The sequence below is a fragment of the Abramis brama genome (assembly GCF_963993115.1).
Source record: "Abramis brama genome assembly, chromosome: 10".
Taxonomy (NCBI): Eukaryota; Metazoa; Chordata; class Actinopteri; order Cypriniformes; family Leuciscidae; genus Abramis; species Abramis brama.
The window spans coordinates 10,598,548-10,733,513 of NC_139972.1; the positions used below are offsets into that span (position 1 = coordinate 10,598,548).

At 39.8% G+C, this 134,966-nt stretch overlaps 7 protein-coding genes and 1 pseudogene across 13 annotated transcripts; 7 read left to right on the plus strand and 1 right to left on the minus strand.

Annotated features, from left to right (window-relative positions):
• Positions 1-15,117: 15,117 nt before the first annotated feature.
• Positions 15,118-41,918, minus strand: pxylp1 (2-phosphoxylose phosphatase 1). Of its 3 annotated transcripts, none has more exons than XM_084126252.1 (6): positions 41,780-41,918; positions 38,490-38,627; positions 21,107-21,268; positions 20,898-21,024; positions 18,111-18,250; positions 15,118-17,250 (listed from the first exon to the last, which is right to left on the minus strand). In XM_084126252.1, exons 2-6 carry the CDS (start codon positions 38,566-38,568, stop codon positions 16,235-16,237), a joined length of 1,524 nt encoding a protein of 507 aa, XP_083982378.1. In that variant the 5' UTR covers positions 38,569-38,627; positions 41,780-41,918; the 3' UTR covers positions 15,118-16,234. The 3 variants fall into 3 exon arrangements, with proteins under 3 accessions (XP_083982378.1, XP_083982380.1, XP_083982379.1); XM_084126254.1 differs by lacking the exons at positions 38,490-38,627; positions 41,780-41,918 and adding exons at positions 21,344-21,483; positions 22,248-22,328; XM_084126253.1 differs by lacking the exons at positions 38,490-38,627; positions 41,780-41,918 and adding an exon at positions 22,248-22,363.
• A 2,409-nt stretch (positions 41,919-44,327) lies between these two features.
• Positions 44,328-64,922, plus strand: slc25a36b (solute carrier family 25 member 36b). The gene is made up of 7 exons (XM_084126174.1): positions 44,328-44,718; positions 47,284-47,433; positions 53,598-53,675; positions 56,935-57,035; positions 58,493-58,559; positions 58,725-59,014; positions 63,839-64,922. Exons 1-7 carry the CDS (start codon positions 44,678-44,680, stop codon positions 64,030-64,032), a joined length of 921 nt encoding a protein of 306 aa, XP_083982300.1. The 5' UTR covers positions 44,328-44,677; the 3' UTR covers positions 64,033-64,922.
• A 2,185-nt stretch (positions 64,923-67,107) lies between these two features.
• On the plus strand, positions 67,108-72,878 carry LOC311090593 (E3 ubiquitin/ISG15 ligase TRIM25-like). The gene is made up of 7 exons (XM_084125972.1): positions 67,108-67,322; positions 67,561-68,221; positions 68,316-68,411; positions 68,682-68,915; positions 69,024-69,174; positions 69,268-69,312; positions 69,451-72,878. The coding sequence occupies exons 2-7, from the start codon at positions 67,664-67,666 to the stop codon at positions 70,020-70,022; spliced, it is 1,656 nt and encodes a 551-aa protein (XP_083982098.1). The 5' UTR covers positions 67,108-67,322; positions 67,561-67,663; the 3' UTR covers positions 70,023-72,878.
• Positions 72,879-74,988: 2,110 nt separating this feature from the next.
• Positions 74,989-79,001, plus strand: LOC311090594 (E3 ubiquitin/ISG15 ligase TRIM25-like). Of its 3 annotated transcripts, none has more exons than XM_084125975.1 (7): positions 74,989-75,227; positions 75,968-76,509; positions 76,664-76,759; positions 77,044-77,277; positions 77,493-77,646; positions 77,733-77,792; positions 77,930-79,001. In XM_084125975.1, exons 2-7 carry the CDS (start codon positions 76,057-76,059, stop codon positions 78,475-78,477), a joined length of 1,545 nt encoding a protein of 514 aa, XP_083982101.1. In that variant the 5' UTR covers positions 74,989-75,227; positions 75,968-76,056; the 3' UTR covers positions 78,478-79,001. The 3 variants fall into 3 exon arrangements, with proteins under 3 accessions (XP_083982101.1, XP_083982100.1, XP_083982099.1); XM_084125974.1 differs by having other exon boundaries at positions 74,993-75,600; positions 75,937-76,509; XM_084125973.1 differs by having other exon boundaries at positions 74,993-75,227; positions 75,937-76,509.
• Positions 79,002-83,929: 4,928 nt separating this feature from the next.
• Positions 83,930-98,200, plus strand: LOC311091235 (annotated as a pseudogene). Its single transcript, XR_014609625.1, has 13 exons — positions 83,930-84,102; positions 84,760-85,332; positions 85,487-85,582; positions 85,853-86,041; positions 86,257-86,410; positions 86,510-86,569; positions 86,701-87,229; positions 89,408-90,015; positions 90,128-90,223; positions 96,555-96,788; positions 96,911-97,061; positions 97,176-97,235; positions 97,656-98,200. The product of XR_014609625.1 is annotated as an uncharacterized misc_RNA (transcript).
• A 3,602-nt stretch (positions 98,201-101,802) lies between these two features.
• Positions 101,803-103,844, plus strand: LOC311091236 (tripartite motif-containing protein 16-like; the record flags this gene model as incomplete). Its single annotated transcript, XM_084127056.1, has 4 exons — positions 101,803-101,823; positions 102,788-102,941; positions 103,045-103,104; positions 103,234-103,844. 4 exons carry the CDS (start codon positions 101,803-101,805, stop codon positions 103,773-103,775), a joined length of 777 nt encoding a protein of 258 aa, XP_083983182.1. The 3' UTR covers positions 103,776-103,844.
• A 3,281-nt stretch (positions 103,845-107,125) lies between these two features.
• LOC311090591 (E3 ubiquitin/ISG15 ligase TRIM25-like) lies at positions 107,126-111,510 on the plus strand. The gene is made up of 5 exons (XM_084125970.1): positions 107,126-107,908; positions 108,049-108,144; positions 108,415-108,648; positions 108,760-109,072; positions 109,209-111,510. Exons 1-5 carry the CDS (start codon positions 107,351-107,353, stop codon positions 109,751-109,753), a joined length of 1,746 nt encoding a protein of 581 aa, XP_083982096.1. The 5' UTR covers positions 107,126-107,350; the 3' UTR covers positions 109,754-111,510.
• Positions 111,511-116,016: 4,506 nt separating this feature from the next.
• Positions 116,017-134,525, plus strand: LOC311090597 (E3 ubiquitin/ISG15 ligase TRIM25-like). Of its 2 annotated transcripts, none has more exons than XM_084125980.1 (7): positions 116,017-116,142; positions 124,060-124,654; positions 129,017-129,112; positions 129,416-129,649; positions 129,859-130,012; positions 130,099-130,158; positions 133,303-134,525. In XM_084125980.1, exons 2-7 carry the CDS (start codon positions 124,097-124,099, stop codon positions 133,842-133,844), a joined length of 1,644 nt encoding a protein of 547 aa, XP_083982106.1. In that variant the 5' UTR covers positions 116,017-116,142; positions 124,060-124,096; the 3' UTR covers positions 133,845-134,525. The 2 variants fall into 2 exon arrangements, with proteins under 2 accessions (XP_083982106.1, XP_083982105.1); XM_084125979.1 differs by lacking the exons at positions 129,017-129,112; positions 129,416-129,649; positions 129,859-130,012; positions 130,099-130,158; positions 133,303-134,525 and adding exons at positions 124,804-124,899; positions 125,752-125,985; positions 126,208-126,361; positions 126,445-126,504; positions 126,640-127,895.
• Positions 134,526-134,966: the final 441 nt, after the last annotated feature.

Below are 134,966 nucleotides of genomic sequence, written 5' to 3' on the forward strand. Positions count from 1 at the left end.
TTAGAGAAATTTAATGAGGTTTATGCTTAAAACAAGAAAAACTAATGTTTGCCTATGGGTTCAGACAAATAAAGCTGTTTTCCCTTTGAATTAAGTTTATTTTTCTGACCCTACTGGCAAATATTTCTTCATTTTAGCAAAATCTTATTAAATTATTTTTGGTAAACAACGTAATATCTCATGCTATTTCCTTCTCAAGTAAATGTGTCTTGTTTTATGTATGTTTGCATATTTATGCTAAAAAACAAGACTGATTTATTTTGTTGCAGTGTTCATTCTGTAGGCCTTGTGACTTTATAGTCAACATTAAACAGCATTTGCAACTCATTTTTCTTCAGTTGACATATTTCCGAGCAAGAGATATAGCTTACATTTAGAAATGTATTGAGTGGCGAAAAGTCTATGTGAGTTGGTCATTTAAATTGGTAAATTAAGACAATAAAAGTGATTGGCCTTCTAAAGGCACAGCAAGTTAAAACACACATGTTGACATTTGATGACACATCATAAAAACAAACATTTCTTTCATTTAATCATTCACAACAAGAGCAGAAACATTTTTTTTCTGATATTGTGGAAGGCATAGAGGTAACTGTAGATATACTGTAGATGTGTATTATTTGTTTTTTCACACACACACACACACACAGCCATGTTTATGTGATTTGTGAGGACATTCCATAGGCGTAATGGTTTTTATACTGTACAAACTGTATATTCTATCCCCTTACACTGCCCCTATCCCTAAACCTACCCATCACAGGAAACATTCTGCATTTTTGCATTAAAAAAAAACACTGCTTAGTATGTTTTTAAAGCCATTTGAAAAATGAGGACACCCAAAATGTCCTCATATATCACCTATTTTCCCGAGTGTCCTCATTTGCAGGTGTGTTATCATAAAAATGTCCTCAGTTGTCATGAAAACAAACTCACACACACACACACACACACACACACACACACACACACACTTGCCTGCTCTGTTGTGTCCTGTACGACCTGCTGATTTTCAGTGGTCACATGCAAAATGTGTTGATTAGAGAAGAGAGGAGAATGCCAGATATACCACTGTGACACACACTGCTCTGTGTTGTCTTTTGCGTTATTGTGAAAAACTGAATTCCCATTTAATCTCAGTGGAGAGAGCTGTGATCATCTCTCTAGTTTGAGTTCTTGGCACATATGTTGTTCACTCCAACTTTCAACAGAATTTGATTACTTTGTTTCTGGTTCTGACTCTTACAATCTCTCTCCTCAAATATCTAAATCTGTTGACAGGAGTGGAAGTCCTGGCCGAGTGAGAAGACTGACCTTTGACATTCCAAAGGAACTTTTAAGTGTAAGAACTTCCTGTGAAGAGGAAAACATCCCGTCTGTGTAATGAATGTTCTTTTCACCTTTTGCTTCATAATTACTCCAGCCAGGTGAGTACTAGAAGCCTCAGACGGCAAACCATTGAGTGTCTGATGCAACACAAAAATGGCAAGTTTTCTCTCAAAACTATGAGTTCCAAAATGATTGGAGCTGTACGTATTTTCCAGAAGTCGAAGTGCACTTTTTATCGGTTCGTCTGAAACGTGTTTAAAAGGTACTAAAGTGCTTCAATACGATCTTCCAAGGAATATCTCATCGCTGGATTCGACAAAGTTTAAGCAAAGGTTTGTACTATTGTACTAAACCTTAAAATGTAGTTAGACACTTAAAGGGGACATATTATGCCCCTTTTCACAAGATAAGAACATCTTAGTCTCTGGTGTCCCAGAATGTGTCTGTGAATTTTCAGCTCAAAATACCTCACAGATAGCTTGTCAAATTTGGCCCCTATTTCGGTGTGAGCAAAAACACACAGTTTTTGTGTGTGTCCCTTTAAATGCAAATGAGCTGCTGTCCAGAAGAGGGCGGAGCCTTTACAGCTCATGCTTCAGATACTCCGGCAACAACAAAACTGGAGAATCTCATGCAGCCAAAATGTCAGCAACTGTCAGTAGTGATGTTCAGCTTTATATGTTCGAACCGGAGTCGGACACTGATGAAGAGACTCAGGAAGAAGTTGCAACTTTTAGAATGCAACTGGTGTTTTGGTTAGTGGATAAATGTATGTAGTTGTTGTGGAGTTAAGTTGATTCAACTCATCGACTATCATGTACTATCTAAAAATCTTTCAGAAACAACTTTTGTGCAAATCACAAATCCCTCATTTGTGAAGCAATGCGGCGTAAAATTATTTTAGCAAATATATAACACTTTCTTCAGCACATTTCCTTCATAAATGAAATTCAACCACAGTGTCCTCAGTGGTTCAGATGCCGTGAGTCTATTGAGACTCTTTTGTTCATCCAATAACAGAACATTTGTAATGTTTTTGGCGCAGACATTGGCGCAGACAACAATAATGGTGGACTGCTGAATTTCGCATAATAGGTCCCCTTTAAGCTACACTTAAAATGTATAAATGGCATTATATTCGATTACAAAATATCACATAATGTTGCATTTATTGCAAAGAAAGTCATTTTACATTTAAACATTTCACAATAATAATCTTTCACTTTCAGATCAATACATCTAAACATCTCAACTTTACATGATGTCTAAACGGGCGGTTCTTCTGCTGGTTGTCTGGCTAGATCTGAATAGGTAAGCACAGGTGGGTCTGTTTATGAATATCGACTGTTTATGAATTGCTCAGCCTTAAATGTCTTCAAAGCATGTCTTCATGTCCACATAATCAAAATATCCATGAACACAAAGCACGGGTGTACTTCCAGACAGAGTGTGAGAGCGAGAGAAAGACATTGCAGAGTGGTGTTCCTCATCAATTTCCTCTCTAATCCCTCCATAATTCCCTCAGAGTAATAAAATATCAGTCGAGACAGCTTTTCCTCCTCTTCTGGAAAAATTCCCGACTGACTTTCGTGAGAGAGGGATTTGGGAAGATTAAGGAGTAGTATGTAAATGACATGAGAGGGAAGGATTTAGGAAGAAGGACCGTCACATTCCAGAAGCAGACTGAGATGGGGAGACGGAGAATAGATACAGGGAATTTCCCTTGGTGTTTTTGCGATGGCATGAAAAGCTGTGGTCAGCAGTGTTGTTGCGCAGTAGAGATTTGACATTTAGTGTAAGAGCCGTCAGGTTGCAGGACGCAAGAGCGCCGGTGACCACAGCAGGTCTCTGTGAGCTGTATGACCGCTTTAGGGCAGCGTAGCGGGATACAGGGAAGATGTGTTCAGCTCCAAATGCAACACAACTACGGACTGTTATACAAACCAGCTGTTCAGAATCCCAGCTTGTTGCCTTTTTTGGTAAGACTGCTCAAAATGCTTCGATCAGTGTCAAAGTTCTTGATCAGACCCTGAATAAAACAACAAATGAAACACTTTCAAATAAATTGGTCAATTTCTGGGGTGATGAGTCCCACAAGACCTGTCTGCGTGTCTGGAACATATTTCACCCAAAAATTATGTTTTGCTTAAATTATGAAAGCTATTTCTAGGACCATTAGGAGTCGTTTAACAATCTGATTTAATTTTAATAACAATTAAGCACATTATTTCTCCCAGTGTTCATTATTTAAATACAAAAATGTTAATTTGAAAGCATTTTTTTATGTGGGTTTAAAAAAATCATTGTATTGTAATACATTAGTTTACTGTGTTTTAGTACAGAATGCGAATAATGTAAATAATGACAATTACATAAAAGAAAAATGAGCATTCTTTGAGCATTTTCTTTTTTTCTTTTTTTGATTTTAGGTGAAATTGGCCTGTACATGTTTTTATGATTTTCATCCTGACATCTGAAGGCATTTTTTTTTTAACTCTGTAGCTTTCGTATATATAAATATTAAGGCCAGCGATCAGCTAAACTCAATCATCTCATAGTATGCACACGAGCATAGCACATGTTGGGACCTTCTCTGGCTCTTTCTTCTCCTCATCTCTCTCTCTCTTTCTTTCCTCTCCTAATTTCTCTCTTTCTTCACGGTATAGAGTTTTAATCAGTCCCAGCTGTGTGATATTGCACGGCCAATTAACGAAAACCATTTGGCTCAGTCTCAGATGAGACAACCACATGTACCCCTTTTCTCTCTTACACACACAAATTTTTACTCCAGATTTCAAATGTAACCTTTTTCATTTTCTATATTTGATCATCTGTCTTACAAGATGCAGATAATTAACAAGCATAACTGAAATGTTCTCCTTTGCAGATGCAGTGAAATTGAACGCAGAAACAAGGCGAGATACAAGCTCATGAAAAATCCACACTATCTTCCTCAACTCAAAATTTCAACATCCCTGAATAACGGAGTAACTGCCCAGACACGTGAATACTGCCGTCTGATGAAAGACCTCATTTAGGAGCCAAGACCTTTGCAGTTTCCTGTTGATAGTGGATCACAGCTGGAGGTCAAAGGTCATCTGTATGTGTGTGTATCTGTGTCGCCTAACGCTTTGACAAAGTGTTCTTCATTTTTCATTCTGTCCAACATCCCTGATTATACTCTAAACAAACCTTTTTAGAGGAGGGCTGAAGAGAGACGTTTAAGATTATTAATATAATATATTAAGATTATTCATCTGTTTTATTTTTGCCTTTGCATGTTTGTGACAAAGCACGGGTCATTATGTCACAGCATCATAAATGAGTTTAGCCAGTCTCTATTTCTCTGTGAAACTGCTCAAAAACATGAAGATTAAGGCACCTTATTTTCAGTTTGGTGGCTTAAAGTGATAGTTCACCCAAAAAAAATTCTGTCATCATTTACTCGCCCTCATGTCGTTCCAAACCAGAAAGACTTTCATTCATCTTTGTAACACAAACGAAGATCTTTTTGATGAAATCTGTCCCTCCATTGACAGCTATGAAAATACCAATTTGACGCTTCAAAAAGTTCATAAAGAGATTGTAAAACTAATCCATATGAATTGAGCGGTTTAGTCCAAATTTTCTGAAGAGAATCACTTTATATGATGAACAGATTGAATTTAGGCTTTATTCACATATAAACATTCATCAACTCACACATCAGTTGTTGTAAACGGAAGCTTAAGCATGTTCGCTTGACGTGCGGAAACCAATGAGGTTCATTCTTGTGTTACGCAGCACGTTTGAGCTTCAGCAAGAACCAATGAGGTTCATCCTCGTGTTACGCAGCACGTTTGAGCTTCTAAAGCACCAATGAGGTTCATTCTCGTGTTACGCAGCACGTTTGAGCTTCTAAAGAACCAATGAGGTTCATTCTTGTGTTACGCAGCACGTTTGAGCTTCTGCAAGAACCAGTGAGGTTCATTCTCGTGTTATGCAGCACGTTTGAGCTTCTGCAAGAACCAATGAGGTTCATTCTTGTGTTACGCAGCACGTTTGAGCTTCTGCAAGAACCAGTGAGGTTCATTCTCGTGTTATGCAGCACGTTTGAGCTTCTGCAAGAACCAATGAGGTTCATTCTCGTGTTACGCAGCACGTTTGAGCTTCTGCAAGAACCAGTGAGGTTCATTCTCGTGTTATGCAGCACGTTTGAGCTTCTGCAAGAACCAATGAGGTTCATTCTTGTGTTACGCAGCACGTTTGAGCTTCAGCAAGAACCAATGAGGTTCATTCTCGTGTTATGCAGCACGTTTGAGCTTCTGCAAGAACCAATGAGGTTCATTCTCGTGTTACGCAGCACATTTTAGCTTCAGCAAGAACCAATGAGGTTCATTCTCATGTTACGCAGCACGTTTGAGCTTCTGCAAGAACCAATGAGGTTCATTCTCGTGTTACACAGCACATTTGAGCTTCAGCAAGAGTTTTGTTCTCACGCATCAAGCAGGTTCGGTTGAACTTCTGTTTATGATCGCTGATCATTGTTTATGTGAATAAAAGCCTAAATTCAATCTGGTCAACATATAAAGCCATCATGTCTCTTCAGAAAATTTGGATTAAACCACTCAATTCATTTGGATTAGTTTTACAATCTCTTTGTGACTTTTTTTTTTTTAGCGTCAAAGTGATAGCGGCGTAGCTGTCAATGGAGAGTACAAAACTGGCTCAGATCTCATCAAAAATATCTTCATTTGTGTTCCGAAGATGAACGAAAGTCTTACAGTTTTGGAACGACATGAGGTTGAGTAATAACTGACAGAATTTTCATTTTTGGGTGAACTATCCCTTTAAAGCTTTCACTGAAGTAAATGCTGATAAAAGATGCAAAACAGATCACAAGTAGACGGTATTATTGAAATCGCAAATTATCGTTCTTGTAATTAGACTTAAGTTACGTATTAAGTTTTCAAAAGTAATGGCCAATTTATTCACTCAGCAAAGCCAATTTCACTTGCTGAATGTTCATTTTGGAGCATGTTTGAGCTCCACAGGTAGGCCTGTCCAGATGATTTCCAAAATTGCTCCTTTTATACACTGAAATCATGAAGTATAAAACCCATAAAATGACTTCAGTTTCATAGAATGTTCTTACGAATTCCAGCCAAAAAAAAGCTGGTTTGTGGTTTCACTTCACTTTGTCCTTTCAAGTTTTCCAGTGATCCGATAACAGAGGTGAATCTACATCAGAGTGCTTGATTGTATTGTCATATCACGAGAATAACGCAAATTCATTTGATGGAGAAGTTCAGTGTGGATCTGGAGAAGTGGGGGAGGTGAAGGAGTATGTCAGGGAGTTTTCACGTGACTATGGCCTGGATCACATTGGACACGCAGATAATGTAAAGAATGAAACCAGTAGGGGTGAACCAGAAGAAAAGAGCGAGATCAAAGAGAGAATGAAAGTATGACAGATTCCTCCCCCTTATGTTTGTCAGTAAAGAGATATGATGGACTGTAAAGAAAGAGAAGAAGGTGCTGGAGGACATTTTGTGTTTGATGAATTTGTGTAAGCTAATGCTCTTTCTCTCTTGCTATTTCTGGCAGTTTCGCAGTCATACAGTGGGGTTCAAAAGCATTAGACCACTGGTGAAAATTATTCATTTTCTAATTTATAGTAAAAAAGTTAAAATACTCATGTGTGAGCTTAATATGCAGAGATGGCTATAATTAACTGTTTTCCCCGCCATTGACAGAATTTTCTGGCAATCCATGTTTTCACTGTTGTGTGTATATATATATATATATATATATATATATATATATATATATATATATATATATATATATATATATATATATATACACTCATTTACTTACGTTTGATTTGTGAATAGTGCAGATTCTTCTTTTACATCATAACTTGTATTTGTTTTAAATGTAAAACATTTTTTAAATGTTTGTTTTCAGGTTTAAATATGGTCTCAGACTTGGATCCCACTACCAAACCAAATGACATCATTGTTTTAACACCTCATCACCCAACTCTGGACCTGATAGAGCTCAGTCTCGCTCATGTTCGTCCTTTTCCTGTAGGATTTGCTCCAGGCTCGTGGTTCGATGTGTTCCTGTGTCACCATGGCTCCTAGTGCTAGATCACAAACGCCAGAACCACAGGATCTCACTCATCTTTACGACCTACTAACAACCCCACGACTTCAGCTGCAAACACACTGGAAACTATCAAGGCTTCACCACAGTGTAACGCTTTATATGTGAAAACAGATTAATTACAGACAATGTTTCTCCAGCAGGCATGAGAGACGAGTCAGAAGCTTGGTTTCCTGATGTTAAAAGCATCTTTCTTTAGGAGAGTGGACGCCCTCGGGGAATTAGACGTCTTTAATGAACATCCATGCCACCGCAGTAAACCATGCCAAGCGATTAAAATGTCACTATCCCATTTTACAGTGCAGATTTAAATCATCTGAAGCCAGTTTAGTCACAGAGGGGGACTGTGACTCCTTGCTTTTCAGGAAACTAGTATTGAATGCTGTCTCATTCAGGACAGCCATGAGGTTTATGTTTTCCTTAACGGTCTATCATTTTATCATTCTGTCTGTTTTATCATTCTATCTGTTCCATTCTATCTGTTCCATTATATCTATCATTCTATTGTTCTATCATTCTAGCTATCTGTTCTATGTGTTCCATTTATCTTGTTCATTCTATCTATCTATCTATCTATCTATCTATCTATCTATCTATCTATCTATCTATCTATCTATCTATCTATCTATCTTTTGTTCTGTCTTGTTAGCTTGAGCTTTTTATTTTTCAATTCTATCAATGTTTTGGTAAAACTTTTTTACAGTGTGCTTGTTACATATGTTACATGTACTTACCATAGTAATAACAGTAAATTATGCATAATTACATACAACTAACCCTCAACCAAATCCTAATCCTACTCTAACCCTATAGTAAGTACATTTATAAGTACATTAATATTACTCAGTACTTAAATATATAATTACACTGTAACAATGACACCTTAAAATAAAGTGTAACCATTGTTTTTTGTTTGTTTTTCTTCCCACCATTGCCTTCAGCTTCATGATATTGAATGTATAAAGCTGAAGGGAACTGAATTGGATATAAACATTGCACACACTCACACGGTTAAAAAAAATCAATTAGATACACGTTAGAATGAGAAAGACAGACTGGAACATTCAGATGAGCTTTTGGCAGTACCTGTATGTTTAATTCAACAATCCCAAACTATAACACACATAAACACACATATGTCTTTCTCTCTCTCTCTCTGGCATTGTTCAATGATTAAGACTTAAACTTAGTGATTTAAACAACGGATGCACATGTGCTGGTTGGTGCATTTTTAAAATGAAGTGAATGTTAAACCTTTAAAAATGTGTTGTTAAATGTGTGTGCTGCACATTCAATGCTGTAAAGTAGACTGTTCTTATATGTGCATGTCCATGATCTCACCAATAATATTTCAAACAACATGCATTATTCTGCTCAATAAAACACATTGGAAAATAAATATCAGTGACAAATGCTCCTCTGAGGGGCTTTTAAGATTGTGGATGTGTTTTCTGTCACATTGCTCTGAGTTATAGTGAACTACCAATGAGATACGGAGGCACTTTAAATGACCTACACACACACACACACACACACACACACACACACACACACACACACACACACACACACACACACACACACACACAATCCAACATAAGTCACATACACACTTATTTTCAAGGCTTTTCCAGATGCCATGACCTCTTTTTGAAGCATTGGCAGTAAAAAGCCTGTCTCTTCAATGTCTATCTTTTGCATTTTTCCAGGGGGAGGCATTGAAATCTAAGATGACAGCATGACAGCTTGTCTAACAGGTAACTGACATTTTGATTTTTTTCCTTTTGTTTTTGTTGGCTCACAAACATGTTCAAAGTATGTCAGTGTGTAGGTCAGTCTGCCACAAAGAATCAACACACAGGATACCGCCATTCTTAGATTCATCTTTACAATTATATCAAGCGAATGGAAGTATACAGTAAATTAATTCTGTCAAATGGTTCTGGTTGAGCACAATCTCATGGGAGCCCAAACATGCAATTAAACCTTCAACCTTTGAATGATGAGCTCAGAAGGCAACCAAAACTAACTAGTTAATTCATATTTAATCTCTTCAAAGACAATTAAGACACAGTAACTCATAACTGGGATTGAACATGCAATGGTGTTTGCAACCTTTAAGCATACAATTTTAATGCCATTTTTTGTTTAATTAAGTGTGGAGTTTGCTTGTGTAACAAATTCTTAAACATTCTTAGTGTGTTGCGTATGTGTTGCGGTACAAAAGACCTTATTGTGTGAGAAATATGTGTTTGTGCTACGGTATTCCCCGTACATGTGCAATGTGTGTGAGAGGAATGTGCTTTTTATAGTTGTGTGTGTAGGCTCTGAAAGCATTAGAAGTGTGTTTATCAAGTCAAGAATTCTCATCATGTGGTATTTATTATTCTCAGTGTGTGAGATGCATGTTAAAGTGTTTTCACAGTTTGTAAATATTATTTCTGTGAGATAATGTTGTATGTTCAGTCAAAAACAGCTTAAACCTTGGACTTCGTCTGCTGCACTAATTAGGGGCCAAGCACTGAAGGTGAAATTATATGTTGGCAACACTTTTGCAGAATTAAAGAGACATTTAACATTTAATTTTCACCATGCCAGGAACTTGCAGCTTATGACAACACTTACTTGGTCAAATGACTAAACCTGACAAATTTTAGTTTAGATTTCTAAAGAAATAGTCTATTTTGCCATGATTTTAATTATTCAAATGAAAGTTATATGACCATGGGACCATGCCCTGAGAGTATCAATAAATTACTGGACTATAAAATAACTGAAGAGCCAAGCAACCTAATCACTTCTTTGGACGAAGTGTGAAATGTATGTGCAACTAGTGGCACCAAATGCAATACCAAAATAAATAAATAAATAAATCAACAAATACATGAATTATTTAAAACAATAAGATAAAAAAAGGATTGTATCAGTCTACTTAATTTGATCTGAAATATGAATTCATCCACCCTTAAGAAAAGAAAAGGAAAAAAATAAAATGGAGGGGAAAATTTCACAGCCACCTCTGGATCCTTTCAGACAGATTTAGTGCAGTCTGGGAAGTCGTAGATCCTGCACCTTTCAATGTAGAATTATACACACAGAATGAGGGATATTTGACCTTATGCGATTTTCAGGTCATTGGTTTTGCGTCTTGCGTGTCTGCGTTGATACAACATAACTTAACACAGTTTTAACACACTCTTCTCATACATGCACACACACTTACATTCACAGATTTCTTCCAAAACACTGAATAATGAGTGAGATACAAATGTACCGACTGACTGACTGACTGTTTACTTGAGTGTTTGTGGGTCTCAAGCGGTTCGGTAAGTGATTGTGTTATTGTATTGCGATATGTGTGTGGATTTGTTCTGCCCTGGGGGTTCTGTGTCGTTTTGGCTCGGATCTGTTACACCCATCTGGTTTTGGAGCACAAAACTGAGAGGATCAGACCCAGCCAGAAATATTTCACTCGCTCACACACCCACACACACACACACACACACACACACACACACACACACACACACACACACACAATGAAGAAACAGCACAAAGCTAGAACTTAATTTTATAACAAACATTTTCTTTCACATTAGAGTTATTTTTTTTTTCTTGCTTTCTTTATTCAGTAATAAATTAAATTCACTTTTTTTTACATTTTCTGATGACAATGCAAGTAAAAGTCACATTAAGGTATTCTGAGCATTGTTATTGTTCTGGCTGGTTGCTAGGTTGTTGATTACAGGCCTCTATTGTATTCTGGTCTGTACAGCATGTACCAAAAATTCCAAGCACAAAAATTTACTTTTACAAATCAACCTTTAAACGTAATATCGCACATCTCTTTAACCAGACATGATTTGTGGTATCGTTCCTTTTTCACAACAATCAGTTATGCACCCAAGTTTAATACTTGAACAAACATCTTAATATTATTTATCTAAACAAATATCATTCAGACACACAAGGAAATAGGTGATAAAAGAGAAAAAAATCCAAAGGAACTCTCTTTATCTCTCACTCTGTGTGTGTGTGTGTGTGTGTGTGTGTGTGTGTGTGTGTGTGTGTGTGTGTGTGTGTGTGTGTGTGTGTGTGTGTGTGTGTGTGTGTGTGTCTGCAGGCGGTGAGCTGGTAGGACCTGCAGCTCAGTGTGTGTTGAGGAACAGGTGGAGATGGAAGACACCACTGAGACTGACATGGGGGTGTTTGGGCTCAACCATGTCATACCTGTGAGAACAGTGTGAACTGAGTCTCTGTCACTGTCTTCCATCCAACATAGTCAAGCTAGTAATAATTGCTAGGATGTTCCTATTGCTAGAAAGTTGCTAGAGAGTTCAGCCAGTTGATAAAATGTTTTTTATTATTATTATTATTAGTGCTTGGCAGTTGCTAGGATGTTCTGGGTGGTTGCAAGGGTGTTTCTACCATGTTAACTAATGTGTTCTTGGTGGTTGCTTTAGGACATTGCTAGGTGGTTGTTAGCATGTTGCTAGGGAGTTGTTTGGGTGTTCAGGCAGTTACTAAAATGTTCTAAATTGTTGCTGGGTAGTTGCTAGCTGGTGTTTCTAGTCAGTAGCCTAACATGGTGTTAATAGTAGTTTCTTGTACACTTATAGGTGGTTGCTATGGAGCTATAGGGCTAAAATGAATGCCTAAATTTTAGCAAATTCAGGCATTTGCTAAAATTTTCTAAACTATTATTTGGTGGTTGCTAGTGTATTTCTAGTCAGTAACCGTTTTTTGTGTGTGTGTGTGTGGTTGTAGGCTGTTGCTAGCGTGTTGCTAATGAGTTCAGGCTATTCAGTTACTAGAGTTTTCTAAATTATTGCTAGGTAGTTGCTAGGGTGTTCTGGGTGGTTGCTAGGGCATCACTATTGTGTTGTGTTTTCTATCATTCATGTCCATAGTACAAATGGTGAGAGTTAACGCTAAATATCAGAACTAAAAGTCTGTAGCTGTGTTTTGTGATAAGAACAACATGTTTATAGAAACACTTTCACACACATTTGTTTACTAATTCCACCTCGTCTAAAATATTCAATCCCTCTGTAAGTGTGTTGAGGGAGGAATGGGGAGAGAAACACAAGGTTTGGCCTGGCTGATGAACAGCGTCTGGCATGTGGAGGTCAGGATTTCTGAAACACTTCATGATCACTCAGCACCAGCATTCACTCGTCATTCTTTTCCTCGCTCAATCACTCAATCACACACACACGGAAAAACTCACAGTGCGTTAATGTTAATGTTCCATAGCTTTCTGCACCCTTTAAGTGTGTGTGTGGAGACCTATTCGCGTTTTAGGATCTGTTTTTGACGGAGGAAACATCAGGTTGAAGAAAATGTTATGACAGAGCAGTGAGTGAAGCATCACAGATGTGACCACACACACACATGCACAGAACTGAGAAAGCCTTTTATGAAGACACGATCATGAAGGCAATCGTTTATTAACATTACTGGAGACCCGATGAAGGCCTCAATGGGGTTGCTCTGAAGAGGTCAATGTTAAAGGGATAGTTCACCCAAAAATTTAAATTCTGTCATCATTTACTCACCATCAAGTTGTTACAAACCTGTATGAATGTCTTTCTTTCTGCTGAACACAAAAGATGATATTTTGAAACAGGCCCCATTGACTTCCATGTTTTTTTTTTTGTTTTTTTTCATACTATGGAAGTCAATGGGGTCCATCAACTGTTTGGTTACCCATGTTCTTCAAAATATCTTCTTTTGTGTTCAACAGAAGAAAGAAATTCATACAGGTTTGGAAAAACTTAAAGGTGAACTATGCCTTTAAATATGGACATCAATAAAATATTTCACTGATACTGTTTGCTCAGTTTCCTTTTTTTTTATACATATTTTTTTGTTATATTTTCCCTTTCACTTTATCTCTCTTCCTGATAGTTCATCAGTTTAAACAATTAAGAATCCTAGCCTCCAAAGACATTGACAATGAACATGAATTTTGATTGGTTGATTAAAAAGTGGTTTTCATTCATCAAAAAAACTACTAAACTTTGGTTTGTCTTGGTTTTAACCACGTTTCCACGTTAACATTCATGCCAAACTTATCCACACTGAATGTGATGGCAACACATTTAAATGGCAACACATTTACTATACGCTACTGTATAATTTTAGACCAATAAGACATCTTACTCATTTAACATACTGAGTTTTGCGTCCTATATAGTAATATATTTCATAGAGACTCAAAATGGGTGCATACACACCAAAAACAAGCCATTTTTGGCGTAATTGCTAAAGTAGGATTATGCAAAAAAAAAAAAAAGTGTTTTGTCTGGAAGCGTAATCATTCCTGTATTATGCTTAATTTGGAAAGTTAATCTCCGTAGTTTCTAAACACTCACAGGCACACAAATACCATCAGAAACCCACACTCTAACTCTCTTTAATTAAGATCGATTTCTCTGTCAAAGTCAGCAAATAAATGATCTTTTCTTTGGCGAGGAAGGCAACGGCTAATTAAAATCATCTCGTAGAGATCACAAGGCCTCAGATTCCTTTACTTACATCCCAATACACACTCCTGGGGAAATTTTGGAGATTACTCTGGGACAGATTTTTGGCTGTTGTGATTGAGTTATTTGACAAGCAAGACTAAAACTAGTCCGCATGATTTGCAATCTCATATTTAACAATAATGACTCAAATCCAAAGAGGCTTTCTGCTTTTAGTATATGTATAATGCTGACCAACGAACTGATGCTTGCACTACTTCTATCGCGCTGACTCAACCTGAAGTCAATTGACTGACTTCTCACTCTCAGAGCCACGACCACAGACTAAAGTCTCCTGCCACCTTGTGGCCATCATGTGAATCACAAAATAAAAGTATAGAACTAGCCTAGTTTGGCCAGCTCAATAGTTATGTAGTTATTTAGCTAAATTGTAATTGTAAATTCTCATATGAGTGAAAGGTATGACTGTATTTGCCAGTTCCAATAGGATTTACCGGCTTTACACGACTTCAAGATCTCTGAAAGCACTAGTCTGCGTCGAAAAACATTTTGTTGCCAGGTTAATACAATGATGAAAAACAATTGATTTACCAAAAAAGTTTTACCAAAGTTTACCAAAATGATTGGCATCATATCTTTAAAAACTTAGTTTAATAGCTTAATAGCCAGTAAACTAGATACGCCCATGCAGAATTATTCTTTGGTGTTTTCTGTACAGCTGGTCTTATATCAACACTGTAGGACAATTATTTGAATGAATCTTTCCACGTTGGACTGTTACTGTACTTAGGTATTTTAAATAAACCCATGCCCCATTGCCATGTAAATCAAAACAAACTGTGTTTGTGTAACCGCTCCAATCCTGCTCGCCCCGCTCCGAGCGGGACTCGAACTTGCGTCTCTGGCATGGGAGGCAGGCGTTGACAAGGATGCTAAAGGTCACAGTCTCTAGTGCACTTCTTGAGATCAGGGGAGTGAGGTTTACTTATATAAGCGCTCACTAGCTGGCTTGCATTACATTTGGGCACTTTACATGTCAGTCAGATAGTCTTGTCTGGTCTAACTGGGTGGATTTTGAACAGAATAGCATTCAATTTGTCTTAAAGTCAAAATTATATGTATTTTTCAGATAAACCTAAAAAAAAAAAAATTTAGACAAAATGATTCATTTATTGAAAAATGTGCTTTGGAATGTGGCAGTACACTAATTATAAGAACGTCATAATACAAAAGTTCATTTGAATCAATTTTACAGTACTCAGAAATACTACCACTCCTTTCACCTTTACATTATACAAAAATAAAAAAAACAAAAAAGAAATTAAAAGCACACACAATGTGTGAGGAATGTGTCAGGACAACATGACTGCGCAAAACTAGAAATTCTGCTAATACAATTCAAGTGAGAACTCATCCGGGACATCAAATGGAAGAGACGTGAAATGGAAATAACTTCCAATTCCAGATCACTGCAGAAACTCTGCAATAAAGTGGCGAAGTGCCCTATTTCTAATACAAATATTTAAGAAATGTGGTAAAAAAAACTGACAGTTTCGCTATTTAGCACATCCATTAGGATTGTCATGATGACTGGGCAGGATTCCTAGATCACTGACTCAGAATAAAGGCAAGAGGTGTTTTAACAAGTGACTGTTTGTGTGCTGGATATTTGTGCTTTTAAGGGTCGTTTGACATCACGTCACATTTAAAACCACAGTCGTCATACAGATGTGCATATTCAATCACTGCCAATCTCTGTAAAAATAAAAAATAAAGTTGCTGTAAACAACTTCAGTTTTTGTCAGTTGATTTGATGTGATTAGCAAAGTGTACCAATTTTTGTGCAGGACAATTATTTGCTCCACAAACTTAACACTACATCAAAAACATTAGCAGTACGCACTCTTAAAGGAACAGTTCACCCAAAAAAAAATATTCTGAAATTCTCACTTTCACGTCATTCCAAACCTTTTTCGGAAAACAAAAGAAGCAATTTTGAAAAATGTTAATGCTGCTCTTGATCCATACAATGAAAACATGCAGTGACAAGCACCTGGAAACTCCTTGGTATAAAGTGCTTATGTCGAATGGACTTTTAGGGAGATTTTCTTGCTTTTTCCTTTTCTTCTGTTTTATTGATCATTTTGCCAAATGCACACAAAATGTAATATGGGTTTGGAACAAAATGAAGCAAATGATGACAGAATTGTCCAGAATATTTGGGTAAACTATTCCTGTTCATCCTCCCTTGGCGCTCTGTTCATATATTACAGTACAATTTGGCGGCAGGCCTGCTGGTAACTCGTAGCATTAACAATATTGAACATATCCTTCCTCACAAAAGACAGGAAATTACCCAGAGGGCACAGTGGCTGAGCAGAGTGTCGATTGTGGTCACGGCAGAAAGCTGTGTCAAAGGTCAAGTCCTCTCCGTTATAAAGAACACGAATAAACATATCGTCCAACCACTTTCCACGTTTCCTATCGTTCTTTCTCTCTTTCGCTTCGGGGCTATTCCACAGCTCAAACACCAGGCGGGCGGCGAACCGTGGAAATCCCGCCCCTTCCAGACCGAGCGCGCTTAGCAATGGCGCCATGGTCACGTCATGAGCAGATGCTAAAGCGAAGGCCGCCTCTTCTGTGCCTTTGCGCGTCTGGCTTCCTCTGGCGATCTTCTCCAGTCGCGCTGCGGTACGGTTGAGGTACGGATGAGCCGCGAGCACGGCGTAGCGACGATAAAGCCCCGCCTTCCGCCGCTCCAGTTCGTCGTCTTTCTGCTGCCGTCGAATCACAGCAAAGTGCTGTAGTGTAAGACACGCCCCCTCATCCGGAGCATTTGATGTAGACTGTGTGCTGGAGCACGGAAAGGGAAGACCGTGGCAAAAGTGACACAACAAAGCATCCACGGGATTGGCCGCCCTCAGAGTCTTTGTGGCCACACCCAACGTCTTGGCCATGGCGACATACGTGCGTTCGAGTTCGGTGTCGGCAATCCTCTGGTGATACTGCCTGCGCTGCTCCTGGTCCAGGTACCGGTTGCGTGTGGGACAGTCGCACGAGGAACCGCAGAAAAGCGTACTCCACTGCTGTCTAACCGTCAGACGCGACCAATCGAAATGTGGGAGGAAGCCGAAGAGGAAGGCCAATCCACTCTGGAGGGTGCGGCTTTTACCTGTAGTCTCCACCCACAACTGACGCGGTGACCAATCAGCAGCGAGCAGATTGTGACGCTTGATGTAGGCCTGACGAAGATGATCGCCGTTTTTCAAGTGCTGTACGACTCCTGCCAGAGAGAGAAAAGAAAGAAATGTTAAATGTATTTCTCACCAGTGATATTTTAGTGTCATTGATATATTACTACAGTTTTTGTTAATAATTCGAATTTGTTTTTATTTTTGTGTTTTTTTAATGTTTAATGTTGTTTTTGTCATTTATATTAGATTTTTTAAAAATGATGTCTATAATTTGTATTAGTTTTTATACCAAACTTTGTTATTTTAGTACTTAAAATAAACAAATGAGAAATTTTGCATAAGCAACTAAATTAAATAACATAAGTTTCATTTTTTATATATATATATATAAATTTAGAATTTTTTTCCAGTTGACATTTATTTCATTTCAAGCAGCACTTTTTTTTTAGATTTTAGTTAATGATAGTTTCACACCAAGAATACAACATACATATACATTATATAATATATAATCGATTTTACATAAATATTGCCACACTGTGGCTGCATCCAAAATCACATACTTCCCTGCTATATAGTAGGCGAAAAACAGTATGTGACAAAAGAAATATGTCTGATTTCACAGAACTCATAAAAGAGTGGGTAAAAAGTACCTGGATGAACTACTACTTCCGGTGAGATTCTGAAGTGTGCATATGATGGACACTTTACTATCCCATGAGGCCACGGGAGAGGATTTATGAATGGTAGTGAAGCGACACAACTGACGCTGGTAGGTCACATGATAATGACAATATAGCAAAAGTAGTAAGTCCAGATTACATTCATACTACACACATTCATACTATATAGAACATACTTTCTTAGCGGTTGTGAAGTAATTAATTATTCAAAATAAGTAACTACTCGAGAGAGTATGTGATTTCAGACGCAGCTTGTGACTGGTTACCTGTCTGTGTAAGCTCTCCCATTTCACAGGTGCTGTGACTGGGTAATCGGGGCAGAGATCCCAGTGATGCGTCCATGTGACCACGCCCACCGAGAGCCATGTGACTAATGAAGGCGGCCAAAAGGGGGTGAGAGGGCTTTCTGTGAAATTACAACCATGAAAGAGGTTTTAGAACTTATTTTAAATCAGAAATACATTTGATGCATTACATTCATGAAACTTTTTTTCCAGATTAACAGTCTGCCTGAGGACCCACTGTCCTGCAAAGTATATTTCCAACACTTCAGCTCACCTGCCTGTATATTTTCAAGTAATCCCGAACAGCTTGATCAGCTGCTTCAGGTGTGTTTGATTAGGTTTGGAGCTGAACTCCACAGGAGCAGGATTGAAGACCTCTGGTCTAAACAACACAATATGCATCATAATGGCCAGCACAAGCAGCTCTGAGGAGCCACGTGAGAGTGTCATTACTAGATATATCCACAAGGGGGAGGCATGATAACATGTATAATGATAGAAGCTAGAAAACCAATTGAATTTTTCAAGCTAATCTACATATGCACCCGGGACATCTTCAAAGGGAATATGCAAGTCGATTAGCCTTTTGGTTTATTATAAAAAATGCTAATTTTTACTTTCAGGAGTAGGACGTGGGTTAGTCTGTAGTAAAATAATTAGTATTATTTAAAAACAATAAAAGTCAAGGGCAGAGGTCTGCTATGAGCTTTGTTCCCGAAAGACGACGACAACAGCATTATCAAGAGCATGGATATTTACTACACTAAACTAATACATAATGCAACTACAATTACATGAAACATGCATCATTAAAAAAAATATTGCATAGATTTAATGCAGGTCTAATGCAACTTAGGATAAATCAAATCAAAATGATGTTCTGTCATTACTATATGCACTATATGCAAGAGGTAAAGTTGATCATTTTTAATGGACTTCAGAAAACTCCAGCAGGGATGTTGGATTACTGCATTTTATTATAATACATCTTCATTTTAAGTCAGAACCCGTCAGAGCATTACGGTCAGGTTGTGTCGGGTCACAAAGGCAATCACACATCAGACCTTAGGGTATGTCTGCATTTAGATAGCAAGGTTTGCGTGTTTGTGAAGAACTAGAGCATGAGAAAGAGACAAGGATTTATGGTTGAGGATTACTTTGTAATACATAAATCTCAAACATCATGGGAATATTATGGGTTGCTGTGCGAGATTAATAATTCTTGGGATATTCTGAAGCACAGCATTTGTCATGTCATTGGTCAGAATACCACGATGAATCCATGGAAACACAACAATGTTATTTTAGGTAGCATTACAGTGACTCTTCACTGCTGCCGTAACCACGGCGACACGGCTCAGGGATGGATAAAAGACGACTGCGGGAATGGAATATTAATCTGATAACGATTCATAAACTGCATGCCCTATTGATAAACAGTAAACCTGATAAACACACAAACATAAGTCCACTGAGGGTTATCAGTTGTAAGCTCAAAGAAAAAAAATCTTCTAATGATGGACCTTGAAAACAGGCAGCATTTTAAAATGATGCATTATGTACTTTTTCAGTCATTTCATTATATATTGTGACAGACATAGAGATAGATATACAGAGACAATCAGATAGATAGCCTGACAGTGAGATAGAGAGATGGATGGACGGACGGACGGACGGACGGACAGACAGTGGGATGGATGGACGGACAGATAGATAGATAGATAGATAGATAGATAGATAGATAGATAGATAGATAGATAGATAGATAGATAGATAGATAGACAGACAGTGGGATAGATAGATGGATGGATGGATAGATGGATGATGGATGGATGGATGGATGGATGGATGGATGGATGGATGGATGGATGGACAGTGGGATAGATGGATGGGTGGGTGGATGGACAGACAGTGGGATAGATGGATGGATGGATGGATGGGTGGATGGACAGACAGTGGGATAGATGGATGGGTGGACGGACGGACGGACGGACGGACAGACAGTGGGATAGATGGATGGGTGGATGGGTGGGTGGATGGACAGACAGTGGGATAGATGGATGGGTGGATGGATGGATGGATGGATGGACAGTGGGATAGATAGATGGATGATGGACGGACAGACAGTGGGATAGATGGATGGACGGACAGACAGTGGGATAGATGGATGGACGGACAGACAGTGGGATAGATGGATGGATGGACAGTGAGATAGATAGATAGATAGATAGATAGATAGATAGATAGATAGATAGATAGATAGACGGACGGACAGACAGTGGGATAGATGGATGGATGGATGGATGGATGGATGGATGGATGGATGGATGGATGGATGGATGGATGGATGGATGGATGGATGGATGGATGGATGGATGGATGGGTGGGTGGGTGGATGGACAGACAGTGGGATAGATGGATGGATGGATGGATGGGTGGATGGACAGACAGTGGGATAGATGGATGGGTGGACGGACGGACGGACGGACAGACAGTGGGATAGATGGATGGGTGGATGGGTGGGTGGATGGACAGACAGTGGGATAGATTGATGGATGGATGGATGGATGGACAGTGGGATAGATAGATGGATGATGGACGGACAGACAGTGGGATAGATGGATGGACGGACAGACAGTGGGATAGATGGATGGATGGATGGACAGTGAGATAGATAGATAGATAGATAGATAGATAGATAGATAGATAGATAGATAGACAGTGGATGGATGGATGGCATCATCAGATCATTAACATATAAATGCATACCTCTTCTCTGATAGGGTGCAATCAATGGCGGGTTTCCTGGTTTTTGGGATGGCGTATAAAGGGAAACGGTCTCCATGACGAATCATCACCTGGACCGACAGCAGCCTGTAGTCCGCCGGACTGTGACCTACGACACACACAACTACATCACACCACGTCTGAGAGAGTCTTCAGGTGTGCGAGAAGGTAAATGTGTGTGTGTTTCTTACCCTCCCAGCCGTGCTCGCTGACGTTGGGGTAATTGCAGTACTGGTGGGTGTCTCGGATGGGGTCAGGGGCAGGAGGATCCGTATGGAGGACTGGATTCACACGCTTTCTGCTTTTACCAAGTGACCTTTGCTCTGCCACCGGATTGGTTGGAATGAGGTGCACTAGGGAAAGAAAAAAAGGACTATGAGAGTCATTAAGCACAAGCACACACTATTTCCAGCTTCCTCAGTTCTGACCTCATAGAACAAACATTGAGGCTGCACAGTGCTGCGGATTGTTGGATTTTGGGAATTGCCAAGGCGATGTGGGCAGAGGGAGGAGTCTGACCGGATATTAGCCAGTGATTGACAACTACCAGAAAGAAGGCCCTACAATCCTTCAATGTGACAGATAAAAACACAAGACCAACATCTTTGAGCTACATATTTGCACTTTTAAGTACACGTAAATAATTACAGCAACTTTTATATTATGATAAATGTAATTTTCTTTAAGCAAAAGAATAAACTGTACAATTAAAACACACTCTAAGAACTTTTTCAAAACCAGCATTTATTAAACCAGTCCAAAAAGAGCATTTATAGAATCTAACCTGTTTCACACACACTATGAAAAACTGAATTATGATAGTTTTTATTAAAAAAAAATGTACATGGAAATAAAATGTGCAAATAAGGAATGATGATTCTTAAATAACGTGAAATGTTTTAAGAGAAACCTGCAGCATCATCCTCAAACTATTAAATGCATTATAATTTAATACACTTAAATGCATTATAACTTAAATACAAAATAATTATGTTGTCTAATAACATGGCAAATGAGGGAACTAATAAGATAATTAATGGGAACCAGGTGAACGGAATAAAGGAACAAACAGAAACGCACTAGGAAACTGGGTCAACATAAAAAGAAAAAAAACTGAACATAAACCTGACAAGCTTGTTCCTTTTATATAACAATTAAATTTTGAAAACACACAATATTATGAAAAACAATGTTAGCATAGAAACAACCAAACTGCTAAATACAAAATAAATGAATGAATGAATGTCATCGGGCTAAATGAACACTTTATTACAAACAGGTCTGACTCCAGCATTTCCAATACTGATGTAACCAACCAGGAGTTAAACTCACCAGACAGAAGTATGACGGTTAGCTGGTTTATACGCGCAGCGATGGACATTGTGGAGATGTGAAAGCGAGCATGTGCAGGTGTGTGTGTTTGTGCACCTCATACTGGTTTTAATTCAGCATCAAACCTCCTCTGACTTACTCCCGCCTCTAAAAGTGGCCCAACCAATCACATGTTAGCTCCAAACTCTCAGCCAATCACAGGACAGCTCTGTGTAGAGGCCGGCCACACAAAGAGCTCTTTGTAGCTGAGTATAGTGTACAAGAAAAATCACACACACCTAAAACACAAATACAATAGACCCAAATCAAACAGGACAGACAGTGTTTATACTGCTGTTCAAGGCCATTGGGCTGATATTGTGTGTGTGTTGGCATTGTGCACTTCAGCGATGAAGCAATGCTGACAGAAACCTACAATTAACCAGGATGAGAACCGGTCCTCTTTCATCCTTCACTTCTCTCTTTCTCATTTTCAATGTAAAGCTTCTTTCTCTCCATCTGCTTGTTAGTCTACAGACCTGGAGCCTCTTTCTTTAAAACTGCATCAGTCATGCTTGAGTGAACTGAAGTAAAGAGAGAGAGAGGAGAGAGAGGATAATTTAAGACTCGGTTCTGTCCTACATTCAGACAGCTTTCGGCTCATGTTGGAGAAACCACAAAGGAGGGAATGAATTAGTAATGACCTCACACAGGGTGAAAGAAACAGGCAACGTGAGGAAGGCAGAATGACAGTAAGGATGACAGACATAATCAGCATTAGTGCAACCCATATCAGACCAAAAACTGTCACTTAAAACAACATTGCATTATAGATAACTCTTTTATGAGCTATTTTTGCAATGAGTTTTAAGCAACTGATCTCAAGGTGGATGCACAACAAGGTAAAAAGACAGTGAAATGTTTTAGGGTGTGTTCACACTTCACACTCGCTTGGTTCGTTTGGTCCAGACCAAATAAAAACATTTAGTCCTGGTCCGCTTAGCATTCAGATTGGCATTTTTAACACTGAACCTAAAGGCATAGGGATACGTTCACAACCTGATTGGTCGGCTTTTATGATGTATTGCCTATTTTGAGACGGAACTTACCAAACATCCAAAACAATGATGTGTGCTAAGCTAAAAGTGCTTGCTATATGTGCGTAGCCTGCATAATATGATGGTATTTTGACCAGCTGAGAACTTGTGAAGAGCTATAAAATGTGTGAAGGAGAAAAAACAGTGCCAGGAATCCCTCTCCGTCACACACACAAACATAGATCTGCTGTGGGGAGACACTGTTCTGATGCCTGTACCGAACTGGGATGGGCAACATTGCGACTATGACGAGAAAAAACACGAATGCTTGAGAATTCTGTCCTTTTTAGGCTCTCATCTTGTGGCATCATGTCCTGTTTTTGGTTTGTTTGGATGTCTTTGGTCCGTGGTGCGTTCATATTTCAGTCGAACTGCACCAGAGTTCGTTTGCAAGTGGAACAATACTCATCTTTCAGGCCCATCTTTTCAGCTCGACTCTCGGTCTGCTTGTTTGGACAGGGATCAGATAGCAGCGTTCACAGTTATTTAAATGAACCACACTAACAGAGCAATCGCACCAGAATTCGTTTTAATCTAACCAAACCTGCCGAGTGTGAACACGCACTTAAGGACAGAGAGAGACTGTAAAGCATGTCAAAGGCCAACTCCTTCATGTCTGAACACAACAAAAACTTGGTTCTCATTACTGGCCAGGTAGATGCTGTTGCTTAGACTGAGCTGTGATTGGATGTGGGATGCAGAGGGCGGATATTAAGAGTATCACTGACCAATCCCTACTTACCTCATCCAAAAAAATGTCATGTTTGGTTTCATTTGAGTTGGCTTTGCAAATTCTTTCCATCTGTGCTGTTAAACGACTAAATTAGCAGGATTTCCCTGTAGCTGTCACTGTGACATGAAATATTTAATCTGCGGGGCTGGTTTCTAAGATACAGATAACGGCAGTCCTCGGCGAAAGAGGATTTTCAGTCAAGGACATGGGACACTGGGGTCTAATCTGGGAATAATCTAACTGATCCTTACATTATAAAAATACATAAACATTTCTCTTCTGCAAATCATATTCTCACTAATGGCTTTGGGACTTCCAGGTTTTTTGACTGCTCGGTTTCAAGTCTTAAAAATAAATCATGTAAACATGATATGATTCCAGGGACTGCTTTTAGACTGTCTAAACCAACCGTCTGTAAAGTATCATCCATGTGTCAGCTGGCGGCCCCCAACTTATGCTGGGTTAACAAGTTCATGTAAATGTGGCCAGAGAGAGTCTGTGCTTGTCTTATTTAAGTCAGCATGAAATGAAAATTCACCTATTCACCTAAAATGCATCTATTTTATAAATGCATGTTCTAAATCATATTGCAAGCAATTTAAATTGTGTTGTTTTGAACTTGAATTGTTTAACTCTTTCCACACTAGCATTTTTTTTTTAAAGATGCCAGCCACCCAGCGAGCAAAAAGTCGTCCAGAAGACGTCTAAAAGACGTCATTCTTAGACATCCAGAAGACGTCCTCACAGGAGCCAGAATGAAAGTTTTTTTGACGTCTTTTCTGGACATTGTATAGACGTCAATTAAAGACGTGCTAAAGACGTCATTCTTAGACATCCAGAAGACGTCCTCACAGAAGCCAGAATGAAAGTTTTTTTGACGTCTTTTCTGGACATTGTATAGACGTCAATTAAAGACGTGCTAAAGACGTCATTATTAGACATCCAGAAGACGTCCTCACAGAAGCCAGAATGAAAGTTTTTTTGACGTCTTTTCTGGACATTGTATAGACGTCAATTAAAGACGTGCTACAGACGTCATTCTTAGACATCCAGAAGACGTCCTCTCAGGAGCCAGAATGAAAGTTTTTTTGACGTCTTTTCTGGACATTGTATAGACGTCAATTAAAGACGTGCTAAAGACGTCATTCTTAGACATCCAGAAGACGTCCTCACAGAAGCCAGAATGAAAGTTTTTTTTACGTCTTTTCTGGACATTGTATAGACGTCAATTAAAGACGTGCTAAAGACGTCATTCTTAGACATCCAGAAGACGTCCTCACAGAAGCCAGAATTAAAGTTTTTTTTACGTCTTTTCTGGACATTGTATAGATGTAAATTAAAGACGTGCTACAGACGTCATTCTTAGACATCCAGAAGACATCCTCACAGAAGCCAGAATGAACGTTTTTTTTGCGTCTTTTCTGGACATTGTATAGACGTCAATTAAAGACGTGCTACAGACGTCATTCTTAGACATCCAGAAGACGTCCTCACAGGAGCCAGAATGAAAGTTTTTTTTACGTCTTTTCTGGACATTGTATAGATGTCAAGTAAAGACGTGCTACAGACGTAATTGTTAGACATCTAAAGGCAGCCAGAATAAAAGTTGTATTAGACGTGTTTTCTGTAGTAGAAATGTCAAAGACTGTTAAAGACCCATACTGACATGGAAATCCCATATGTGCATTTTGCAAGGATCCAACTTTAAAAAATATTTACTTACAAATATTTATAAAACAGTGGTTGAACTTGTGAGTGAGCTAGTTCTCACTGAGAAAAACCCAGTTACTCCTTGTTAATGGTTGTCGTGTCATGAAACTGCAGACACACAGACCATAGACCTAAATAAGATTTTAAAGAATATTGATAATATTGTATATTCAATTGAATAACTGTGGTGTATATACTTGCATTTGTATATCTTAACAATATAACTGTAATAAACTGCTTACCATTTTCCTGTAAACCAAACTAATCACTCCAAGAAATCAACTATTTAAATCTCAAGATATATTTTTATTACTATTTTAAATCTTAACAGCCGAAAGAGTAAAGTATAAATTAACACAATAAAACTTAAAAGACAGAACAGTAAAGTTGTAAATTAACACAATTTCCCTTTAAATAATCTATAAAATGTTGTTAAAAAAATATAACATAACAGTTAACAAAATATGGCTGCTATAAGGTTCACAAGCTTCATTTATAGCAGCAAGCAGTTCCAGATGATCGGCTACAGACTTTCTTTGGGCCTCTGTTGCAGCTGGGTCCCATTTCATGACAGCAGCTACAATCAAAGCAAAAAAATCCACATGTAAAATAAATAAATACAAATGCCACTGTTGTGGTTTAGCTTATAGCAGAGATGCATAGTTGAACATTTGAGTACTCGAATCAATTAAATGAAATAAATCACAAATCAAGTAAAATTACATCAAGCCTGATATAAGGCATTCCACACACACACACACACACACACACACACACACACACAGGGGCCATTTACAACTTCATGCGATTTTAGTGATCGGATTGCTATATGATCTTGAAAAGACCAGGTGTAAATGCCCTCCGAAACGCATTCGTGACGCATTTGAATCTGAATGCTCAAACCACTTCAGGAGGTGGTCTGGGTCGCATTCCAGAAGAAACTGGACATGCATCTGGTTGTTGAAACCACATATGTAAATTTTACTCCTCCCAAAAACGCTCTAAAATAAAGGTGTGAGAGCGTGTTATAGGCTATATGTCATGTTATAGCCAGTTATGACGACGCTACTGCCGCATCGCCGCTGACCATCTAACGTTATTCATCAAGCCAACGTGCAAACTATCGCAAATCAAAGTGAAAGTAAGTCCCAGATTCTTAACACACAGTTATCATCATTAAAAGTAAAGAAACGAAATGATCTTACCAGGGCTGTTGCGCTCTCTCCTATTGCGGTCTTTGATTTAGAAATTTTAACGGATGATCAATAAAATGCAGCTCATATCTGTTGCTTTCGGTGACGTGAACGCCATTAAATTTGCATAGCGAGGGAATCGAGGGAATTATGTGACCAGGTGTAAATGGAATTGTTGTGATAAAACAGATAGCTATCCGATCTGAGAAAACGCATCAAGTGGCCAGGTTTAAACAGCCCCATATACACACACACACACGCACATATTAGGGGTGTAAGTTAACGGTTCACAAAATCCATGGTTCGGTTCAGTTCAATACGATACACTTGTGTCACGGTTCGGTACGTTTTCGATACAGGAAAAAGAAAGAAATACCAGAGAAATTTCCTTGTTTTAATATTTTTAACTTTTTTTTTGTATTAAACCTAACATCATAAAGTATGATTTTTTTTTTTTACTTTGAGGAATGATGAAGCTATAATTGACTCTTAGAAGCATGTAAAACAGCTCCTTGAAAAAAATGAAATGTAATATTGTAGTTATAAACAAAGGTTTATTTTAGTTCAGATTAACATTTGAGGGCAGTAATTTTATTTATGTCAAAAAAATAAAACCAACGTAATGTAACTTGAAAGCATTATAGCCTACTATTCCTGCCAAACTTCCATGGTTACAGTTAGTGTTACTACAGTAAATCCATGGTGAATGTTGCTGATCTGTGGACACTGGATTGTTCATTCATGGCACAATGTTTCTACGTCAGCGCTGTTTGATCCGTTAATAACAGAGAAATATGAATGCTTCTCACTAGATCTCGCAGCGATGTTATTACTTCAGTGGGGATCTATTAGCGCCGTGTAGTAACAGTGTCGCTTGATCAAGATCGGCTCGCGCTGCACTGGTCCAAACTGATAAACGGCCCGTGAAACACATAATAACAGCACCTGCTTTCTGGTCAGTTAGCCTACAGTACCTGCTTTTTTTGTGGAAACCAAAACTTTTGATTGTGAGAGAGCCATGTGTTAAAAGTCAGATGGCACTTAAGCTACTTTATGATTTGCCCTATGTCTGAACAAAAGAAATAAAAGTTAACTATCTATACCATATTGAATTGCATAGCATCATATTTTTGCAATACGTTGAATCGAAATCGAATCGCACCGGATCGTAATAATAGTGAATCGTATTGCATTGCATTGGTAGCTGGCAGCTGCTTATATGTATCATTAATGTATTGTATCGTTGGCTATGCATCGAGATGCGCATCGTATCAGCCTCAGTTATGGAGATGCACATCCCTAATACCTACATAGGAAAAGTAACTACATTTACATACTGTGAATCGTTTTTTTATTTATCGAGAATCGTTTTTGAATCGAAAATCGCAATTGTATCGAATTATGACATTTTCTTAATCTTACACCCCTAATATAAACATACATATAGTACTTTGGAGACCAATTGTGTTGAAATAACATTGAGACAAAGGAGGTAGAGGACGAATACTCACTTCTCTTGGTAGCTGTTCCGATGAATGACGGATCCTGGCCACAGAAAGATAAAAGAGAGAGGTAAAAGGGGGGAATAAATTAGCATGGGTCACATTTCATCTGTTTTGTCTGGTATCTAAAACTTATGTCTGATAGAAAAATGTGCATCACCAAAAGAAGGAACATGTAGATTAACACAGTGGATCTGTCCAAATGGTAATCGTTTTAATAACGTTGTCATCTGAACAAAGAAAGAACTCTTCCGTTTTTAGTACATTGTTGTTGAGTAAAAGTTCCTTAAGTTTGTGTGTTCTTGACGTCTTTTCTTTTAACCCTGCAGGTAGTTACATTAACGCATCTATTAATAAAAGTTTTACCTATGGAACTTCGGTATGATGAAAATGTGTGTAATATAGCAAACCCAAACAAATGTTAAATGGAACTCTTCCACCATATCTAGTTTTAAAATGAATCACAGGAACTTGCCATCCTAGGTCACATTACCATAAATATAATATAAAATTACTATAAGATAAAATTACTTCAGTTAATTTACCATCGCATGCATGTCCCCCTTTGCTAACCCTTTTGTGGAAGGGCTCTTTGTGAAGGGATTTAGATGTTTGCTTGGAACACCCCTTTAATTGTACATTTATTAAATCACATGTAAGGTTTATAAATAATACTAGGTAAAGGAGAGCAAACTGATTCCCCCTTCATTTTATCTACCTTATGCCGACCGAAAGGTATATGATTTTCTTTCTTCAGATGAAAACACATATTTTAGAAAAAATAAACTAGACTTTTAGAAATATTATCCATCTCTTGTGTTTGTGTGTCAAATAATGCAAGTGAATAGACACCAAAATGCTGAAGGTCGAAAAAGTCCAAGAGCATTGCTCACATGATAAGTGCAGAAAACATCTTGTGTGAACAACACAGCAAGCTGTGAGTAGGCTGTATGAAGTTTCTGGCATATGCACTTGCATTATATTGGCTTAGAATAATGGATAATTAAAAAATATATATTTGTGGAAAGAAAGTCAGATATACATCTGGAATGGCACGAGTGAAGAAAAAAAAGAGATCATTTTTTTAATTTCGGAGTGCATTGGGCCTTTAAAATTGACTGCGGATTTAGATACTGGGTAACACTTTATTTCGATAGTCCACTTTAGACATTCTACTAACTATAAGTAACTTTGCAACTACGTGTCAACTATCTGTCATTAGAGTATTAGTAGACTGTCTGCTTAATATTTGCTAACACTCTGTTTTGTTGGTCCCCTAACAGACATTCTACTGACTATAAGTTACTTGGCAACTACAAGTCAACTTATTCTCCTAACCCATTTCCTAACATCTAAACTTAACCTACCAGTCTATTGACTGTCTGCTACAGCCTACTAATACTCTAATGAGAGTTAGTTGACATGTAGTTGAAAAGTTATAGTTAGTAAAATTTCTAAAGTGGACTATCGAAATAAAGTGTAACCAGACACTGCAGTGGATACTTACTAGTGATGGACTTGTTTCTCTGTTGGTGCCTATTCTGCTCCGTAAGTCCAATGCTTGATCTAAAAAATTTTTTTTTTTTTAAAAGAGTGTTAATAGGATTATTGATCGGGTAACATAGGACCATTTTTTTAATGTTCCATAAGTGTTATATAAATCTGGAGAACCCTTACTAAAAATTAACACTGTTTTGCGACACTAACCAAATGGTAATAAATTATTGTAATACGTAAAATAGGAAAGAGGCCGCACTATGCATAAACTTTTATTTGCAAAAACACGTTTCGGCGTGTGCCTTCATCAGTTTGCACGCGCCGAAACGCATTTTTGCAAATATAAGTTTATGCATAGTGTGGCCTCTTTCCTATTTTACGTATTACAATTATCCAGGCCAGCACTCTAAAACTTTATTAATATATGCAGTGAAGCCTGCTCCTATACTTACTTAATAAATTGTTGTATTAAATCCACCATAAAAACATGGTTTCTACACTATAATAAATAAAACATGGTTAATTTAGCAAATGTCCTTAAATGATTAGTTCACCTCAAAGTTGAAAATTGTGTCATCATTTACTCACCCAAGTTGATTTAAACCTGTATGAATTTCTTTCTTCTGCTGTACACAAAGAAAGATATTTTGAAGAATGTCGGTAAACAGACAGACTTGGGTCCCATTGACTTCCATAGTAGGAAAAAAAAATACTATGGAAGTCAATGGGACCCAAGTTACAGACATTCTTCAAAATATCTTTCTTTGTGTTCAGCAGAAGAAAGAAAGAAAGAAATTCATACAGATTTGAAACAACTTGAGGGTGAGTAAATGATGACACAATTTTTAACTTTGAGGTAAACTAATCCTTTAAAAGAACAGCTCATCCAAAAAAAAAAAAAAAAAAAATAGAGTTTAAAAATAGAACACTCACCCTGGTGTTGAAATTTTATGAGTTTAATTTTTAAAATTTTAAATTTTATCAATTTCTTGTGTAGAACCATAATTAAGATATCTTGAAAAATGCCTTTTATTTTTGTCATACAATGAATATAGGCCTAGTTGTTTTATTCCCAAAATTCTTGTGTTTCACAAAAGTAAGTTATAGAGGTTTGAAAAAAATACTTTCATTTTGAAAGACATTTATTTTTGGGTCAGCTAGGCCTGTAAACTCAAGAAGATAAAGCTTGTCTGGAGGGTTTGAACCAGTGCATTTGAGCAGAGTTTACATGTTCTGCCTCTATTTCACGTGTATTTTATGACAATACTCACCGCATTTGAACATCGTGTGGCTGGATAATATTTATTCCCAAAATGCCTGGATCATGAAGGAAACACACACATACACATCAATATTAGTTATTTGTTTTACTTACTAACGGAGACATTTGCAAAAGCTTGCAAAATTGACTCACCAGCTCCAAAACATATTATTACGACTCGTTAATTTAACTGATCGGTTAGCCATCCCGCGATCAACAATATAAAAGCCTAGTTTGCAGATTCTTATAGTAAGACTGTGACAGTTCCTTTCTGTCTAAAGATACAATATTCTCAGTTCACTCGTTGTAAAGCATTTATTTTTTATCATAAAGTTAGACAAGTTAACGTTACACATCCTAGCAGCACATAACATTAATACATTGGGAATACCGTATGCACTAATAATATTGCTCTAATCGCGTTTAGATTCTCAATTTAATACACTATATCTTGATGTAGCAGAATTTGTATAAAATAAAGTTATTTACCTTCCGTAGATTGCAATATGTCCGTTGTTAAAATTCTTTGTCCATTTCCTTGTTTGTTCTTCATTTACACCCAGCAACACCCAGCAACTCGCTCAAAATAAACATTTAGCAGTCCGATGTAAAATAATCCATGTTTTAAACGATGTAAAACCCACAGAATAGGCTAATATTGAAGATCCCGCGCAGCAGCAAAGCAAACACCGACTCGCTCAACTGACGTTTATTCAAACTTGACTCATAAAGGCGCGCTTAGTTGTCATTGGCTAGATTCCTGGATGACAGTCAGAATAAACAGAGAATAACCAATCATGCTCAAAACAGCTAGGAGAGACAGCCAATAGTGTGGCAACATTGCAATTACAGGAAAATATGAATATATATATATATATATATATGTTTTTTCATTGCAGTGCATGATTAAAAATTAAAGATTAAAAATTAAAGATTAAAAATACTGTAAGAACTTACAGTAACTGACCATATATAATATGTATTTACCACTGTTCTTATAAAGCGCAATTTAATAGAGCAAACAGTATATTAAACAGAGCAAACACTGCATATATTCATATACAATTCTGTATAGATCTATATGAAAATCTAATGAATTGGTATCATGGTGGTGACAGTTACATTCATGTGACCCATAATGACCCTTTTACACTTTCACAAATTCTTGACCTTTCCTTTAGAAACACTCTTATGCCTAATAATGTCAACATCCTTTTTCACCCTGTGTGGCACTGGTACACAACCTGTTGGTTTAGAGTTAATCCTCTGTCCAACGCAACACTTTGGTAACATTGGCATAATTATATACAAGTTACAACATAATACCCCGGGTTTCACACTTTCACAGGCAAGACTTAAGCCTGTAGTCCCAGACTAAAATGCATGTTTGAGCAGTATTACCTGAAAGCAACTTGTACTGACATATCTTATGGCAGTGCCATTGTTTTGTCTCAAGATGCACACCAGTAATGTTTTTTTTTTTCTAAGGCACATTTTTAAAAGCTATAATTAAATACCCAAATTGAACTAAGGACAAATCCTGGCTTTATCTAAACCATGTCTGTGAAACCGGGTCTGGGTTAGAAATTAAGGGTTAAGGTTAACCCTAACCCTAACCTTAAGACTTGCCTACAGACTTTTATTTAACAGCTTGGTGTTAACTGCAGTGGTTAGGCCTTTAGCATTGATAAAGGACAAAAATCTTCTCACTGTGACAGTCTGTTTAGTAAAGATTGTTTGTATGGATTGTCCCTAAACTAGAGCTATTGATGCATTCAAAACATACCTGTATCATAAAGATCGTATTTACAAATTGAACATACATGAACGCCGCCACAATGATGAAAATATGAGTAGGAAGCTTGGGATTTTCTTTTAGCCCGATCTTGAAGAGTTATGAGTGTGTCAGTGAGAAACATGTAATACCACAATACTTTGGTATTTAGCAGTTACATTGTCAGGCTTTTCTATTTACGATGAAGTAAGCTAATGCCTGCACAAAATATGACAGTAGTATTACAATATAACATGTAATGATACATTTTACAGTGGCTTCATAAATTAATTTCAACATAAATAGTAAAATAGTAAAACCTCATGAATACAAACTTCCCAGGAGGACTTAAAAGCATCATGTGTGCATCATGAACCCTGTTGGTGTCTGATCAGCAAGATCAATTTAACAGTTAATGATATAGTCTGTAAATTAACAGTCAGTTAATTAATTTACAGATATTGTTTGTCATTTTGTTCTGAACTAGTTCTGGCTGTCAGTGGACGTTTAGATTATGGCTGGATTGGACATCATTATTCACGTCATTTATGGACTGTTTCTGGATGTCAACGGACGTCCAGATTATAGCCAGTATGAACGTCTTTTCTGAACTAGTTCTGGCTGTCAGTGGACGTTTAGATTATGGCCGGATTGAACATCTTTATTCACGTCATTTATGGACTGTTTCTGGATGTCAAAGGACGTCCAGATTATAGTCTGTATGAACGTCTTTTCTGAACTAGTTCTGGCTGTCAGTGGACGTTTAGATTATGGCTGGATTGGACATCTTTATTCACGTCATTTATGGACTGTTTCTGGATGTCAAAGGACGTCCAGATTATAGCCAGTATGAACGTCTTTTCTGAACTAGTTCTGGCTGTCAGTGGACGTTTAGATTATGGCTGGATTGGACATCTTTATTCACGTCATTTATGGACTGTTTCTGGATGTCAAAGGACGTCCAGATTATAGTCTGTATGAACGTCTTTTCTGAACTAGTTCTGGCTGTCAGTGGACGTTTAGATTATGGCTGGATTGGACATCTTTATTCACGTCATTTATGGACTGTTTCTGGATGTCAACGGACGTCCAGATTATAGCCAGTATGAACGTCTTTTCTGAACTAGTTCTGGCTGTCAGTGGACGTTTAGATTATGGCCGGATTGGACATCTTTATTCGCGTCATTTATGGACTGTTTCTGGATGTCAACGGACGTCCAGATTATAGCCAGTATGAACGTCTTTTCTGAACTAGTTCTGGCTGTCAGTGGACGTTTAGATTATGGCCGGATTGGACATCTTTATTCGCGTCATTTATGGACTGTTTCTGGATGTCAACGGACGTCCAGATTATAGTCAGTATGAACGTCTTTTCTGAACTAGTTCTGGCTGTCAGTGGACGTTTAGATTATGGCTGGATTGGACATCTTTATTCACGTCATTTATGGACTGTTTCTGGATGTCAACGGACGTTCAGATTATAGCCAGTATGAACGTCTTTTCTGAACTAGTTCTGGCTGTCAGTGGACGTTTAGATTATGGCTGGATTGGACATCTTTATTCACGTCATTTATGGACTGTTTCTGGATGTCAACGGACGTCCAGATTATAGTCAGTATGAACGTCTTTTCTGAACTAGTTCTGGCTGTCAGTGGACGTTTAGATTATGGCCGGATTGGACATCTTTATTCACGTAATTTATGGACTGTTTCTGGATGTCAACGGACGTCCAGATTATAGTCAGTATGAACGTCTTTTCTTAACTAGTTCTGGCTGTCAGTGGACGTTTAGATTATGGCCGGATTGAACATCTTTATTCACGTCATTTATGGACTGTTTCTGGATGTCAACGGACGTCCAGATTATAGTCAGTATGAACGTCTTTTCTGAACTAGTTCTGGCTGTCAGTGGACGTTTAGATTATGGCTGGATTGGACATCTTTATTCACGTCATTTATGGACTGTTTCTGGATGTCAACGGACGTCCAGATTATAGTCAGTATGAACGTCTTTTCTGAACTAGTTCTGGCTGTCAGTGGACGTTTAGATTATGGCTGGATTGGACATCTTTATTCACGTCATTTATGGACTGTTTCTGGATGTCAACGGACGTCCAGATTATAGCCAGTATGAACGTCTTTTCTGAACTAGTTCTGGCTGTCAGTGGACGTTTAGATTATGGCCAGATTGGACAAAATTACTCCGTGTCATTAATCGACTAATTCTGGCTGTCAATGGACGTTCAGATCATGGCCTGGACGGGCGGACTTGATATCAACCTGTTTTGTACGTCCACAGACGTCGCTTGCTCAGTGGGCAGCGCCAGCATTTTTGATGATTTTCACAAAAAATGTCAAGGCCCCCCATAATATCTAGTTGTATTAAAGGTTGTATCAGCGATTTCAGGCCCAAAAAAGGCCCAAACATAAATGATCACATTCATCTAATCTTTCCTAACGATCCGCTAGCTGCCCGCCCCATAAGCATGCCGTCAAAAAAACGCGTCTCTGTAGGCAGCCTAGGCTCTGAGATCTGCACACAAAAACAATTGGTTTCACCAACCACTCAAAACCAAAATAAATAGTGTTTCAACCAATCACTGACAGGGGTGGGTGTTGTGAGGTTTTGCAAAACCGATCGTTAGCGGATCGTTAGGAAAGATTAGATGAATGTGATCATTTATGTTTGGGCCTGAAATCGCTGATAAAACCTGTAATATCTGAACATGCACTATGTCAAAAGAATGAGAGACTGCTTAAAAAAAATTATTCTAGGCTTTGTGCATTCTTTGTTATCAACACTTGAATGTGGGTACATTTCATAAAAAAGCAACATTTTGAACAAAATGCTGAGAAAATCGCATTTTTGTCAAACACTACGTCCAGAAATGATTAGAAAAGATGATCAAAACATAGATGAAGTAGATCGAGTCCATCAACACCCCCAAAGCTTCACAGTCATTAACCCTACCTGGGTGGACATTTTATTCAGTAACATCAGGCAGTTTTGATTTATATGCTGTTTAATGTTTTATGATCATGTTATTTTACATGTGCGTAAGCAATGCTTCTATCGCTTGTTTCTGCTTCTTCTTCGCCTGTGTTTGATCTGGAAATCCCCCCCCCATCAATGGAAAATTCCATCAATGCCTGGGAAGCGTAGTGTCATAAATGACTGAAATTCCATCAATGTCAGGGAAGTGTTGTGTCGTTAATGAAGGAAAAGTACGTCATTGGCGGGAAAGTGTTGTGTCATAAATTATGGAAAATTCCATCTTTGGCAGGGAAAGGATTAATCAAAATGTCATAACTGGACGTTCCAATGAAAACAGCACACTTCTCTCTGGTGATGTATGCAGGACTTCTCCAATCATTTAGTCTTTTAACCCCGCCCTTGCAATCTTGCATTTATCTGCCTCCACTTTTAACATCCTCAACATCCAATCAACAACCGATACATAGAACCAAGTCCTCGTCCTAGATTTTTTCTTTTCCGATAATCCTTTACACTTGGTTGTACGTCATAATACGTAAGAAAATACTTGTCGCTACTTCCATTTTATTGCGACTTCAGAATTGTTTGACATATTTCTGAGCACAGCAGTGCATCAGGCATAAGCCATGTCATTGATGCTTTCTTCTGTACAGTGGAAGAAAGGATCTTAGATTAGTGGTTCCCAGAATGCTAAATTACACGTTTGTTTGTTGGGCATGTACCATCAAGTACCCTGGAGTGAATTTAAGCACCATAGTATACTTCAAAGTAACACCACAGTACCTTTTTATAGATGTTTAAGAATTTGTTATTGAAAAACACATATTGATTGGCCAAAAATCTGAATATTGAGGGTGTTCATGGTGGCCTAGTGTCATGAAACTGCTCTGACACAGGATAATTGAAAGGATAATCCACAATCGTAGTCCAAAACAGGCAAGATGTCAATAGCACAGTCCAAACAATGACAGTTCAATGCACAGACAGAGAAATCCAGGGCAACAGGCAAAAGATCAAAACCAAGACACGGGCAACAAGGATAAAAAGCTCAGAAATGCAATACAGACACATACAAGACTTTGCAATGAGTGACTGAAATTAACCAGGCTTATTTAGGCAGGGACTGTAATGAGAAATAGCTGAGAACAATCAGGGAAGATGAGACCGGCCAGTGAGTTCTAGGAAATGTAATCCATGTTGCAATGACAATGAACAAGAGGGGAGAGCTGGTTATCCAGATGCTCCTCAACGGGTCACAGAAGTCCAGGAGGAAGGTGGAGCAGAGGCGGACCCGCTCCTCAACGGGTCACAGAAGTCCAGGAGGAAGGTGGAGCAGAGGCGGACCCATCCATGGACCTGGGATGGAGGGCCAGGTCCATGGAGTGGAGGAAGATCCCCATGGTGGAGCAGATGACCACCAAGGCAGTGTAGACGGGACTGAAGACCCTCACTGCAGAGCAAATGACCGCCACATCCGAGCGGACGGGACTAAAGATCCCCCACGATGGAGCTGGTGGGGCCGAAGACCACCTGAAGACTCTGGTGTGGCAGCCATGTTGTGAAGAGGCCTGGTCTTGGAAATACCGGACTGGGAAGCGCTGAGAAAACTGGATTTGCCACCATCAAAGCTGGAAGTACTGGAGACTGTGATGGGCCAAGCTCTGGTGGCCACATAGAGTACAAATGTTTAGGGGAATCGCCCTCCTCAACCTCCCTTTAACCAGCAGCAAAACATACGAACTGACTCTATTGTTCTAGAGTCAGTTCGTTATTTCCTCCAGGCATACATGATTTTATGGGCTCAGCTAAGCCATGACAATACAAGTCCTTAAAAACAGCATCTTTCAGTTTAGCCGACTGACGAGAGCACAGAACTGTTCAGTGTAGACCTTTATAGTATGGGTACCTTGACGTTGAAACCGAATTTCCTCTGCTGGATCCATTCATGTCTTCTGTCATGAAACTGCTCTGACACACAGGGTTAAGGATCCAACCGGAGTAGTTTATTGAAAGGATAATTAACAATCGCAGTCCAGGACAGGCAGCTGGTGTTTGTGACACCTAGCATGTTAATACCATGGTATTCAACCAAAGTATAATGGTATTTCCATAGTGTGCCACCGTACGATTTTGTAAGAGTATAGACACGCTTTGTCTTTTTTATTTGTTTTATTGGCTAATTAAAAAATTATCACTTAAATTGTGTTCTACTGAAATGGGAAAAAAATCCATGATATAGCACTTCAAGGGAAATGCCTTTGTTTAGTGTGTTGAATGCGGTCTAATTGAGACCATATTCCCACTGGAATTACAAAACACATACAAACACACAGGCACATCCCAAGAATGTAAATACAATCCAGCGGAGGTTAAATTCCCACCTGACACACTAAACATACATACACCGCAGTCCCCAGGGAAACATTAGAGTATGTATGAATAGCTGTAAGCTCATACAGAGGAAACGTAAGTGAAATCATTCATTGTGGTTCACACACTTACAATACTGCAAGCTGAAACTCAGCACCGCCAGCAGCGCACCCACCACCAGCACCACGATGAAACGGCTCCTTGCCAGCATTGTCCTGTGATTGGTTCAGACACCTGTCCATCAGCCATACATGCACAGCTTCCTGTCACCTGTGAAATCAAGAGCAACAGAAACTTTATATAGCACACATACAAATAACACAACATTACTAGGAGTTGCATTGCTTAACAATTAACAATAACAATTGCATTGCTTAAAGGGTTAATTCAACCAAAAATGAAAATTCTGTCAGTAATTAGTCACCCTCATGTTGTTCCAACCCTGTAAGTCTTTCGTTCATCTTCGGAACACAAATTAAGATATTTTTGATGAAATCTGAGAGCTGTCTCACTCCTCCATAGGCTTCTTTATAATTGAAACTTGCCGGCCCAGAGAGTTAGTAAAGACAATGTTTAAAGCTACACTGTGTAGGATTTTCTCCCATCTAGTGGTGAAATTGTTTCTGACTACCAACTGAATATTACTTTCTAGCCCCTCCCATTCCGAGGGCGTTTTAACTTCTACGGTGGACGTATTATTTCAAATCTGCCGGCAGTCGCGAGTAATCTCCCCCTCGCATTCGTCACGGTGCCACTGAGTGTCAAAACGCGAAAGGTGAAGCTTGAATTTCCAGGTATGTCCCTCTTTGGCTGATGTATTTTCAAGATGGAGGTGCAACATGGCTGCCGCCATTCGAGCGACTCGCTCATATGTATTCTAAATGGCAGATTCTACGCTTACGAGAATACTTGATTAGTTGGTAGAAGTAATTACACATTAATGAGCATTTTGAAAGAACAAAGTGTTTTTTGCTAAGAATCAACTTAAAAAATTACACAGTGTAGCTTTAAAATAGTCCAAGTGACTACAGTGGCTCAACCATAAGTTTATCAAACGATGAGAATACTTTTTGTGCGCAAAACCCCCCCAAAAATAACGACTTTATTCAACTATTCATTTTCTTCTGTATGGGCCTCTGAGTGAGTTCACGTAGTATAACAGCGCAGCGCTTCTGTGTTGTACGTCACAGGCATCACACACATGACCAGCGTCGGCCAATAGTGAGCCTACGTTCTGACGAACTCACATCAGAGGCCCACACAGAAGAAAATGAATAGTTGAATAAAGTTGTTGTTGTTTTTTCGCACAAAAAGTATTCTCGTCGCTTGATAAACTTATGGTTGAGCCACTGTAGTCACTTGGATTATTTTAAACATTGTCTTTACTAACTTTCTGGGCCGGCAAGTTTCAATAACATAGAAGCCTATCGAGGAGTGAGACAGCTCTCAGATTTCATCAAAAATATCTTAATTTGTGTTCCGAAGATGAACGAAAGTCTTACGGGGTTGGAACAACATCAGGGTGGGTAATTACTGACAGAATTTTTATTTCTGGGTGAACTATCCCTTTAACACAGTGCTGGTTTCCCTTTTATAAACGTAGGCCTATTGCAGCAAAACCATGTAGGACAACCAAAGTCTGTTGAAACACAAACTGACAACACTACACACAGCACCAGCAAGCAACATGTAATTTACCTCAGTCACACAGAAGCAGAAACTGTTATTAACTCTAAATACAGATAATAGCTGTGCTTTTAAATTCATTCCTGCAACAAGCTTTTTGACCATATCTAAAATACACACACAAACACACACAGCTGATGAACTGAGCAGATGTTTAAAGCCGCCAGAGGCCACATCATGAGAGCATTGAACCACACTTCCTTGAGTACTACACCCTTCACTCATCTGCAGCGGACATGAAAACAAGTATGCATTGACATTTGAAGTATTACAAGGTTTCAGCTGCAGCTTGTATTTAACACCTTTTTTTTGTTGTTCTTCTTGAAATAAAACTGCAAACCCCTGTGACTCTAATGACAAACACTGTCAGCAGTCTCTTGCAGTGTGACATGCCATTCTCCATCTAAAACTAGTTTAATTTTTGTGTAATTATTATTCATGCCCTTTTATGACCTCGTTTTGAAGTAGAGAGGGCATGACATATTCATACTTTCAAAATGTGTCACATCACAGGATTATCTGAATGAATTAGTGAAGGCTAAAACTATACAAAAATGAAACTCATACAGAGAATGACTTGAACAGCCTACATGTTTTCAGTCACTGAAATAAAAGGAGCCATTCTGTCATGTGACAAGAACTATAGAACAAGACCCTCCTTACAGTGTCTCAAGGTCATCAAGTTCGTAAAAAAAAAAAAATGAATCACTTCAGATGATAGTAATATTCTTGACTCAAAATTCATATTTATTTTAACTCCTTAAAAAAAGATATAAAAATATATAAAAATGATTAAGATGTCTGGTACTTTTTGCCTTGATTACCACTTTCTTGAAATTTTTTTTTAATGTATAAACCAAACGTAATCTAATTACTGTAACTGAATTACTTTTCCCTTGAAAAAGTAAAGGGATTCCTCTTAATTTTTCTGTAATATAATTACAGATGCTTCTGATGTAATTGCATTAAATATGGTAGGCTATACAACAATTTACATACAACAATAGTGAATTTAACATCAAAATGTAATGTTAAAATGTACATTTTTAATGTAACCTTCTCCCTTTACACACTTTAAAAATAATTTATGCAATTGTATAAATGTTTAGAGAGAGTAATTAGTACAGTAATCTAATAACATTATTAAAGATGTAGCCTAATTAGTAGCTAGCAATTAATTACTTTTATAGTAGAGTAACTTGCAACACTGGAACCAAGCAAGAATTCATATTGCATTTCTCAGAACTTGGCACATGTGTTTTAATCTAACTTCTGTACAGGATTTTTTTTTAAATATTATATAGACTATATGCCATACTGTAAACATATAGGCTACACAAGTTAAATTTAACCTATAATCTTGATATTGAAAAAACAAAGCCCATGTTATTTGGCATCTACTCGAAGTATATTAGATGACAGCTCGCCTATGATAGCGCATTTTTGGCAATAAATGTCTCAGTGTGAAAGTGTTGCATCTTGAACTCCGACAATGCAGGAACCACACTTTTTCCTTCAAATAATGTCCATCTGTCGTCTTGTGCGAGTGTAGATGATCAGTTTATGATCTTAAAAGAGTATGATCGCGCAAAGGGAAAACGAGAAGAATGCGTGTGGAAAAGTGCAAAAGGAATAATGATTCTGGAAGCATCGCGTTCAGTAAGAGATAAGCAGAGCAACAGATCAAACACACTTACAGACACGTCACGACACGAGAAGAGGGAAACCCGCTTTACCTGACCGAACAGAGCCCAAATATTCCGTTCAGAGGAGTCGATCAGAACGATAATCCATCAGTCCAAAAGAACGATCAGACTCAGCCCTGCTGTGAGCCTCTCTGCGGCTCCTCTAACAACATAAACCCTGTGTGTGCGTGTGTGTGTGTGTGCGTGTCAGACATTATTGTTGAGTTTTACTGCTCCATCTGCTGGTCATAGATGGTCAAAAACGTTGTTACCATGGTATACCATGTTATGTGATGGCATGGTAGGCTACTTTGACATACTCGATAGCTAATAATGATAACCATATGATATCTCTCTCTCTCTCTCTCTCTCTCTCTCTCTCTCTGTATATATGTGTGTGTGCCTTGAATGTTTCTACATAATATTGTGATGTAGTAGTGAGGGTCTAATTTCATAACTAATCTAGTGATACATTATAAAAACAATTTGTGATGACATATTGGGTTTTTGATTAAAAAAAGAAGAAAATGGTAAGGTTTAGGAGTAGAGCAAGGAGAAAGAGAATAGGCCTATCCTTAACCTGCTATGAAGGAAAATGGATAAATATATGAGATGTCCTCAGCACTAGCCTACTATTGTCAAATAAACACGTGTGCGTGTGTGTGTGTGTGTGTGTGTGTGCATGTGTGTGTGTGCACTTTGATCTGAAAACTATCAATGATCTACCACAGGGGTTCTGGTTTTGCTCCAGGACCCAAATGTTGATTAGGATTAAATGTCTGGACGGTTTCATGCTTGAGGCAGTGCTGACCACATGTCAACAAACCATGTTTATCCTTGCAGATGAACCCACTCCTCCATTTTAAAGTATAGTGGTAATAACAGTAAGCCTATTTATTATCCAAGGCGCACAATTATATGGTTAGTTGCACTGTGTTATTTGCATTTATTCATTGTTTTTCCTTGCTATCAACCCAAGTGTCACTGGTTGAACCATTACAGTGCTAGATGGCTCTGTATTGATGCTGTGGTATGTTTTGATATTTTGTTGCATGTTTGTACCCGTTGAACTCATTTCAGGGCTTAAGGTGGAGATGTGTCAGCAATTACAGATCGAACAATTATAGATTGTCGGGGAATTAAGGGGAATGAGGAACTGCAAGAGAAAAAGTAGCCTATAGTTATTTTGATAAACCAGTTAGTGAACTAATTAACTCTTCCTTTAAAAAGAAACAAGTGGTTTCCTTTCCACCCTTTCACGCTTACACACACACATACACACACACACACACACACACACACACACACACACACACACATTTACAGTCTATGACAGGATTGCAAGTTAAAGCATGTTCGACAGTCTCACTCATTCAATCTTTGTGGGTGTGTGGCTTCTATTATAATTAAAGCCACACACACCCACGAAGATTGAATCACTGTAAATATAGCTCTGCCTGTTAAAACACACTCTTTTGAAGCACCCTGTTACAGACAGATGTGATAATGCTTTGTCTTCATCACTTCCTTGGTTTCTTTATCTCTCTTGAACACACACACAAAGACACAGTCTCTGTTAATTCCCTGCAACTGATTATTTTGTTTGAATGTAAGTTTGTTAATTGTATTTTACATAATCTGATCATTGTTAGAGTTAATAGTTTAGTGTTCATTTCATTCAAGGGTGGGAACTTCAGCATAAGTTGTGTCTTTATGCTCTAGGTTGAAGTCACGTGCAAGGACTTTACCATTTTGATAAAATGATGACCTACAAAAGTTAACCATTCACATTTCACACACCGTCGCCGCAATAATTCTCCTTTACTCTTTTTTAATACAGTTCAGATGCAATCCGGTCAGACGAAAGTAACCTACAAGTATGTAATTGTGATTTATTGTCCATTTTCTGTAAGCTGTCCAAGAAAAGAGTAAACTCTGCTTTCAATTTATTTTGGAAAACACACAATGTCAACATAAGAGTGTGTTTTGTGCACAAAGTTATTGTTTGCTCTCAAAGTACAGCTTAAGATTTTCCGTTTTGAATTTGACATCATTTTTGTCCTCCCATTTGCAGATGCCAAATGAAACAAAGTAAGGGACTGAAATCACAACTGCAGAAACGATACGTAACATAGGGCCTACTGAATTCTCTAGAGAGAAAAAAAGAAAAAGAAAAATAATAATAAAAAAATAATACATGACAGAAAAATAAACACTGTCAGGGATCAAGGAGTGCACAGGCTAGCCATATTAAGAGGTGTTTTATTAATATAAAATATTAGTCAGTCAAATATAAATAGGCTAGGCTATATGTTGCAAATGATGAAGTAATGAGAGTGAATGAAAAAAAAGAAGAAGAGCAAAGCGGTTTAAACTAGGTTTAAAATACCCGCTATTTATTTATTTTTATTTTAAGTTGATTACATCTTAAACTAGAACCCTTTGAATGTCATTTGTGTGTGAAAGGGCGAAGATCACGTGAAAGGAGCTAGATGAAGGCGGGCTCTGATGACGCAAACAGAGCTCGACCAATAGACGTTTCTGTTGTGCGCCCTCTGATTGGTCGATCGACAGAGTGAACTGTGAGCGCGTTTACGTCGCAGAAGTGAGTGTACACGAAGAAGGTGAATGCGCACAGTGCAAACGTGCACGTTTTTAACCCCCTGATCTAACCTGCCACTTGGATTTTGACCCAGATCAGTGCTATGTGGTCACCTCTTCCTCACAGACTCACTTTCAGACCATCTATCGAGTAGCCCAAGCATTGATCGTGGATCGATCAGCGGGGGTTTGTTGGAGGCGAAGCCGCGCTGAGACGCTTTGAGGTCGTATAAAGTGGCTAGTAGCGACCGCTGGTCTCACACCCACTCGCATGAGCTCCACACGGACACGGACTTTGACACTAACGTTACAGCCCAGTCCGGTGGATCCCGGAGAGCATGAGCCGAGATGAGCCAGAGAGACACACTGGTGCATCTGTTCGCTGGAGGGTAAGACAGCTTTACTCAACAACACTCTGACACGTAACGACGATACACAAACATATCGATTCAAACTAAAATAGAGGCTGTTTTGTAACAATAGTAGTAATACTACTAACAACTAACGAGTTGATTGTTATATTTTATTTATATTTATACAATTAATATTATACTATATATATATATATATATATATATATATATATATATATATATATATATATATATATACTGTTAAATTACTATTATATAATATTACTTTATTTTCTTGTTGTTGTTGTTCTTTTTTTATGAAAATTCTTTGTAAAACAGCCATTGTGTTTAATGAATGACCTTTTCTCGTTTTCGAAAGTTTGTTGTGAAACTTGTAAAGTTTGTTGTTATGAAAGCTTGCCATTTTTTTGTGTGTGTTGGAGTTTTGCCTAGACTTCCTAACTTCCCCTTTGAGTGTCATGTGTTAAAATTAGGGAAAGTGTGTTCATTTGATATGTATGTGTGGGTTAGTTTATTTTATAAAAAAATAATTACTGTACAATTTGCTGCTTTACCATCACACCAACCATTTTAGAAAACAAGGGAGTTGTTGTTTGGTTTTGATGGAATTAAGAAGCGTCGGAAAATCCGACAGATTGAGAGTTTGAAGATCAATTTAGATTTGTGTCATTAACCAAATGAGTCATTATTTAGTATTTTATTTCATAAACAATCTATTTCTGTTAAGGTAAGCAGATCACACTTTAGATTATGGTTCACTTCTCACTATTAACTATGATTATTGCCTTAATAAACTCCTAAATACTGCTTATTAATAGTTAATAAGGTAGCCTAGTTGTTAATTTTAGGTATTAGGATTAAGGATGAAGAATATGATCTGGCAAAATAAGGCATTAATTTGTGCTTTATAAGTAATAATAAACAGCCAATATCTATTAATATGCATGCTAATAAGTAACAGTGGGAATTAGACCCTAAACTAAAGTGTTACTGTTAATTAAGTGCTTGTTAACTTCTTGGGTTTACTAAGTCAAAATCTTACACAAATGTTTCCAAAAACTGAAAAATGTCATTATCGTCACTTAATATTCCAAAATACACTTGAAGCTCAGCTCAATTAAAGCTGTTATCAGATCTTTTTTTTTTTTCAGGACACTTGATGAATATTTGAACATATGTTAGTTTGATGCAGTATAGTTTACATTAATAATATGTTTGCTCCACACTGATTGCTCCACACTGCCAATAATGTTTGCATTTTTACAGGAAGAATAAATCTGATGCAATCGAGGAACTGGCTGCTGTCATAATGTCATTCAGGGATGATAGATGCTTTCAAAATTACTTTCGACACAACCTTCAATTCGGCGAATGAATCCTAGTAGCCTATATGAGACCAGACTCTCAGCTTGATACTGAATCAGACAGAAAATCAACAAGTACAAACATGCCTAAATATAAACGATGTGTTGTGGTTTGCAGCAGACTATGAATAATTTAGCACCATCACCTCAAAAGATCTTGAATTCAGCCACACTGATGTTTATATTGCTGTCTATATAGAGAGAGAAACCTCAAGATATTTGTGTTCTTAATCTTTAAAATATTTCCAGACATTCCAGATTGTAAAAAGTACAAAATTAAAATAGGCCGTTTTAATCTTTATTCTCAACTATAATACTTTAATAGCAAGAATGGGTTTTTAATAAGTGACAGACAGTTGTAGTTTCGGGGAACTGATCTGTTACGGTAGTGTGTTTTGTTGAACTTACTGGCATGAGGGAATCATCAAGCCTGGCATGGATATTCTCATATAGTGATTGTAGCGTGTGCTATAAATATATCTGTCCTCAGATAAACTGGCACAGAGTTTGAAATAGGACTATTGACTGGCACTCATTAACAGTACATGATGAGCCTATCAAAGAACTGGCATCTTTTGTTCGCACATACTCATGTTTAACTGTTTTTGCACATGATGGCAATACCATAGTATTTTTAAGTACCTTACAGTGTCTTGGTATATGAGAATGACAATCAAAAGTACCACGGTATTATATGATACCTAACATAAATTGCACCTTTGTTTGGTTTATTATCATAAACTGTTCCTTAATAACATTTCTGTAGCTTTAGATTCGTATCACATGTATCAAACCCTCACGTTGATGCCGTTTTTCCATCGGAAAATCCTGATATCAGGTTGTTCCCGGCACATGGCTGTTGGTTTGGGTTACTGTGTTTGCTGACCCACATCTCCCGGCACGAGCGCAATTTTTGGAGATGATTAAGGGCAACTCACCTTTCACATTAGAGTTGAAATTCTATCGCCCTAGTTTTCCTCTAAATCTGTGTTGTGATGTTTGACTGAAGTCACGTGGCTTTCAGATAAGAAGTTATTGCATGACTGGCCCACATTGGTGCGGTCAAGCTTTCAACTGGTATTGGTAGAAATTGGCCATTTTTTTCCAACTTGGTTTCTTTTATTTTGATTCTCATTATTTTCTGTGCAGAAAAAAAAATCGACACTGTATGTAATTTTCACTGTATGTCTGTCTTTTCGCTCTCTGTTTCTCTCAGATGTGGAGGCACAGTAGGTGCGATCCTGACGTGTCCATTAGAAGTGGTCAAGACGAGGCTTCAGTCTTCCTCAGTAACGCTCTGCATCTGCACAGTTAATGGAGCCAGCATGGCACGTGTGGCCCCTCCAGGGCCCCTTCACTGCCTCAGGTACACGTCAACAAGTTAAACCCTTTTGCACTTTCCCTAGTGCATATATTACACATTTTCTTCTTTAACCCTTAAATGCATGAATGTTTCACCAATCATTATTACATATTCGGGTCTTTAGCGACCCGGATCTATAACTAACATGGATGGATCTCTACCTGTCGCGATAATATAAAACTCTCTTAAAATTATAGGAACAATTACAGAAGAATATATAAAGCATATTTTGTTACCTTTTGGAGCTTGGACGGGTTCAGTTTGAGTTTTATACTATCATCACTGGCCTCGTCAGAGCTCATTTCCCAGTACGTTTTGCATTTGGCTCATATTCGCAATTTCAGTCATATTCTCAAAACTATAATTTTCAACATTTTCAAAATCTATATTTTGATCGCTGACAGCTTCTTCACCAGATCCACCATCAAGTGACAGCGACTCTAATATTTGATTGCGTTCAGTACTTGCTCTGCAGTAAATCGCTGAGCCATTTCAAGTTTTTCTATTCTTTTGTTTTCTGCCTGTGGTAACTAGGAGTGAAAAATCACTTAATCTTTGTGTATCAGACATTACCACCTTGTAGAATAAAGGTGAATTGCACTTATTCAGTCATCAAAGACTCAATTATTGTTGTGCAGAAAAAATATACTTACACTTTTAGACACTCCGGGGCGTTAGTGACCCTATACCATTTTTTTCCCCAAATATTAATGGGAAAACATAATTTTTGTAATTTTTTTTATTGTTTAATGAATTGATTGAGGAATACCTAGATGGTTGATGTCTAAATTTAAAAAATGAATGAGCAGGAGGGTAGTGAAGGATGTCCCGGGTCACTAAAGACCCGAGGTATGAGTTTAAAGGGTTAATTCTACACACTAACAAAAAATTATCAAAGGTACCATGGAATTACCATGTTCTTTGGGCATGAACCCTGGTAATACCATGATATTCTTTGAATTGCAGTAGAGTAGTGTTGTATCGACTTCGGTACCAAGTCGGTACTGACATTTTAAAAATGTGACGCTTTGAGCGCTGTTGAGCGGAATCATACCTTTGATTGGCTGTTGTGTTCATGTGCTCATCGGTTATGTCCACGATTGGCTACAATGATCAACGCATGGGAGCGTTTGAGAGCACACGGAAGTGTTTGAAAGTGTTTTGAAAAACGAGAGCGGGAGCGTTTGAAGGCACAAGCAGCCATCTATCGGTGGACCGGTCCTGTATGGCGTTATTTTCCTGTCAAATGTCGAGAGCACATTATTGTAGCGCGAAAGTACATTAATATAATGCGCGAGCGCGAATCTCTCTGCTCGCGCGCGGAATATAAATGCGCAAGCGCGAATCTCTCTGCTCGCGCACGGAATATGTGCCGAGTGCGAATCTCTCTGCTTGCGCGCGAGAACTGGGCACGCTCTCAGATACACGTTGCTCTTGTAAGAATTTTCTCTGGGCTCGCTCTCAGATACACGTTGCTCTTGTAAGAATTTTCTCTGGGCTCGCTCTCAGATACACGTTGCTCTTGTAAGAATTTTCTCTGGGCTCGCTCAGAGAATATGCCTGCACTTAAAACGTGTTCAGTGCAATCGCGGATCTCTCCTCTTTGCTTAAAGTAAGCATGTATGTGCTTAGACTGTGTCCCGTGCGTTCGCGCATGCCTAAGTACTCTTCAATTTCTTCTTTTTTTCTTTTTTTTTATTAATGCCAAGGTATCAAAAATATAACTTACATAGCAAAAATGTACAAATTACATACAACGGAATAAAGAAAGCAAAGCAGCATATACTGTATGTATATATATATATATATATATATATATATATATATATATATATATATATATATATATATATATATATACATACATACATACATACATACATACATACATATAGCCTGTATATGCTCATAAAAAATAAAAAAACAGAACAGAAAGCTGTAATGAAATAAAAAAGTTTGAAACAAGTTTATTGTCTTAAGAGCTTTAAGATTCTTAGATAACGAAATGCTTTGGATGTATTGTTGGACCTCTCTCTTCTAAAAACAATGAATAAGGGATTCTGCTGAGTGAATTTACTACGGTGAATGTGAAATTTTGCAAGGAACAATAATAGATTAATAATAAAATACTCATTAAATCTAGCTTTTGAAAAGGTTTAAATCATAAACACAAGTTGTTCTTTTTGTGGTGCCCCTGATGAAACTGCTCTTCATATCTTCTGGGATGTTCCTCACACACAGCTATTTTGGGTTGAATTTTCTGCTTCCGGATTTCTCTTTGCTTTTTAAGGATGCACTGTTTGGTTTCTTTAATATACAAAAAGCTAAATTTAATGAGTATTTAATTATTAATCTATTATTGTTCCTTGCAAAATTTCACATTCACCGTAGTAAATTCACTCAGCAGAATCCCTTATTCATTGTTTTTAGAAGAGAGGTCCAACAATACATCCAAAGCATTTCGTTATCTAAGAATCTTAAAACTCTTAAGACAATAAACTTGTTTCAAACTTTTTTATTTATTTCATTACAGCTTTCTGTTCTGTTTTTTTTATTTTGTATGAGCATATACAGGCTGTATGTATGTATATATATATATATATATATATATATATATATATATATATATATATATATATATATATGCTGCTTTGCTTTCTTTATTCCATTGTATGTAATTTATACATTTTTGCTATGTAAGTTATATTTTTGATACCTTGGCATTTATTAAAAAAAAAATAAAAAAAAATAAATTGAAGAGAAGAGTAGCTACTTAGGCATGCTGCGCGAACGCACGGGACAAAGTCTAAGCACATACATGCTTACTTTAAGCGAAGGCACGTTTTAAGTGCAGGCATATTCTCTGAGCGAGCCCAGAGAAAATTCTTACAAGAGCAACGTGTATCTGAGAGCGCGAGCCCAGAGATTTGCACTTGGCACATTATATTCCGTGCGTGAGCAGAGAGATTTGCGCTCGCGCATTATATTCCGCGCGCGAGCAGAGAGATTCGCGCTCGCGCATTTATATTCTCTGCGTGAGCAGCGAGATTTGCGCTCGCGCATTTAAATTCCACGCGCGAGCAGAGAGATTCGCGCTCGCGCATTTATATTCTGTGCGCGAGCAGCGAGATTTGCGCTCGCGCATTTAAATTCCACCCGCGAGCGGAGAGATTCGCGCTCGTGCATTTATATTCTGTGCGCGAGCAGCGAGATTTGCGCTCGCGCATTTAAATTCCACGCGCGAGCAGAGAGATTCGCGCTCGTGCATTTATATTCTGTGCGCGAGCAGCGAGATTTGCGCTAGCGCATTTAAATTCCACGCGCGAGCAGAGAGATTCGCGCTCGCGCATTATATTAATGTACTTTCGCGCTACAATAATGCGCTCTCGACATTTGACAGGAAAATAACGCCATAGTCCTGCTTTCAAACGCTCCCGTGTGTATCTGTGTAAGCGCTTGGAGAAGAGTGTCATTGATGTATGTTTACAACATGTTTTTGAAGCACTGATCATTGTAGCCAATAACAGACATATCCGATGAGCACGTGAATGCACAATCAGAGGTGTTTACGATTTCACTTAACAGTGCTCAACAGTCACATTTTAAAATTTCAGTACCGACTTGGTATTGAAGTCGGTACTTTTGACAACACTACAGTGGAGTGCCATACTGTGGTACATGAATATATTATTCAGTAGCACAAGGGTATGTGTGTATATATATATATATAATATTTAATTGCACATTTGTCCATAACATATCAGAGATATGCGTGTTTTAGCTGTGTGAGTTTTAGTAAAGAGTTTGGTAAAGTAAAATGTTTACTCATCTGATTTAACATGGCGGTTTTAGTTTGGGAAACAGGCAACGCCCTGTACTGGAATAGTGCGAATGTTACATCTGCGTTGTGGAAACGTTGAGTCTGCGTTGCATTAGCTCAGTGTTTTGCAAACATTTGCTCTATGGTTTGTGAGCCTAAACCCGAGTGCCAGAGGAGACGCCCCCTTTCTGTTGTCTCTTTTCCAAAAATGTGGTCATATTTCTTCACTACACTACTAAATGTGACTAAATAAGGTCAGAAGACGAGACAAAATCGGGACCATTGGTTTGGCATTGAGGAATTTGTTTATTTTAGTTCTGTAATGGTCAGTTCCATGTATGAAACATATAAGTATATACATTACCCAGGCAGAACTACAGTTTGCACACACAGTGCATATTGCATAAAGTCTATAATCCCCTCTCTTTGCCTCTTTTCTTTCTGTTTTCTTAATAATGAAACTGTTCACAGTGGTTTTCACTCCCCCTTACCCAACCAATCGCTGCCCTCACACTAAAACGCTGCGTCCTGGTGCTTGGCTCTCAGATGAAGAGTGTGTGTGTGTGTGTCTGACTGCTTGCCTCTGAGAACGGGCCCCTTGTCCTCTCAGTTTAACTTGGGTTATATATCACAGAGAGTTACTAAAATACTAAACACAGAGACATGTAGAGATACTTTGGTCTCGTTTATCAAAGTAATACATTGAGTAAATTATTCTGACATATTGGCATCTGTCTATTTTGGCTTTTTGACACCTGAAATTGCATCAAATTACTGTAGACTTTGATTGGATGCATGGCCTTCGAATGAAAGCATTGATAAGTTGATAAGTCTTTTTATTTCGCTATCCCATCTATGCCCAATTACAATCACTTACATGGGTAGTTGCATTTTATTATTTCCTTAGCGTTTTTATTAATATGTTTGCCTGATGTCCGTAACCTTATAAGACATTTGGCCCATTTTTCTGCCACAACCTGTGACTTGAGAACAACCGGGGTAAAAGATTAGATGGAGTAATAAGTCGTACAAGATGGAAAATAAATAAAATACATTTGGCAAGTAATACATTATGTAAATGTTGTGAATAATTTCTCACACCCTTTTAAAAAAAAGAAGTGCTCAAGGAATTTCTTTGTTTGAAGATGTTCCTCAGAGGTGTGTCATATTGGATAATACAAAACATATTCGGGTAATTCGCATAAAGAAATGTTTGGGTTATATTTCACTTTAAAATAATTAATTTGATTTGATTTGTATAGCAAAATATTGTACCAAAACATCTTTACAAAGAACAAAAAATTAATAATTTTGCATAATGAACTTGTGGCCTGCTTATATTAAGATTTATTTGATATATTGTGACATTTTCATTCTAATTAAGAACCAGTTGCGGATGTGCGACCTTGCACATTTGGATTTTCTTTTTTAAATTTCACATTTAAAGATGAGTAGGGAGCGAGTCCTATGTGTGTGAGAGGAGGAGGGTCAGGGAGTGTTTAGTCAACTGCACAGGTCATGAGTCATCGGTGTGTCTCGCTCAGGCAAAAATACCAAAACGAACCATTGATATATTTTGTATAGAGCCATGCCCTCTTCTGTGGAAGCTTGTTTCCGCCACTGAATAAAAAATAATAAAGGTGATTGTGACTTTTTTTTCTCACAATTCTGAATTTTTTTCTCGCAATTGCGAGTTTATATCTGACTTATTTTCTCAGAAGTTTGAGATATAAATCGACTTTATAACTCTCAATTGCGAGAAAAAAGTCAGAATTGCGAGAGAAAAGGTCAGAATTGCAAGTTTATATCTTCTGACTTGTAAAATGAGGGAAAATGTTAATAATTGCATTGCAGGTCGATTTAAAGTTTGCCTCTACATTTTTTTCCTTGTCCTCCTAATATTTTCAGGAAGAGGCTACAGTGCTTATTGTAAACAAAGTTAGTCTGGAGCCCTGCTGTCTGGATACAATGTTTTTTTTTTCATTATAATAATCTTTAAATGAAAAAGAACAAAATATTGTGTTATTATTTTTGCATGATAATTTGGTTATCAATTTTGTTTGAATTACTTATGAAAATATCACAATGAATGTCACATTGAAAAAAATATCAAATGTTCTTAAAATGGGATTCATTTACAATATAATGCTTTCTTTTGATTTTGGAGTAAAATATGAGACTTATATTCCACCTCAGCTCCCAGACATTTCTCAGGAACCACATTATATGTTTTTACTAATACCAGACTGTGTTTATAGTGTTCATAAAGCCATTCAGTACAAAAATGTAATTCTGGTATGTTTGTCTTGCGCTTCTTTTGATGCGTTTCTCTCTCTCTCTGTCTCAGATTAATTCTTGAGAAGGAAGGGCCTCGTTCTTTATTCCGAGGCCTGGGACCCAATCTAATCGGAGTGGCTCCTTCACGGTAAGTGTTTGTTTATTCATACAGTTAAACATCTCCATGTCAGCGAGTGTATGTACAGTAAGAGTATGTAATCCTGATCTCTGCATAATGAATTCACAGGCATTTAAAATGCAGCATGACTGATGCAATCCCTGCTCAACCGGTAAAGCTGCAAATTTGCAGGGCTTGTAATAAACACTGATACAGCGTTCAGTTTTGGGCAATTTTACAAGTCAGGTACACCATGTTCATATCAACCTGGCAGGGTGCAAATTACAGGGTGTCTAAATCCCAATAAAAGGGATAGTTCACACAAAATGCTGTCATGTTGTTCTGTATGACTTTTCTTCTGCAGAACACAAAGGCTGCATTTACACTGCAGGCCTTGATGCCCAATTCCGATTTGCTGACTATATCCGATTTTTTTGACGACCCGCTTACATCATCTTTTAAAAGTGACCCGTATCCGATATTTGCATTTACACTATACACTACCAAAACAACCAAATGTAGACGTTCTGACCCGGAAAATGAAGTAAAACAGCTCGATATGCAATGGATGCAGAAGCAGACAAAATTATTATAGTGATGCGCGGATCGCGGTCATATCCGCGGGGGCTCTGTGGATAATCCGCGGATCGGGCGAGTTAAGTAGGCAAATAAAAATAACATTCTGATTAATTTCGGGTGGGTCGCGGGTGGATATGATAAATCATTATTAACGAAAATATTAACTACATTCTCTAAAATATGAGTATGTTCCGTTCCAGTTTAAGTTTCAAGGGAGTAAAGCCTGTTTATGCCATTAAGAAAATGAAATTCTGTCAAATAAATTTTGTTTTAAAGAAATGTTCATTTAAAAGCAGCGCTCATTCATCAGTGTATTATGTTACCATTAGAGATGCGCGCATCAACCGTCGCCTCGAGTCCGCTGTTGAATCGTCATCACGATCATCCATTTATCCTCACGCGTAACAACACGAATACATAATTTGACCATCGGGTACGGATACTTAAATCAGACAAAAATATTGGTGCGGGTGGATGATTTGTTTTTGGCTGCGGATTCAGGTGACGTTGGAGCTTATCCGCGCATCTCTAATTATCCAGTGTTTTGCTTTCCGCACTCTTTTCAAAAATCAGCAAAACATTGCTCTCGTAAGGCAGAGAAAAAAATACTCCACTGTGTTGAGCCTTCGTCCTCCATCGCACCATTAATGAGTCATGTGATCTCAGTTGGTGTCCACCTGAGTTGACGTCCCTTTTTTAATGACGTATGACTTTCATTTACCGGGGAATATCCGATTTGTCTGCTTACATGGCAGACGCAAATGCACGTATCCGATTCATATCCGATTTATTACCACATATGAGTGAGGCCTGAATCCGATCTGAGAAAATCGGAATCCATGCGGTTTTTTCATGCTTACACGTTCACCGGTCACATCCGATCTGTGCCACATGAGAGGAAAACCATGCAGTGTAAATGGGGCCAAAATATATTTTGAAGAATGATTTGTGTTCCACAGAAGAAAGTCGGTTTTGGGTGAACTGTCCCTTTAAGGCTCGAAAAGTGCATACTAAAGCCATTGTAATTCTAAACAAACAGTGCAATTTTCAATGAACATTACAACTGAAATTATCATCAACATAAAGATAACATGCATGTGTTTTCCAGGCCATTAAACATATCTGAGATCAGTTAACACTTGTCGATTAAGCCAGGCCCTGCACTTTTTCGCTACTCCTGCATTTTTGAGGTTTTCTGGAACAATGAAGCCTATAAACAGAAATCCAAATGGGCCTTCAGCCAAGGTGTAGCAATCCACAAACTGCTCTAAGAAGAACAGCACAGCTTAAAGAGCAATTAAATAAATGAGCAGACATGAGAAATGGTGGTTTTAACATTTAGCTTCTGTGTGAACAGATGTTTTACGTGCATACGTTCAGGATAAAGCGTTTATCCAATGAGGCACACATGATAAATCTGTGACTACTGATGCTGGGCCTGTTACTTAACGTTATGTAAACGTGTGTGTTAAGTGGACAGGAAGGTGAGACTGAACTTGAGATTAGTTGCTGAGCGTGTGGAGAGTGTTTAATGTTGGAGTGGTCACCGTGCTTCAGTTAACAGCTTCAGGAAACTGCATGTGCAAACATTTGGGATTACATGTGTGGGTTTGCGAGGAACAGATTGTCTCTGTGAGCTGCTTACGCAGGCATCATTGTCGCCCAATGGGTGTTTTCCAAAAGGTGGGTATATGCTGCATTAGTGTTGTCAAAAATATTGATATTTGGATATGTATCGATATGTATCCATTACTCCTTTTCTGCAGTATCGATACACCGATAACAGCTGCACAGAATAGTGCTTGTATTGCGCATAATTTTAGACATTCCCACAGGTTTCGTGCTCCCACCAAAAGCACGCACACCATCGATCTATATATCTATATATATATATCTATATCGCTTTGAAAAATCATGCTTCGCTTTAGAAGTTGTGTTTGGAACATGGTAAATGCTTTATAGCTGGACTAAGCTGGAAATGAGCTGTCGATTTATTGGTCGTCCAGCCAGCTTGTTCCAAAACATGCCTTAAACTATTACGAGGTTGGTTTGTTGCAGACAATGACTGACTTAGGCCAGTAAGTCAATAACATCCAATAACATCTTAAACCAACCTAAATGGTTTGCTCGTCTTAGCTGGTTTAGTTAGTCTCCCAGTAGTCAAGATGATGTTAATCAGATTTCTGTATCTTATTGGGAAAAGTTTATTGAACAATAACATACTGTCCAATGTTTTCTCCGAACAATGTGCAAATTCAAGACTATGAGAAATATAAATGTATAAATTTAAACTATGCTATACGTTGTGCAATAAGAATGATGGTGCATTATAAGATTTGACTGCATTTCATTTATTCTTTTGAAAAATCAAGCATGGCTTTGGTAGTTGTGTTTATAACACAGTAGATGGTTTCTAGCTATTCTAAGCTGGAAATAAGCTGGTTACCAAACAGCTTGTTCCAACAAGTATGAGGTTGTTTTGCTGCAGATAATGACCAGCTTCCCTGCTGCAAAGAACATCTTATAACAGCCAGAATGGTTTGCTTGTCTTAGCTGGTTTAGTTAGTCTCCCAGTCTAGCCAGGTGGCATTCATCTGGTTTATTTGGTTGTCAACCAAGTGGCCAAAACCAGTCTGACCAGTCTGTTTTTGTACAGTAGGTTAGGTTGTGTGTTATTACTCATTTGTGTCCTGTCCTGCTGTGTTCTCAGGGCCATCTACTTCGCAGCCTATTCCAGCACAAAGGAGAGACTGAACTGTGTGTTTGAGCCAGACTCCACGCAGGTGCACATGACGTCTGCTGGGATCGCAGGTAACTTCCATTATGTTTTGACCATGTAATTCAACTACGTCCCTGTTCCTGATGGGCTCAGAATAGGGACTGCTTAACACTTTAACCTCTTTGATGCTTAATCGCACGTGTAGATGCGTCTAGCAGATTTGAATTGCAGCTTTTCTCTTTTGTTTCATGCTTTATCTCTAAGTATCAGGTCAGTAAATGTCACAGATCCGGCAGATGGCCAGAAGAGAGCGTGTGTGTTGTCTCTTCTCACCTGTCACCTGGACTTTTGTCAAGGAGGATTTAGATTTACACTCTGAGCACATATGCTAGAGTTTTCTTACACCTTTAACGCCCGTTTCACACATACTCCGTTTGCAGTGCGTATGCGGTGCAGGAGCAGGCGCTATAGTGCTTTCACATATGCTACGTTTGCAGTGCATAACTGATCCACGGCTGTACCACAAACACATACTTACTATTTTATTTAAAATCCAGAAGTTATGCTACAACTTTTATTAAAAAAAAGTTTTGTCAGCATAGCGATTCTCTTTGTACACATATACACTCTTTAATGGATGTATGCACGTTTAAACACAATTTAAACAACGTAGGCCTATTATTCCATGCATTACTTCTACTTATATTTAGTAGATCAAGCAAGTGGTCAAATATGTAACCATGTACTCATATTAAAATTACAAACATTTTAAATTAAAACTTAAAATTGACAAGAACAGCCGACTCTCATGCCTTTTCTTTTGCATTAAAATTTTGATACAATAAATCTTGCATGTCACAAAGAACTTGTTTTTCCACCTCCACGAATAAGACAAGTGTTGTTCATTATGTCGCCTTGTTGAGGTAAATTGTAGTTTTCCTTGCTTTACCCCAGTCTTAAAGTAAAAAGATGACTGTGAAAGAAAATAGTATTTAATTAAATGCATTTATGATGAAATTACTACATTTTCATGTCAATCTGTGTTAATTTTGACCACGAAACATGCGCTGTCACTTTAATTCAGCGTTTGTAGCACAGCAGAAATAGACTCGGTGTGAAACGATCGCTGCACTGCTGTATACGCACCACAACTGGAACGGATCGACGGACTGCAACCGCGTGCAGTGTGAAAGCTCTAACCTGTTAACATGGGTACGGAAAAAAATACGCACCGCATACGCACTGCAAACGGAGTATGTGTGAAACGGGTGTAAGGCCCTTTCACACCGAGCATGACGTGATAAAGCTAAACGAATTGCTGACGAACGGAGCTTTCACACTGAACGCAAAACAATTGATTGCCTTCAGCTAATTCACTCCTGCACAATAGGTGGCGCTGTCCGATAATACATTTTTCCTCGTAGGTTTTCCCATTTGGCTTTAACCTCATCCGCTGTTCAACATACAACAGTAAATTAAGATAAATAAAGTTTGGTACAACACAGAAACTATCATTTTCATCTTTCAAATTTCACCTTAATCTTTCCAGGGTTCACGGCAATAACGGCAACAAACCCAATTTGGTTGATTAAGACACGTCTACAACTGGATGCCAGGTAAATGCCAACAGATATGTGGAAGTGAGTTGGAAGTAGATTAATTGATTAATATCCTTAGTGACTGATTCCTTAGTCCAAGATAATGGTTTTAACATGAACTAGTGCTTATTATTCCTGATCCCATTGTTTTTCACTCAATAAAGCATGTGTTATTCTGCACAGGAACCGTGGGGAGCGTCGTATGAATGCGTTTGAGTGTGTGCGGCGCGTGTATCAGACGGACGGCCTACGTGGGTTTTACCGCGGCATGTCTGCATCCTACGCGGGAATCTCAGAGACTGTGATCCACTTTGTGATCTATGAAAGCATCAAACGGCGTCTTTTAGAGGCTAAAGCAGCGACACACATGGATGAGCATGAGGACACAGCCAAGGACGCTTCTGACTTTGTGGGCATGATGCTGGCAGCCGCAACTTCCAAGACCTGCGCCACATCGATAGCCTATCCACACGGTGAGCATGTCAAGCTGCATGTGTATTTTCCCATCAGAGCACTGTATGATTTTAAAGGGGACCTATTATGCAAAACTCACTTTTATAAGGTGTTTGAACATGTGTCCACAGTGTGTGTAAACATATAATGATAAAATCCATTCACTCCTTTTTTTTATAATCCCCGTAAATCATAAACAGTCTCTCCAAACGAGCGCTTCCAGATTTACGTAAGAATAAGCCCCGCCCACAACTGGTGACGATCTGCCCTATTAGCATAGGTCCCGCCCTGAGTGAGCCATTTCTGTTTCCTTGCTGTAGCCGCTGGAGAAATACAATGTCTGTGCCAAAAAAACATTATAAATGTTCTGTTATTGGATGTACCAGCAAACATAAGAGTCTCCATATACTCCCTGCATCTGAGCCATTGAGGACGCTGTGGTTGAATTTCATTTATGAAGAAAATGTGCTGAAGAAAGTCGTGATATATTTGCGAAAATCATTTTACGTTGCACTGCTTCACAAATGAGGGTCAGTTCAACGCTGGATTTGCACAAAAGTTGTTTCTAAAAGATTTTTAGATTAACATGACGGTACATGCTAGTCGATGAGTTGAATCAACTTAAGTCCACAACAACTACATACATTTATCCACGAACCATTCAGAAACGTCCAGTTGCATTCTAAAAGTTCTTCCTTCTTCCTGAGTCTCTACATCAGTGTCCGACTCTGGTTTAAACATGTAAGGCTGAACAACATTACTGACAGTTTCTGACATTTTGGCTGCGTGAGATTCTGTAGTTTTGTTATTGTCGGAGTATCTAAAGCACAAGCTGTAAAGGCTCCGCCCTCTTCTGGAAAAGGGGCGGGGAGTAGCAGTTCATTTACATTTAAAGGGACACACACAAAAACAGCATGTTTTTGCTCACACCCAAATAGGGGCAAATTTGGCAAGCTATAATAAATGATCTGTAGGGTATTTTAACCCTCAGAGGTCGGAGATCACGCCGGCGTGATCTGCTCGCTTTTTTCCTTATGAGTTGAATTGAGACCCAAAATACTCTTTTGACTTTGATTTTACAAAACAAGTTTCATACATCAATCGATTCTGTTAAATGTGTATTATTTTTGTGTATACTCACAATAAAAACAAAGTGTTGTGCTTTTTGCCAAATAAAGAAAAATAAACACGAAGCGAGTTCTGCCTCCTCTCTGTCAGTGTAGTCCATTCTGAAACGCGTCCGAAAATGAACCAAAACTCAGCGAATACTCAGTCAAACAGCCATTCAGACATACAGGCATGAAGCTTGAATTATCTTCTTTTAAACGAAGTAATTTTTATAAAAAACAAATATTCACAGTTTATGTAATATGTATGCAAAGAGAGAGGTGTCAGTCGTTCTCATCTCAGCTAATTAAGTTTTAATGTGCTCCGCCCACGGAGAGCACGCGCTATTCAAACGCAAATGTGAGCCGATCCAAACAAACCTGTAAAACGCCCATCAGCTGGATAACACACACCGCGAGTTCACTTTCAGACTTATGTACTTTACGATGCTGTGAGGAATAATACTATCTTGATAATAATCCTGCAAAAATTTACCTCAGAAGTTCTGGAAGTATCATTTCGAGGAGCAAACGGATCCCGCTGAGGAATTAGGTCAGTTCTGTTTGCTTTGTTCTAATCGGAATGAATGAACGCAAAGATGCGTGCTGTTGTGGAGCTTCTACAGCTGGCAAAAATACTGTTTTAATATGAATCGCGTTACTATGAATGAATGAACGCAAAGATGCGTGCTGTTGTGGAGCTACTACAGCTGGCAAAAATACTGTTTTAATATGAATCGCGTTACTATGAATGAATGAACGCAAAGATGCGTGCTGTTGTGGAGCTACTAGCCTACAGCTGGCAAAAATACTGTTTTAATATGAATCGCGTTACTATGAATGAATGAACGCAAAGATGCGTGCTGTTGTGGAGCTACTAGCCTACAGCTGGCAAAAATACTGTTTTAATATGAATCGCGTTACTATGAATGAATGAACGCAAAGATGCATGCTGTTGTGGAGCTACTACAGCTGGCAAAAATACTGTTTTAATATGAATCGCGAATACAAAGAAAGATTACACTGGAAATATTGTTACAATTTTAAATGTTGTTGTAATTGTATAACCTTAAAAAAAAAAAAAAAAAAAATATATATATATATATATATATATATATATATATATATATATATATATATAAGGATAGATGTAAACAAAATCTTAAAAGGTCATTATAAGCCTTATCTTTAAAAAATTTTATTATGCTTTATTAGTGACCAGTGTTGGGAACGTTACTTTAAAAAAGTAATTAGTTATAGTTACTCACTACTTGTTCCAAAAAGTAACTGAGTTAGTAACTGAATTACTATAAAATAAAAGTAACTCGTTACCAGGGAAAGTAACTATTTGCGTTACTGTTAAAAAAAAAGTTGCTATATGTCAAAGAATTTGGATTTTTTTTTAGCAGTTTTCACAAGTCAGTTGAAATGAGTAGAACAGACAGGTGTTTGCGCATAACTTTCGATATTTATTGCATGTCGACAGACAGCAAGAGGTTTATCCTGCACTTCAAGCATTATCTTTGTAAGAAAAGTAAACAGTTACACCATATAAAGTGCATTTAACTCTAGCAAATTAAATCAACCGCTCTCAACTTTTTATTAAAAGTTTTATTAATAAAGTAAAGGCATAGAACCAGTTTATTTGTAGTGCACTGACAATAGTTTTATATAATTAGTTCATTAATTAAATTAATAAAAAGACAAAAGGACCTTGAGATATGTTTGGTAATTGTACCTGAATGAATTGAAAATTAATTTGCTACATTTCAGATTAATAACGTTATATTTGTTTTCCTTAACATTTTAATTAGCAGTAACTTAAACACTTTGCAGTTTGAATATCCATAAACAAAATTACGGAGTATGTTTTTATGTTTACACTGTTCGATCCATAGGGTTCGATCGCGTCCGCACCTCACACACACGCACGCACGCACGCACACACACACACACATACACACACACACAAATGTAAACACTTTGCGCCTTTTCGATCGCGCCCGCGCCTCTCTCTCTCTCTCTCTCTCTCTCTCTCTCTCTCTCTCTCTCTCTCTCTCTCTCTCTCTCTCCCTCTGTGGCGCGTGTGCTGGCATGTGTGTAAAAACACTGGCTCTGATTGGCTACCATGAAACGCATGACTCTGCCTTAGCCAATCATAATCGCTTAACTCGTTATTAACCCACCTCCTCACTAGCTGTGCGAGCCAGGGGTGCGTTCGGATTGCACAGTTTATTCAATCAATGCATAGTAACGCAACGACTTTAAAGTCCAGTAAGGTTAACGGCGTTGTAACGACGGGAAAAGTAATTAGTTAGATTACCCCGTTACTAAAAAAATAACGTCGTTACCTAACGCCGTTCTTTTAAACGGCGTTATTCCAAACACTGTTAGTGACACATTTGGGAAGAGAATATATTCCAAATCTGAAAATACAGTATGAGAACAATTAACTGCACAATTACTAGAAATGTTTACCTTGGATATTGTACAATTTGCAAGCAAAATTTGTGGAAAAAACAACAAACCAGTTATATATTGTCCTTGCATTCTTGTGGCTCAGTCACACACCTGAATGAAAGGCTCATTACGTATGCAGCCTCATTATGCGGGCCCCATTGACTCAGGTGTGAATCACGCCCACCCGCATATGGCCTTTCCAAACAAAAAGTGTTTTACAAGATTTAAATCAATGTATTGTGTTATGTGAATGATTAGGCAGGATGATTTTCACATATTTTTGAAGAAAAAATTCTAGGCAACGACATCCATTAGTCAAAAGTCTTATTTACATATATTTAGAATGTGTTTTATGGCCTTATTTCAGAAACTTTAGTTTTTTGTTTTTTAAAAAACCATGCATAAACATTATTCTATCAAAAATACAAACATGTACATGCAAGTTGTTCACATATTATGGTAGCCCTGTTTGTGCTAAATAGAGTGAATTTACACCTTTGCCATTAATATGTTTATAAGCAACTGAAAAAAGCACAAATGTCAGGGCATGTCAGAACATCTCAAGGACCCCAAAAACCCCTCAGACTCCAGAGGGTTAAGGCAATATCTTCTGGGGACACCAGAGACTTGTGAAAAGGGGAATAATAGGTCCCCTTTAAAGTCAACATGAAATGTCATTCACAATAATGTGACGCATACTTCTGTTCAAAAGTTTTTTAAAGAGGAATTAACACTTTTATTCAGCAAGGATCCATTAAATTGATAAAAAGTGACAGTAAACACATTTATAATGTTAGGGAAAAAAAGATTGCTGTTCTTTTGAACTTTCTATTCATAAAAGAATCCTGGAAAAAATGCATCTCAGTTTCCACAAATATATTAAGCAGCACAACTGTTTTCAACATTGATAATAAGAAATGTTTATTGAGCAGCAAATCATCATATTAGAATGATTTCTGAAGGTTCATGTGACAGTGGCGTAATTCATCGTAGCATCACAAGAATAAACTACATATTAAAGTATATTTAAATGGAAAACAGTTATTTTGAATGGTAGTAATATTTAACATTATTTGTGTTTTTAATGTATTTTTAATCAAATAAATGCAGCCTTGGTGAGCAGAAGAGACTTCTTTCAAAAACATTTTGAAAAATATTACCAGCCCCCAACTCTTGAACGGTATATATAAAGTAAAACAATACAAAAAGACTTCATGCTGTGCACATGGTTTGAAACCAATTCTGAGTATTTTTGTTTCTCTCTGTTCGGTTCTGCAGAGGTCATCCGTACACGGCTAAGGGAAGAAGGAAACAAGTACCGCGCGTTCTTCCAGAGTCTCAACCTAGTGATCAGAGAGGAAAGCTATCGAGCTCTTTACCGAGGACTCACCACTCACCTGGTCCGACAGATCCCCAACACGGCCATCATGATGTGCACCTACGAGTTCGTCGTCTACCTGCTCAATGGCTAACCTTTGACCCGAGGTGCCTCGTGGACAGAACGTTATGTGGTTTTATTCACCTTGTCAAGTGGTGTGTGTTCTGGGAGGAAGGTGTTAGGAGAAAACGGGGTAATGACTAAAAAGTTGGTGTCTAGAAAGAAGCTTTTCCTTCCTTTCCCCTCTTTTAATGTTCTTTAAAATGATGCTGCTGCTAAAAAGCCTCGACATACCTGACTAAAGATGGCAGTCAGATGGAGTGTGTTACGTTGACATCAGCACCAGTTCACCTTTAACCCCGTCAGAGTTTGGCTTTCCATCTCAAACAGCACTTCACGTCAGATTGATCTTGAATGTGGTTTTAGCAGTTTGGTTCTGTTAGAGAACTGTTGGCAGGTCATTGAGGGTTTTGTCCGCCACTTTGTTGTACTATGATGGTGACCAAAGCTTCAAGGGATTTTATCAAGCATTGAGCTGGAAAGACATCGAAGAGGATCCAAACAGAGGCTCACTTCCTGTCTGGAAACAGCCAATCGGGTTGCTCTTATGCAGTGCAAAAGCAGGAAGATCCTACATAGAATCACATACCTGACACTATGCGCACACATGTACGTGAACCTGCAAAAGAAAAAAAATGTCTAATAGTGTTTTGTCGTTTTGACAGGTGAGTGTGTGCTAGTCTCAGAGTGTCATATTTGTGTGTTTATACAGTTTAATCGTGTGTTTGCTTCCCATGTTTGACTTTAACACAGGAATGTAACAGTCATTGCAGCCAAAGTAGGTTGTTAGCACAAAAAAACTTTAATAAATATATGTACTCAGCAGAAAAATTACTTAAGAAAGGAGGAATAATTATTTACATTTGTAAAAAAGAATGAAGTATTATGCAAAAAAAAAAAAAAAAAGGCACTGCACTGTAACACAAAATAAGTTTATTTTTTGGTGGACATGTTGTGCCACCATCCCAAGCACACACACACACGGAGCACAAAACAAGAGAGTTTGTGGCTGCTCATGTTGCAAAAGAAAGCATTTGCATTTTTTGCCTTGTTTTGCCGTAAAGATTCCTAGAAATCCTTTGAACAAGATCCATTACTTCGAAAAGCAGAATTGCATTAGATTTTTTTGACTTTTTCAGACAATATTGCATTTATTATTATTGTATTAATATTTAATAATAATTTAATTAAATAATAAATAAAACTTAATTTATTTTAGATTTATACTTGACGACAAAACAATTCAGTGTATACTATATTTACTGAAAATGTCTTTTGTTTCTTAATTTCAAGTGAATTGATCTTGTTTTAAGTGTGTTTTAGATATTTTTTCAGGAAAACAAAACAAAATGTTATTGCAGTGTGGACAAAGGGACAACACATTAAAATATAAAATAAAGTCAAGCTGTCAAAACTCATGTTTTCTCTTTTATGATGCAGTTTTGTATCTGATTCTCTCACTCTTTTATGCCTTTATGATTCCAGTGTTTGATTTTTTTTTTTTTCAGTGTTTCGTTGTCGTTTACAGTCAATTTGGTGTGAAAGGTGAAATTACCTGCTCTGTTGTCACTGTTCATTATTAATATTCAGCCGTTGATCTTAAGGAAAAATAAATGCATGATAAAACAAAGAAAGGACATGTCTATTTTGGGATTTTGAGATTCTGGGTGTTTGACTCTCACTGTATGTTGTGAAGAGTTGGAAATTTATAATTTGTTATTTTTCTATGTTTAGACATGTCACACTCCCTTTCTTTGCTTTAATTTTGTTTTCAAACATGCGCCAAGAGATTTTGTGTGTACAGGAAATGTGTGTGTATTCCAGTAAAGCGGAAATTCCTTTTAACTTGAGTGACAAGTATTCAGCATTTACAGGTCCATACTGCTGTTAGTTTGGGTCAAATCTACATGGGAGGAGAGTATAGTTTAGTTGTCAAAAAGCAGGTAAATTCATTGAATATGAAGATAATGTTTTTATTATTATTTGCCTGTGTAAAAAGTCTAAATCAGCGAAAGAATGCTTGTATGTAAACTAATAAAGGGACATGCTTCTCCGTTCATTTTGGTAACGAGTTAAACCTATGGTTATGCTTTTATATAAATAAATTCACAACAAGTGATAGTGTAGACCTTATTCACAGTATTTGATTTTCAACGGTAATGAAACGTCAGACATCTTCAGTGGGTTGTACTGTTATTTAATGTTTTTGGGTTGTTCTGCTGACGAAACACTGCAAAATTATCATTCCAATAAATTTCAGTAGACAAAAAAAAAAAAAACTCAAAACAATATAAGCGGTGGAAAATTATAAGTGACCTATGTGTATTTCATCATCTTGGCATGAAAGTGCTCATTTAGTCTGGTTACTTCATATATTTGATGCAGTTCATCATCAAACCACAAGATGTCAGAATTAGTTTGGGAAAATAATTGGCTCACTGTGTTGACCAAAAATGTGGATGAGGTTGACTTCAGGGTGGAACCATAGCCTACTTGCTTGATATTACTGTTTCATAACTACAGTATATCTGACCAGATGGTGTTGACAAAAAGCTGAGAAACAGCTGTGAAACCTTAAAAAAGGAGACGGGTGCATTAAAAAAATAAATAATTCTCCACATCTGAATTAATATCTGCTCTTGTGATGAAGAAGTATCATTTTAAAACAAGAAACGTTTTCTGACAGGTTGGATATCAATATCATCCAGCCAACATAAAAATGACCAATGGGCTTAATCTTTATAAACACAGATGGCTGGAAGAGAAGCAGTTAGCCTAAATAAACACACTTTCTGTCTGTTATCCGACACACCATTCGACTGGTCTGATAATTAGGGACTTTAAGCAACAGTTGCGATTCGTTATGAGAAAAAAAACATGGTAACGGTCTACTACGGGAGAACAGCCAATTTTCCGTTGTCGTTTCTACGTGACAGATACGATAAATAATGTTATGTTTTACTGTGTATGTTTAATCACAGCTGATTATCATTTAATGCCAAAGCAAGATAACTTTGATAACTGATGATATGCTCCGCGCCGTTTCTTTAGTGATTTTTGCGTTCTTGTTTACATTTTACTTCCGGTCGTATTGGTGAGGAGATACGATATGATTCTGAGCAAAATACAGAGGGAGCAAAAACTGCAAAGTCATGGCGTCAAATTATTATCTCCCTCCCTCACACTCTTGGTCTTTACTTGCTCTCTGTTTCTCGGGACACATGCGCACATCTGCACACTGAAAACCAGGAAGTGTGTGTGGATTCAAGAAAAACGGAACCGTTAGTCGGGTTAATATTTAACTTTTGTGTTCTGTCAAAGCAGGTGAGATTCATAAAATCGTTAAATAATGTTTTTTCCTTTGTCTTTTTGCCTGCGTTGAAATAAAGAGCATTATATTATCACTGTATTATGTGTTAATCTTGATGTCGCATGTTTATTGTTTTGCTTATACGGATGAAGCGTTAAGGAATTTGTCTATGAATAAACAAGCAATTTATTGATTTTTAGACGTGCTGTTTCATTTATGACTTACATGTGGATTTATGCACAATTTCTTTAGCAATTTACTTCTGGCAGAACAGTTTCAAATAGAGGAACAGGCAGCAATCTGCAGCAAAAAAAAAAAAAAAAAGAGAGAGAGAGAGAGAGAGAGAGAGGAGGAAATGTCTGAATCTGCAGCGAGTCCATATGTGGATCAGTTCAGCTGTCCAGTCTGTTTGGATCCTCTGAAGGAGCCGGTGACGATTCCCTGTGGACACAGTTACTGTATGAGCTGTATTACTGACTGCTGGGGCCAGAAGGAGCAGGGGCCGCCGTACCGCTGTCCCCAATGCAGAGAGAGCTTCAGTCAGAGACCTCTACTGAAGAAGAACACTCTGATAGCTGAGATGATGGAGACGCTGCAGAAGACGTCCCTACAAACGGCTGCTGTGGAGTGTGATGTTTGCACTACAGAGAAGAACAGAGCTGTAAAGTCCTGTCTGCAGTGCTTGGCCTCCTTCTGTCAAACTCACCTGCAGCTTCACTATCAATCTCCTGCGTTTATGAAGCACAAACTGGTCGAAGCTTCCAGACACATTCAGGAGAACATCTGTCTCAGTCATGGGAAACTTCTGGAGATTTACTGTCAGGATGATCATCAATGCATTTGTTGTTTGTGTACTGATAATCATAAAGGACACAGTGTGGTGTCTGTGGATTCAGAATGGACTAGTAAAAAGGTAACATCAACAATAATATCCTTTACTGGACTCGACTGGTGTCTAGGCTATATTTGCCTGTTTTTATTATATTTTTTTATGTTATCATCCTCAGAAAGAGTTAAAGGAGATAAAGGTGTCGTGTCAGAAGCTGATCCAGGAGCGAGAGAGAGGTCAGCAGGAACTCAGTGAAGCTGTGAAGCTTCTTAAAGTATGTTGTTTTATGTGTTCTTTAGTTTTAGCTTTAAGTTTGTTTGACATGCAAAAAAGTTTTTTTTTTTTTTAATTCTATTAAAATAGACCATGACCAATGGGGTTTGAGCTCCAAAAAATTATTAAAAATTGCTAAAAGATTCGTGACAGAATTCATGATGTTCTTACTGAGACTTTTGGAGCTTGACTGCCACTAATTTACTTTCTACCTGCATTGTTTTGAGTCACAACAATGATCTCCATTATTAGGTCTTTGTGTCTCTGACAGAGTTCAGCGCTAGAGACCATGGAGGACATTGAGAAGGTCTTCACTGAGCTCATCTGCTCTCTTGAAAAGAAACGCTATGAGATTAAAGAGCAGATCAGAGCTCAGGAGAAGACTGAGATAGATCGAGCAGAGGAACTTCACAAACATCTGGATCAAGAGCTGACAGAACTCAGAAAAACACAAGCTGAGATTGACAAACTTCTGATTAATGATGATCAGATCAATTTTCTGAAGGTAATAAAAGTCCTTTAATCAGTATACCATAATGTTTCTATACTCACTGTTTCACATTTTTAAATTGTCTTTTACATAACAAAGAGTGCTGTATTTGTCTCATTTCAGAGCTGTCAGTCTGTGTGTGTTTTACCCACTTTTGAAGATGTTCCCATCACTCAACACACGCATCTGTATTTTAAAGACATTTCAATCTCAACATTCAGAGAGGTTTTGGAGGACGTCTATCAACAGCAGACAGCCAAAATATCACAAGAAGGTCTGAATATTTTGATATATTGTTTTGCCATTCATTCTCTGTAGTATAAAACCAACGAATGAACCGTACGCATGTTTCGTTTTGTCTCTTCAGTGTCAAATGTCCATGTTGCAAAGACCCCAAATGATTTTTTGCAGTGTAAGTTGAACTGTAGTTTCTTCAAGGCAAACACTCATTAATCAGTATCAGTGGAAATGATCTGTTACAATGTGACCATTTTGGAACCAAAGTTTACTTTGCTCAATATTTGTTTTTTTGTTTTTCATTCCTCCTCAGATTTCTCTGAACTTAACTTGGATCCAAACACTGCAAACCATAAACTCAAACTGTCTGAGGACAGCAGGAAAATATCATTTACATATAAAGACCAACAGTATCCTGATCACCCAGAGCGATTTGATAGATATGTGAATGTCCTGTGTCGAGAGGGTTTGTGCGGTCGCTGTTACTGGGAGGTCGAGTGTACTGGGAACAATTGGGCTGTAGCAGTTTGTTACAAAGGAATTGGACGTAAGGGAAGAAATTATGACTGTAGGCTTGGCTCCAACAAAAACTCTTGGAGATTGTCCCGATCTCAACAGAATGTCTATTTCACACATGATAAAACCCAAGTCTCAATCCCTGCTGTCTGCTCCTCTAGAATAGGAGTGTATCTGGATCACAGAGCAGGAACTCTGTCCTTCTACAGCGTCTCTGACACAATGACTCTCCTTCACAGAGTCCAGACCACTTTCACTGAACCCTTATACCCTGCGTTTTATTCTGGAGAAGGTTCTTCTGTCAGGATCGTAGAAAAGCAGAGTTTAAAATATAATCTGTCAGAAAATAATACATTAAAAACTACATGACTGTATTGAGTTAAATGTACAAATCAAACATTGATTTAAATGAAAAATATGTATATATAATACAATGCCCGGTCAAAAAAAAAAAGTTGTTGTTTGGATTTAAACAGGCAAATGCTTAAGAGTCTATGATTGGATCATTATTGCAGTGATAATTGTGTTTCTAGCATGTAGACTTAACAGAGTGCTTGACTCTTGCATTGTCAATACAAAATCTTTCGACAAGACTTCCATCAAGAGGTGCATACATTTTTGGTCAAGATCTTGTATTGTCAATGCAAGAGTCAAGCACTCTGTAAGTCTCCTCCAGCACAACCCAAAGACTTTCAGTCATCCTGGAATATGGCCATGATGCGTCTTCCTACATGGTTGTTTAAGGAATGAAAAGCTACACACTCTATCAATGAGAATTATAAGAACCGTTGCCAAACATATAACATGCTAGAAATATAATAATCACTGCAATAAATGAATTAGACTCTTAAGCATTTGCCAATTTAAATCCAAATAACAACTTTTTTTGGCGGGGCAGTGTAAAATATGAATATAACACACCTTACAACATTCTCAGATTGAATGTCAGTAAATACTGTTTGAAACCTTTTCAAAGATGCACAGTTTTTAACATAGACCTTCTGCCAGTACATTGTAGAAATGTTTGTTTCAGATTTATCTTTAGATTTCTGCTTTCTTCAGTTTGGTGTGTAATTAATGATGTAATTTTGATCAGATAAAGAAAAAATTAAATGAAATAGTGTATTTTGTGTTAATAGCATTCTAGTGATCTTTTGATGAAAATGTGGCAGTTTTAGGAACTATTTTGTCTCCAGAATTCATGATCTATTTGAGATTGTGTGTGATTTAGGGATGAGTCGCGATCTTCGAATAGTCGAACTGCATGCGAAATTCGATCATAAAATAGCTTTTTCCAATATCGTTATATTTTCGCGCAATTCCAATGTGTTCTACATAATTGACGCCGCGCCTACTGTCACAGATCGCGCAGCAGGGTATTTTCCTTTCGGGGACACAAAGTGTCGCTATGAATGAAACCCCCTAGGCTACCTCTTTTGTGTACATAGTGTAAACAAACAAAAGAAGAAGAGCATTGTCGTGACCTCATGTAGGTTGCGCTCGCGTCTCCTCCCAGAAAATGTTGAAATGCAATTTTTTTTGAGCAAGAGTATGACATGTCACCAAGCGGCAAACTCCCCGTCTCTCTCTTGAAACCAACACGGAAGTGAGTTAAACTGCAATTCGTTGACTGGCCGCTTGAGGCTGATGTCAAAAGTGAGTCAAATCTGTATCTCCCCCATGTTAAAATGCCAAATTTTACAGCAGAAAAAAACGTGTTTACAGCCTGGTGTCTGTATGTGGCTTTGGTCTATACAGCTATTTTTGCCCTTCATGACAACTGTGAGGGGGGTGAATTTTTTTATAACTCATCCGTTTAGTTGATTAATATTTAAAGTTCTGCATAATTAAGGGTGTGGCCACTTGAGTGACAGGTGGGTTGTCGCTGATGTCAATGCTAGCCGCTTGTCTGTTGTTACGTTACTAGCCGTCACTTCACCTCAGCAAATGTTGCTGCTGAACTTGCCATCTCTGCCGTGTTTTGTGCTTTTTTTTTGGGATTATTTCATACAATTGAATACACCCATTAAGTAACGTTAACTTCGCCCACTGCTTAGGATTGTTGTCGTCGAGTATCGTTCGAGAGAACAACCAGCGCTGTAACGTTATTTCAGTTTTCCTCTGTGAACATGCACTAATGGATGTCTGACAATTTCGTTGCTTTTTGGAGTTTTCAGATTTAAAAACGTCAATAAAGGCTCGTTCGTTCTGCTCTCACGGAACAGATATAGATTATAATATGCTTATGTACCGTCAGATGAAATCATGCAGGCGTCGGCGCTTTCTCCGTCCATGCTATAAATGCACATCCATGAATGAGCGCGGATTTTCTAGCGCATTTACTTGAACTTCATAGGCAATATATATCTATAACCCATTTGAGAGGCGGCCAAAATCAGAATTTAAAATGGACTTAATAAACTCTCTACGAACTTGACGAGCGATGCCGTGCTGACGGACCATAAGAAAGAGTGACTGACATGTGCACATAAATCACTGTCACACACACACTCTCAGAGTAATATTAAGTTACTGCATAATACATTTTCAACTAACGTTAGCAGAATAGTACAGAATCACAATACACAGTCTCACTTGTAGCCGTGTCTTTTAAATATTATAATATAATATTTCGAAGGGCAAAAACAGGAACTTTTAATTGGCTTTACATCATCAGCTAACTCGATCACGTCGAGCCATAGATATAAACAGTGTTTATAGATATATCATAGATATAAAACAGTGTTTATATCTATGACGTCGAGCTACGTGATTTTGGCTCCTCAGCTCCACTCACGCCCCGCCTGTTTGCCTATTTTCTGTTATCTGGGAGTGACGTGAGGCCAAGATGGCGACGGCCGGCTCCGCCTACTTTAGGCTTCAAAAATGCTCTTCAGAAACCTACGGGTGACGCCACGGACACTACGTCCATATTTTTTTACAGTCTATGCATGTCACATAAGCCTAAGCGTTATGCGAGTAACATTGATTGAAAACTACTTTGTTTAAAACGTGGCTATTGCCGGTAACAAGTCAGGTTCTCGTAAAATCATTATGACATGTATCCAACTGCATTTATTTTATTTTTTGATCTAACGAGCATCTGGTTTGGCAATGCAGAAACGGACTTATTGTCCTGTTTATTTTTTTATTTTTTTTTATTTTTTTTCAATTAGCCTACCATAGGCCTAACTATGTAAAAAAAAAAAAAAAAAAAAAAAAACCGAGAACATGTTACTTGCTCAATTAATAAACAGTTTGTTTGATGACAAATTGCTAAAGATGAAATTGGCCTCCCTTTCTGTCATTGTGAGAATATGGGGTTTTTTTTCTTTTTTTTTTTTTTTTTCTCCGATTTTCGAACGATATTCGCCTTTTGCTCCTCGATAGTCGAATGGCTTTTTTGGCAGAAATTCACATCCCTAGTGTGATTATTATTGTTCTCCACAGCATCTGAATGAAAACCTGCTGTTCTTATAACAAAGAATCATCACTTGTTAAAACAAATGATTTCTGAAAGGTTTGATGCCATTGACATTGTACAAAAAACATGAAATCATTTAATCATTTTACACACAGATTGCTGGAAGTGTGTTAGAAGCAGTTAAAACAAAGAAACACATTTTCTGTAAGTTATCAACTAGTCTGATTATTGGTGTCGAGAGATACGGTATCAGGGGCGGATCTACGGGGTGGCAAAGGGTGGCAGCTGCCACCCCTGGGATACAGTCTGCCACCCCTGTTGCCACCCCATTAATAAATCAGATAATATTTTTTAAGTATATTTTATGTTCATAGCCTACACGTTGAAGGCCAAGGAGACCCGCACCAAACTCCTCTCAAACAGAAATCGCCGATTTAGAATCCCCTCCCCCTCACAATGGTTTCACCCATCACCAGCACGGCAGCGACCCCCGCGAAATTTCACCACCAGTGGCACTGGCACTGGCAGCAGGGCAGGCTGCACAGTCCATCTGTCTGCAGTACGCAGTGTCTCGGAGAAGAGAGGCTGATAAGCAGTTAGCAGTGAGTTTAGAGGCAAGTTTGACCCGACTGGAGAGACTGAGCTGCCCTAGAGCCTCTGAAGGTGAAGTCAGTTTCCCCAGGTGTAGTTTAAACACACGTTTAACTTAAAGTTACATTTGTAATGAATGTATTGTATGCTAAAGACGATTCAGCATCAGCAAAAACAGCGAGTCTATTACGTTAGCCAAAATTAGCGGTCAAATCGCTCCCTCGTTATTTGTAAGAGCACTCTTCCCTTTGATTAGCCTAATTTTGATTTTAGTAAAGACAAGAACAGCTTAATAAAATATATAAAATATTGTTTGTATCCATAACGTTTACTGATGGTCGCCGTTACGCCGACGTTACGTTACAACACACAATAAATGTAACGTTAACGTTAGTCTAACTGTTACCCCTGATTTCCACCAACTGCGGAACGGCTGCGGATCCGCTCCGGAACGGCGGCGGAGTCAATAGGTTTTCCATTAAAGTCAATGTGTGTATTTTCACTGACTGCGGAACGACTGCGTTCCGACTCCGGAGCTTCTATTTTTGCCGGATGCCGGAGAGCTCCGCAGCAATTCAGCACTTATATCGCGCGATCATACGTGAATTCGCGAGATCTCGTGGGTCCTCGTGACTTCAGCTGTCAGTCATGGCCGCAACCGTTCCGCAACAAATCCGGACCTGGTGGGTATTGAAGGACAGCGGAGCACGGAGCCGACACGCAGCGGCTATCTATGATAATCTATGCAGTTTATCTGACTTTATTAGATGTCTTTTTAGCCCATATTACTCCTGAACAGATGTCAGTAGACATTACTGAAATTAAAGCACTGGGTATATAATTTGTATATTTGTTTAATTGTATACTTTTTTTGTTTGACCATGTGTTTGTACTTTGTTTTTGGTGTCCTGAATATAAAACACAAAAGCCTGCACCCTTCTGCATAACATACATGTTTTATTTGTTTTGTTAAAGCATTGCTTTTTCTTTTGCTATAGATATTTCTTTAACATTTCAAAATATAAAGCAATATTAATTGTGTTCTAAATAATTTTTCCCCCTTTTTTTAATATAACAAAAAGAACCGATAAGAATACTGTTAAAGTACCGGATCGATAAGGAGTATCGGTAAGAGTAGTAATACCGTTAAAACCTTAACGATACCCATCCCTATTGGCAGCAACGAATTAAAAGTTATGGCCAATTTAACTGTGATTAAATTCAGTATATATACGTCTGCCATATGTTGCCACCCCTAAAAAATTCCTGCCCCCCTCTCGCCACCCCATAAATATTTTTCTAGATCCGCCCCTGTACGGTATGATGTTAAGCAAAGTTCAAAGAGTAGAGCATTAAAACTGCAAAGTCATGGCTTCACATAAACAAGTTTGTGGATTTGACAGAAATGAAACCTATTTCCCTGCTACTGAAAACCAGGAAGCTTGTGGGTTTGAGAGAAACGAAACCTATTTCCCTGCTACACAAGCCTCTACTTGACGATTCACACTCTTTTGGTTAAAGCTGTAAAGTAGGGAATATTTGTTATTCTGTCAAATCAGGTAAGAACGTCAAAGAGTCGTTAACTAATTGTTTTATGTCTTCTTGCTTGCATTAAAAAAAAGAACATTCAATTATTACTGTATGAGTTTGATAATAGCTCCATGTTTATTTGGATGATTTATGTTTATTCTTCTGGTTACGGGTGAAGAGTTTACGATTCTTTCATATTAATATACAAAACTAAGTATTTTGTATAGTTTTATACATGCTCTTTCATCAAAGGAGAACTCCACTCAATTTTAACATTGAGCTCATTTTTTTGTACATTTGGATTGTCGAGTTCACGGTCATAGGTTTAGTACCTATGATCACGCGCGTGAACTCGACAATCGATTACTATGGACTTCGACCGAAAACAGGATGTAAATACAGGTATGAGCGCTGGCTGAATAAACATAATTTTTATCCATATCTTTCACTTCCTACTGCAGTCAGATTCACACGCGTTCACTCCGAAGGAATCACTCGCATTGGCTGGGCACTTGTAATGACACATCAAGGATGTTAAGAGGCTAAAAGCAGGTTTAAAACTTGCCCTATTGAAGTCAACAGGGTGCAAATTTTAAAAAGAGGATAACATGGTGTAGGCAACACCGATTTTTGTCGTTGTTCTCTGTACTGACAGCACTCCAAATGTACAAAAAAATGAGCTCAATGTTAAAATTGACCGGAGTTCTCCTTTAATGATTTACATGTGTATTTATATAGGTTAATCCTTCAGAAATGTCTGAATCTGCAGCGAGTCAGTGTGTGGATCAGTTCAGCTGTCCAGTCTGTTTGGATCCTCTGAAGGAGCCGGTGACGATTCCCTGTGGACACAGTTACTGTATGAGCTGTATTACTGACTGCTGGGGCCAGAAGGAGCAGGGGCCGCCGTACCGCTGTCCCCAATGCAGAGAGAGCTTCAGTCAGAGACCTCTACTGAAGAAGAACACTCTGATAGCTGAGATGATGGAGACGCTGCAGAAGACGTCCCTACAAACGGCTGCTGTGGAGTGTGATGTTTGCACTACAGAGAAGAACAGAGCTGTAAAGTCCTGTCTGCAGTGCTTGGCCTCCTTCTGTCAAACTCACCTGCAGCTTCACTATCAATCTCCTGCGTTTATGAAGCACAAACTAGTCGAAGCTTCCAGAAACATTCAGGAGAACTTCTGTCTCAGTCATGGGAAACTTCTGGAGATTTACTGTCAGGATGATCATCAGTGTATTTGTTGTTTGTGTACTGATAATCATAAAGGACACAGTGTGGTGTCTGTGGATTCTGAATGGACTAGTAAAAAGGTAATATCAACAATAATTAAAAACATGCATAAACTATTTTATTATAATTATTATATTGCATATACTGTATTTATAGTCTGTAATTTTGATTAACCTTGTTACAAACCTTTACCATATTATGTCTATTTTTACCTATTTATGTGAACATCCTCAGAAAGAGTTAAAGGAGATAAAGGTGTCGTGTCAGAAGCTGATCCAGGAGCGAGAGAGAGGTCAGCAGGAACTCAGTGAAGCTGTGAAGCTTCTTAAAGTATGTTTCTTTATGTGTTCTTTAGTTTTTTTAAGTTTGTTTGACATGCAAAAAGTAGATATTTTAAATTCAATAAAAGTAGACAGTGTTTTTGTATCAGTTTTGAGCTCCAAAAATTCATTTAAAAACTGTTATAAGAATCTTGACACAATTCAGAATGTTCTTATTGAGACTTCTGTCAATCTGTCAATTTTGGAGCTTGACTGGCACTAATTTACTTTCTGCCTGCATTGTTTTGAGTCAGAACTATGTTCTTCATGATCAGATCTTTGTGTCTCTGACAGAATTCAGCGCTAGAGAGCATGGAGGACATTGAGAAGGTCTTCACTGAGCTCATCTGCTCTCTTGAGAAGAAACGCTCTGAGATTAAAGAGCAGATCAGAGCTCAGGAGAAGACTGAGATAGATCGAGCAGAGGAACTTCACAAACATCTGGATCAAGAGCTGACAGAACTCAGAAAAAGACAAGCAGAGATTGAGAAACTTCTGATTTCTGATGATCAGGTCCAGTGTATGAAGGTAATTAATGATCATGTGTGTAATTGATATACTGTAGGACGCTCACTATTCATTGTTCTGTGCTTTAAGTATTTATTTTATTTAGTGGAAACAGTCATTTGTACTGATGTCAAAATTTTGAGAATCTAAACATTATTGTGGGGCTTGTTTGGTCTTTGAAAAAGATCAGTTCTGCTTTACAAATCATGTTTGAATTATTATTTGTCTCATTTCAGAGTTGTCAGTCTGTGTGTGTTTTACCCACATTTGAAGACGTTCCCAGCTTCACTCAGCACACTCATCTGTCTTTTAAAGACGTTTCAATCTCAGCGTTTAAGGAGGTTTTGGAGGAAGTCTGTCAACAGCAAACTGCTAAAATATCTCCAGAAGGTCTGAATCTTTTGATATGTTCTTTTGTCATTCATACTCTTAAACCAACAATTTAACCTTACACTTGTTTTGTTGTGTCTCTTCAGTGTCAAATGTAAATGTTACAAAGCCTCCAGAACCAAAGACCCAAACTGATTTTTTGCAGTGTAAGTTGAACTGTAGTTTCTTCAAGGCAAACACTCACTAATTGATAAGTATCAGTGGAAATGATCTGTTACAATGAGACCATTTTAGACCAAAGTTTACTTTGTTCAATATTTGTCTTTTGTTCATTCCTCTTCAGATTTCTGTGAATTTCACCTGGATCTAAACACTGCACATAGAAATCTCAAACTGTCTGAGGAAAGCAGGAAAATATCATATTGTGATAAAGATCAGCAATATCCTGATCAACCAGAGCGATTTAATGTGTTTCCCTACATCTTGTCTAGAGAGGGTTTGTGCAGTCGCTGTTACTGGGAGGTCGAGTGCAGTGGGAACGACTGTGCTATAGCAGTTTGTTACAAAAGAATTAGACGTAAAGGAAACGGTAATGATTGTGGTCTTGGCTTCAACAAAATATCCTGGAGATTATGGTATTTTCGGCAGTATGTTCATTTTATTCATGCTAAAGCCCAAGTCCCAATCCCCACTGTCTCCTCCTCTAGAATAGGAGTGTATCTGGATCACAGAGCAGGAACTCTGTCCTTCTACAGCGTCTCTGACACAATGACTCTCCTTCACAGAGTCCAGACCACTTTCACTGAACCCTTATACCCTGCGCTTGGGGTTGGTCCAGGTTCATCTGTCAGGATCATAGAGCAGAAGAAAGTTCAGACATACCAGAAATAAATATAATTGATCGAGTTTCAGATTCAACTGTGAATCAGACTAGAGTTTAACAGTGTAATTTAATTATTGCAAATCATTATGTCATTGTTTATGGAAATTATTAGTGTTACCAATTGTAATATTAAATAGTGCACCAATATATGTTTCTTGTATCAAAATATCACTAGTGTATTTCAAGTAGTCTGTAAATTATGAAGGGAACTGTAAAAATGGTTACAATTGCCCTCAGTCTCCCCCTATATTAATTAATAATGCAATCTGTAATTATGATAAAATACAGAGAAAATTCAATGAAATGTTGCATTTGTGTTAATAACAGTGATATTTTGGTTAATTCAAAGTGGAAATGTTGCTGTTTTAGGAAACATTGTCTTAAGAATCTGCCTCTATTACTATTATGTCATTCCTTCAGCTAAACACAGGTTTATGTATAACTTAGACTAGTGTCATTCAGATTTATTTGAGATTTTGTTATTTAATTTGTCTGTCATTATTCAATTATTTAAATAAAATGTCAAAACACATATATTTACTTCATGAAATATTTAATTCAAAAATGATATCAGACATATTTGACATATTCACCAGAAATCAAATGTCAGCTGTGATCAGTTTAACCCAAGAGTTTAGAGGGTCATTATCCCAGAACGAGATAAACTACTTCATGATCTTCAATTGTGGGCTTTTTTTAAAAGTCTAGAACACATTTTTTATATATATATATATAAATAAATGTATAAGTTTAATAATTACAGTTAAATAATGTTCACCAGTCGATCAGGGGAAGATAAACATTTTATTTATTTTTCTCATTATCAACACACACCCATTTTGTTTACGTGCATATAGACTTAACAGAGTGCTTGACTCTTGCATTGACAATACAAGATCTTTCAACAAGATGGTCGATTCGACATTTTTGGTCAAGATCTTGTTTTGATAATGCAAGAGTCTAGCACTCTGTAAAGTCTCCTCCAGCACAACCCAAAGACTTTCAATCATCCTGATGTGTCTTCATGGTTGTTTAAGAAATGAAAAGCTACTCACTCTTTTAATGAGAATTAGAAGAACTGTTGCCAAACATAAAACATGCTAGAAACATAATAATCACTGCAATAATGAATTAGACTCTTAAGCATTTGCCAATATAAATCCAAATAGCAACTTTTTTTGGCGGGGCAGTGTAAAATATGAATATAACACTCTCAGAGTGGATGTCAGTAAATACTGTTTGAAACCTTTTCAAAGAGGCACAGTTTTTAACAAAGACCTTCTGCCAGTACATTGTAGAAATGTTTGTTTCAGATTTATCTTTAGATTTCTGCTTTCTTCAGTTTGGTGTGTAATTAATGATGCAATTTTGATCAGAAAAAGAGAAAATTAAATGAAATAGTGTGTTTTGTGTTAATAGCATTCTAGTGATCTTTTGATGAAAATGTGGCAGTTTTAGGAACTATTTTGTCTCCAGAATTCATGATCTATGTGAGATTGTGTGTGATTTAGGGATGAGTTGCGATCTTCGAATAGTCGAACTGCATGCGATATTCAATCATAAAATAGCTTTTTCCAATATCGTTATATTTTTGCGCAATTCCAATGTGTTCTACATAATTGACGCCGCGCCTACTGTCACAGATCGCGCAGCAGGGTATTTTCCTGTCGGGGACACAATGTGTTGCTAACATGAATGAAACCCCCTAGGCTACCTCTTTTGTGTACATAGTGTAAACAAACAAAAGAAGAAGAGCATTGTCATGACCTCGTGTAGGTTGCGCTCGCGTCTCCTCCCAGAAAATGTTGACATGCTAATTTTTTTGAGTATGACATGTCACATATGCCTAAGCGTTATGCGATGAATAGTAACATTGATTGAAAACTACTTTGTTTAAAACGTGGCTATTGCCGGTAACAAGTCAGGTTCTAGTAAAATCATTATGACATGTATCCAACCGCATTTATTTTATTTTTTTATCTAACGAGCATCTGGTTTGGCGATGCAGAAATGGACTTATTGTCCTGTTTATTTATTTATTTATTTTCAATTAGCCTACCATAGGACTAACTACAAAAAAAAACGACAAGAACATGTTACTTGCTCAATTAATAAACAGTTTGTTTGATGACAAATTGCTTAAGATGAAATTGGCCTCCCTTTCTGTTATTGAAATTCTGTACAGAAATTCACATCCCTAGTGTGATTATTATTTTTCTCCACAGCATCTGAATGAAAACCTGCTGTTCTTATAAAAAAGAATCATCACTTGTTAAAACAAATGATTTCTGAAAGGTTTGATGCCATTGACGTACAAGAAACATGAAATAATTTAATCATTTTACACACAGATTGCTGGAAGCAGTTAAAACAAAGAAACACATTTTCTGTAAGTTATCAACTAGTCTGATTATTGGTGTCGAGAGATATGTATGATGTTAAGCAAAGTTCAAAGAGTAGAGCATTAAAACTGCAAAGCCATGGCTTTGCATAAACAAGTTTGTGGATTAGAGAGAAATTAAACCTATTTCCCTGCTACTGAAAACCAGGAAGATTGTGGGTTTGAGAGAAACGAAACCTATTTCCCTGCTACACAAGCCTCTACTTGAGGATTAACACTCTTCCAGTTTGGTTAAAGCTTTCTTTCTTTTCTTTTCTTTTTCTTTATTTATATAAAGAAAACACAGCGCTCAGGGAACACCCCTGGTGAGACGCAGGAGGAGCTAGGCCCGGAGCCAAACCACAGCGCCCTGAACCTCCGAGTGAAACAAGTCCCGAACCCATGCAGAACATCAGAACATCGTCGGGTAAAATGGCCCCAAGCGAACAAGGAGAAGGAGTGGCTCCAGTTTGATGAAGACGCCAACACCATATTGGAAGCAATAGTTAAGGGTGACGCTGATCGCCGCCTCCAGACAATGACCACCATCATCACCAGCTTAGCAGCTGAGAGATTTGGGCTGGAGGAGAAGAAAGCAGTGAACCTCCCCTACATCATGAACAACAGGGCGAATAAGATCCACCAGCTTAGGTAAGAGCTGAAGAGCCTGAGGAGGAGGTTCAAGGAGGCAAAGGAGGAGGAGAGAGGTCCTCTTGCAGAGCTGCGCGTCATCCTCCGCAAGAAGCTTATGACCCTGAGGAGAGCGGAGTGGCACAGGAGAAGGAGGAAAGAGAGGGCCAGGAAGCGGGCTGCCTTTATAGAGAATCCCTTTGGGTTCACAAAGCAGCTACTTGGGAAGAAACGGAGTGGCCAGCTCACCTGCTCCAAAGCTGAGATCGACCACCACCTCAGAGACACCTTCTGTGACAGACACAGGGAGCAAGATCTGGGCCACTGCCAGCACCTGATTGAACCACCTGTACCAACTCTGGACTTCGACGGGAAGGAGCCTAGCTGGAAGGAGATCCAGGAGGTGATTAAAAAGGCCAGAGCAAGCTCAGCCCCAGGACCTAGTGGGGTACCTTAAAGGGTTTATAAGAACTGCCCGAAGCTACTCCACAGGCTCTGGAAGATCCTGAAGGTGATATGGAGGAGGGGAAAGGTCGCTCAACAGTGGCGGTTTGCAGAAGGGGTATGGATTCCAAAGGAGGAAGAGTCAAAGGCAATCGATCAGTTCAGAAACATCTCGCTGCTCAGTGTTGAGGGGAAGATATTCTTCAGCATTGTAGCTAGGCGGCTGACCGACTACCTCCTAAGGAATTCGTACATTGATACCTCAGTCCAGAAAGGAGGGATCCCGAAGGTGCCGGGGTGTCTGGAGCACACAGGCGTGGTCACACAGCTGATCAGGGAGGCCCGGGAGAACAAGGGGGACCTGGTGGTGCTGTGGTTGGACCTCACAAACGCCTATGGGTCCATGCCCCATAAACTGGTCGAGGAGGCCCTGCTACGTCACCACATCCCAGACAAGTTTAGAGACCTCATTCTGGACTACTATGACAGTTTCAGTCTAAGAGTCTCAGCGGGGTCTACAACATCAGACTGGCACAGGCTTGAAAAGGGTATCATCACAGGATGTACAATTTCAGTAATAATATCTGCACTTGCCATGAATATGCTGGTGAAGTCTACAGAGGTCCAGTGCAGAGGTCCCCTCACCAAATCCGGCATCCGCCAGCCACCCATTAGGGCTTTCATGGATGATCTGACAGTGACAACACCACATGTCCCAGGGGGCAGGTGGATCCTGAAGGGCTTTGAGGAGATGACCACCTGGGCTCGCATGTGCTTCAAGCCAGCAAAGTCTAGATCTTTGGTGTTGAAGAAAGGAAAGGTAACCAACAAGTTCCGCTTCACACTTGGCACGACCCAAATACCATCAATCACCGAGAAACCAGTGAAGAGCTTGGGAAAGGTGTTTGACTGCAGCCTGAAAGACACGGCAGCCATCCGGGCAACCAACCTTGAACTGGAAGACTGGCTAGCCAGAGTGGACAAGTCAGGCCTACCCGGCAAGTTCAAGGCTTGGATTTACCAGCACGGCATCCTCCCACGGATTCTCTGGCCCCTCCTGATTTATGAGGTTCCAATCTCCACCATCGAGGGCTTTGAGAGGAGAGTCAGCAGGTTTCTACGGAAGTGGCTGGGTCTACCTCGAAGCCTGAGTAGCATCGCCTTGTATGGCCAGAGCAACAAGCTGAAGCTCCCTATCAGCAGCCTGAATGAGGAGTTCAAGGTGGGTCATGCCAGGGAGGTGCTGCAATACAGAGAGTCACAGGACCCGAAGGTCTTCCAGGCTGGGATTGAGGTGAGGACAGGGCGGAAGTGGAGGGCAGCAGAGGCGGTGGATGTGGCTGAGTTGCGGCTACGGCACAGGGCACTGGTGGGAGGAGTGACTCATGGAAGAGCTGGCCTGGGTAGCGGCACATCTCGCTACAATAAGGCACAGGGGAAGAACAGGAGATCACTGGTGCAGCAAGAGGTGCGGGCAGAAGTAGAGGAGGAGCGGGCCAGCAGGATGGTTGGAATGCGGCAGCAGGGAGCCTGGACAAAATGGGAGCATGCAGTGGACCGCAGAGTCTCATGAGCAGAGCTGTGGAAAGCAGACCCTCAGCGAATACGGTTCCTGATCCAGGCGGTCTATGATGTACTACCAAGCCCATCCAACCTGTTCAGCTGGGGATTAGCGGAGTCACCAGTCTGCCACCTCTGTCTGAAGAGGGGGACCCTGGAGCACATCCTCAGCTGCTGCTCGAAGGCCCTGGGCGAGGGCCGCTACCGGTGGCGCCATGACAAAGTCCTGAAGGTCATAGCGAACACCATCAGCTGCGGAATTGGCCACTGCAAGCGCCTTCGCCCAGTGAAGAACACCATTGCTTTTGTCCGGGCTGGAGAGAAGCCACCACTAGCTGACAGGGCCGCCTCATCTGGCCTGCTAGCAACAGCACGAGACTGGGAGTTTAAAGTTGACCTGGGGAAGCAACTGAAATTCCCAGAAATTGTCGCCACCACAACATTGCGGCCTGACATGTTACTTATCTCAGAGACCTCCAAGCAGATTGTTCTCCTAGAACTCACCGTGCCCTGGGAGGACCGTATCGAGGAGGCCAATGAGAGGAAGAGGGCAAAATATGCTGAGCTAGTGGAGGAGTGCCGAAACAATGGGTGGCGAGCGCGGTGTGAGCCCATTGAGGTAGGATGCAGAGGGTTTGCTGGCCAGTCTCTCTGCAGGGCCTATAACATCTTGGGCATCATAGGGGCCAGTAAGCGAAGGGCCATCAAGGAGGTCACGGAGGCAGCAGAAGTTGCCTCAAGGTGGCTGTGGATAAGGAGAGGAGAACCATGGGTGGGGTAGGGTGAGGGCTAACTGGACACAAGCTGGGGCCTGATCAACCCCGGCTGGGTCGCCTGGGTGAGAGTGTATAATGCTCGAAAGACCCGAAACACTCCATGACCCCAGGTAACATCACTGATGATGTGTCCAGGTTGCATCAAGTCGATGTATGTTATAAGATATAGCACTGTTAAAACACAACCGAAGCTGAACCAAAGTGCTGTACATGCAGGTTCTACAAAGCTGTAAAGTAGGGAATATTTGTTATTCTGTCAAATCAGGTAAGAACGTCAAAGAGTCGTTAACTATTTTTTTTTATGTCTTCTTGCTTGCATAAAAAAAGAACATTCAATTATTACTGTATGAGTTTGATAATAGCTCCATGATGATTTATGTTTATTCTTCTGGTTACGGGTGAAGAGTTTACGATTCTTTCATATTAATATACAAAACTAAGTATTTTGTATAGTTTTATACATGCTCTTTCATTAATGATTTACATGTGTATTTATGTAGGTTACTCCTTCAGAAATGTCTGAATCTGCAGCGAGTCAGTGTGTGGATCAGTTCAGCTGTCCAGTCTGTTTGGATCCTCTGAAGGAGCCGGTGACGATTCCCTGTGGACACAGTTACTGTATGAGCTGTATTACTGACTGCTGGGGCCAGAAGGAGCAGGGGCCGCCGTACCGCTGTCCCCAATGCAGAGAGAGCTTCAGTCAGAGACCTCTACTGAAGAAGAACACTCTGATAGCTGAGATGATGGAGACGCTGCAGAAGACGTCCCTACAAACGGCTGCTGTGGAGTGTGATGTTTGCACTACAGAGAAGAACAGAGCTGTAAAGTCCTGTCTGCAGTGCTTGGCTTCCTTCTGTCAAACTCACCTGCAGCTTCACTATCAATCTCCTGCGTTTATGAAGCACAAACTAGTCGAAGCTTCCAGACACATTCAGGAGAACTTCTGTGTCAGTCACGGGAAACTTCTGGAGATTTACTGTCAGGATGATCGTCAGTGTATTTGTTGTTTGTGTACTGATAATCATAAAGGACACAGTGTGGTGTCTGTGGATTCTGAATGGACTAGTAAAAAGGTAATATCAAAAATAATTAAAAACATGCATAAACTATTTTATTATAATTATTATATTGCATATACTGTATTTATAGTCTGTAATTTTGATTAACCTTGTTAAAAACCTTTACCATATTATGTCTATTTTTGCCTTTTTATGTGAACATCTTCAGAAAGAGTTAAAGGAGATAAAGGTGTCGTGTCAGAAGCTGATCCAGGAGCGAGAGAGAGGTCAGCAGGAACTCAGTGAAGCTGTGAAGCTTCTTAAAGTATGTTTCTTTATGTGTTCTTTAGTTTTTTTGACATGCAAAAAGTAGATATTTTAAATTCAATAAAAGTAGACAGTGTTTTTGTATCAGTTTTGAGCTCCAAAAATTCATTTAAAAACTGTTATAAGAATCTTGATACAATTCAGAGTGTTCTTATTGAGACTTCTGTCAGTCTGTCAATTTTGGAGCTTGACTGCCACTAATTTACTTTCTGCATTGTTTTGAGTCACAACAATGTTCTTCATGATCAGATCTTTGTGTCTCTGACAGAGTTCAGCGCTAGAGACCATGGAGGACATTGAGAAGGTCTTCACTGAGCTCATCTGCTCAGAGCTCAGGAGAAGACTGAGATAGATCGAACTTCACAAACATCTGGATCAAGAGCTGACAGAACTCAGAAAAACACAAGCAGAGATTGACAAACTTCTGATTTCTGATGATCAGATCCAGTGTCTGAAGGTAATTAATGATCATGTGTGTAATTGATATACTGTAGGACGCTCACTATTCATTGTTCTGTGCTTTAAGTATTTCTTTAATTTAGTGGAAACAGTCATTTGTGCTGTTGCCAACATTTTGAGAATCTAAACATTATTGTGGGGCTTGTTTGGTATTTGAAAAAGATCAGTTCTGCTTTACAAATCATGTTTGAATTATTATTTGTCTCATTTCAGAGCTGTCAGTCTGTGTGTGTTTTACCCACATTTGAAGACATTCCCAGCTTCACTCAACACACTCACCTGTCTTTTAAAGACATTTCAATCTCAGCGTTTAAGGAGGTTTTGGAGGACGTCTATCATCAGCAGACAGCCAGAATATCCCGAGAAGGTCTGAATGATTTTTTTTCCTATGGTAATAAAATGTTTCATTCATACTATATTACACCTCATATTGAGTTTACAGTTGAGTTTCTTCTCATGTTTTCAGTGTCAAATGTTCATGTTGCACAGACTCCAGAACCAAAGATTCCAAATACATTTTGGCGATGTAAGTTGAGCTTTTTTTCTTTTTTTCTTTTCTACATTGATAGATATTAGTAAAAAAAAGTGACATATTAAGGTTATAATAATAATAATACTGTTCATAACTCCATGTTTGTGTTCATTCCTCCTCCTCAGATTTCTGTCAACTGCAACTGGATCCAAACACTGCATACAAAAAACTAATTTTGTCAGAACAGAACAGAAAAGTATCACATTCAGTTGAAGAGCAACAGTATCCTGATCACCCAGAGAGATTTGATTGGTATATTTATATCTTGTGTCGAGAGGGTTTGTACAGTCGCTGTTACTGGGAGGTCGAGTGCAGTGGGGACGACTGGTCTGTAGCAGTTTGTTATAAAGGAATTGGACGTAAAGGAAAAAGTGAAGATTGTAGACTTGGTGGCAACATAAAATCATGGGGATTGGAAAATTATCAGCATAATTTCAGTTTCATACATGCTAAAGCCCAAGTCCCAATCCCTGCTGTCTCCTCCTCTAGGAGTGTATCTGGATCACAGAGCAGGAACTCTGTCCTTCTACAGCGTCTCTGACACAATGACTCTCCTTCACAGAGTCCAGACCACTTTCACTGAACCCTTTTACCCTGCTTTTTATTCTGGAGAAGGTTCTTCTGTCAGGATCATAGAAGAGCAGAATTTAAAATAAAAAAATGTAATAAAATTATACATTAAAATCTACATGACTGTATTTGATAAAAAAACGGAACATTTTACTTAAAGCCCTGATGTATAATGCGTTATGAAGGTATCCATAATGTACGTTAGCATCATATCTTTTCAAAAACGATTGTAACTAAAGTTAGAATGCATTATAATATTTGCAGATTCTGAAATTGGTTGTTTGCTGTGTTTCAATGCATTATACTTTCTAAACGGGAAAAATCCAGTTTTCCTCATTTTAGTATGTAATTAATGTTGTAATTTTGATAAATAGAAAAGTCATCTAGTGATCTTTTGATGAAAATCTGTCTGTTTTAGGAAATATTTTGTCTCCAGAATTCATGATCTATCTGAGATTATGTGTGATTATTATTTTCTCCAAAGCATCTGAATGAAAACCTGCTGTTCTTATATCAAAGAAGCTTCACTTGTTAAAACAAAAATTATTTCTGAAAGGTTTGATGCCAATGACACTGTACAACAAATATGAATTCATCAATGATTTAATCATTTTACGCACAGATTTCTGGAAGTGTGTTAGAAGCAGTTCAAACAAAGAAACATTTTCTGTATTTTATTACAAACTATTCAACTGATTATTGGTGTCGAGAGATACGGTATGATTTTAAGCAAAGTATAGAGAGTAGAGCAACAAAACTGCAAAGTCACGGCTTCACACAATGCCTCTCTCTCTCTCTCTCTCTCTCTCTCTCTCTCTCTCACTCACTCTATCACACTGAAAACCAGGAATTTTGTGTGGTGTCCAAAACCAGTAAAACCTGTTAACAGCAAGTCTGTTCTGGTATGCAAAACTCTATTAACAGCCTTCTATCAGCCTGAGAGTTTGACTGAGACAGACAAGGAAGAGCAGAAGCAGGAGACAAAGCAAAAATAAAATAAAAAGAGTGTTTATTGAATTATCTTAGTTGCATATGTTTTAATGCTTAGACTTCGTCTGACCAGTACAAATCCAACAACTGTTATTATACCAAAGCACAATCAATAGAAAATTACTGCTTTACAACCTGTGATGTTAAAAACCTTGAAATGCGCACATTCTCATTTATCTTACTCATGAAGACAAACATCCCTTTCAAACCACTGAAAGGACCAACAATAGAAAGGAAATAATAAGTAGGCTAATATAAAAATGAATAAAAAATAATAACATAAATGAATAACAATAAAATTATGAATAAGTGACTACAATATGTAAATATTTTAATATTATACAAATAGTAATAATATATAATTAAATGATAGATCACATGACAACTACATAAATGACTAATGATTATAAAATGAAATCATTTTTTTTTTTAACTACAAAAATAAAACCACATAGATGGTTGGTCTCTAAAAAGTAACACATACACAGAATGCTTGGATCCTTCAGCTGTGACAAGTTTAACAGGTCTTTTTTGTTTTGTTTTGCACACAGAACACACGCCCATTTTTTTTTTTTTTTTTACGTGCTGAAAACCAGGAGGTATTTGAATTCAAGAGAAATGAAACTTATTTCGCCTCTACACAAGTGATTCAACCTCTATAATAGATCTTCGCCGCTGTTCGTTGGGGCAAAGCTGTAAAGCAAATAATATTTGAGTTGGTTTTCTGTCAAGGTAAGGACTTAATAGGATCCAAAGATCATGGCTTTATCAAGTTGTCTGCTTTTTAAAAGAAATAGTGTGCAATAATGTATTTGTGTGTACAAAGTTTATACTCCTGTAACTTTTCTTTGTACTTCATTGTTAAACAATTATTTTGGGATTTTGTTGTCTAATAAAAACTCATTTACCATTGAAACGAAATACTCGATTACATACTGAAGTATGCTACAAAACTATAATTTTTACTCTTTACAATTTCAGTGATTGTTTAAAACTACAACCTATTTATGTGGTGATCATGACTAAAAATACTATTCTGGGCTAAATACAAGTTAAGTTCTATTGACAGCATATACAACAGCATTTACAGCCTGCAGTTGATCAGCAGAGAATATAATTTATTCCCTAGGTTAAAAACAACAACAAAAAAAACATTGTGATTAAGCTTCTCTCAAACTATTTTTTTTGGTTAGATACTTAGTAAAATCTTGACAGTATCCATTCTTTCACTCAAGCATTTGACAAATAACGTTGATTTTCTTGGCAAAACAGCCCTTATTACAGAAGCAGAGAATCTGTTCATCTTTGAACACTGCACAGAAATGTCTGAATCTGCAGCGAGTCCGTATGTGGATCAGTTCAGCTGTCCAGTCTGTTTGGATCCTCTGAAGGAGCCGGTGACGATTCCCTGTGGACACAGTTACTGTATGAGCTGTATTACTGACTGCTGGGGCCAGAAGGAGCAGGGGCCGCCGTACCGCTGTCCCCAATGCAGAGAGAGCTTCAGTCAGAGACCTCTACTGAAGAAGAACACTCTGATAGCTGAGATGATGGAGACGCTGCAGAAGACGTCCCTACAAACGGCTGCTGTGGAGTGTGATGTTTGCACTACAGAGAAGAACAGAGCTGTAAAGTCCTGTCTGCAGTGCTTGGCCTCCTTCTGTCAAACTCACCTGCAGCTTCACTATCAATCTCCTGCGTTTATGAAGCACAAACTAGTCGAAGCTTCCAGAAACATTCAGGAGAACATCTGTCTCAGTCATGGGAAACTTCTGGAGATTTACTGTCAGGATGATCATCAGTGTATTTGTTGTTTGTGTACTGATAATCATAAAGGACACAGTGTGGTGTCTGTGGATTCAGAATGGACTAGTAAAAAGGTAATGCTTATAATTTCAGGTAGTTGTCTTTTTTCTTGTTATTTATTTAAATTACCTTTTTTAAATTACTGAGATACTAACCTACTTACTTATTTTATGTTAACATCCTCAGAAAGAGTTAAAGGAGATAAAGGTGTCGTGTCAGAAGCTGATCCAGGAGCGAGAGAGAGGTCAGCAGGAACTCAGAGAAGCTGTGAAGTCTTTTAAAGTGAGTATCAGAAGATGACAATGATGTTTACAGATCTTATAAAAGTGACTTATTATTACAGAATCCTGCGGATAATCTTAAAGTGTCATATAGTCTGTAATAATATGCCTTTTCACTTTTTCAACTTTAGTTAGTGTGTGATGAAAGATCTGCAAGGTTACAAAGCTCAAATTCCACTCCAAAGGGAGATATTTTATTTATCAGAATCCACTTTTCAAGAACTACAACGTTTGAACTACAACCCTTTTTTCTGGATCTTATGAAGTCATAATGTTCCTCGTTTAAATAATCCCCGCCCACAGAATATGCAAAAAAGTTGGCCAGGTCTGGATAAGCTGCACTAGAGAAGATGAAGAGTGTTGTTGCTGTTTTATCCACCCCGAAAAAGGTTGACGAACTTAGAGAGGTTAATTTATTTTAAACTATTCCTGAACATTATAACCTCAAGGTTTGTCTGTGTGCTGCACAAACAGAGTACAATGCAGGCTGTACGCACAAAAGCTTCTCCTGAAAGACGTAGCCATTCCGTTTTTGTTGGGACAATCTTGTCAGAGATCGGAGAGAGTACCCAACGGAAGAGAGGTGCAGGTTAACGGAATTTAAGGTTCTGTGGTCAATTCTCAAGGTTTCTGTGGTCGGCCCAAACGATAAACGGGAAGGCTGCCCCCTCGAGCCAATGAAACCACTGCCCCAGAGGCAGACGAATGGCCAAAAGTTTGCGATCGGCCACATCATAATTATGCTCCGTAGATGAGAGCCGGTGAGAGAAAAACACGCATGGATGGGTCTTATCATCAATGGGCAAGCGCTCTGACAAAATCACTCCCAGACCTACATCTGAAGCATCAACCTCTACTATGAAACGTCTCTGGGGATCAGGGGTGACCAGAATGGGTGCGGAGGAGAACAAACGCTTCATATGTTCAAAGGAATGCTGGGCAGAGTCTGACCAGGAAAAACTAGACTTGACAGAGGTAAAGGCAGTTAATGGGGCTGCTATCTGCCTGAAATTACGGATAAAACGTCGATAGAAATTAGCAAACCCAAAAAAACGTTGAAGGACCGTACGAGAATCGGGAATGGGCCAATCGGTGATGGTCTGCACCTTAGCAGGATCCATGCTAATACCATTTGCGGACACGACTGAACCGAGAGAAACGTGCCAGATTCAGATATAAATTCACATTTCTCGGCCTTGACAAAGAGGCGATTCTCTAACAGCCGCTGTAACATGCACCAAACATGTTGGACGTGCTCCGGAAGCGAGGACGAGAATATCAGTATATCGTCTAGATACATGAAGATGAAGACATTAAGCATGTCCCTTAATACGTCGTTAACAAGAGCGAAAGTGTTTAACAGCCCGAACGGTAAAACCCGGTATTCAAAGTGACATAGAGGGGTATTAAACGCAGTCTTCCACTCGTCTCCCTTGATGCACACTATATGGTATGCATTGCGGAGATCCATCCCTGCAAGATCTCAAAGGCTGACAACATCAACGGCAAGATATACCTGTTCTTAACATGATGTCGTTCAGCCCCCAATAATCTATGCAGGGACGCAGAGAACCGTCTTTCTTTTTCATTAAAAGAAACCCGCCCAGCAGGAGAGGAAGACTGGACAATGGTACCGGCAGCTAACGACTTGGACAGATACATGCACAAGTGCATTGCGCTTGGGCGTGGACAGGGAATATAGCCTCCCGCGGGGTGGTGTCGTGCCCGGGAGAAGGTCGATTCCACCGTCGTGTGGACGATGGAGAGGAAGAGAGGTGGCCCGCGAACGACTGAACACCACTCGCAGATCGTGGTACTCCTCCGGGACATTAGGCAGATCAATGGACTCCTCCTGAAAAACAGGGACAGAAGAGATAGTAGGGACAGAAGACATTTGACATGACCAGTGTTGTGCAAGTTACTTCCAAACTGTAATACATTATACATTACTTGTTACTGTTATTTAAAAGTAATTCTTTACCTTACAATATTACTGTCTCAGAATTGTAATGCATTACATTACTCCTGTATTACTTTTGAGTTACTTTCACCAAAATAACTACAGAAGTAGAACTTAACATTCTAAAATGACTAGGGCTGTAACGATATGCGATGAAACCGAAATCGCGACACTCAGATCCACGAACCTGTGTCATGGTGTGAGAAGGCAGAATCGCGACACACCCCTTCCAACTCCCAGAGTTATCATTCCCGTCCAGATCTAATGCTACCACATCTTTAAACTACTATTAGTATTATTTGAAATTAACATTATAAAATACGTAGACCTACACCACAAAACCAGTTGAGGATAAATTCTTTAAAATTGGGCAATTCCAGCGTCATGGACGTGACATTTGCAGTTAAAACATGAAATATAAATTCTCAGAAAATGCATTTAATACCAATATATTGAAACGTCTGTTTATATATCCATAGGCTACTCCCTTAATAAAGGAGTTTAGACATTAGAAAAATATCAGTCTACACATGCGTTTTATATTTATTATGAGGGAAATATACATGCATGCGTGACACAAAAAATCTTTAACTTTTAGGTAGCAAAACATTTTTTAGTAATTCTGTAAATGACACCAAGCAAACCAAAGGTAATAGGCTACTACCCACCGGATGAAGAAGGACATGTTCTCCACAGAACATAATATATTCATTTTATTTTTTGTGTTCGCATTTATTTAAACCTGCCCTAAACACGGCTTTACTGGACTATGTCACACAATACAAAGTTACACCAGCAAGAGGGAGATGAATGAAATAAATCGCCATACAAATATATCTGAAGCGGTAATTTAGTCTTTATTTACAAACTTGGACACCACACGCGGCTATCGACTGACCACGAGCAGGTATAACTTACTTGCATTTTTCATTCGTTAATGTCTCGCGGTCTTGCTGTTTTTTCCTTCCGGTTTTTTTTTTTTTTTTTTTTTTGAACAATTACATTTTGGGCTAAAAGTGTGTTGTAACGCAAGCGTTACCGAACATGTACCGAGTAAAATATTACTGAAAATTGATTAGTAATGCCTTACACTACTGCATTACAGCAAAAAGTAATATGTTCCTGTAATGCATTACTTTTGTAACGCGTTACTCCCAACACTGGACATGACAAGGTAAACTCCCAAGACAAAATAGACCCCTCTGTAAAAAATAAAAAAATAAAAAAATCTCTGGGTGATTACAAGAGATGGTGATGCTCGCATCTACTGTGACTAGATGGATATTTGAGAGAACACGACCATCTAAGGCAAAGGCGGTGGAAGGATCAGACAGTTATTTAAAGGGGATGCCATGCTCTTTAGCCCACGCCTCATCTATAAAATTCCCTTCAGAACCAGAGTCTAGTAGTGCAGAGCAGGTGAACGATGAGCCCCGCCAGTGCACCATGGACTTGAATGTAGTACAGGTCTTGAACGGTGGGGAGATAGGAGTTGCGATCGCCAGTATTCTCCTTACTGGACAGGACGTAACATAGTGACTGGAACAGCCACAGTACATGCAGAGCCCCTCCTGAATTCAGCGTTGGCGTTCGGTGGAGGAGATCCGGATTCTCCCCAATTGCATGGGCTCTACATCAGTGCATGATTCAGATGAGGAAGGTGCGGCGGAAGGATATGTCCGTTCTTCAGGTGTGCTACCGCAAGCATGGCGACGGAGATCAAATCGCTTGTTGAGACAAATTGCCAGTTCCACCAGCTGGTCAAACCGAGAGGAAATTTCATGAGCAAAACCTCGTCCTTGAGCTCGTTGTTCAATACATCCAGAAAACGTGCAGTTCTGAAACTCAATAGCAAAGTCGGTAGCAGATCGCTTACCCTGGCGCAAGGCGGCGAGTTGACGAGAAGCCTCCTGTCCGAAATCAGAGCTATCAAACACCCTTATCATCTCCTTGAAAGAGGCGAACTGCTGGCAGCACTCGGAATCAGACTCCCAGATGGCCGTTCCCCAATTGTGTGCGCGCCCGGTGAGGAAGGACACAACAAAAGCAACCCTGGAGAGCTCCTTGGCATAGGTGGTAGGCTGAAGAGAGAACACAAGCTCGCATTGGGTTAGAAAAGCATGACAGACAGAGGGTTCACCCGCATAACAAGGGGGGTTATTAATCCTGGGTTCTGCAGAGCTACGAGGCATGGACGGCGTGGCATGATCCTGGCAAAGATGATACAGCTGGCTTGTTAAATCGGATACATGGGCTGACAGACTCTCCACTGCGTGTCTGGTGACAGAAAGCTCCTCTCCATGTCTGCCCAGCAAGGCGCTCCTTGCATCTCGACCGCAGAGAGTGGATTGGCGTTTCCTCTGCTGGGTCCATAGTTGGCCTGATTATTCTGTCAGAGATCGGAGAGAGGACCAAACGCAAGAGGTGCAGGTTAACTCAATTTATTCAGTCACAAAAGAACTTAGGCCTAAGAACAAACAACGCTTCTGTGTTGTACTTCACACGCATCACACACATGACCAGCGTCGGCCAATAGTGAGCCTACGTGGTGACGTACAACCCAGACACGCTGCGCTGTTACACTAAGTGAATTCATTCAGGCCCACACAGACGAAAATGAATAGTTGAATAAAAGTCGTTATTTTTGTTGTTTTTTGCGCACAAAAAGTATTCTCGTCGCTTGATAAACTTGTGGTTGAGCCACTGTAGTCACTTGGACTATTTTAACAATGTCTTTGATAACTTTTCTGGGCCGGCAAGTTTCGATCCCTTAGAAGCCAACGGAGGGGTGAGTAATTACTGACAGAATTTTCATTTTTGGGTGAACTGTCCCTTTATCATTGTAGGAGTCTGTATAGGACTTGAATTGGTTTGAGATTTACGCCAAATTTACATCTGAGTAGAGCTTGCGGTTATGAAGGGGCGGGACAGGAGGCTTGCACCATAAACCTATTTCAGGGTTTGCGTTCTCGAGCGACCAGGCACTGTTTTGTGCAGATGAGAGGGCCGGATCGTGTTGAGGGTTTTCTGTTACAACGGTTGTGTTAGCGGCCCCTAAGTTAATAACTAATGATATTTGCAACGGAAGTGAATTGAATCAATCAAAACTACCTTTAGCTGGACAATAACTTTATTCTAGAGCTGCTGTAAAGCCAAAACAATCTATGTTACTGTAATTTCCTATTATCACTGTAAAGCTGCTTTGAAACAATTTATATTATTAAAAGCGTTATATAAATGAAGGTGACTTGACTTGACATCACATGGCTTGGTTGAATTCTAATGTAGAATGCGGTCTGTTATTTCTTGATAACAGACCGCTGCTAAGTATAACACACCGTTGCCATGAAAAACAGAGCGTTGCTATGGACACAGGATTCTAACTATAGAGACGGAATGGACTATTTTCTTTAGCGGAAGCAATACAATCGTTTTTAAATCAATAAACTCCTTTTTAAATCAACATTTTGTGTCAAATTATTTATTTATTTGGAAGGTAGCCATGTAATAAGCGGGATAATGTAGACTGAGGCGGTTGTTATAGCGAATACAACCCCTTCAGGCTGATTCAAGCTCCGCTTCACATCGGGTCATGATCAGCCTGTCGGGGTTGTATTCGCTATAACAACCGCCTCGGTCTACATTATCGCTTACATATTTTGTCCCTTCAGTAAGACTGAACAAATAAATGTCACATTAGAAAAGGAAGTTGTAGGTTGTTTTTGAATAATTACATATCTTATTTAGCTGAGGTAAATTAAACACAATTCTGTCGTATCCTCCTTGCTCGATGAAGAATGAGACGGGCCCATGGGCAGTTGAAATTTAAAAGGCTTATTGGCGCTTCGGGGCAGTGACTAGTATGTTGACCACACACACCACACACACATTGTCTAGTCTCGTCTTAGACTTACCTTACCTGAAGTATACCTACCTTCTTGTTCCTCTCCTCGTTCCTGGTCCCAGTCTCCAGTTCCTCGTTCTCCTGCATTTTCCATGTGATCGTTCTACTGTGTGATGGTTAAGGAAAGTTAATCTATACTCATCAGTGACTGTTTAAAGTGTGTGTGTGTGGGTGGCTACTCACCATCCAGTCTCTCATCATCACTTTCTGCTGTCTGCCATTTAACTTGGTTGCTCTTCACATTTTGTTTTTAATCAAGACTTTGTATTATTTTGGAACTTACCGGTCTGTCCAGTGTGTGTGTTCCCTGACAGCTATAAAGTGAGTTTTTTGACTCACAGTAGGCTATGATCACGGTTTTGATTTAAAAATGAGATTTATGATAATGGAGTAATTTTATTGAAATCGGTCACATAAATACAGGCTGTTGTTCCTGTCTGCATGATCAGATCTTTGTGTCTCTGACAGAGTTCAGCGCTAGAGACCATGGAGGACATTGAGAAGGTCTTCACTGAGCTCATCTGCTCTCTTGAGAAGAAACGCTCTGAGATTAAAGAGCAGATCAGAGCTCAGGAGAAGACTGAGATAGATCGAGCAGAGGAACTTCACAAACATCTGGATCAAGAGCTGACAGAACTCAGAAAAAGACAAGCAGAGATTGAGAAACTTCTGATTTCTGATGATCAGATCCAGTGTCTGAAGGTAATGATGCAACTGTTGGGAATCTATAAAAAAAAAAAACACAATTGTGGTGTCCTATTTATATGTTTGGAAAGTTTTGTTGTGCTGCACTAATTAAGTCAGAATTAATATTCTCATTTCAGAGCTGTCAATCTGTGTGTGTTTTACCCACATTTGAAGATGTTCCCAGCTTCACTCAACACACTCATCTGTCTTTTAAAGACATTTCAATCTCAAAGTTTAAGGTTTTGGAGGACATCTGTCAACAGCAATCAGCCAGAATATCCCGAGAAGGTATTTTTTTAAATGAAAAATGTTTTTTATTCAAATGTTTATATAACATTTATAGATTAATTAATGATATTTTAGATTTTAATCATAAATAGGCAGTTTATTTGTGTTTCTTAGTGTCAAATGTCCATGTCTCAGAGTCTCCAGAACCTAAAACTCCAAATGAATTTTTGCAGTGTAAGTTGAGATCTCATGAAAGTGAATTTATAGCACAAATTGTATTTCTCGTGCCATTTAAACACCAAAAATAGTTTTTGCGTGCCTATGACACGCAGTTTTCCCGTGCATACGCACTTTATGGCGTGTAATACACACGCACTCCACACCCCTAATCCTACCCAAGGGGTTTACAGTGCGTATCATATACACGCAAATTATTTTTGGCGTATAAAGATACGCACTTTCATGAGATCATGTTGATTTTCTCACAGCATTTCTGAATGATGGTTAATGTTTATTAGCTATTTATATTATCTGTCGAAAAATAAATTTAAAAATGTATCTATTTATTATTATCATTAACTATTAAAATTGTGGCATTTTGTGTTGATGGCAGTACTTTATTTGAATGTTTATTTGGCTCTCCATCTTCATCAGATTTCTGTCAACTGCAACTGGATCCAAACACAGCACACAAAAACCTCATCCTGTCAGAAGAGAACAGAAAAGCATCACATTCAGTTGAAGCTCAGCAGTATCCTGATCACCCAGAGCGATTTGATGGATATATGAACATCTTGTGTCGAGAGGGTTTGTTTTATCGCTGTTACTGGGAGGTCGAGTGCATTGGGAACGTTTGGGGTGTAGCAGTTTGTTACAAAGGAATTTCTTGTAAAGGACAAAGTAATGACTGTAAACTTGGCCATAACACAAAGTCATGGAGATTGTCCCGGTATCAACATAATGTCAATTTCGTACATGATAATAAGCGAGTCTCAATCCCTGCTGTCTGCTCCTCTAGAATAGGAGTGTATCTGGATCACAGAGCAGGAACTCTGTCCTTCTACAGTGTCTCTGACACAATGACTCTCCTTCACAGAGTCCAGACCACTTTCACTGAACCCTTATATCCTGCGTTTTATACTGGAGACGATTCATCTGTCAGGATCATAGAAAAGGGGGGAGTTCAGACAGACCAGTAATAAAGCTAATTGAGCAAGAAAATGCAATTTAAATGTAAATTTTGTAATTGTAGTTTGGAAGAACAAAAGGCATGACGTGCATTATTAAGCACAAACTGCAGATTTTGCAGATTGTGTGTCTTTGCGTCTGTTTCATTTTGTGGACAAATTTGTACACTAAATCAACCAAAGCCATTTAGATAGTTAAGAAAAGTGTGTGTGCCGGTACATGTTTTTCTTATGGGAACTTAAACCTGAATGCACGCACCTAAGGGAGTGGATTCTGGAATCCACTGCCGCTTCAATGTATATCTAATGAGTGATTATAATCAAGGCATTAATCAACATTTTTCCTTTTAGATATTAAATGATTTGCTTGACTTCTTTAAGCTTATGAGATTTATGTAGTTATAGAATTATATGTCTATTTAATGGAATGTACTCTCTCCATGTTTTTGAGAGAGGTAAAACCAAAATCTGTTAAAACATACAGGTGCTGGTCATATAATTATAATATCATCAAAAAGTTTATTTATTTCAGTAATTCCGTTAAAAAAGTGAAACTTGTATATTATATAGACTCATTACATGCAAAGTGAGATATCTCAAGCCTTTATTTGTTATAATTTTGATGATTATGGCTTACAGCTTGTGAAAACCACAAAATCAAAATCTCAGAAAATTAGAATATTACATGAAATCACACAGTAATTACACAGTAATCCCATGGTCATTGAACCATGTTTTGGTTATTTTGGCAGTGTGGGCAGGTGCAAATCCTGCTGGAAAATGAAGGAAGCATGAAGTGCTCTGTCCTGGTAGACGGCTGCGTTGACTCTGGATTTAATAAAGCACAGTGGACCAAAGTCCTCTTTTCTGATGAGAGCAAATTTTGCATCTCATTTGGAAGCCAAGGTCCCAGAGTCTGGAGGAAGAATGGAGAGGCACACAATCCAAGATGCTTGAAGTCCAGTGTGAAGTTTTCACAGTCTGTGTTGGTTTGGGGAGCCATGTCATCGGCTGGTGTTGGTCCACTGTGCTGTCCACTCAACGCAGCCGTCTACCAGGACATTTCCAGAGCACTTCATGCTTCCTTCAGCAGACAAGCTTTATGGAGATTCTTCCTTCATTTTCCAGCAGGATTTGCACCTGCCCACACTGCCAAAATAACCAAAACCTGGTTCAATGACCATGGGATTACTGTGTAATTACTGTGTGATTTCATGTAATATTCTAATTTTCTGAGATTTTGATTTTGTGGTTTTCACAAGCTGTAAGCTATAATCATCAAAATTATAACAAATAAAGGCTTGAGATATCTCACTTTGCATGTAATGAGTCTATATAATATACAAGTTTCACTTTTTTAATGGAATTACTAAAATAAATCAACTTTTTGATGATATTCTAATTATATGACCAGCACCTGTATATCTACTCTTCTAGCTGACCAAGACAGCCAAGGGCACTGGGGTTTCTTTACTTGTCGTATATGTGACCACTTTTTAATTAAAGCATTAAATTAAACTTTTTGATATTCAAATACTAGAGAATAATAATGGAATATTGTAAAACCCTCTCACTGAGAGAAAGCTTCCCTGTTTAGAGCAGACCTCAACTAACTCCAACCTAGAAGAAGCTATCTGTGTATCTGTGTATGTGCGCTAGTATTCTTTGTTACAGACTTGTTTTCTTCGACATGCTGGCGCCTAGACACACAGTCTCGTGACCTCGGAGGGCCATTGGTACCTAACTCAGGGTCCTGGTGGCAGCCATACAGATATGGAGATGTGCTACTGCCTATCAGTCCATGTGTGAAAATTGACTATGTTTATCTATTTCTTAGCCAATCAGAATCATTTAACCTGAATAATGACTTAGCTTAGACCTTGGTTAAGGGTATAATTGATGTGATGTTAGTAACTGTAATGGGGCGGCCTACAAACTCATTGTGAGTCTTGAAGCTGACTTCTGCCTGATGAAACTGCAAACTATCTTCAGTATAAAGAATAAATTAATTTATTATAATTCTGACTCTTGTCTTCAATTGATTGCACTTCTAACTCCTGGTCTTCATTCATCATATCTGGCCCTTGGGTCTTTAACTGTAAATTCCCTAACGTCACACAGACTCATGGGGACTTGTGTCACTGTGGGGACCTAAGTTTAGGTCCACATGAGGAAACAATCTTATAAATCATACAGAATGAGTTTTTTGAAAATGTAAAAATGCAGAAGGCTATGTGTGATGAGTAGGTTTAGGGGTATTGTTAGTGTAAGGGGAGAGAAGATACAGTTTGTACAGTATAAAAACCATTATGTCTATAGGGATTCCCCACAAAGATAGTAAACCGTGTGTGTGTGTGTGTGTTTGAGAGAGAGAGAGAGAGAGAGAGAGAGAGAGAGAGAGAGTGTGTGTGTGTGTGTGTATGTATTTCATTATCTTCGCATCTTTACTGTGCTTAAACTCATAATAATTGATGCAGGTCAGCATTAGTTTGGCTGCAGAACCTAGTAAACTTGTATCATCTCTCACTTTTAAGAAAAATGGTTCTAAACAGTACCAAATTAGGGTTCTTCGGCTTGTAGCAATAGCAGAAACCTTTTTGGTGCTAAATAGAACCCTTTTTATAAGGTTCCATATAGAACCATGCTTCGTCCTATAGCACGACCTTAATGGTAATAACCTTTTCAACAATATTTATTTTTATTAATGTTAGTATAGTTGTACCTTCTTCATATTATTAATATTACTATTATAGTAAAAAAAAATATTTTGAAAGAGACGACAAAATTCGAGTCAGTGACAGTTTATTTATTAGGGGCCAAGCCCAGAAGGCCCAAGCCCCTATTGTATCTGTTAGTTTTCTTATTATTCTTTTTCCCAAATGGGAGTAAATGGCAGCCCTATGAACCGTAAGTAGGAAAATGATAAAATTTGGCACAATTTTAGAGATGGTCATGAAAAGTAATTGGACCAATTTTTCTAGGACCAACTCTATAGTGCCACCACCAGTTAAAAAATTCAACATTGAAATGGTTAAAACTTTTGTACGGAGCCCGGGAAGTCACTTGTGGGAGAAAAAAAAACAATCCGTGGCGACAGTTTTGCAGTCCGTCCGCTCAGTTTATAAACCGTACTCACGAATTCTCAAACGGTTCCCTCGGTTTAACAAATCGTGCCCACGGATTAATAAACCGTACCCACGAATTTCTAATCCGTGCTCTCAGATTTGTAAATCGTGCCTTCAGTTTTTGCAATCTGTACCCACAAATTCATAAACCGTGCCCAAGCTTTCACAATCCGTTCCCACGGGTTTGTAATCTGTACTGTATATTTAGAAGCCGCTTTTGTCCAAAACTTACAAAAAAGGAACAAAGCAATTCAACAAATATCAGTCATAATAGAGGTTAGAAAATAATAATAAAGTGCTAAGATTATCACAAATAAACAAAAGATTTTGATGCACATCATTCATATTAAATCGTATATTCCACCCATACCCGCTACAATTGAGAATCACTTTAAACATGCAGACGCAGTTAAGACAATTTGATGTATTCCACTTATTACAGAATAAAACAATATACAATAAGATTTGTTAACAACGTGTTCTTCTAAAATGATAGTGAGCCACAAATCCGTGAGTACAGATTACAAACCCGTGGGAACGGATTGTGAAAGCGTGGGCAGACTGGGCACGGTTTATGAATTTGTGGGTACAGATTGCAAAAACTGAAGGCACGGTTTACAAATCTGAGAGCGCGGATTAGAAACTCGTGGGTACGGTTTATTAATCCGTGGGCACGATTTGTTAAACCGAGGGAACAGTTTGAGAATTTGTGAGTACGGTTTATAAACTGAGCGGACGGATTGCAAAACCGTCGCCACGGATTGTTTTTTTTTTCCCCACAGGTGACTTCCCGGGCTCCGTAATCCTTTAATCTAGAAAAATTAAACTTAGTACACCTGATTACACTCATTATGGTGATCACAATCAATATAATACATTAAGACTCCGCCCATTACAGTAGTGACCATTTTGAAAAGTACAGTGTTCAGTTTTTTTGCTACTCAGCAAAATTGGCTCAGATGATCTTTGGACTGAGCCGCACATAAATGAGTGAACACATTTTTTTTTATTCATCTCTGTTCAAAAGTTATGGAGTCGCAAACTTAACGAGGTCGACCTAAAATTGGTTCTGTAACTCGACCAAAGTTCGATCAATCGAAACGAAAATTGGTACGCTTCATCGGAACCATGATCTGAGGGTCCATGGCAAATTTGAGAACAGCGCCAACTACAGGTCATGAAATCTGGAAAATGGCTGTTTTGGCCAATAACTTTTGAACAGTTTGTCAGAAAATCATAATATTGGTGTCTATAGATTGTGTCATGCTGAATCCGTGGATACCGAATTATCCGAGATTGGATGAGCCATGTGTCCGCCATTTTGAATTTTGTCATAAAAAAATCGAAAATGTTGAGAATTATAAAAAAATCGAAAATGTTGAGAATTATCCATAAAATTAAACACTATTGTACCATGCTTGTTTTATGTTCTGGAAAAGATCTGTCTTAATTATTTTTAATATTCTCATTTCAGAGTTGTCAGTCTTTGTGTGTTTTGCCCACATTTAAAGACGTTCCCAGCTTCACTCAACACACTCATCTGTCTTTTAAAGACATTTCAGTCTCAGCGTTTAAGGAGGTTTTGGAGGACGTCTGTCATCAGCAAACAGCCAGAATATCCCGAGAAGGTCTAAATGCTTCTTTTCCTATGGTAATAAAATGTTTCATTCACACTATGTGTGATAACACCTCATATTGAGTTTACTGTTGAGTTTCTTCTCATGTTTTCAGTGTCAAATGTTCATGTTGCACAGACTCCAGAACCAAAGACTCCAAATACATTTTGGCGATGTAAGTTGAGATTTCTTCACAAAAACATGTACATGTCAATATAAACATAATTAAAAGTGCAAAATAAGAAATTTTGAAAAATAATAATAATAAAATATTCCATATGGGTTTGTGTGCATTCATCCTCAGATTTCTGTCAACTGCAATTGGATCCAAACACTGCAAATAAAGAACTCAAACTGTCAGAAGAGAACAGAAAAGTATCATATTCAGATAAAGTTCAACAATATCCTGATCACCCAGAGCGATTTGATGAGTTTAATTACATCTTGTGTCGAGAGGGTTTGTGCGGTCGCTGTTACTGGGAGGTCGAGTGCAGTGGGAACAATTGGGCTGTAGCAGTTTGTTACAAAGGAACTGGACGTAAAAGAAGAAGTGAAGACTGTATACTTGGCTTCAACAAAATATCCTGGAGATTGGGCTATTATATGCTGGATTTCCATTTCATACATAATAAAGCTCAAGTCCGTATCCCTGTTGCCTCTAGAATAGGAGTGTATCTGGATCACAGAGCAGGAACTCTGTCCTTCTACAGCGTCTCTGACACAATGACTCTCCTTCACAAAGTCCAGACCACTTTCACTGAACCCTTATACCCTGCGTTTCTTACTGGAAAAGGTTCTTCTGTCAGGATCATAGAGCAGAAGAGAGTTCAGACAGACCAGAAATAAATATAATTGATCGAGTTTCAGATTCAATTGCTAAACTTCTGGAACATGTAGGCCTATATGTTGAAATTAAAATGTGACCCTGGATCACACAACCAGTCATAAGTCGCACGGGTATATTTGTGGCAATAGCCAACAAAACGGGTCAAAATTATCGATTTTTTCTTTTATGCCAAAAATCATCAGAATATTAAGTAAAGATTAAGTAAGATATTTTGTAAATTTCCCACCTTAAATATATAAAAAATGTATTTTTGTGAGTGGATGCAGCACAATTGCCTATAGAAATGGACAACTTTAAATGTGATTTTCTCAATATTATTTCGATTTTTCTGCACCCTCAGATTCCAGATTTTCAAATAGTTGTATCTCGGCCAAATATTGTCATATCCTAACAAACCATATATCATTGGAAAGATTATGTATTCAGCTTTCATATGATGTATACATCTCAATTTGAAAAAAAAATGACCCATAAGACTGATTTTGTGGCCCAGGGTCACAAATGTAATTTGTAGTTTAAATAACAAAAGACCTATTTCTTAAACACCATCAATGTATATACAACACCCATTTAAGACATTCTCAAGTTGGATATAGTAAACAGTTCATTATCAGATGTTATAAAACCAGATGTTGCAATGATTCTGATTTTGTGTATTCTGTAATTTTGGCTAATGGATAATAGTCCATGTTTGAATTCATGATGCAGTTCATCACTGAGCCACAAGGTTTCAAGGTTAGTTTGGAAAATATTCGGCTGTGGAACCTAGTAAACCGTTTACAGTGCAGTGTTGATAATGTTTTATGTACCATGTTATATTGCATGTATAAATATAACTTTCTTTATAAACAATATATATATAGTTACTATTGTGATTCTTAAAGGAGAACTCCGGTCAATTTTAACATTGAGCTCATTTTTTTGTAAATCTGGAGTGCTGTCAATACAGAGAACAACGACAAAAATCGGTGTTGCCTACACCGTGTTATCCTCTTTTTAAAATTTGCACCCTGTTGACTTCAATGGGGCAAGTTTTAAACCTGCTTTTAGCCTCTTAACATCCTTGATGTGTCATTACAAGTGCCCAGCCAATGTGAGTGATTCCTTCAGAGTGAACACGGGTGAATCTGACTGCAGTAGATGTGAAAGATATGAATAAAAATGAAGTTAATTCGGCCAGCGCTCATACCTGTATTTACATCCTGTTTTCGGTCGAAGTCCACAGTAATCGATTGTCGAGTTCACGCGCGTGATCATAGGTAACTAAACCTATGCGCGTGAACTTGACAATCGATTACTATGGATTGGACTACCGATTTTTGTCGTTGTTCTCTGTATTGACAGCACTCCAAATTGACAAAAAAATTAGCTCAATGTTAAAATTGACCGGAGTTCTCCTTTAATATTCCAGGGGCCCGTTCTTCGTACGTTGCTTATTACATCCGAGATCAAATGACACATCCAAGATGATATCATCGTGCGAATCACGATCCGGCTAACTCGGTTCTTCGAACACACTTGCCGGATATGATTAGTATCGCTGGATTGAGTTATCTGAGATAATTGCGCGTTCATGCGCTGGTTAAAAGGGAATATGTATCGATAGTAGAAACATTGATCAGCAACTCTGCTATTGGCTGTTCAGCGTGTCCAAAGAGCACGCTCAGTTTTTCTCCTCAGCAGAGCAAGAACTAATAGTCAAAGTTTATTCGGAATTTTAATGTTTAATCAAAACGCCAGGGAACACCTCAAAGTCTGCAAAAGCCAGGAGAGAGGGCTGGCAAAAAATAGCAGACAATTTAAATCCGTTAGAAGTGGCCATGTTAGATATTTTTATCACTTATTAGCCTATATTTTTGTATTTTAATAATTGCATAATTACTTTGTGCATTATAATGTCAGTCACCACACTAGAACATGGGAACAAATAAAAGTGAAGTACAAAAATATTCTACATAATGGTAATTTTTAGTTATATTATAGTCTCTTCTATAAAAGGCACTGTTAAATAAATGGTGTTCTGTTTATAAAAGCAACCAAGAAAAAGGCTGAGAAAAAAATAGAAAAGATATTAGTAGCCTACACTGTAAAATAATTTTTGCTACATTAAATTAAGGCCGTATAGTCATTTCAACTGTAAATCTTGAGTAATGATGAAGTTCTTTGACTTGTGAAAGTGAAAACTGATAAACTTATGTTAATGTAAAAATATTTTGCCATGAGTTATTGATCACATTTTTCCAGAGTGTAGTTCATTGTAATGACATTGTGTTTTCCTCTTTTGTGCACTTTTACATAATACACCAACACTTGTATCTGTTCCCAAGAAAGTGGTGGCTGAAATATGTGCAGTAAGTGGACATTTTCTAACTTTCCAAAGGAAAGAAAGTATAAGACTTTGCAATGTCCATTTGTTTCCATTGCACTGTACAGTGAATAAACCCTCTCAGATAACTGTCATATGGAGGAACTAGCCTACCAAGTGCATAAATAACTTTACTTATTTTATACTTGTATGCTTTATGGCTGCAATATAAGTTGCAGGATTCCACATCTACAGAAAGGCCTACAGAAGAGTCTGCACAGACAGAGGAGACATAGGCCTACAGGTGGGCAGTGTATAGCCAACTTTTCCTTTTTATTTGTTGCATGAGGCATGTGTCTAATATCTCTTGTTGCAGGCACTTGATCCACAAGCTTTTCTTTACAAAGAACAATTGAAATAAAACTCAAGGAACAAAGCATATTTGTCATTTATTAAACATTTAATGAATAGTGTTTTTTTGGCAGTGTTGTGTAATATGGCACATGCAACAATGTCACAGGCCCTGTCAGGTGTGCAACCCAACCCAAATTTCATTGTGTGCCCCTGTCCTGGCTAGAGCTGCATTGTAACTGGTTTGGGTCAGGGAATGGGGTCATAAAACACCTGTCTGCAGGCAGGAACATGTCATAATCACCTATGAAAAAATGCAGTTCTGTTAGGATCAGCATAAGTGTATGTAATACAGTGAGCTTGATATTTAATTGTGGAACTTTCCTTACCACTTTCAAATAATGAAATAATATAGTGATTTTTTTGTCACAAATATCAGTTATTTGAACATATAACCAACAATATCTTTTAAAATAAACACTTTCTTGTGGGGAAAACAAAGGAATTAACTGACATGCTTTTAAACATGCTTTTTAAATGTCACATGAGTTTCGGTAACAGGACTGAGAAAACATGCGTCCATCTTCTGCTTAGAAACCTTGTAAAAAATTAAATAAAGTTGCCTGAGATTGACCAATACACATTTTGAATAGTTAAATATTTGAGTATTAGATTCAGTGTTGAAAAAAAAAAAAGTTTAATTTTGAAGAGTTACAACAAGCAAATGTCACCCATTCGGTGGAATGGCCCATGAAGAGTTTAGGATTCTTATTATATTAATTCACAAAACTGTAAGCATTTTGTAGATTTTTATACATGCTCTTTCATTAATGATTTACAGGTGGATGTATGTACTTTCTTTAATGATTTACTTCTGGCAGAGCCGATTCTATTTGAGGACAGACTATCTGCAAAGAAATGTCTGAATCTGCAGCGAGTCTGTATGTGGATCAGTTCAGCTGTCCAGTCTGTTTGGATCCTCTGAAGGAGCCGGTGACGATTCCCTGTGGACACAGTTACTGTATGAGCTGTATTACTGACTGCTGGGGCCAGAAGGAGCAGGGGCCGCCGTACCGCTGTCCCCAATGCAGAGAGAGCTTCAGTCAGAGACCTCTACTGAAGAAGAACACTCTGATAGCTGAGATGATGGAGACGCTGCAGAAGACGTCCCTACAAACGGCTGCTGTGGAGTGTGATGTTTGCACTACAGAGAAGAACAGAGCTGTAAAGTCCTGTCTGCAGTGCTTGGCCTCCTTCTGTCAAACTCACCTGCAGCTTCACTATCAATCTCCTGCGTTTATGAAGCACAAACTAGTCGAAGCTTCCAGAAACATTCAGGAGAACATCTGTCTCAGTCATGGGAAACTTCTGGAGATTTACTGTCAGGATGATCGTCAATGCATTTGTTGTTTGTGTACTGATAATCATAAAGGACACAGTGTGGTGTCTGTGGATTCTGAATGGACTAGTAAAAAGGTAATGAATGCTTATCAGTTTAGTTGTCATTTTTTCTTGAGTTGATAATAGTCAAATTTATTTATTTATTTTAAATGACTAATTTAAATGACTGACATAGTACCTAACCTACTTCCTCCTTTGTATGTGAACATCCTCAGGAAGAGTTAAATGAGATAAAGGTGTCGTGTCAGAAGCTGATTCAGGAGCGAGAGAGAGGTCAGCAGGAACTCAGTGATGCTGTGAAGCTTCTTAAAGTGTGTTCTTTATGTGTTCTTTAGTTTCTAAGTTTGTTTGACTTGCAAAAAAGTAGATTTTAAAAATTCTATGAAAGTACATGATGACCAATGGATTTTGAGCTCCAAAAATTGGTTAAACTGCTATAAGAATCGTGACATACAACTCACAGTGTTCTTATTGAGACTTCTGTCCATTTTGTATTTTGACAGCCACTAATTTTCTTTCGATCTGCATTGTTTTTAGTCAGAACAATGTTCTTCATGATCAGATCTTTGTGTCTCCGACAGAGTTCAGCGCTAGAGACCATGGAGGACATTGAGAAGGTCTTCACTGAGCTCATCTGCTCTCTTGAGAAGAAACGCTCTGAGATTAAAGAGCAGATCAGAGCTCAGGAGAAGACTGAGATAGATCGAGCAGAGGAACTTCACAAACATCTGGATCAAGAGCTGACAGAACTCAGAAAAAGACAAGCAGAGATTGACAAACTTCTGATTACTGATGATCAGATCCAGTGTCTGAAGGTAATGAAATTCCTTTAATCAGTATACCATAATGCTTCTATACTCACTGTTTCACATTTTTTAAATAGACTCTTCTTCATAACAAGCAGTGCTGTATTTGTCTAATTTCAGAGCTGTCAGTCTGTGTGTGTTTTACCCACATTTGAAGACATTCCCAGCTTCACTCAGCACACTCATCTTTCTTTTAAAGACATTTCAATCTCAGCGTTTAAGGAGGTTTTGGAGAACGTCTGTCAACAGCAGACAGACGGAATATCTCGAGAAAGTCTGGAGGATTTTCCTTGGAATATAAAATGTGTCATTTATACTATAGGATTACACCTAAATATTGACTTTATTGTTGATTTTCTTCTCATGTTTTCAGTGTCAAATGTTCATGTTGCTCAGACTCCAGAAACAAAGACTCCAAATACATTTTGCAGATGTAAGTTGAGCTATTGCTCACAAACACAAATAGGTTGTGCGTTAATTAATAAATATCGGTCAAGAGAAATATAAAGAAAATAACAACAATAATAGAAAGGTTTATAATTCCGTTTGTGTGCATCCATTCTCCTCAGATTTCTGTGAACTTAACCTGGATCCAAAGACAGCACACAAAAACCTCATCTTGTCAGAAGAGAACAGAAAAGCAACACATTCAGTTAAAGCTCAGCAGTATCCTGATCAGCCAGAGCGATTTGATGTGTTTCCCTACATCTTGTGTCGAGAGGGTTTGTACAGTCGCTGTTACTGGGAGGTCGAGTGCAGTTGGAACGTTTGGGCTGTAGCAGTTTGTTACAAAGGAATTAGACGTAAAGGAAACAGTGATGACTGTAGATTTGGCTTTAACACAAAAGCCTGGAGATTGTCCCGTTATCATAAGAATGTCAGTTTCTTACATAATAATAAGCAAGTCTCAATCCCTGCTGTCTGCTCCTCTAGAATAGGAGTATATCTGGATCACAGAGCAGGAACTCTGTCCTTCTACAGCGTCTCTGACACAATGACTCTCCTTCACAGAGTCCAAACCACTTTCACTGAACCCTTATACCCTGCGTTTGGGGTTTTAGACGGTTCATCTGTCAGGATCATAGAGAGTTCAGACAGACCCCAAAAAATGTGATTCATCGAGATTCAGATTCAATTATTAAACTCCTGAAACATGTTGGCCATTATATTTAAATTAAAATGTAATATGAAGTTTAGATGAAGAAACATAAACACCAGCAATGAATATACAACACCCATTTAAAACAATCTCAATTCAATATTAGATGTTACAAAATCAGATTACAGTGATTTTGATTTTGTCTATTCTGTAATCTTGGCATCTGAAAGCTTTCATCTTCAGCAAGGTTTCTTTACTGTAGCTCATAATAATCCATGTCTAAATCCATGATGCAGTTCATCCTCGAGCTACAAAGTGTCAGGGTTTGGAAAATAATTGTCTGTGGAACCTAGTAACTATTTACAGCGTGGCGTTGATAAAATAATTTTTATGTATATTATGATATATTACATTAAATGCAGACAATATTTTGTTTGTTTAGTTGCTGCCTGCTAGTAGGACCTTCTTTCTTTACAGTTTCTTTACTATTAGGATAACTGAGTTGACTTCAGGATGAGGCCTGATGAGAAAAATTTTCAGGTATTTTGGATTTGTCGAAAAAATCTACTTTTGCAAACTGGTCCTACGTTTTTTTCTGCCCGATCGCAAACCAGTGCAGAAAGATTCTCTAGAGTCTGATTGTCAATAATTCTAGAAAAAAAATGTTGATATTTTGATCCACATCCACGACGGGACGCCAAAACTTTCGAAGTGGCCGAGCCGAGGCTATCCCTCTTGAACGGTATGAGATCATTTTCACCAAACTCGGTACAGCGATGTGCTATGGGTTTGGTCTGTGGTTGCGTGAAAAAGAAGTGGCGACTGGCCAGTTGGTGGCGTTATAAAAAAAAAATATATATATATAGCTACGCAACAGTCAGTCCAACTGACATGAAAACTGGCATGCAGTGGCTTTGTCCAAGGTGCTGTGATTGTCTGCGAGGACATTCGTGTATCTCGAAAAACAGCCACAATCAGCAAATTAAGTTTGAGCTTCTGTCAGACAAGGTTACTGAAACTCGCTGGGCCTGTTTTACTCACGGCCCAGAGGCCTATGAGAAATTCAAAATAAATCAAAATGCCTTCGCATTTTTCACATATGAAAGGATTTTATATCACACAATTTTCCACACATGCCCACGGCATTCATAACATATGGCAGAGCTCCTAATTTTGAGCAACTTGCCTCTAGGACCACCGCTGTCAGTCTAATTATTAGATAAATATTGGAGATATTTGTGGACTAGTCCTACTTTTTTGGCTCAACCTTGATAACTGTTAAAAAACATATTTCCTTAGTAAATTGCCTGTATTGGCTGTAAATGGTATTTCCATCTACAGTACGTGGTTACAGGCTTGCTAAATAAAATATTTAATACCTTTTTATTCATGTGCTTAAAAGCCTTAAAATGCTATAAAACTTTTAGATATATTTAAACCAAAAAGCTTTTTAAGACTAATTTGTAAAATGATCTTAATTTTTGTCAGAACATAGCAATATTTATTTAAAAGATTCATCTTTATATTTGTTTTTCTTTGGTTTAATGCATAATTAATAATGTATTGTGCAGTTATGATAAAATAAAGAGAAAATCAAATTATGCTCTTTTCTTTACATTATAGAGATCATTTGATGGAAATGTGTCTGTTGAAATATTTTGTGATCTGTGTGAAATTGTGTGTGATTGTTGTTTTTGTCCACAACATCAGAATGAAAACCTGCTGTTCTTACAATCATGAAGCATCACATGTTAAAGCTTTGATGCCAATGACATTGTACAACATGAACTCAATAATGATTTGATTATTTCACGAGTTTACATTTACATGTAATTAAGTGGAGTAAAGGTTATGTGTATTTGGTGTGCTGTTCGAGGGAACGGCTCCGAGCTCTGAATTTTTGCCCGAACCCCAGAGTATTCCCCCATTGTTGTAAGAGTAGGACTAAAAGTGAGGAGAAGGGGTGGTGGACGGATGCTGTTAAACTGTTGATGAACGGAGGTAAGTATGCTGTATACTGTATGGGCTATTCTACAGAACTGGTTCAAAGTCAGAGTTGGAAATGTCTTGAATTTTTTTTTATCTTTTGCAAATTTTTGTATGCAAATTGTATAATATCCAAGGTACACATTTCTAGTAATTGTGCAGTTAATTATATTTTATTCTCAAAAGGTTTTGGAATAATTCTCCTCTCCCCAAATTTGTCACTACCGAAACATAATAATAAATTATTTAATAAGAATGCTTATTTTGACCTATTCCTATTTTGTTTACATCTATCTTGTAAATATATTTTTTGCTACGTTTTCACAGGTAAATCAATAACAATTACAATTTTAGCAATATCTCAAGTGTAATTTATAAAATTGGTTGTATTTTAAATCCAATCTTTCTTTGTAAAATGCATTAAGTTAATCATACTGATTTCAAAGTTAAGGATTAATTAGTTTGAATATACATTGAACCAAACACTATAATAACATCTTAGTTAATAATTCAGTCAGTAAATAAAAATACTTTATTTTAGACAAAACATCCATGTTTCGGTCGTGATGGCACATTTTCGGTAGTGACAGAAGGTAGCGAGTAGTGACCACATCACATTACAGAATTTAACCTCATATACTAAAACATACTAAGAAACTAATGATTTGCATAACTGTACTAAAATGTTGTTTATTTCCCCCAAATAAATGATTATGTGTTCCCTTTTGTCACTACCAAAACAATGATGACAAGTTTCGGTCATGACTGTTTCGGTAGTGACAATTTTAGATACTTTTGAGCCTAGTTCAAAGATGATAACCAGCACATGGTTACCTAGCACAGTTCTGAACAGTTGTACAAACATAAAAACTAAATGTTATGGAATAACACCCCCAAAAATTTGCTTAATTTCAGGAAAAAAAGTGTTTGGTGGTGACGTTCCTTAAAGTTACACAGACTTTTGAACACATTTCCCTCAAAATGATGATACCTCTCTACAATGAAAGAGAGGCTATGAGAGAGAGGGACACAGAAATATTTCCTGATCAAAAATGTAGGGGTGTGCTTAAAATCAGTCTCAGCCAATGGACTAAAACACACACTGTTTCTGTAGTCCCCTCCTTGAACTGCCACCTTACTGTGGTGGTTTGAGTACCTGAATGACCCTAGGAGCTATGTTGTCTGGGGCTATATGCCATTATTGCCATCTCCCAAGGCAAACAGTTTCTAGGTGACGGGTCAGACTAAGAGCGGTTCAAAAACCCTTTATAATGACATTAAATCTAAGGATCGTGACGTCGCCCGGCATGGCGCAGCCGGGGCCCCACCCTGGAGCCAGGCCCGGTGTTGGGGCTCGTATGCAAGCGCCTGGTGGTCAGGCCTTCCCCTATGGGGTCCGGCCGGGCTCAGCCCGAAAGAGCGACGTGGGGCCGCCCTCCCGTGGGCTCACCACCTGCAGGAGGGACCGTAAGGGGCCGGTGCTTAGTGGATCGGGCGGCAGTTGAAGGTGGGGGCCTCGACAACCCGATCCCTGGACACGGAATCTAGCTCTAGGGAAATGGAACGTCACCTCTCTGGTGGGGAAGGAGCCTGAGATTGTGCGTGAGGTTGAGAGGTTCTGACTAGAGATAGTCGGGATCACCTCCACGCACGGCTTGGGCTCTGGAACCACACTCCTCGAGAGAGGATGGACTCTTCACCACTCTGGAGTTGCCCATGGTGAGAGGCGGTGGGCTGGTGTGGGTTTGCTTATAGCCCCCCAGCTCAGCCACCATGTGTTGGAGTTCACCCCGGTGAACAAGAGGGTCGCTTCCCTGCGCCCTTGGGTCGGGGATAGGTCTCTCTCTGTCGTGTGCACCTATGGGCCAAATGTCAGTGCAGAGTACCCGGCCTTCTTGGGGTCTCTGGGAGGGTTGCTGGAAAGTGCTCCGACTGGGGACTCCATTGTTCTACTGGAGGACTTCAATGCCCACGTGGGCAGCGACAGTGACACCTGGAGGGGCGTGATGGGGAGGAACGGCGATCCGGCGCCTCAGGAGGGGGAAGCAGTGCCCTACCAACGCTGTTTACAGTGGAGGTGGGCAGCTGTTGACCTCGACTGGGGATGTCATTGGACGGTGGAAGGTCGAGGATCTCCTCAATCCCGCCGTCACATCTTCCATTGAGGAAGCAGAGGCTGAGGGCTCAGAGGCGGACTCGTCCATCACCCGGGCTGAAGTCACCGAGGTAGTCAAGAAACTCCTCGGTAGCAAGGCACCAGGGGTAGATGAGATCCGCCCAGAGTACCTCAAGTCTCTGGATGTTGTGGGGCTGTCTTGGCTGACACGCCTCTGCAGCATCGCGTGGCGGTCGGGGACAGTACCTTTGGACTGGCAGACCGGTGTGGTGGTCCCTCTTTTTAAGAAGGGGGACCGGAGGGTGTGCTCCAACTATAGGGGGATCACACTTCTCAGCCTCCCCGGGAAAGTCTATGCCAGGGTACTGGAGAGGAGAATACTGCCGATAGTAGAACCTCGGATTCAGGAGGAACAGTGTGGTTTTCGTCCCGGTCGTGGAACACTGGACCAGCTCTATACCCTCTACAGGGTGCTGGAGGGTTCATGGGAGTTTGCCCAACCAATCCACATGTGCTTTGTGGATTTGGAGAAGGCATTCGACTGTGTCCCTCGCGGCATCTTGTGGAGGGAGCTCTGGGAGTATGGCGTTCGGGGCTCTTTGCTAAGGGCTATCCGGTCCCTGTACGACCCGAGCAGGAGCTTGGTTTGCATTGCCGGCAGTAAGTCAGACTTGTTCCTGGTGCATGTTGGACTCCGGCAGGGCTGCCCTTTGTCGCGGGTTCTGTTCATAATTTTTATGGACAGAATTTCTAGGCGCAGCCAGGGGCCGGAGGGTGTCAGGTTTGGGGACCACGCGATTTCATCTCTGCTCTTTGCGGATGATGTTGTCGTACTGGCCCCATCAGACCAGGACCTTCAGCATGCACTGGGACGGTTTGCAGCCGAGTGTGAAGCGGCTGGGATGAGAATCAGCACCTCCAAATCCGAGGCCATGGTTCTCAGTCGGAAAAGGGTGGTTTGCCCGCTTCAAGTTGGTGGAGAGTTCCTGCCTCAAGTGGAGGAGTTTAAGTATCTTGGGGTCTTGTTCACGAGTGAGGGAAGGATGGAACGGGAGATTGACAGACGGATCGTTGCAGCTTCTGCAGTAATGCAGTCGATTTACCGGTCTGTTGTGGTGATTAAAGAGCTGAGCTGCAAGGCGAAGTTCTCGATTTCCTGGTCAATCTACGTTCCTACTCTCACCTATGGTCATGAGCTGTGGGTCATGATCGAAAGGACAAGATCCCGGATACAGGCGGCCGAAATGAGTTTTCTCCGCAGGGTGGCTTGGCGATTCCTTAGAGATAGTGTGAGAAGCTCGGTCACTCGGGAGGAGCTCAAAGTAGAGCCGCTGCTCCTCCACATCGAGAGGGGCCAGCTGAGGTGGCTCGGGCATCTTTTCCGGATGCCTCCTGTACGCCTTCCCGGGAAGGTGTTCCTGGCATGTCCCACCAGGAGGAGACCCCAGGGAAGACCTAGGACACGCTGGAGGGACTATGTCTCCCGGCTGGCCTGGGAACGCCTCAGTTTTTTACATAAAGTTTCATGATTTAAAAAAAAAATAATTAACTTCACTTTTTAATAGAAATAAAAAATATACTTTTAAAAACAACAATGGAAAAATTATCATTTTCACAAGTTGAAATTTAGGGGTTAGGGTTCGGGACAGCTACCTCCCAATTGAAAGTACCCAATAAATTGTTTTTATATATATTAGGCTTAATTATATTTTAAATATTATTGTGGGATCAAATAGAGAATAGAAAGATCTTAGTAAACATCTAAAATTTGAATACTTAAATGCATTTTAAATGTGTTTTTTGGTTGTGGGACAGCAGTTTGCACCAATTCTGTAGAATGGCCCATATATACCTATTATTTTGGTAATGGTTGACTAACTGAGTGTGCTCTTCTTGAGTTAATTTAGGTTTGTTAATAAAACATAATTTTACGCACAGATTGCTGGAAGTGTGTTAGAAGCAGTTCAAACAAAGAAACACATTTTCTGCATTATTACAAACCATTAAACTACTGATGATTGGTGTAAAGAGATGCGGTATGATTTTAAGCAGAGTCATGGCTTCACATACAGTAAACAATATGTTTATCCTCTCTCTCTCTCTCTCTCTCTCTCTCTCTCTCTCTCTCTCTCTCTCTCTCATGTACACACATCTGAACTCTGAAAACCAGGAAGTTTGTGAGTTCGAGAGAAACGAAACCTATTTCCCTGCTACACGAGCCTCTACTTCAGGATTCACACTGTTCCAGTTTGGTTAAAGCTGTAAAGGAGGGAATATTTTACTTGCTATTCTGATAAATCAGGTAAGAACATCAAAAATCCTTAACTAATTGTTTTATGTCTTCTTGCTTGCATTGAAAAAAGGGCATTCAATTATTACTGTATGAGTCTGATAATAATTCCATGTTAATCTAGATGTTTTATGTTTATTCTTCTGGTTATGGATGAATATGTTAGGATTATTCTTTTATATTATTAGTCAAAACTGTTAACATTTTGTAGAGTTACATGCTCTTTTGTTAAAGGACAATTCCGGTATTTAACACTTTGAGTCTATTTTGTAGTTTGTTTTGGATGAACAAGAGTGGTGGACAAAGAAATTTTGACAATGGTTCCTGTCTCGACTTTTTGACTATTTTAGAATTGCCCATAACCGCTTTAGAATGGGAGTCTATTGCCATGCACAAACATGCCCTTAAAACGATACTTGGTTACTCACGTAACCTCGGTTCTCTCTAGAGAGGGAACGAGTATTGCGTAAGCTTGCTTACGCTGCGGCGAAAGTCTTCTTTTCTCGAGATACTGAAGCCAAAATTATCCTTAATTCATATTTTGTCAACGCAGTGCAGCTGCGGGCAGCTGAGCTAGAGCGGCATACTGCACGCTCATTGGCTGCCGCGCGGCAACTGCTTAAGCCTACCAGTGAGCCTGGCGTGACGTCGCGCCCTCGCGCGTCACAGCCCGCCAGAATGGGCGGCGTCAGAGCGTATATAAGGAAGGCTCGTAGGCTATATTCTCTGTTTTCTGTCGAATGAAGCGACACAAGCTATAGGCTTTAAGCACGGCAGGGAACGCAATACTCGTTCCCTCTCTAGAGAGAACCGAGGTTACGTGAGTAACCAAGTATCGTTCTCTTACGAGAGGTTCTCTCGTATTGCGTAAGCTTGCTTACGCTGCGGGAACCCCTTGTCCACGCCGTGCGCGCCTAACGATCACATATGACTCTTTATGAAAAGCATAGAGGTGAAATGACAGGTGGCCAGCGGTGCGGGCCAACACATGTTCATAAGCACACCTAGGGAACACAAGAACGGCACGGCCGGTCTATGCATACTGATACCCTGAGCGTGCAGCTCAACAGACAAGCTAATCGATAATACAGCCTGCGCACATGAGCAGGACATGCACACGACTAGACTGACAGAAGTTTAGCCTGCAGGGCGGGAACTTCCAGGTTATAAAACCTAACAAATGTAGAGGGGGATGCCCAGCCCGCCGCCATACAAATGTCATGAATGGAAATCCCGCTGGACCATGCCCACGATGAGGCCATGCCTCTGGTGGAATGAGCCCGTATGCCCAACGGACATTGCAGGTCTTTTGATGCATATGCTGCTGCAATAGCATCCACTATCCATCTGGATAGGGTCTGTTTCGAGGCGGCGCGACCCTTAGCGCGCCCTCCAAACGAGACGAAAAGCTGCTCTGAGCGCCTGAAGGCTGCAGAACGCATGACATAACACCTTAACGCCCTGACCGGGCAAAGGCGGTTAACACCCTCCTCGCTGCCGGATGACGGCAGGGCCGATAGGGTAATGACTTGAGCCCTAAAGGGAGTACCTAACACTTTGGGGACATAACCGTGCTTCGGTTTGAGAATGGCTAACGAGTCGTTAGGTCCAAACTCGAGGCACGACGCGCTGACGGACAGCGCATGCAAATCACCCACTCGTTTGACTGAAGCCAGAGCTAGCAGAAAAACGGTTTTAAGCGTCAAGTATTTCAACTCCACAGAGTCCAAAGGCTCGAAGGGATGCACTTTTAGGGACTCTAGGACCAGAGACAGGTCCCAAATAGGGACTGACGGGGGCCGAGGAGGGTTCATCCTCCTGGCCCCGCGCAGAAAGCGGGTAATAAGTTCGTTCCTGCCCAGCGAGCGGCCGCGCGCCGATTCGGCGAACGCTGCTATGGCCGCGACGTACACCTTGAGCGTGGAGGGGGACCTGCCCGCGTCCAACATCTCTTGAAGGAAGTTTAACACCTGTGGGACTCCACAGGACTGAGCATTAGAACCCTTTTCCACACACCATCTGCTAAACACCGACCATTTAGACGCATAGAGCCGCCTCGTCGAGGGGGCTCTGGACTGCGTGATCGTGTTAATTACCCCTTCTGGCAGATCAACGAATATCCGTTGATTTCCCACGCATGCAGAGACCAGTGCTCTGGATGGGGATGCAGAATCGATCCTCGGGCTTGAGAGAGAAGGTCTCTCCTCACCGGAATCGGCCATGGGGCTGTGTCTGCCAGTCTCATTAGCTCGGGGAACCACGGCTGGTTTTCCCAGCGCGGAGCTATGAGGAGCACCGCGCAGTTCGCCTCCCTGATCCTCGCTAGCACTTGAGGCAGCATCGAGATCGGTGGGAACGCATACAGCGGAACGCTGGGCCAGGTCTGGGCCAGCACGTCCTCGTGTTTTGAGAAAAACCTCTGGCACTGAGCGTTCTCGCTCGCGGCGAAGAGGTCGATCTCCGCTTCGCCGAAACGACGCCAAAGCGTTTGTACCGTCTGGCGGTGTAGAGACCATTCCCCTGGGGGAACGTTGTCCCTGGACAGTCTGTCCGGGCCGTCGTTCAGACGACCGGGTACATGAGCTGCCCTTAGGGAGCGCAGCGGGCCCTGAGCCCAGGATAGGAGGCGCTCTGTGAGAGCGCGCAGGGTTCTGGATCTGATTCCGCCCTGGCGGTTCACGTAAGACACCACTGACATGTTGTCCGAGCGAACTAGCACATGGTGTCCCCGTAGAAGCGGTAGAAAGTGCTTCAGCGCTTTCTCGACCGCCAGCATCTCTAGACAGTTTATGTGAAGGCTTTTCTCCGTGTTCGACCATGGGCCGCAAATCGGACTGCCCTCGTGAGTCGCTCCCCAACCCATGTTGGACGCATCTGTCGAGACCACTTTGCGGTGTGCGATGACCCCCATCGTCACTCCCCGCTGATACCATTCGGCCGCCAGCCAGGGCTGCAGGGCTGAGACACAGCGCTGAGTCACTCTGACTGGTGCACGGCCCGAAAACCATGCATTGCGGGGCACTTCCGACTTTAGCCAGCATTGAAGCGGGCGCATTCGAAGTAAGCCCAGCTGCAGGACCGCTGCGGCTGACGCCATATGGCCCAAAAGCCTCTGAAAAGTTTTCAGGGGAAAAACTTTCCCCACTTGAATGGAAGCGGCGAGGTGTCGAACACAGCGCGCGCGCTGTGTTGACAATCTGGCCGTCATCGCCGCCGAATCCAGATCTATACCCAGAAAAGTGATAGACTGGCTGGGAGTTAGAGAGCTCTTGTCCCAGTTTACGGAAAGACCCAGGCTTTCCAAATGACTGAGAAGCGCTGTCTTGTGAGAAACTAGTTCCTCTGTTGAGTGCGCTATAATGAGCCAATCGTCCAGATAGTTCAGAATTCGCATTCCCTTCGATCTCAGGGGTGCGAGAGCCGCATCCATGCACTTCGTAAATGTACGGGGTGCCAGGGACAGGCCGAACGGCAGGACGGTGTACTGATATACCTGACCGTCGAAGGCGAATCTCAAGAATGGCCTGTGACGGGGAATAATCTGAATCTGAAAATACGCGTCTTTCAGATCGAGAGAGATGAACCAGTCCCCCGGGCGAATCTGCGCGAGGATTTGACTGGTCGTGAGCATTTTGAACGGTCGTTTCATGAGCGCTTTGTTCAAATGTCTCAGATCTAATATAGGTCTGAGCGCTCCGCCTTTCTTGGGTACGAGGAAATAACGGCTGTATAAGCCTGCCTCGGTAACCGGCGGGTGAACTCGCTCTATCGCCCCTTTGTGCAGCAAATTCGCTATTTCTGCGTGAAGCAGATGAGCTGCATCCGCCTTCACTTGAGTCTCGACCCGGGCACGAAAGCGCGGGGGGCGGCGAGCGAATTGAAGCGAATAGCCCTTTATCACTGTGTTTAGTATCCACTTCGACACTCCCGGAATAGCTTTCCATGCATTCGCACTCATAGCTAGGGGTCGAATCGCCTCCGGGTCCCGCCCGCCGTACAGCGCGGGACAAGGAGCCTGTGGCGGTATGTGCGCGAGTCGCGCAGTGGCAGTGAGGGGAGACGGGGGCTCGCTGATAGCGGCAGCCGGCTGAGTGACGCTGTGAGAGAGCGTTGTGTGTGACGGCTCGCGGCGCGGAAGCGGGGCGGGCTCGTGAGTGTTCACATGAGAGTGTGCGTGCTGTGTAGCGGGCACAGGGCTCTTTATTAACACACAGTCGGTGACGGGTTGCTCTGGACCCCGAATGTGTGAGACAGAGCGAGCACTGTGTAGGTGTGAGCACTGGGGCGTGGGCACGTGACCTACAACTAACACTCGAGCGGCCGTAGCGCGCTTTATGTGAGTGCACTCTGTGGGGTACACAGGGGAGATTGTGCTTGTGTGTAGCAATGAACACTGGGGCGTGGGCATGTTTACTACACTCATAACACTGACGGCGTGAGCCGAATGACCAGATTTTACACTCTTTATTTGACTTATCTGGGTCGCCGTAAAAACAGCGTTTGTGTGCAGGCGAGAGAGTTGAGAAACTGGCTCGTTGGCTGCGGTGGACACTACTGCAGTAGCCTTTATCAAGGGGACTGGCAGAGGGATACAAGTTAGCTTTGACGACGGTCCGGCCGCGGCGGGACTCAACCGTCTTTTCCTCTCGACGAGTGCTAGGAGGACTTCGCAGGCTCGGGTTTCAGCGAAACTCTAGGCCGGGGACCCCGCGGGGGTAGCGGCCTGTGCTGGCTGGTGGAGCGGGACCTAGGTCGGCCGCGCTGGCGCTGCTGCGAAACTGGAGGTCGAGACGGGCGCTGCGTGGAGCTGCATGCAGGAGGCTGAGTGTTAGAGCGGCCTGCAGCGGAGCTCGAGCGGCGAGGCAGAAAGAGGTTCATGGCCTGTGACGCCTTCTGTACTTCAGAGAAGCGGTCCACGAGGCCACTCACCGCAGGGCCGAAGAGACCGGTGGGTGAGAGCGGGGCGTTGAGAAACACGGACCGCTCTTGATCCCCCATGTCGGCTAGCGTTAGCCAGAGGTGGCGCTCTATGACGGTCAGCGAAGCCATGGAACGTCCGATAGCTTGGGCCGCTGTCTTCGTCGTGCGAAGGGAGAGATCCGTCGCACTGCGCAGGTCGGTCAAGGCAGACTTATCCAGTTCTCCCTCGTCGAGCTGGCGGAGGAGGTCGGCTTGGAGAACTTGAAGGACCGCCATTGTGTGCAGGGCTGAGGCGGCTTGCCCAGCGGCGGAGAAAGCGCGTCTGACAAACGCCGAAGTAGTCCTGCAGGCCTTAGACAGGAGGGCAGTCTTTGAACGCCATCTAGCAGATGGGGTGCAAAGATGCGCTGCAACCGCCTGTTCGACCGGTGGGATCCGGTCATACCCCTTCTCCGTGGCTCCATCCACGCGGGAAAGAGCTGCTGAGGCCGGAGAGCGGAGTCTGGCCGAAACTGGAGCATTCCACGATTTAGCAAGCTCCTCGTGAAGCTCCGGTAAAAAAGGCGCTGGTCTGGACGCTGGAGCTTGTCGACTGGCGGGCAGGAAGCATCCGTCGAGCCTGTTGGGCGGGGACACCGCTGGCGGAGACCATTCGAGGCCCAGGCGCTCGACTGCCAAAGTGAGGAGGCGGAGAAGCTCGGCGTCCACACTGGCGTGAGTCCTGCTGGACGCTCTGGTGGAGGAGGCGGAGCGGACAGAACCGGACCATCCCTCGCTGTCCGACGCCATTAACGAGCACGTGTCCAGTAGCGCGTTGTCATCCGCTTCATCCCCTGAGGCGACGGCATCGAGGGCGAGAGCCGTCGGCTGCGCGTCGGGAAGCAGGGGCGGAGAAGGAGAGAGCGAGGCTCGCGGGAGAGGCTCCGGCGAGGCCCTGGCTCGAGTCTCGGGCTCCGGTGGTCGTTGAGAGCGGCGTTTCTTCTTACGCGGCCCGACGACGGTTGGAGCAGGCTCTGTGAAGAGGGCGAGTCGAGCCCGCAGGGTCGACATCGGTAGCTCTTCACAGAAGGTGCAGCCGCCCGAGGAAAGCGCGACGGCTGCGTGATCCCGGCCCAGGCAGAGAGCGCAGATAAGATGGCGGTCTCTGTCGCTGAGCGTAGAGCGGCATGAGCCGCACGTGGTGCGAGGCATTTGCAACAACGCCTCCGCTCTTTTAGAAAGTGCTGCGGAAGCAAAACATACAGAAACATACGCCTCATTGGGCGTGACGTCACGCCAGGCTCACTGGTAGGCTTAAGCAGTTGCCGTGCGGCAGCCAATGAGCGTGCAGTATGCCGCTCTAGCTCAGCTGCCCGCAGCTGCACTGCGTTGACAAAATATGAATTAAGGATAATTTTGGCTTCAGTATCTCGAGAAAAGAAGACTTTCCCGCAGCGTAAGCAAGCTTACGCAATACGAGAGAACCTCTCGTAAGAGAACAACCCTTAACATTCGTTTTCAAAACTGTGCAACTCACCGAGTGGTTAGTGGTGTTCGTTGATGATTAAAAACAAATATATCGGCGCAATGTATGATTTCAATCCGTTTATTTTTCTATAGTGGAACTATTATTTCAGATAACTCACAACCGTGTATAAACTTCCGCTCTTCCGCAACTTCCGTTGCTCTGCTCACGCTAGCCTTCTGAGAGACAGAGAACAGAGCGAAAAGACCATAAAAGACTACAACCAAATGTAAACAGCCCCCTTTCCGTTTCCGGTAGCGCAGTAATATCAGAGAATGTCTAATAGGAAGAGAATTGGCACTCTCTGCTTACTTCCGGTTTCTGGACTGGCTGCAGTAACACGTCTCTGTCCATGCGGGGGCGCTCGCAGGCGAGTGCAGAATGAATGGAGGTCTATGGCAAAATACCCCTCAAAATCCACTTTTCTCAGGATATAATTTTTTGTCTAGTAATTTGAATGTTGTATTCGAAAGGAGATGCAAAGAAATTACACATTGCTGGGTGTTCGATTTTTTAGAGTCACTTATTTGCTTTAAAAAGTCTTTTAAAATGTCAATGACGTCATACACATCGTACGACCAGACATACAGCTTTACGGCAATCCTTCAGTCACTCTGGTGCTTTCGCGCTCTGCACTTTCTTTTCACTCGAGGCATCGACAACACAGCTGACACAGGTAAATACACGTGCTAGAAGAGTTTTTGTTTTGTTTGTTTCTGGTCCCGCTTCGGATGCCACGATGCCATCAAGCGGTATCTCTGGTCGTAATCAGTCCTTCACTGACCAATCAGCGTTCATTAGCAGAATGCTAGCGTGTTATGGGCAACAACAACTCAACCTGTAAGAAATCGAAAGGACATAAGTACTCGTTCATTCAACTTTCGACCTATAACCCATGTTGAACTTGCAAAACCTACAATAAAATCTGAGATTTCTCAACGGCAATCGGGTGAAAGATACACATTTAGCCGTATAGCCCCATAGACTCCCATTCAGTCTGCACTCGCCCGCGATCACCTCCAGTGGAATTCTAATGGAACTGCAACCAAGATCTATACAATGGGGCGAATAGGGAGTGCCAAGGCTCTCCGTAGATGGGCTCTGGTAATATCAACGAGCAATGAGTCCTCCAACGGAAATCAATGGGATTTTACAAAATGCCAAATAAAACACGACAGAAACTGTATTTCGCTACGCTACTTGTTTTGGAACATCAACGAACACCACTAACCACTCGGTGAGTTGCACAGTTTTGAAAACGAACGTTAAGGGTTGTTTTAAGGGCATGTTTGTGCATGGCCATAGACTCCCATTCTAAAGCGGTCATGGGCAATTCTAAAATAATCAAAAAGTCGAGACAGGAACCATTGTCAATTTCTTTGTCCACCACTGTTGTTCATCCAAAACAAACTACAAAATAGACTCAAAGTGTTAAATACCGGAATTGTCCTTTAATGATTTACACATGGATTTATGTACTTTCTTTAATGATTTACTTCTGGCAGAGCCGTTTCTATTTGAGGACAGACTATCTGCAAAGAAATGTCTGAATCTGCAGCGAGTCCGTGTGTGGATCAGTTCAGCTGTCCAGTCTGTTTGGATCCTCTGAAGGAGCCGGTGACGATTCCCTGTGGACACAGTTACTGTATGAGCTGTATTACTGACTGCTGGGGCCAGAAGGAGCAGGGGCCGCCGTACCGCTGTCCCCAATGCAGAGAGAGCTTCAGTCAGAGACCTCTACTGAAGAAGAACACTCTGATAGCTGAGATGATGGAGACGCTGCAGAAGACGTCCCTACAAACGGCTGCTGTGGAGTGTGATGTTTGCACTACAGAGAAGAACAGAGCTGTAAAGTCCTGTCTGCAGTGCTTGGCCTCCTTCTGTCAAACTCACCTGCAGCTTCACTATCAATCTCCTGCGTTTATGAAGCACAAACTAGTCGAAGCTTCCAGACACATTCAGGAGAACATCTGTCTCAGTCATGGGAAACTTCTGGAGATTTACTGTCAGGATGATCGTCAATGCATTTGTTGTTTGTGTACTGATAATCATAAAGGACACAGTGTGGTGTCTGTGGATTCTGAATGGACTAGTAAAAAGGTAATCAACTCTTATCAGTTTAGGTAGTTGTCATTTTTTCTTGAGTTGATAATAGTCAAAATTGTTTATTTATTTTAAATGACTAATTTAAATGACTGACATACTGTAGTACCTAACCTACTTCCTCCTTTGTATGTGAACATCCTCAGAAAGAGTTAAAGGAGATAAAGGTGTCGTGTCAGAAGCTGATCCTGGAGCGAGAGAGAGGCCAGCAGGAACTCAGTGAAGCTGTGAAGCTTCTTAAAGTATGTTTCTTTATGTGTTCTTTAGTTTTAAAGTTTGATTGACACGCAAAAAAAGTTATTTTAAAAATTCAATAAAAGTACATGATGACCGATGGATTTTGAGTTCCAAAAAATTTGTTAAAAAACTGCTATAATAGTGACACAACTCACACCGTCTTATTGAGAAAAAATAAACAATTCTGAATTAGAGACAAATGTTCAATCAATGATTACAATGGTTTATTTCTTGCAAGAAAGGCACACAGTCATACAGTCAGACTATCTCTTTTATATATCTGCTACTCATAACATAGATAACAAAGGGCCATAGCCCAGGCTTATAGCCAATTTAACCTTTCTCTACCTTGTTAGGAAAGTACGTTATTTCTTATAGGAAAAGATAATTGATCTGAATAATATAATGAATAAAACTATTTCCATGACACGCTTCTGTCCATTTTATGAGCGTGACAGACACTCATTTACTGCATTGATTCACAACAATGATCTTGTCAGGGTGTGTGCAGGCAGAAGAAGATGAGGAAGGCAGAAGGCTCCAATACAAAGTGTTTACTTACAATTAGAACTCAAGTGATACAAAATGGCAGGATACACACACAAGTTATGACGTCACATAGACGAGAACAGACAAAGACTGACTGAACAGAGGGAACTAAATACAGATATTGATGAACATAAACCAGGTGACACAGATGAAGGTGAATGACAAGACACAGGTGATAATGATGAACTAATGATAGTAGACATGGCAATGGATAAGTGGCGGGAAAACAAAAGACATGTGACTAACAAGACTAAACAGGAACACAACGGTTACAGATATGCATGATCAGATATTTGTGTCTCTGATAGAGTTCAGCGCTAGAGACCATGGAGGACATTGAGAAGGTCTTCACTGAGCTCATCTGCTCTCTTGAGAAGAAACGCTCTGAGATTAAAGAGCAGATCAGAGCTCAGGAGAAGACTGAGATAGATCGAGCAGAGGAACTTCACAAACATCTGGATCAAGAGCTGACAGAACTCAGAAAAAGACAAGCAGAGATTGATAAACTTCTGATTACTGATGATCAGATCCAGTGTCTAAAGGTAATTAATGATCATGTGTGTAATTGATATACTGTAGGACGCTCACCATTCATTGTTCTGTGCTTTAAATATTTATTTTATTTAGTGGAAACAGTCACTTGTGCTGATGCCAAAATTTGCCAAAATTTTGAGAATCTAAACATTATTGTGGAGCTTGTTTGGTCTTTGAAAAAGATCTGTTCTGCTTTACAAATTATGTTTGAACTGTTTGTCTCATTTCAGAGCTGTCAGTCTGTGTGTGTTTTACCCACATTTGAAGACGTTCCCAGCTTCACTCAACACACTCATCTGTCTTTTAAAGACGTTTCAATCTCAGCATTCAGAGAGGTTTTGGAGGACGTCTGTCAACAGCAGACTTCTAAAATATCACAAGAAGGTCTGAATCTTTTGATATGTTATTTTGTCATTCATACTCTTAAACCAACAATTTAACTGTATGCTTGTTTTGTGTCTCTTCAGTGTCAAATGTCCATGTTACAAAGCCTCCAGAACCAACAAACCCAAATGATTTTTTGCAGTGTAAGTTGAACTGTAGTTTCTTCAAGGCAAACACTCATTAATTGATCAGTGGAAATGATCTGTTACAATGAGACCATTTTAGACCAAAGTTTATTTTAAAGTTAAATATTTGTTTTTTTGTTCATTCCTCCTCAGATTTCTGTGAACTTCACCTGGATCCAAACACTGCACATAGAAACCTCAAACTGTCTGACGACAGTAGGAAGATATCATATTGTGATAAAGATCAGCAATATCCTGATCACCCAGAGCGATTTAATGTGTTTCCCTACATCTTGTGTCGAGAGGGTTTGTGCGGTCGCTGTTACTGGGAGGTCGAGTGCAGTGGGAACGATTGTGTTATAGCAGTTTGTTACAATGGAATTGGACATAAAGGAAAAAGTGATGACTGTAGACTTGGCTTCAACAAAATATCCTGGAGATTGTCCCGTTATCAACAGAATGTCTATTTCTTTCATGATAAAGCCAAAGTCCCAATCCCCGCTGTCTGCTCCTCTAGAATAGGAGTGTATCTGGATCACAGAGCAGGAACTCTGTCCTTCTACAGCGTCTCTGACACAATGACTCTCCTTCACAGAGTCCAGACCACTTTCACTGAACCCTTATACCCTGCGCTTGGGGTTGGTACAGGTTCTTCTGTCAGGATCATAGAGCAGAGGAGAGTTCAGACAGACAAGAAATAATTATAATTGATCAATTTTCAGATTCAGTTGCTAAACTCCTGAAATGTGTATGTATTTAAATTCAAATTTAATTTGAAGTTTGGATAAACAAACTTAAACACCATCAATGAATCAACATCCATTTAAAACACTCTCAAGTTGCATTTAGTAAATATACAGTTCATTATCAGATTATAGTGATTTTGTAAGTTTGGCTTCTGAAAGTGTTCATCTTCAGCAAGGTTTCTTTACTGCAAAACTCAATAATAATCCATGTCTGAATCCACGATGCAGTCGGCTGTGGAACAAACTGTTTACAGTCGACATTGATCAATATTTTACTTGTCACATGTAACATGTTGTATTACATTTATTAAATGCAGCCGCTATTTTGTTCTGTTGTGTTGCTGCTAATAAGACCACCTTTCTTTATTAACATTTTTCTTTTTTTACAATATGAATAACTGAGTTGACTTCAGGATGAGACCTGATTTTGATTGATTTTTACTGTTTCATAACTATCTGATGGTGTTGGCAAAAAGCTGAGAAATGGGATTTTTTGAAAACCTTTTAAAGACATTGAGTTTTTCCAAATATCCTCTTCCATCAACGCATAGCAATGTTTCTTAAAAAAAAAAAACATCTTTATATTTGTTGTTCTTGGATTATATAAGTAATAATGTAAATTATTTCTGTAATTTGAAAATTAAACAATTGTTCTTTGGTGTTAATAACAGTGATCTTTTGATTAATTTCAAAGTGTAAATGTTGCTGTTTTAGAAAACATTGTCTTAAGCATCTGTGATTATATTACTGTTATGACACTCCTTCAGCTAAATATACAGGCTTGTGAATCATTAGAGATCTGTCATTCAGATGCATTTCTTTGACTCAGATTTTCATATTTCTTTTTCTGTCATTATTCAATTATTTAACTAAATTGTCAAAACGCATAGATTTAGTATTTTACATTAAATCATCAAAAATGATAGACATTTTACATATTCATCAGAAATCAAATGTCAGCTGTGATCAGTTTAGCTCAAAAGCTTTTCACTTTTCACTATCCCAGTTGTAACGTCTCCAGATAGATGAAGGCAAACACGACGATACAAATAATAACAAAGGTTTAATTCTCACAATAGATTCCAACAGGCGAAAACACAAAATAGTGTGCTATGCACAAACAGAGTACTCTTTACTCAAACAATGACCGGCCTACTGAAAGAGTGAAAACCAGGAACTTCCTGGAGTCTGAGACTGGAGGGTGAACAGAAAGACGGACAACGGACTCCAGGATGGCCTAGGTGACCTAGGTGGAGCTGGCTGAGGAGGCGACCATGGACCCTTCGGGCGGCCATGGCGGAGACGACCCTTCGGGCGGCCATGGCGGCGCGGCCTCCATGGTCCAATCGCGGGACCTACGGGACCAGCTCTGGACTGGACCAGCGGCGAAGGAGGCTCTGGGCTGGACGGGACCAGCGGCGAAGGAGGCTCTGGGCTGGATGGGACCAGCGGCGAAGGAGGCTTTGAGCTGGGCAGGACCAGCGGCGAAGAGGGCTTTGAGCTGGGCAGGACCATCACAGACTCTGGCTCGGCGGGCATGACGCTCTCAGTCTCTGGCTAAAAAGGTAACATCAGCAATAAAAAAACAAAAAAACATGTGTAAACTATTTTATTATAATAATTATATTGCATATATTTATAGGCTGTAATTTCAATTAAACTTTTTACACACCTTTACCAGACTGGAAAGGTGTTATGTCTATTTTTTATTATAATTTAATATATATATATATATATATATATATATATATATATATATGTTTTTGGTATGTTATCATCCTCAGAAAGAGTTAAAGGAGATAAAGGTGTCGTGTCAGAAGCTGATCCAGGAGCGAGAGAGAGGTCAGCAGGAACTCAGTGAAGCTGTGAAGCTTCTTAAAGTATGTTGTTTTATGTGTTCTTTAGTTTTAAAGTTTGTTTGACACATAAAAAATTATATTTTGAATTTAATAAAGGTAGATGTGACCAATAGCTGTTAAGCTATAAAAGTAGTCACATACAATTCATGAAACTTTGGTTTGTTTTAAAGCTTGACAGGCACTAATTTACTGTCTACCTTGTTTGGAACAGATACAGCTTAATTTGACTTCTTGTACATTTAGAGAATTTGACCAAAAAAAAAAAGAAGAAATTACATTATCACAACAATGATCCGCATGATCAGATCTTTGTGTCTCCGACAGAGTTCAGCGCTAGAGACCATGGAGGACATGGAGAAGGTCTTCACTGAGCTCATCTGCTCTCTTGAGAAGAAACGCTCTGAGATTAAAGAGCAGATCAGAGCTCAGGAGAAGACTGAGATAGATCAAGCAGAGGAACTTCACAAACATCTGGATCAAGAGCTGACAGAACTCAGAAAAAGACAAGCAGAGATTGACAAACTTCTAATTACTGATGATCAGGTCCAGTGTCTGAAGGTAATTAATGATCGTGTGTAATTGATATACTGTAGGACGCTCACTATTCATTGTTCTGTGCTTTAAGTATTTATTTTATTTAGTGGAAAAGTCATTTGTACTGATGCCAAAATCTTGAGAATCTAAACATTATTGTGGTGCTTGTTTGGTCTTTGAAAAAGATCAGTTCTGCTTTACAAATTATGTTTGAACTGTTTGTCTAATTTCAGAGCTGTCAGTCTGTGTGTGTTTTACCCACATTTAAAGACGTTCCCAACTTCACTCAACACACTCATCTGTCTTTTAAAAACATTTCAATCTCAGTGATTAAGGAGGTTTTGGAGGACGTCTGTCAACAACAATCAGCCAAAATACCTCGAGAAGGTCTGAATCTTTTGATATGTTATTTTGTCATTCATACTCTTAAACCAACAATTTAACCATACGCTTGTTTTGTTGTGTCTCTTCAGTGTCAAATGTCCATGTTGCAAAGCCTCCAGAACCAAAGACCCAAAACATTTTTTTGCAGTGTAAGTTGAACTGTGGTTCCCTTTCGTTCAGTCACTACGAGTTACGTCAGTGAATTACGAAATGGGGGTTTCGCTTAGAAGCTTATCACCTTCGAGTTCTACAAAACCAGCCAATGGCAATGGAATGCCATGGGTCTGCGGAATTTGCATAGCGTAACTCCGCCCGACTGCATGGGTATAAAAGGAGGACCCTGGCAATCTTGCATCATGTTTTTGCTTCGGAGCCAAGAGCTTCTCTTCACTCCTCTGCAAGCCTGTTTCTGAGTTCTTCGAGACTACGAGACGAGCGACTCTCCAGTGTGTTGGTGTAACGGCGCGTTCCAGCGAGATCACATTGCCTGCTGCTGCTCTGTGCAGTGATCTGCCAACAATGTGTATGCTTCTCCCTGGGCACTTCAGCACACTGCTGAGCTTTCCTCTCCTCACAAAACAGCTTGCGTGTGGCACGTCTTTTAAAAGATATCTCGCCCGTGCACTTCTGGGTGCGGTTGACTCGTTTTGCCATCTGATGGGCACAATCGCTGCCTGGCGTGTTTGGGCTTAGATCACACTCAGGCAGCGTTTGTGGATGAATCATGTTCTCACTGCGGGAACATGACCATTGCGGTGCTGCGGTCAAGACTCAATGACCTCCGCGGAGGTAGAGTCCCCTCTGCCACACCCCGATCTATCCCCTCCACGAGAGGTGATGCTTTGGCTGGTGGCCAGGGTGACCTGAGGTCCCCGCATCTCATTCGGTGCTCCAGATGATGAGACGATGTCCATCGCCGCATCACAAGGTGGGCTGGAGTCTTCCGGAGATGAAGACTCGGCTGTGCTGCCGCCTTCAGGTGTGCCAGCATTGCTTGAGTCTGATCCGGAATTGATAGAACGCTTCTACCTGGCGTGGTGATCCAAAGCACCCCTCCAAAGAATGTAGATTTTCGTCACCCCCGCCCGTACCAGCCCTGCAGCCTGCCAAACGCCAGGTGAAACGACGCTCCTGATACGGGCAGCTCAGAGATGGGCTGCAGTTCTTCCCAGGAGATGGTAGCAGGCTCTGCCTCGCCACTCTCGTCCCCCTCTGTCGCCAGACCCCTGTCAGAGTAGGCCCCCGTGGAATACTCGTCCTTCCCTGGCCTCCTCTGTCAGGATGCAGCATATGACCGTGCCCCCACACCGGGATGCTCCACCTCTCACATCTGAGCCGGTCATTCCGCCTCGCTGCCCCATCGTGGGTACGTCTGTGGTTCGCATAACCCTGCTGGTTCAGTTTTTGGGAGCCTGGCTAGAGCTTCCCAATCTTTCCCGCTTGCTCGCGAGAACCATCAGGCTTGGCTACGTGATTCAGTTTGCGCGGTCTCCTCCATGCTTTTGGGGAGTCTGCTATACCATGGTGGGTGGCAACGCCCCTGTCATGCGTGTGGAAGTCGCCACCCTACTGGCGAATGGTGTGCTCGAGACCGTCCCTCCCTGAAGCTTCTACTTCATTGTACCCTAGAAAACCGGTGGGTTACGACTAATCCTGGATCTGCGCGTCTTGAACCGAACCCTTCACAGGCTTCCATTCAAGATGTTGACAGCCAAATGCATTTTCGAATGTGTTCATCCTGGACTGGTTTGCAGCGATTGAACTGAAGAAGGCTGTCTCCTTCCACCCTGAAGGTTTATGTGTCTGCCATCTCTGCGCACCACAATCTTGTTGAGTCGAAAACGGTGGGACAGCATGACCTGGTCGTCAGGTTCCTAAGGGGCCGAGGAGACTAAATCCTCCTCGCTCTCCTCTCATACCCTCTTGGGACCCCGCAGTGGTCTTATCAGCCCTGCAGAGAGCTCCCTTTGAGCCATTGAGCCATTGCGATCAGTCGAGCTTAAGTTCATGTCTATGAAGACAGCGCTCCTGGTTGCTTTGGCAGGCTAACTCTCACGTTATCTTGAGACCCCGCCCTGGATACATGCCCATGGTTCCCACCACTCCTTTCAGGGAATCAGGTGGTGAACCTGCAAGCGCTGCCCTTGGAGGAGGCAGACCCAGCCTTAGCACTGCTCTGTCCAGTACGCACCCTCCGTGCTTACATAGACTGAACGCAGTAGTTTTTCAGGACCTCAGACCAGCTTTTTGTCTGTTATAGTGGGAAGCTGAAGGGAAAGGCTCTCTCCAAGCAAAGGTTGTCTCACTGAATAGTGGACGCCATTTCACTCAGATGAGTTCTCCTTAGACCCTGAGTTCCTCCGGCACTGTTGATGCCGTCACCAGAGTGCATGCACAGCTGGTCAGCCCTTGTGATTGGCTAGGTGCTCCATGTGCATGGTTTCCCCGTTGGGCAACCCCCACATGTGTATTTCCACGGTAAGCCTCCTCTGAGCACCTGTTTTCCCTCGGCAAGACCCCTCTTGCCATCTCGAGGTTGAAACATTCCACCCTGCGGGCTGGATACCTCTGAGTTTTCCATATCCTTCCCGCACTCCAGTCATATGTGTATTCTAAGTCCTCCCTACGGGTAGGCGCTGTGTTACATATTCCTCCTGGGATATGCCACCTAGTGTACCTTGGTATTCCTGCATTTAGCTAGCCCTTTGTCCATGCTAGTCTCATGACAGGGAGCTTAGTCTTGCGCAGGGCACTGGAAGACAGTAGCTGTGGCGTGATTGAATTGGGACCCCATTTCGTCATTCACTGATGTAACTCGTAGTGACTGAACAAAAGGGAACGTCTCAGTTACGAATGTAACCCTCGTTCCCTGAGGAGGGAACGGAGACGTTACGTCCCTCTGCCACAACCGTTGTACCGCTGGAGCTGCCTGGAGTTCAGTCTTGGCTCCTCAGTGGAAAACATGATGCGAGATTGCCAGCGTCCTCCTTTTATACCCATACGGTCGGGTGGAGTTACGTTATGCAAATTCCGCAGACCCATGGCATTCCATTGCCAATGGCTCGCTTTATAGAACTCGAAGGTGATAGGCTTCTAAGCGAAACCCCCATTTCGTCATTCACTGACGTTACGTCTCCATTCCCTCCTCAGGGAATGAGGGTTACATACGTAACTGAGACGTTTCTTCAAGGCAAATCATTAATTGATCAGTAGAAATGATCTGTTACAAAGTGACCATTTTGGAACCAAAGTTTACTTTGTTCCGTATTTGTTTTTTGTTCATTCCTCTTCAGATTTCTGTGAACTTCACCTGGATCTAAACACTGCAAACAATAAACTCAAACTGTCTGTAGACAGCAGGAAAATATCATTTACATATAAAGACCAACAGTATCCTGATCACCCAGAGCGATTTGATTGGTTTCCCTTTATCTTGTGTCGAGAGGGTTTGTCCGGTCGCTGTTACTGGGAGGTCGAGTGCAGTGGGAACAATTGGGCTGTAGCAGTTTGTTACAAACAAATTAGACGTAAAGGAAACCTTAATGACTGTAGACTTGGCTTCAACAAAATATCCTGGAGATTGGGCTATTGTCTACAGAATTTTTGTTTTATACATGCTAAAGCCCAAGTCCCAATCCCTGCTGCCTCTAGAATAGGAGTGTATCTGGATCACAGAGCAGGAACTCTGTCCTTCTACAGCATCTCTGACACAATGACTCTCCTTCACAGAGTCCAGACCACTTTCACTAAACCCTTATACCCTGCTTTTGGGGTTGGAGAAGGTTCATCTGTCAGGATCACAGAGCAGAGGAGAGTTCAGATAGACAAGAAATAAATATAATTGATCGAGTTTCAGATTCACATACACATGTAACATTTTATATTACATTTATTAAATGCAGCCGCTTTTTTTGTTCTGTTGTGTTGCTAGCTGCTAATAAGACTTTCTTTCTTTATAAATGTTTTAATTTTAATAATTGTTTAGCCTGTTTCATAACTACAGTATCTGATGGTAAGCTGAGAAACCACAATTTTGAAAACCTTTTAAAGACGCATCTTTTTAAAATATCCTCTTCTATCAATACATAGCAATGTTTCTTCAGAAAATTCATCCTTATATTTGTTGTTCTTCGGTTTGATGGAAACAATAGTGGGCAATTTTAACACACTCAATTCCTCCAATCAGAAACAAGCGATGACACTTAATCTGCACATGCTCAGTAGGATTCTCTCTCTGTCTGTAGAAAAGGAGCTCAATTATTTCACCTCAGCAGAAGTTTTCAACAAAACACTGATTCTGATTTATGAAAGTTACTTTTTGGATGTACAGTTTTTTTATTCTGCTGGCTTAAGTTTAGATGAAACTGTGTTATAATTGTTCTTGAGCCACATGGCCCAATGTAAGCACGTTGTTTGTCTGTGTTAACATACTTTTCTGTTAGAAAATGAACATATTTCACTACATTTAAATGTAAAACTACATTTAAAAGGGGTGTATTAAAATAAATGTGTTTGTTCTATTCAAAATCAAAGGAGGTCTGGCTGTCTTGTGTGTCTTTCCGGTCCTGGGCGCACTTGGCCTGAACTAATGGCAATGACATCCACATGTGCCACAACTGTGAATCATACTAGAGTTTAACAGTGTAATTTATTTATAGCAAATCATTATATCATTGTTTATGGAAATTATTAGTGTTACCAATTGTAATATTAGTGCACCTATATTTGTTTCTTGTATCAAAAGATCACTATTGTATTTCTAGTCTGTAAGTTATGAAGGGAACTGTAAAAATGGTTACAATTGCCCTCGGCCTCCCCCTAAATTTAATAAATAATGTAATCTGTAATTGTGATAAAATACAGAGAAAATTCAATGAAATGTTGCATTTGTGTTAATAACAGGGATCTTTTGGTTAATTCAAAGTGGGAATGTTGCTGTTTTAGGAAACATTGTCTT

Bases quoted from the DNA above. Each gene is read 5' to 3' on its own strand.
- pxylp1 (XM_084126252.1), bottom strand. From the start codon at position 38,568: ATGCTGGCAAGGAGCCGTTTCATCGTGGTGCTGGTGGTGGGTGCGCTG. The intron at 21,269-38,489 runs GTAAGTGTGTGA...TTCTTTCCCTAG, and splicing joins GAGTTTCAGCTTGCAGTATT to TGCACCTCATTCCAACCAAT. The intron at 18,251-20,897 runs GTATGCATTTAT...GTAATTTCACAG, and splicing joins TGCACCCTATCAGAGAAGAG to AAAGCCCTCTCACCCCCTTT.
- slc25a36b (XM_084126174.1), top strand. From the start codon at position 44,678: ATGAGCCAGAGAGACACACTGGTGCATCTGTTCGCTGGAGG. The intron at 53,676-56,934 runs GTAAGTGTTTGT...CTGTGTTCTCAG, and splicing joins ATCGGAGTGGCTCCTTCACG to GGCCATCTACTTCGCAGCCT. The intron at 59,015-63,838 runs GTGAGCATGTCA...TCGGTTCTGCAG, and splicing joins ATCGATAGCCTATCCACACG to AGGTCATCCGTACACGGCTA.
- LOC311090593 (XM_084125972.1), top strand. From the start codon at position 67,664: ATGTCTGAATCTGCAGCGAGTCCATATGTGGATCAGTTCAGCTGTCCA. The intron at 68,916-69,023 runs GTAATAAAAGTC...GTCTCATTTCAG, and splicing joins ATCAGATCAATTTTCTGAAG to AGCTGTCAGTCTGTGTGTGT. The intron at 69,313-69,450 runs GTAAGTTGAACT...ATTCCTCCTCAG, and splicing joins CCCAAATGATTTTTTGCAGT to ATTTCTCTGAACTTAACTTG.
- LOC311090594 (XM_084125974.1), top strand. From the start codon at position 75,952: ATGTCTGAATCTGCAGCGAGTCAGTGTGTGGATCAGTTCAGCTGTCCA. The intron at 76,510-76,663 runs GTAATATCAACA...GAACATCCTCAG, and splicing joins CTGAATGGACTAGTAAAAAG to AAAGAGTTAAAGGAGATAAA. The intron at 77,278-77,492 runs GTAATTAATGAT...GTCTCATTTCAG, and splicing joins ATCAGGTCCAGTGTATGAAG to AGTTGTCAGTCTGTGTGTGT.
- LOC311090591 (XM_084125970.1), top strand. From the start codon at position 107,351: ATGTCTGAATCTGCAGCGAGTCTGTATGTGGATCAGTTCAGCTGTCCA. The intron at 108,145-108,414 runs GTGTGTTCTTTA...TGTCTCCGACAG, and splicing joins ATGCTGTGAAGCTTCTTAAA to AGTTCAGCGCTAGAGACCAT. The intron at 108,649-108,759 runs GTAATGAAATTC...GTCTAATTTCAG, and splicing joins ATCAGATCCAGTGTCTGAAG to AGCTGTCAGTCTGTGTGTGT.
- LOC311090597 (XM_084125979.1), top strand. From the start codon at position 124,097: ATGTCTGAATCTGCAGCGAGTCCGTGTGTGGATCAGTTCAGCTGTCCA. The intron at 125,986-126,207 runs GTAATTAATGAT...GTCTCATTTCAG, and splicing joins ATCAGATCCAGTGTCTAAAG to AGCTGTCAGTCTGTGTGTGT. The intron at 126,362-126,444 runs GTCTGAATCTTT...GTGTCTCTTCAG, and splicing joins TTCTAAAATATCACAAGAAG to TGTCAAATGTCCATGTTACA.